This window comes from Vombatus ursinus, unplaced genomic scaffold, assembly GCF_900497805.2.
Source record: "Vombatus ursinus unplaced genomic scaffold, bare-nosed wombat genome assembly UNPS02014828.1, whole genome shotgun sequence".
In the NCBI taxonomy this organism is placed as follows: Eukaryota; Metazoa; Chordata; class Mammalia; order Diprotodontia; family Vombatidae; genus Vombatus; species Vombatus ursinus.
Window position 1 is genome coordinate 2359661 of NW_020954606.1, and position 126916 is coordinate 2486576.

General features: G+C 38.9%; 1 protein-coding gene and 1 pseudogene across 4 annotated transcripts; one reads left to right on the forward strand and one right to left on the reverse strand.

Moving 5' to 3' along the window:
- Positions 1–13161: 13161 nt before the first annotated feature.
- On the reverse strand, positions 13162–96611 carry RHOBTB3 (Rho related BTB domain containing 3). 4 transcript variants are annotated; one of them, XM_027838473.1, is made up of 12 exons: positions 96318–96611; positions 95860–96088; positions 89873–90065; positions 83708–83859; positions 69220–69331; positions 67502–67867; positions 52022–52134; positions 40935–41055; positions 32375–32548; positions 29075–29241; positions 26627–26723; positions 13162–16114 (listed from the first exon to the last, which is right to left on the reverse strand). In XM_027838473.1, coding segments are annotated over exons 1-12 (1842 nt in total). In that variant the 5' UTR covers positions 96320–96611; the 3' UTR covers positions 13162–15998. The 4 variants fall into 4 exon arrangements, with proteins under 4 accessions (XP_027694274.1, XP_027694273.1, XP_027694276.1 ...); XM_027838472.1 differs by having other exon boundaries at positions 83708–83862; positions 96318–96609; XM_027838475.1 differs by lacking the exon at positions 26627–26723 and having other exon boundaries at positions 83708–83862; positions 96318–96610.
- LOC114025141 lies at positions 74117–74572 on the forward strand (annotated as a pseudogene).
- Positions 96612–126916: the final 30305 nt, after the last annotated feature.

Here is a 126916-nt window from a genome sequence, read left to right on the forward strand (position 1 = left end):
AGCAACCCGCCGCGGGCTCCGTGAATTTTTGGGAATGGCCGGGTACTGCCGACTGTGGATCTTAGGATTTGCGGAAATCGCTAAACCACTGTATGAGGCACTGTCAGGTGAGCCTGCCAAGTTCCTGTGGGGACCAAGGCAGGAGGAGGCTTTTAACAAACTGCGCGGAGCGTTAGCTAGTACCCCCGCTCTTGCCCTGCCAGACCTGACTAAGCCGTTCCGCCTCTATGTCTCAGAATCTCAGGCAGTGGCCAAGGGAGTGCTAACCCAGCCTTTGGGGCCCTGGAATCGCCCAGTGGCCTACATGTCTTTGAACCGTCGCGGCTGTCGCGACCCTGGTCAGGGAGGCAACAAAGCTGACCTTCGGCCAGCCCCTTGAGATTTCTGCATCTCACCACCTGGAGCAGTTGCTGCACACCCCTCCCACTCGGTGGATCTCTAATTCTCGTCTGACTCACTACCAGTCCCTCCTATTAGATCCAACCCGCATAACCTTCTCTGTGCCCGTGACCTTGAACCCCGCTACGCTGCTTCCCAACTCCCCGCCAGCATCACCTCTGCATGATTACCTGGACGTTCTTGACGCCATCCACACCTCCCGGCCCGGCCTTACCGATGTATCTATGACCAGTCCTGACATGATCCTCTTCACAGATGGCAGCAGCTTCGTGGAGGATGGGATTCGGAGGGCCGGGGCCGCAGTGGTGACCCCGACCGAGACCCTCTGGGACGCAGCCCTGCCGCCTGGTTCTTCTGCCCAGCGGGCAGAGCTGGTTGCCTTGACGCAGGCACTCCGGCTCGCGAAGGGCAAGAGAGTCAATATCTACACTGACAGCAGATATGCATTCGCGACTGTCCCATGTTCACGGATTCGTGTACCAGCAGCGCGGCCTGCTAACCTCAGCAGGAAAGGAGATCAGGAATAAGAGGCAGATTCAGGATCTCCTGGATGCTGTCTGGCTTCCCAAAGAGGTGGCAGTCATCCATGTCCCAGCTCACACCCGTGGGACGGACCCCCAGTCGCAGGGTAATGCAGACGCAGATAGAGCCGCCCGTGCGGCCGCAAGGAGGACACCTCTCCCCGCCTTCGCTGTCCAGACGGAAAATTTGTTGCCCGCACGACCTTCTTACCAGTCCGGCGATCCGGATGGCGTGCCTGAAAAGGGGGGATGGAGAAGACACCCCAACAGTCTGTTAATCCTGCCCAAAGCCCTCCTGCCCCCTCTATTGATGACCCTCCATGACCTCACCCATTTAGGCGGAACCAGGCTCTACGACCTGGTGAGTAGGCATTTCTACAGCCCAGGGATGAAACAGGCAGCTGAGGAGGCGGCCAGGAGATGCAGCACATGTGCAAAGATCAACCCCCGGCCGGCGACGAGAGTGCCGGCTGATAGACTGCGGGGGACCTTCCCCGGGGATCACTGGGAAGTTGATTTCACCGATATGGGACCTGGACGGGGGGGTACCGATTCCTCCTTGTATTCATAGACACGTTCTCCGGGTGGCCAGAAGCGTTCCCAGTAAAAGCCGAAACCGCCACGGTAGTTGCAAAAAAACTGTTCTTTGAAATCATTCCCAGATTCGGCTTGCCAGCTTCGATAGGGTCCGACAATGGGCCGTCATTCGTATCTGCAACAATTCAGAATTTATCCAAGATGCTGGGACTGAAGTGGAAGCTACATTGTGCGTACCGGCCTCAGAGTTCAGGGCAAGTAGAAAGGATGAATAGGACTTTGAAGGAGCACATTGCTAAGCTCAAACTGGAAACTGGCGATAACTGGGTTAGCCTCCTCCCTTTTGCTCTCCTTCGGGCTAGGTGTAATCCTAACTCTTCCACTCTCTCTCTCTCCCCGTATGAGATTCTTTATGGGGCGCCCCCACCTGTCCTACCGAAGGTAACGGGGGCAACCCCAGCCCCGGATTTTACTAACCCCACTCTTCTTAAGTCCTTTCAGGCACTCCGGGAGGTCCAAGACGCGGTACGATCGGTCCTAAAGGCTGCGGGGAGAAGTTCGGATCCTGCTGCTACCTCGGGGGCCTTGACACCTGGAGACTGGGTCCTCACCCGCAAACTGCCTGCTGGATCGGCTCTGGAACCGCGGTGGACTGGGCCCTACCAAGTGATCCTCTGCAACCCATCGGCCGTGAAAGTCGCGGGTCGAAAGGCTTGGATACATCGGTCACACGTCAAGAAGACTCCGGCGCCTGAGCCCGCGAAATGGAAAGCAGAGGCGGTGTCGGATCTAAGGCTCCGGCTCTCCAAAACTTGATTCTTTCGCTTCTCCTGTTTGCTTATAAGGAATATCCCGCAGTCTGTAACCCCTACCGCCCCACGCCACATAGGTGGATTCTATCCCGCACCAATGATGGCACCATCATACAGACCTTAACTTGCTATGGCCCACCTACCTTCAGGTTTGACCTCTGTGCCCTCTTAGGATCGGGATGGAATAGAGATAGGCACCTGCAGGACCCTGTGACGGGAGGGGGCGGGCACTGCCCTACTATTCCCATACCAGCCACCCAACATGGAGCAGGACAAGGTGAATATAATATCAGGGACATCCAGTTTTATGCCTGTCCTGCTACCGGAAGCCCCTCTTGCCGTGGAGGCGGCAGTTTCCACTGCACAGAGTGGGGGTGTGAGACAGTGGCAGACTGGATTCCTGGGGGTGGAAAAGACCCGCTCATCACTTTGGAAAGACAGTCACCTCTCCCGTATTCCTGCTGGCCTGGAAAATGCAACCCCATGATCTTAACGGTCAAACAGTACACGGATGACTCATGGAATCTTGGGCATTCATGGGGGTTGAGGTTGTATATGACTGGATGGGACAACGGTGTCCTTTTCACAATACAAAAGGTCGCCCTACCCGTTCAGCCCCTTCCCATAGGCCCCAACCCTGTCCTCAACCCACGGGCCAAGATAGACCTGATTCCATCTGCTGAGCCCTTGGCTACACCAGGGTTGGCAACTCTGGAAACACCCGGTGCCCCTGGGGCCTCCATACTTGACACCCTTACTGCGGTCTATGCATTCTTGAATTCCTCCGACCCCAATGTCACTACCGCCTGCTGGCTGTGCCTAAACCCGGCTCCCCCATACTTTGTGGGGGTTGCTTTGGAGTTAAACAGTTCATTTCTGGGGAACTTGTCCATGCAGAACCTCTCCCCCACAGCAATCCCCGCCCGCTGTAACCCAAATGGGCCTAAATTGACGTTGGATGACGTCCAGGGCACAGGGACGTGCTTGCTTGGACCTGACTACCCGTTGAGAGCTTCCCCATTTAATTCAACCTGCACTTCTGTTATCTTAGTCACACCCTCGTCCAATAGGTCCGGCTTCCTGATAACCACCCCACCCGAGACTTGGGTTCGCCTGCACTCTGGGCCTCACCACCTGTATACAGGATCTCCACTTCCTCAGCCCCACTGAGATCTGTGTGATAGTTAGGGTGTTCCCACAGGTGTATGTGTATTCCGAGGAGGGGGCCACCGAACACTTTGGCCTACCCCGCTCCAGAAGGGCAGCCCCTATCTTAGTGCCCTTGCTGGTGGGGCTCGGGGTGGCCGGGTCTGCAGCCGTGGGAACAACCGCCCTAGTGCAGGGGAAGGCAGATTATGCGGCCCTCAGTACCCAGGTGGATAAGGACCTACGAGCTCTGGAGGGACTAGTCTCCCACCTGGAGACTTCCCTGGATTCCCTAGCGGAGGTGGTGCTTCAGAACCGCCGCGCCCTTGACCTGTTATTCCTGAAACAGGGGGGGTTGTGTATGGCCCTGGGAGAGACCTGTTGTTTCTATACCAATCGTTCAGGTGTCATCCGGGAATCCCTGCAGGCATTAAGGCAGCGGTTAGATGATAGGGACCGAGCCCGAGCCCGCGGCTCCTCCTGGTACCAGAACTTGTATAACTGGTCCCCCTGGCTCACCACTCTACTCTCTGCTGTAATGGGCCCCTTGGTTCTTCTCCTCCTAGGATTATTGGTCACCCCTTGCATCATGAATTGTCTCCCCCGCTACATCCAGCAGCGTATACAGTTTCTGAAACTGTTTGTCCTACGCAAATCCTATACACCCCTGGGTTCGGATGAGTCAGCGCCCCTGGACTCTGTTGAGTCCTCTGTATAACTTGCTCTTGAAAAGGGGGGAATGTGATAGACCCTCCGTTAGGGACCCAGGGGCACCACGCCCCGGGCCCTCTGGCTCAGCTTCCCCTAACGGCTGTTGCAACATCCTGGGTGAGATCCTCAAGCATACATCCTGTAGGGTGGGGTGCAACATCCTGTTCTGTAAATAACCTGATCTGTCTTCCCGGCACCCCACCGGACCCTGTTATGTAACCTGACAGTATAAATATTTCAGATAAAACCCTCGGTGGGGCAGCCCCTGGGATGCACGCCTGGGGTCCGTCGCCGGCCGGCTCAAATAAACGCGCTCTCAATTAATGTCAATTGGGTGTAATGCTCTGATTTCTCTCGGGCGTCCAGTTCAGTAACAAAGAAGGGGTCTAGATGGGATTAAGGGTAGGAAGTAGCCTGGGAATGATGGGATGCTTGGGTGCTTGTGCTTGGACCCCAATTTCTCCCTAGTCTCAGAAACACTGTCTCTGATAATCACTTCCCAGCCCAAGGACACTGTGCCTAGCAATTACTCATGAGTAGGCCCCAGCAAGACCCTTCTCTCTCTCCCTGGTGCAGCTACTCAAAGCTGGGTGAAAGAGTGCTGGACTGCTCAGGCCCCAGCCCTAAGATCATGTCTCTGGAAGTCTCCCAATTCCTTAGTAAGCTCCTGTCTTATGAGAAAACTTTCCCTTGTTGCAGAGCATTCTCTAATCAGGACAGAGAGAGAGGGGTGTCTTGTCTGGCCCAAGGAGTTCTATCCCTGGCTGGCCTAAGGATTCTTCCTCCTGCCAGATTCCCAAGATCCATGCCTCTGACATCTCCCTCCCTGTCTGGTATACTCCCTATACTTTCCCATCCATAGCTCCCAAAGATACCTGGACCTTTAGATTACCTACTCAGTATCCCTGGCATTCCTTTCTCATGCTCTTTTCCATATAAACCCTAGCTCCATCCTCAGTCTCTCGAAGGTTCCTTAAGAATCCTTGCCCACTGAAAGCGTAATAATAAACTTTTTGCCAACTTGACTTAAAGAATGCTGTAGTCTGTGAATTCATTCCAGATGACCCCGTCCTGTACTCCAGTCTTTGAGGGGTCTCAACCTCTCAGACTGCAACAGGGTGGTCCGGAGGTAGACAATGAAGAGCTGGGCTAGGTTAGAGGTAACCAAGAATTGAAGGTCAGAGCCACAAGGAAAGGATAGTTGAAAGGATTATTCGGGGATAAGCCAATGCCTCTGGGGAACACCAGGGATTGGGCCATGTGGGAAAGGCCAAAGGCTTTTCCTTTTTGGGGTCCAGATCCAAGACATAATCTTTTCCTTTTAGGGGTTCAGATCCCATACCCAGCAATATCTCCTTAGTATTTGTTTTCTCCTCCTCCTCAGACTGATCTCTCTCTCACACACACATATTTACCTCTTATTCTTCTCACCTTCCCCCACAGCAGAAAGTAAGCAGCTTAAGGTCAGGAAATGTTTTCAGTTTTGTCTTTGTACCCCAGGCACCAAGTACAGTGCCTTGAACATTACAGGCACTTAATAGGTGCTTATTAGATTGGATTTGATTGAACTGAGTAAATAAATGGCTGAACCAAGAAATTTAACTGTGAGAACCAATAGTGACTATGTTACTCAAAGTACTTTCCTTGTTAGAAGAAGCAACGAAATCTCTTAATTTCCATGTGAATTGCAACTGACCAGCAATAAAGGCAAAGCTATTGCTGCCAAAGCAGAAACATAATAACAGATTTGATAATATTAAAAATTTTACTAGTGTGATGCTGGCAGATGAAGGATTGGTCAATGAGCCCAGTTCTTTTTGTTTGTTTGGGGTTTTTTTGCAAGGCAATTGGGGTTAAGTGACCTGGCCAGCATCACACAGCTAGTGTCAAGTATCTGATCTGAGACCAAACTTGAACTCAGGTCCTCCTGACTCCAGGACCAGTGCTCTATCCACTGTACCACCTAGCTGCCCCTAGCCCAGTTCTCATAAGCATGTGCAGCATATGAAAGATCCTTCTAGAAAGGCTCGATGACATGTAGTTGACATGTTCTATCCCTCAATTTAGAGCATGCATATTCTGATTCCCTTCTGGCTACTATGTGATGAAGAGACAGATTAGCTGCGTGACCAGAACTGGGTTTATTCAAAAGATACGTAACAGCCAAAGCAAGGGTGGTCCTCTGTATGTGTTCCCATGAAAAGGGAAAAAAAAAGGCTGAAAGACCACAATGGGGAGAGAAGTCTTAGTCCTTTAGCTTACCTACAGAACCACTGCAATGTGAAGGAGATTGAAGATGGCTATGACCTTGTAATTTTTGAAAGGTCAGAAGAGATGGAGACACTAAAATTCTAGAAGTTGGAGCTCCTGTTAGGACTTGCTGGAAGGCAGAAGGTGATGAACAAAGTCCTGAGCATGCCGTTTGACCCAGCCCAGCAATAGAAGAGTCAGACTCATCCATCCACTGGCCATGCTGTTTTTGGAAGTGAAGCTGGTGAGGTCAGTAATATCTAGAAACTGCATTAAGTCTGAGTCTGCTTTCCTCTGGTATAGTAGAGTATGCTTCCAAGTGTTGGGGGGTGGGAGAAATATTTATATTTCTTGCTGTATCTTCTCAGTTAAAGCCAATTGATGTTAATTGGTTAAATGGAGGTGGGGCACTAATCACTAACAGTGATGGGGTTGGAATCTGAGCCCCAGAAAGGAAAAACTCTGGCCCCAGACCATTTCCCACCCTTGGTAATTCTATTACCTCATGGACTCTGTACTTTCCCACATGGCCAAATCTCTAGGGCTATAGTCCCATCAACTGGTCTTTCATTGTGGCTACACCCAATCTCCCCTCCATTGTCTTGCCTCCCTATGGCCCCTGGCCATTTCCCACCCTTGGTCCCACCTAGGCTACATTTCCCTGGAATTCTATTACCTCATAGACTACTTGGCCACTCCTAGATCACTCCCATAGGCTTTCTGTATATAAGGTCCACCTTGTCCCCATTAAGATGCCTAGATTCTTAGAATCTAGCCAATAGCCCATAGGTGCTCAGATTGCTTAAGAGTCTAGTTAATATGGCAAATCTTCAATAAACCTTGTTTTTGGCTGCAAGAAGGTTTGGATCAAATTCTTTCAGACAGCAGCTGGGTATTGTGATTTTGGGGTGCCAGGTCCCCTAACCTCTAGACCTCATCAACAGTAGGAGGAATATACCAGAATGGGGGTTCAAGCTAATGGCATCTGAGAATTACCTCCTCCTTCCACTTTCTCCATATACACATTCCCTCAAGTTTACCTACCCGTAGAATAAATCAGAGTATTACTACATTGGCCAATTCCAAACTGTTCATAGTGTCAGTCCCTGGGAAACTCTTGAGACCCCTACCCTGTTCTGACTAGCAATTTCTAATTTCACCCCTTATCCCCAAGGTAAACTCCTGAGAATCTCTTCTATGGACAACAGTTTCTAACCATTCTTGTTCTTGGACAGAGATAGCTCCAAGGACAATTCTGCAACACCTCCCTTTCTGCAATTTGATTATTCTGATGACCCTCCAAGTGACCCCAGCTTGGGGTATGGTCAGTGGCCTGCTTCTGTTGGCTAGAAGTGGTTTAAACCAATCCTGCGGTTTTTCTAAGAAAGTACTAACATCCTGCAATAAACAACTTGTGAACAGTTGTTCCATCTATCTACCTAACCACCTCCCCTCCCCCACTTCTGACTGTATATAGCCTGTGTTTGTAATGCCCCTCATTGAACTTCCAGTCTGAGTAAGATAGTGTATAGTTCTGGATTGCAATTCCTTGACCCTGAATAACGCCTTCCTTGACTTCACATTTCATCCCACGCCCCAAAGCCTTCAAACCACACTCTTGCTACTTGCTACCTCGTGGGGTAACTTCCTTGATCACTCTTGCACTTTGAGACTTAAAAAGCCCACAGTACCTTCAGTAGCTTGTTCCACCCCTCTCTCTGGAGTTCAGTTTGTTATCTTATCATTTTTCTCGAGAGACAGAATGTCATACTGGAGAGAGAACTAGCCTTGGTGCCAACAAGAACTGGGCTTACTTAAATCCTGCTTCTGAAATAGACCAGCTGTGTGACCCTGGGGAAGTCATTTAACCTCTGCCTCCATTTCCTCAAGTATAAAATGGGTACAATAACAGCACCAACCTGTTGTGAGGATCAAGCAAGATATTTGTAAAAAGCATTTAGCACAGGTGCTGGTACATAGTAGGCACTTAATAATTGTTTATTCTTTACCCCTATCACTTTGTCAAGGTTCATTGCTCCTCCCATCTCCAGACCAGTCTCCTTATTTCCTATTGTCTCCCTCTTTTCTTCCTCCATTTTGACCACCAGGGTAAAGATCTTTTGTAGCCTGCAATTACCAGTTTAAACTCCGATGAATTTCTACATTCTTCATAGAACTTCCCTTTCTTCTAACCAGTCTGATCCCTCCATACATCTCAGCAGCATGGTGGTGTTATTTGTCCCTCATTTTCAAAAGGGACCAATGACATCATGGGATGATGTCTTAATTCCTGGGTGAACTGGATTTAAGTGAAGCAGAGTTGCATAAAGTCACCAGCCTTACTCTCTCTTCCAGAGTCATCAAAGTCCCATGGCAAGACAAAAGTCAAGATGACTGGTGATGACCTGGGATACAGTGGAAAATTTTGGTGTCTTCCATGTCTGACCAAGTTCTAAGCACTCAAAATGAGACTTGTTTAAAAAAAAAAAAAAAACCTTAGCTTGAAAAGACCAAGGTCTCCCTCTGTTTCCTGGGTCATCTTCAATTGTCCTAATCTATATCTGGCCACTGGACCCAGATGGCTCCAGAGGAGAAAGTGAGGCTGGTGACTTTGCACAACCCTCCTCACTTAAATCCAATTCACTTGCAAGTCAGGACATCAACTTCTTGATGTCATGGTCTTCTTGAGAATGAAGGACAAACCACAAGCACTCCACAACACCTACTTCAGCTGCCTTCATCCACTCATTCCACTGGGGGACTGTCTTCACATGCTTGAGGTAGACATCCCCCTAATTCACCAAGGGGTTTTGAGACCTGTCAGTTACCCTCAATCTGGTTTAGCCATCTGCTGCGATGGTTTACTAGGGTATGGCCACTGAGCATACTGCAGCTTCTTGGAGCCACAGGTGAGAGCTGGGTGACAGATGGACACCAAAGGTGGATGAGCAACCCTGAAAAGGTCTCGGCATCCCTCATACCAAAGGTGCAAGTCCTCCCTGAGTACCCCTTACACCCTAGCAGCATGGTACCTTTCTGCTCTTACCATAAGGCAATGCTCAATGGATGTTAGGTCTGGGCCTGGTGAGTTTTCAGTGATGATCTTAACTTACAGTTCATTTACAAGTTGCCCATAATTGTGCCAACAGAAGACAGTCTAGAGACATGGCTTCTCACCTGTTTTCTGCTGTGGCAGGGCTTGGTAGTAGTTTTGAAAGTATAAACAAAGAAATTGATTAGGTCACCAGAATTGATTAGCCAACCTTGACTAAGCTTTGAATTGTGAACTCCTTGTTCATTTACCTTCACAGTGTGTTGACAGTCTTCTGTTTTTCTTAGATATGAACATGGAAAACAGGCTAGTATATACCATCCTCAGAGGTCATCATTTATTTATTTCATGCCTAGAATGTTTTGTCCTAGAGATAAGGAGACGTTCTTAGTAAACAAACATCTGGCAGACTTCCTAAAGCTTAATGTTCAGTTTAGGGTACTTGGCCTATATTTCAAGTCGATGATTCAACTAAATTCAACAAATATGTGCTACATGTGCTCTCATCTTGCAAGATCTAAAGAGGTAGAGGTGAGGATGAGAACTTTCCAGAATGCTGACAAAGGGGTATGAAATAAACATAAGGAGAGAAGAGGGAACTGAAGGCATGGATTTTATGGGGTGCTGTGGGAGGCGAGAAGAGAGAGAAGGTTTGGAATAGCCAGTGGGCTGAATGGAATAGAGAATTAATGAGAGAGGAGGAGAAGGATTACCCTACTGTTATGAAGTTCCAGTTGAGATTGGATAATCTAAATTCATAGTAGGTGAAATCAGCATGGTTTCATGACTGGTTTGCCAAGGAGTTGAGCTTGGGAAGAAAGGAAAGTATAGACAGATAGGGATAATGACCTGGTAAAGGACTGAAAGGCAGAGAAACTGGTATCTGTAGGAAGAGCAAAGAATAGGATTATGGGTCAAAAAGCATAAGGAAAGATGGAATAATAAGAAATTACCATCAGATAAAGGAATTCTGACATTCATAAACAAGGGATATTTGTGGGTGGTAGCAAGATAAAGGGCATGAGCATCTGTGTGTGTCTGTGGTTGAGCTCAAGTAGGTCAAGGGAATTGAGTAGACTAAAAAACTGGGGAGTTAAAATACTTGAAGGAACATCAACATGTCTAAGTTGAGGTTCCCTAGTATGAGAGCAGGGGTTGGGGTGGACTCACTGACAACGGAGGGACGGAAAGTTCCTAAAGATGGCAGAGTGAGCAGAAGTGCCCAGCTCTCTCACAGCTACTCCAGCAAAGATTAAAAAGTGCACCACACTAAGAAATGATCAAGAAATTTAAGGAGAAAATACAGGAAGTATTTAGCCAGCCCAAATAAGGGGGCTGGGGTGGGGGCATGAGGCAGAAGCCTGCAAGCTCTAGGAAAGGGATCCAGCCAGAAAAGTACAGTGGACACAGTACCCTCAGAGTTCAGAAAAAGAGGGCAATTCAGAGAAGCCTGGAGCCTGCAGCTGTGTCCTGGGGCAGTGTCTAGTCAGGAATTCCTGAATCCTAAAGCTGTGTTACTCTGACTCCTAACTGGGGCTTGGGAGAGGTTACTGAGTGATGGTGGTAGAGGGAGATTCTGGAAGAAGCAGGGAGTAAAGACTAGTTAGTAGGAGGATGGGAAAGAAAGTATAGATAGGGTTGGGAAGGGTTGACAGGAAAGTGGTGTTGTCAGGAGGGAACCAGGTCTCCGTGAGTGCCAGATATGGAAGGAGTAAGAAAAGATAAGGTTTAAGATGAAAGGAAGTTTGTTAACGATGCAGCAAGCGTTACAGAGGGCACAACAGAAGGGGTGAGCAGAGATGGGATGATGGTAGAGCCATCAAAGAAAGGAAGAAGGAAGATGTGGAATCCAAAGAACAGGAAGAGGTGGGGGGGGGGGAGTCTGGAAATATGATCTCACAGGTATAGGGAACTCCCCGTAAAAAAAGCAACTGTTATGCAACTTAGCATTTTTGAGAGTAGCTTGAGGCACTGGGCCTGTTATGTGGATTGCCATTCACGTGGCCAGCATGTGTCAGAAATGGATCCAAATTTCAGTCTATTTGACTTCAAGGTCCACTCTCTTTCCATTATGCCACGTAGCTTCTCTAACCATGTCATTTCTCTGTTCCAAAATATTTAGTGGTTCTCTTGCCTCTAGGATAAAATACAGACTCCTCTAGCCTGACACTGAATATACACCACAATCTAACTCCAACCTACTTTCCTGGACTTTTTTTCCTCCATATTGCTTTCCACATACCAGCCAAACTGCACCACTAGCTAGTCTCCCAACTTGATATCTCATCTCCCATCTCTGTGCTTTAATGCAAACTGTTCCTCATGCTTCTCAAAGAATGTACTCTTTGCTCATTTCCACCTCCTCATTTTTTTTTTCAAAGCACAACATAAGTATAACCTCCTCTGAAGCTTGCCCTAGTCCCTCACCCCCAACCCAGGCATTAGTACTTTCTCCTTCCTGGAATTTCCCCAAGAGCACTTAGTCTGATCTTTCCTTTCCCACTTTCATTATCCACATAGTATTATACTTCTTCCATTCTAACCCTTCCAGCTATAAAGACCATGCTTCTACAACCTTAAATTCTGTGCTTTTCTTTCTTACAAAACTACTTTAGTCCTGACTCTAGGGAGAAGTTTGTATATATATTCCTGTCTGGTTTTGCAACAACAAAAATAAAAACAGAAAAACAAAAAATCCAACAACAACTGTGTAGCCACACCTTTGATAGAGTTATTGTGATACTCACGAGGAATATCACAATTTCACATCCTCATGGCTCTGATACCACCTCCTTCTCTCACTTTGTCTGTTGCTATTCAACATATGCAGATGGCTTGGGGGCACAACTAAACTTCACTATGAGGAATTTTTGAGTTATAATAACTATCATATTTGATATATACAAGTACCCTTCATGCTATTCATTTAGTTTTGCACTGACTTAAAACACTAAAGAATTCCTCCCAGGCATTCCCAATCAGCCCTCTTTTTTTGGCCCAGTTCAATTCAGCTCCACATAACTAAATACCTCCCCAAACAAGGCACTGAGTAGGTACTTTATTAGATACAAAGATGAAACTGGATGTTTAACATGGAATTAAATAATCTTCAGACCTGTTGTCTGAAGACCTTTTCCCTAGGTCTTGACATTATTCTGAGAAGGGGTCCATAGGCATCACCAGAAAGCCAAATAGATCCAATAAATATACAAAGAGGTAATGAGACTGCTGTAAATGACTATTATATGTGCTATATAAAGGATGAGAAGGGAAGCAACGTGGCCTAAACTATGTGGCAAACAAGCATGGGAACATAGCACTCCCATGTTTACCACTTGTATCTAAAATAAATGTCAGAACAACATTGAAAGACAGAACTCTGATCAATGCAATAATCAACTGGGATTCCAGTGGACTCATGAGAAAACAGGCTGCTCACCTCCTGACAGAGAGATGAAAGACTCCAAATCCAGACTGAAACATTTTTTTTAAACATGACCAATGGGGGGATTTGTTTTTCTTGATATACGTGTTTATAACAGGTGTTTTTTTTTCCCTTTCTTTCTTTTCTAACTTGGGGAAAGAAGGATGAGATGGAGAGAAAGCAGATTTTCATTGACTGAAAAATTTAAAGATAAAATAAAATAAAATAAAATAAAGGTCAGTAGCATGAACACACAGTTCATTTCAACCTGTAAACACCCAAAGTAATAACACAGTATAGCAAATAAAATTTGTTTTTTTAAAAAAAAAGTTTATTTGTTACAAAATGTTAAATACTAAAGCTAAAAACATATAAATTCAAGTCAGGCTATATTAAAAGACAAACATACCCTTCTGTTTGTGAAATTATTAAAAGTTTAAATTCAATGCATGCCTTAATGAAATAAAAATAACTCTTTTAAAAACCTTTTAACCTAATGTACTATGAGTTCAGTGTGTATGTACTTAGCTACAAATGAAATGTTAAATCTGACCTGGAAGGTAAAGTTACTGCATTATTTGAACATCTTCCATACCCAGTACAAAGTCACCTTGCTGGTTAGGATCAAGTATTTTATGCTGATGTATTCAGATGCTGTTACTAAAAATTCTGTATTTCAAGTCTAATCTTACTGTACAAATACAATGTAGTTAGGAGTGCACAAAGAATTAAATAGAATAGGCCTGGTACAGAAAGAAAAGGCCTCAGTCTTACTGTATACAGTATTACCTTCTCTAATTAAAATGGTTGTTAAATATATCCTAAGAGAATCAGAGATTAGCTCAAAGCACCTATTTAACTAGATAACTGTCATACACACAAACACATGCATACATGTACACAAACACACAAGCAAGAACTTACTTTGAATAATACTCATTTCCTCCAAGGTATTTTACAGGCATTTTCAAATACATTTTTTCCTGTGCTTTATTCCCAACCTTTTAAGAATTTCCAAAATTTTCATCTGAAACAGTCCCAAAGGGATTTGAAGCTTATGTGCTTCATTAATTAAAACTGAATCAAAAACTGAATCGGTTACTGATATGATGGATTCTAGAGCATATCACATCTGGATTTCTGAATCATAGCCAAATAAGATGGCAGTACAGCATTTTCATAATAAAACCATGCTCAACACCAATAATTCACTTCCAAGTCCAACTTCTCTGCTTCAGGATCAAACACTAACCAAATAGATGTTTCGGTTCAATTTAAATAATGAGATTTTCCAAAAACAATTTTATTTTGTCTGTTAACCTACATGCACAATTTTTATTTTCTTCAGTTTAAAGCCATTGACTTAGAATTTAAAATGATGCCATTTCTATGAGGGAGAAGGAAATGCTTATGAGAAATGAAATGTCATCCTTGAGTGAAAACATCTATAATCTACATTTCTAAATTAATCTCTGCCAAACAGAATTTATCAATGGCTGATTAACTTACAGGAGTTCAATGAAAAACTGATCACCAAATGTGTCCTCATCATTTCCCCAGGCATTGCCCAACTGAGATCCAGTTTGCTGGCTAGATGTCTGTTGGGACACTGTATATCTTATGCATCTGAGGGATAGATTTTTGCCATTTTGCCAAATTTTATACTCAAACTTTCCTTGACAAGGGTTCAAAGGTCTCTTCTTGATTTATAGACAAGGAGGCTAAAAGAAAGATCATAGGAGATGGAAAAGAAATGTGCCCACCAATATAAAGCAGTCTGGATCCTTTCAAACTTGTGAGTTTGGTCAATACATCTGATACATTCAATATAGAAGTGAAACAGCAATTCTTCCGTCCCTCCTACTGCTAGTTTCAGTGGATGTGGGTCTTAAGTCTTCCCTGTGACTTGCATCCCTTTCTTGGAACTATTTGTTTTTTTCTGATTACTCTTGTGCAAGGGTCCTGATAACACTCTTCACCTAGTCATTTAAAGTCAGCCACACAATCTTTTTTTTTAAAAGAAGGATTCCAGTCACCAGAGCCCTGGTGCTGATCTACACATACATAAGGGCCCTGTCATATCTCAAGCTTAGAAGATTATTTGCAATTCTTAAAAACCCCTTGAGTGTTTATTAGTGAAAACATTAGGAAGTAACTTTGCATGTAAATATCTTTAACCCCTTTACCTTCCTAGAATTAGTTGTTTTGATCAATATCACACATGTGGCCATATAACATATGGTCATTTGCACACACAAAAAAGGAAGTTATCAAACTTTGACAGGTCACTGTATTCCCATACTTACCTGCCAAAGGTGGGCCTGGGCTGCTCTGGCAGAGCAGAATCCTGGAAGGTGGCACCTTACCAAAAGTCAAGTAATTCTCTTATCATGCAAACTTCCTTCCAGCAAGACTCCATCCTCTCCTTCAATATCACTGGAATGATTCTTCTGACAAAGGAAATATTTGAGCAAAAGATAGTGCTACATCCCCTGCTCCATCAGGAATCTAGTTGGAAGCACCAGAGGCCCAAAGAGATGGGGAAGGGGTTTGGACAGAAGCTGGATCACTGAGAAGAAAAACCTAGAAGATCCCGTCGAGATGGCTCACTTGGCACCAATGTGAATACAAGTGGCATTTCACTTTCAAAATCTCAGGTATATGTCTACACCCCTGGGGCAGCTCTTAAGGCAGCCCCAAATCTGGAAGGTGGCAGAGGTTCATGAAATTTACCATCATAGAAATAGCCACAAACAGTTTCTCAACGTTCCCTATTTTAACATGACCATTAGATATAATGGAATTTATGTTTACTAATACTATGCCATTGGTTTTACAAAAACTAAATTAATTTAAACATTTCTTACCCGGAAGTTCACAATATTATGGAAGCAACACAGCGTTTTAAAAGAAGTGGCTGCACAGCAGCTTTCTAGGCTGACATAAAACCTTATTCTAGTCTACAGTATATCTGGATCCCTTTTAAGACCACAGGAGTAGTTATCTCAAAGAGAACTAACAAGCACACACTGTACCGTATGGTTGTTTGTTGAACATACGGGTATCGATTTCTGTCCTCACTAGAATTTTACTGGTGCCCACAGATCTTCCAGTCTTCACCATCAAACAGAAATACGATCTTCGAGTTACATGACTATGCAACGACATTTCCGGGAGTGAACATACTTCCTGTATTCTGCAAGTTGTTTCAAATATATGTTGGATGGCCATCTGTGCATCTCAACAAAACTGCGTTCTTCCGCTAAAAGTTTTAGGGGAGGAAAAAATGTTAGATACAAAATACTTTAACAAACACACATACATGCAACCAAAGGTTCTATAAGTTCATTTCAAACATATTTAAATATTATTCCTTCAAGTCTGCCTTAGTTTGTACAAATTCTAAGTCTACTGAAATCTCTTCTTAAAGTTGCTAGGATAAATAACAATTTAATAAATATTTAATAAATACTCAATTCCCTTGACCTACTTGAGCTCAACTACAGACACACACAGATGCTCATGCCCTTTATCTTGCTACCACCCACAAATATCCCTTGTTTATGAATGTCAGAATTCCTTTATCTGATGGTAATTTCTTATTATTCCATCTGTAATAACAAAGGGTTCTATTGGAAATGTCGATCCAGGGAGAGTTTTTAAAGACTTGATATTCTCTTACCTGACCCACTAAAACTGAAAATCTAGGTAAAAGAAAGCTGTCTTCACTTGGCCCCACTCAAGTTTCCCAAATTCATCACAAGTTGAAACCTATTTAGTAGTAGCAAGTAAGCTGAAGGAAGGGAAGGATATACAAGAATATACAAACACAATCTAGGCAAGACCCAACAGCAATTACACCCTCCACATGCACCCTCTGCAAAGCCCCATAACCAGACCAAAAAGGACCTATGTGGTTAGGTTGTATTTAGAGAGTTAGTTCACGGGGAACTTTCTGGGACATTCTCTCACCCTCTACACCCACTTCCTGTGTAGAACTTGGCAGAGCTAGGATTTAGAATTTAGGTCTCCTGATTTCTAGCCTAGAGCTCTTTATGCTAAAGGCAAATAAAGATAAGGGACTAGGAAGTCAACAAGCATTTATTAAGTGACTACTTTGTGCTGAGCACTGTGCTAAGGAAGAAGTGAAGAAATTGGTAGAAGAACAGGGAAGAGGAAACAAAAGAGAGAGGGAGTAAATGAACTGCACTTTAGCTGTAGGTAACTTTTGTTTGGATTTTAGAATTCTACTCAAAATTTTAAAAGATGAATTTCATAGGATCAAAGATGTACAGCCTTTGGGATCCAGAGACCATCTAATCCAAGCCCCTCTTTGCCTCATTTATGGGCAGTTAGGTGGCTCTGCCCAGGGGCTAGAGCACTGGAGACAGGAAAACCTGAGTTAACACCACCTCAGATACTTACTCCTTGTTGGATTCTGGGCAAGCTACTTAACCTCCGTTTGCCCAAGTTTCCTCATCTGTAAAAAATGGGAACAACAACAATAGCACCTCTGTCTTAGGTTTGTTGTGTGGATCAAACAAGATATTTGTAAGGTACTTTGCAAACCTTAAAGCACCATTCAAATTCTAGTTATTATTTGACATGATGAAAGTAAGGTCTAGGAAAATTTGGTAATGTGCCCAAGGTCATCCAGATAGAAAGCACCCAAAGCAGAATGTGAACTCTGGCTCCAGAGTCAGTGATCTTTCTACCATGCCAGACCATCTAGGGGGCAAAGAAGGAAATGAAAATGGGGGAGGGAGGAGGACAGGAGAAGGGGAAATTCAGACAGACTCAAGAGCCCTTGGAGAGAGGAGGTGGAAAGGTACCTAAGCCAAACCTTTTCTGCTTTTCAATTTGCCCTTGAGAATTAAAAATAAAACAAAACAAAAAATAAACCCTGACATTTCTAAAAACAAAGCTATGCATAGACAGAGACCAATGATGAAGGACTTCACAACAGTTCAAATTCCTTAAGACTAGCAGGTAAGAATTAATACTAACTTAGGTTTAATGGATGGTGGTGGATTCAATCCCTAGGTACAGACCTGGCTAAGAGATACAAAACAACATTAAAAAATAGAACCAAACTCAAGGTCATTGCACATGTGCTCCTGGGCTGGAGCTCAACTTTTGTGTTCCAAATCCTGAAGTAATAGGACTCATAGCATCTTCAGAGTTATAAGAGATCTCAGCCATCACCTTAGGTCAACTTCCCATAGACAGCAGTTCCTGAGGGGTCATTCAACTGCTGCTTTAAGAGACAAAACTTTAAGAGAAATTTATGCTGGAAAACATTCTTTATGCCACTATCACACACTGCATATATTCTAAGCCCAAACTTCTCTGTTACAGCAACGCGTACTTCCTTCAGCTCAAGAAGGTTCCACTGAGAAAGGTCAACGTTTAATTTGCAACTGGTGAGCTTAAGTAGGCAAAATTTAGGGGCTTCAAGTTTCATTCGTAATAAATATTTAAGTATACACTGCTAATTTCTAAAATGGGCTAATTTTTATACCAACATTTCATTCAAATTAATGATGAGCATATATAAATGGCTGGTTTGGAAGACGCTTTACTTATTATTTATTTGAGCCTCATAATTCTGTGAGGCAAGTGCTATTATCACCCCCATTTTACAGATAGGGAAACTGAGGATGAGTGAGATTAAGTGACTTGCCCAGGGTCACAGAGCTATCAAGTATATGAGGTAGGATTCGACTCATCCAAGTCCAGAGCCTACACACTACTTGTACTTTCAAGAGACAACTTGGTAATCTGCAGATACATATAAATTGTACATACATACTAACTACTTGCTCCTTTTTCCTTATCTAGATCACAACAGAAAGTACAGAGTGATATAAGCTAAAAACCATGCTATTTACCTAGAAGTCAAATCCAACACAATGTTCCTCTGCTTGGGCACCAGTAACAATACAGCAATTGTGACAACAATAAGGACCTTTGATTTGTGATAGATGATTAACCATACCCCTATTTTATCCCAATCGGTATTAATCAGTTTGATATGATTTCGTAAGGGTAATGATTCTAAGTTCTGTATATTAGGCCCCAGAGAGGTGCACTACTAGTTATAAAGTTCACTTGCCTAACCACAGGAATGCTGATGACCAAACCCAGTGTGGGTGAGGTGACCTAATATGATATGGAAAGTCCCCTAACATATTTTTGTATCTCTGGACCACCCTGTCTTGCCCACCATGAACAGGGGATCATCTTAGGACCATTTAGTAAGAGGAGATGACCACTGCCTTGCCTATCCTGTGACCATCCATGCTGATGCAACATTTCTGGCCTTCCTGGAGGATCAAAAGCACAGTCTATCAACCAATGAGATTCTGCATTTTACCATGCCTCTTTTGCATGTTTAGGTATTAAACCCCATAAAAGAAAGGTCCTGGGGAAAGGAGGCATCTCACATTCTAAGGCATTAGAGGGGGTCACGGATGCTTGAAGCTCTGCCTCAGTGGTTTTTCTTGCAGAATGGACAATTTTGGACCCCACAGATTTATTTCACTGGGGTAGGAATGTTCATCAATAATCCATAGTCTTAGACAGAACAGAAGGTCACACATTTAGAGGTAAAAGAGATTCAAAAGGCCATGTAGACCAAACCCCTTCATTTCACAGACTGGAAAACAAAGGATCAGAGATTGTGTCCAAAGCAAGTAACAGAAGTGACCAAGATGGGATCTGAATCTGCATCCTTGCTCCAAAGTCAAAGCTCTTCCTACTGTACCATGCCCCTTCTCTGAAGGGTTATAGGACTTCTCCATGATACAGTAATACATGATACTGTAAGTGCTAGTGGTCAGGTTTGAATTCGGGTCTTCTTGATTTTATTTATGGACTTTATTTAGGAGATGCATTGATTGCTGAAAATGTTTAAAAAATATATTTTAAAAAAGCTGTGTTTTTAACATGCCCCAAGAAAACGACACTATTTTGTATCTCTTTATTTTTCCTTACTCCTCTTCTTCTGAGCAGCTTTTTTTTTTTTTATACTTTTTGGTGAGGCAATCAGGGTTAAGTGACTTGCCCAGAGTCACATAGCTAGTTAACTGTCAAAGGTCAGATTTGAACTCAGGTCCCCCTGACTTCTCTTACTCCTGTTTTTCAAACTGATTCAGTGACTCCCTACTCTCCAGTCATCTCTTCGTTGCAGACCTCCCTGCTGCCTTGAAGAAACTTCTGTCCTGGTTCCCCTCACACCCCCACCTCCTGATCTGAGGAGGCCAATTTATATTCTTAGCATTCAGAACAGTGTTTGGCACACAGTCAGTATGTAATACATGGGTTTTTTCCTCATTCATTCAATTCACTAATTCATAATAACATGTCTTGTTTCTGTGAGAAACACGGTCTAAGTCAAAGTTGTCAAATTCCCAGCCTGTTGACCAAACCAGATTAAAATTGAGAAATGTTTAACAAAAAATAAATAAAAACACAACAAAGATAATGTTAATCTGTGATTTTCTAATATGCTGCCCACAGGGATGTTTCTATTTGAGTTTGACACCACTGGTCTAAGTAAATAACAACAGAGCTAAGAGAACTGCTTTTTCAATTAAGCCAGAAAGAGATGTGTTTTGTGTCCCCTCCAAGATGACTGAAATCATAAAAGTACCTTGGGCTGGCTGTAAGGTGATCTCATTTGTAAGGCATGTGGAGTACAGTGGAAGGAGCATGTGATAGGAAAACAGGAAACTTGGGTTCAAATCATAGCTCACATAGTTAGAGGAGAATAGGCAGGTCATGTCAATGCTCTGTAACGACTGTTTCTACATTTGTCAGAGGACAGGGTTGGAGTAAAGGTATTAAATCCTATGATCTGGGTTTAAATCCCAGCCTGGTCACTGACATGTATATGAATATGTATGTGCATGGACCCCATGGCCACCATTAAATAAGGTCTTGGTGTAGAATTCCAGGGACAGTTGAAATATAGTTAAACAGTAGCATATTAGGGAAGATAGGCATACAGATCATCAGCTCCCATATCGCTCAGCCCCTCCTCTTCTGCTATATTTGGGTCATGCTTCTTACTAGGGATATATTCATATTCAAACATATGCACAAAATTAATAAGCCATTATCGTCTTAGAGCTTTGCTAGTGAGTGGTTTTACAACCACCAAGGCAATTCTTGGCTGGGGGTTTGGGGAGAACAAAAGACAATAACTGATTCAATACAAAAATTCATAGAGCAAAGTGAGAGATTCTATCCTGGATCTTTCTTGGCAAATGAGTTAGCATCATTGGTTGGGGAGGCTGGGACAAGCTGGGGTCAGCATGAAAGTTTGGGTCTGGGCCATTTCCCCTTCCTATTGTTGTTCTGCCAGGCTGGTTTGAAAGGAAAAAGACAATAGTTTTTCAGAGTAGAGGGAGGAAGGAGAAATTCAATCTATACAAGGATAGACAGGGAGATGATCAGCCCACCGCCATGACCATTGTTAGATTAGGACTAGGAACAAGCTGAAGCTTAAGCTCTTTAATAAATAATTTAAGTACTGTATAAAGGGATCCAGCTTTTCTTCCGAATGTTTTGAACCACTCTATAGGGTAGCTAGGTGGCGCAGTGGATAGAGAGCTGGGCCTCAAAGTTAGGAAGACCTGAGTTCAAATCCGGCCTCAGACACTTACTAGCCATGTGACCCTGAGCAAGTCACTTTGTCCTGTTTGCCTCAGTTTTCTCATCTGTAAAATGAGCTGGAGAAGAAAATGAAAAAAAAAAAGCACTTGTTATCTTTGCTGGGAAACATACAAATGGGGTGAGAAATGTCTGACACGACTAATTGACTAAACAACAACAAATGGGGGACTGAAGTGGAAAGTGGCCTTTTTTTTCTTTTTGGCAGAGTTACCAGCATTGAACATTATCTACATGTCAAGCTTTATTATTCTCATAACTGTCACTGACAATGTGTATTGGCAAGAAGAATATGCCACAGCTTTCAGAAAGAATATTCTGTGACTTGGCAACTATGTAGAATGAATAAAAACAGGAGACACTCAGTGTATGAGCACAGCAGATAGACTAAATAATGAGTATCATGGAGAAGTCAGAGAGGGAAGAAAACAAGAGCTAACTACATGACCAAGTCTGTTGATTGGTTATGTAACTGGAAATGGGCTACCCTACTAATCAAAAGCCTGGATTGCCTTTTCCTGCAGCGCTCCAGGGCGACTGCAAGCAGAAAGGCCCTTCTAAGCCAAAGCCAACGTGTAGTCCATGAAGATGAGTCCCCGTTCTTTGCCTCTTTGTATTTATTCTTTCCTGTTTTGGGTGAAGAAGATTGGTGATGACCTTGTATGCTTTCCAAGTTCGGGAGTGACCACCAGAGTCTGGAGCAGTAGTCTCCACCGGGATTTGTTGGGAGCCAGGTGGGGAGGGGTGAGAGCCAGAGCCAACAGGAGCAGAAGTAGAGAGGACGGATTATCTACCCATTGGCCGTGCCACATCTGGAAGTAAACTTGGAGGAGGAAGAGAGTGTGTGTGTGTGTGTGTGTGTGTGTGTGTGTGTGTGCTGATAACATTAGAGAAAGACACCCCTAATTTCTCAGTTTCCCTTAGAGCTCTTAAGGGAGGATGGCACAGCCAGTTTCATTCTGGGAGGGCTAGGTTGGAGCCGCCTCTACTACATAAACATTTTCATATTCCTGAAATCAGAGTCGCTCACTGAACACAAAGGACTTTCAGTTTGTGTTCTTACATGTGAACTCTATTCTGGCCTTTTGTAGCTAGGTGGCTCAGGCGATAGAGTGCAGTGTGTGGAGTCAGGAACACTCCTCCTTGTGAGTTCAAATCTGGCCTGAGACACTTACTAGCTGTGTGACTGGGCAAATCACTTAACCCTGTCTGCCTCAGTTTCCTTATCTGTAAAATGAGCTGAAGAAGGAAATGGCAAATCACTCCAGTACTTTTGCCAAGAAAATCCCAAATGAGGTCACGAAGAGTCAGACATGACTGAACTGACTCAACCACAAAAAGTCTAGCCCTGTTAAAGGAAGGAAAAATGCAATACTGAGAGCTCTGTTAAAAGCGTGGGTGGGGATGTCTGTGAGCATTTGACAAATGTAAATTCCACTTTAATCATCTATTTGCAATGGTTTAAAATGTTTGAAAGAAAAAAGAAAATATCTTTTTATAGGATTTAAAATTGTTCCTTAGCAGTGTTTTTTTTCCCAATGCAGTAAAAGATCTAATACAATAGTCTGGCTGATTAAATATATGAAGATAACATCCCCAAATAAGAAGTGTGACCAAATACAGCAGAAGAGGAGGGACTGAGCAGCACAGGATCTGATGACCTGTGCCCTACACAGGTGCAACTCCATCACTGCCCTCTTTACATAATTAGCAGTGACACTCCCTGATATGTTACTGTTTGACTATATTTTTCATCTGATTCTCTTGATTTTGTGTCACATGTTCTTCCCATTGCACTCCACTTGTTTTACAATGAGATCACCTTAGGGCCAGCCCAAGGTACTTCTATGATTTCAGTCATCTTGGAGAGGACATAAAACAGAACTATCTGTGCCTCATATCCCACTCTCTCATATATATATATAATAATAGTATAGAAACACATCTGTTATGCACTTAGACCATGTATCTCACAGAAAAAAACATGTTATTATAAATTAGTAAACTGAATGAATGAAAAAGTATTTATGGCACGCTTACTTTGTGCCAAGTATTATGCTAATCAACGAGGATATAAATTGGCAGCCTCAGATCAGGAGGGGGAGGGGAATCAGGGCAGAAGTTTCTCCAAGACATCAGGGAGGTTGAGTAAGGAAGAGGTGGCTGGAGAGTAGGGAGTCACTGAATCAGTGTGAAAAAGGAGTGAGGAAAAAAACACACACACACACACACACACAAAATAGTGTAATTTTCTTGGGGTAAGTTCTAAAAACAGATTTCATTTTACAATAAATATTTACTGTTTTCAGTGATCAATATTATTTTTTCAAAATAAATATTTTGTAATAAAGAAAACACAAGATTGTGGAAAATGAAAACCAAAAGCAGAGGGGCTCATGGCAGCATAATTGCAGTGATCTTTTCATACCTTTAAATAGACATTAAAATCTCATTAGGGGAAACAGAATTTAAGTTTTATCCCTTCTCCTGAGATAGACAAAATTGTTCCTAATACCCTATGATCAGGGTACAAATCCTTTTACAGTTAGGAAAAATGCAAATATTCTGTGTTTGTATTTGGTCAAATTATAATACAGTATACCAATGAAATTTTAAAAAGGAAGAATCTTAAATGTACAGGCAGCTAGGTGACTCAGTGGATAGCATCCAGGGCTCAGAAAACTTGAGTTCAAATCCACCCTCTGACACTTACTAGCTATTTGTCCTGGGGTGAATCACTTAACCTCAGTTTGCCTCAGTTTCCTCAACTGTAAAGGGGGATAATAACAGTACCTACCTTACAGGTTTGTTGTGAGGATCAAATGAGATAATATTTGTAAAGCACTTTGAGCAGTGCCTGGCCCATAGTAAGCACAATATAAATGTTTATTATTATCATCATCATCATTATTATTATTATTATTATTGCATCTTCCAGGTATTGCAAAACCCTATGTAAATCATCTGTGTAAGGTTTTTATTTCTAGTTTACAAATGAACAATCAAAGGTGACCCAGTCAGGGGCACAAGCTAAAATAAGGGTGTTCTCTATCCTAATTAAGTGCTTTACCTATTTGCTTCTGAAGCCAGGCCACTTCCTTGTCACTCAGTCAGCTAATGGAAGCATATTTACTTTTGGAGGGGATGGGGGCAGGCTATATTTAAGTAGTCTTTTTTTCCTGCACAGAAAAGATTTTCAATAAATATTTGTTGATTTGATTAAAAATGCTTTCCTTTTCTCAAGAAAAGCCTACATTGTATTCAGAATTAATAATTACTTAATCGGCACACATTAAACAACCACTATGTGGCAGTTGCAACCACTATACTAAGTGCCAGGGATACAAAAACCTCCCAAAAATGAAATAAGCACTACTCTCCAGTAACATACACTCTACTGGCAGAGACGACAAGTATTTATATAAGTATATACCAAAAAAATTACAAAATAAGCACAAGTAGTCCAACAGAGACAAGGAAGGGAGATGCTAGAAGGCTTCATGTAGAAGGTGGGGCTTGAGCTGTGTCTTGAAAGAAGACCGAGAGCATGTGAGGATGAGGTAAGAAGGGAACGAATTCCAAGCAAGGGCTGGGACAAAAGTATGAACGCACAGGAAATGGAGGGGCAGTTGGTGAGGAATAGAGAAGGCCAGTTAGTTCAGGAAGGGGAAGTAATATATAATGAGGCTGTAAAGGTAGGCTGAGGCTAGGTTGTGAAGACTAAAAGCCAAACAGAGTCTATATTTTATCCTAGGGAGCTACTGGAGTTTATTGAGTAGGTAGTGACCTGGTCAGATCTGAGCTTTGGTACCTGTGTGGGGAATTGATTAGAGTGTGGCAGAATTGAGGCAGGCAGACCAATTAGAAGGCCACTACAATTGTCTTCAAGTCAGAGGGGTGACGGCCTCCACTAAGGTGATGGCTATGTGAGTGGACATTAGGAGTTGGTTTCCAGAGATGTTATGGGGGTAGGAAGGGCAAGATGTGGCAATTGATTAGGTATATGGGGTGATGGAAGGAAAGGAGTCAAAGTTACGAATCTGAAGGACTGGCGGACTGGTGGTACCTTCTACAGCAACAGAGAGGTTTGGTAAAGATGTGGGTGTGGGCAGAAAGATACTGAGTTCTGTTTCAGACATGCTGAGTCATATGAGCCATATACTTAAGAACAGGAACTACTATATACAAATGGTCCATTCTGATAGTTATTCTATTTGCTTTCTGTGTTGTTCAGTCATTTCAGTCATGTCCAACTCTTCATGATCCCATTTGGGTTTTCTTGGCAAAGATACTGGAGTGGTTTGCCATTCCCTGTGCAGCTCATTTTACAGTGAGGAAACTGAGGTAAACAGGGCTAATTAAGTGACTTGCCCAGGGTCATACTGCTAGTAAGTGTCTGAGGCTGCATTTGAATTCAGGTCTTCTGACTCCAGGCCCTCTAGGCACTCTATCCAATGAGCCACCTAGCTTCCCTATATAGTTACCTATTTTTATTTTTTATACTCAAACTCATTCTTTGTTTTGCTTTGATAGATCTCATGTACATAATTTTTGCTCTAGACATCTTGTAACAGCTTTTGGCTCAAAGCAGTAAAAGTCTAATATATACATATTTTTTAAGCTACTTGCTTCCTATATAATCACTTAAGTCTCTTTCTACTTTTATACATACACACACACACACACACACACACGTATATGTATATGTTTAGTTCATAAAAATTTTTCAGCATAGCCCCAAATCCAGATTTTGTTTCTCCTCAGAATATGCCAAAACCAGTGAGGCGATAAAAACAGACACACACAAAACAGGATCTCCCTATCCTAAGGGGTAATATTTCTCCTTCCCCTTCATACAAAAAAGGTAAGATACTTCAATGAATCACAATGGAAAATGCTGTCTGTCTCAAATGCTTTGAGTAGGTTTGAAGCCTGCTTACCCAGCACAGGGTGAACTGTTTACCTTAATGCAACACTTTGAATCCACATTTTTAAAAGGAATTTTCACTGTTATTCTCACAAGAACAATTGTACATTTCTGTTAATTACACCTCAAATCTGCAAAGTTTTCTTTTTAAAATAGGAATAGGCAAACTACCTGAAAGATCTTGAAAATCTGGCTTTTGACTGAAGATGAGGTAGTTAGTGGCAATAAAATGAAGGAGCCAGGTTGAAAGGCAATCAGAGTTGTGAAACTGCAAGAAAAAAGGGAATTAAAACAACACTGTATTCGATGATCACCAATGTTATTAGGATGAGGGAAAGACACAAGAGAAAATAATGCTGTGTCCTATAAACAAATTTAATATGACTCAGGACATGGTGTCCAAGGCATGTTAGAGAATAGATTCAACTCAGTCTTGACATAGATGATGCTTTCATGAGTCCATGTGTCAACCAACAGAAAACAGACCCGCCATAACAGCAAGTGTTGTTGTTGTTGCTGTTTTTATTGTTTTTTGTTTTTGTTTTGGAGGCAAAAGCGGAGGCTCCCTACATTGATAACAAAATGATAACATCTCATGTCCACAGAGTCTTCAGCACCTTTAGCAGGAAGCAACAGATCCTGAAGTCAAAACTATTTCTAAAGACGTTGGGGGATCCCACGTACTGCAAAATAGATAAAAATAATTCTTCGCAAGTTGAAATATATGCACCATTATTCTGAATGTTGTCTTCAATGACATTTAGTCAGACTTAAATTAAAAGTTGCAAATGTCTAAACCAAAAGGGAAAATGGAAAAACTAAGAAATGTAAAAAAAAGTTTCTTTGAATAAAAAAAATACTTTGCTTACAACTTATCTATTCTGTTGCCTACATTTACAAAATCCAATGCTTTATGAAACAAAAGAATAAATATTCTGCCTCACTTCCTGCTGCAGGAATTTTTTTTTTTAACTGACAAGAATAGACATAGGCTAGCACAGTATCAGCAAAATGGAGGCAAAAGCAAGGTACCAAGAGATAAAAATAACAAAATACCATTTTTTTTTCATGGCAAACAAAAGCAAGGAAGAAATGCACAACTAGAATACAACACCTGTGGCAAGAGCTTAAAAAGGTGATTGCAGGCAGAGCTCTGGGATGAAGCTAGCAAACATTCCCTGTGACAGCAGCCAGAGGCTAGGAGAGCTAGCCTAGGCCTCTAATTTAAACCTTTGAACCTAAGTCCAGGGAAATCACCAGGCATACCAATACCTGTTTAGCAGAGGCAAAATTGTGAGGAGGAAAGTGGGAAAAAAAAAACAAAAAACCTGGGGGAACCTGGAGACAAGGACAGGATTCCTATGAAAAAATTAAAGAATCATATGAAAATAGAGAATTAGGGAGGAAAGAAGCAATGTGGTCACGTCTCTGGAACAACCACAAAATATTATAGGGTAGGAATTAGTTACTACATAAAATGTAGGCTTTGATTTTGAGAAATGTCCCACCAACACACCTGCTTCTAAGTTAGAAGTGTATTCTGTGATTTGAAAGCAGATTTCCAGAACAAATTCTCATTATTTGCGAAACAATTCAAATGGGTTCTGACTAGAGGGAAGGAGACAGCCCTTGGAGTAACATAACAGAAATCACCACGGTGCTGCCAACATAGTGACCTCAACAGTCTTTTCTTCCCCAATTATCCTAATCAACCAATTCAGAGCATAACAGTCTACTAGAGGACAGAAACTATTCTGTACATCTTCCAGGATCATAGCACTCAATAAATAATAAATCGTCAATGCCAAAGCATGAGACTAAATTAGGTCTTAAGATCTGAAATCTTGAAGGAAAAATTCAAAAGAGTTTTTGAAAAAATAAAGGTCTAATTTGGAAGTACCTTAATATCAAATAATGGTCCTATTTCTTTCTTCTTTTTTTTTGTCCTATATAGAATCATAAAATGTTAGAGTTGGAAGCAACTTTAGAGATCATTTAGTCTAACTTTCTCATTCTGCATTTTCTCCCAAGTCACCTACTAAAATGTGACAATGTATGACAAGGGGAACCTGGCAAAGTAGAAAGAGTTCAGCACTACTCACGGTCCCTATCCAATGAACCCAAAGAACATGGCCAATCAATAACTGGATCAACTGCTTATATGAAGGACAGAACACCTAGCCTAAGAACTACCCAGTAAGTATGCAAATTGAAGTACAGTGCTGAGTGGTCATATATACAGAATTAAACACAGTTCCAAACTTTCTGTTCTGTGTAAATATTATTAAGACCTATGTGCCAAAGAAGAGATCAGCACTGAAATCTACCAGAAAAGATTCTATTCTCTAAGGAATACCTAACGTCTAGAAAGAGGCTATACAAATGGAGATTTTTAATGAATGGATGTATGTGCTAGACATAACAAAGGAAAAATACAATGATCACAAAAGAATATTGCAATAAAAGTTACTTCCAGAACACCAAATATTAGCCTCACCTTTACTGAGGCTGATTATAATTTCTCTCCTAGAGAAAAGAAGTATCAACAAAATGAAAGCAATGTGATTATCTGTACACCCAACTGACAAGTTAGGAAAACACAGGCGATCATTAAATTACCTTAGCTTTTTTAAGGAGGCCCACAACACTGAGGCTTGTCGTTGCCAGTTCCCTACTGGGCATACTCTGTAGTTGTGTAATGATGTAAAGCTCACAGATGTGCTGAAGTCGAGATACTTGGTACATCTCAGCACAAATCAAGAGAGACATAGCTTGCAGAATGCTGGCTGGAAAAAAAAAAGAGGAGAAGAATCAGAAAAAGAAATCAATAATATATCTTATATGTACTTTTTTAAAAATTTAAAAGTATTTTATTTTTCCAATTATATGTAAAGGCAATTTTCAATATTCTTTTTTTTTTTCCAGCAAGGCAATTGGGGTTAAGGGACTTGCCCAGGGTCACACAGCTAGTAAATGTCAAGTGTCTGGCCTGAGATCAGATTTGAACTCAGGTCCTCCTGACTTTCGGGTCAGTGCTCTATCCACTTCGCCACCTAGCTGCCTCAACATTCATTTTTTGAAAGATTAAGAGTTCCAAATTTTTCTCCCTCCTTCTCCTCTCTCCAAGATGGCAAGCAGATATAAGTTACATGTGTGTAATCACTCACACGCGCTTTTCAAAATCACATTGACCAAATCATAAAGTCAAACTATTAAGAAGCTTCTCAAATCCATTCCCCTACCTTTAGGCAACAGTAATCTTAAAATAAAGGAGAGAATCTGTTTTTAAAGATATCCTGAGAAGATCCTTTCCATACTCATACTAACCTACTCCAAGGTTATTTTAATACACCTTGCTGTTAAATAAATTTTCCTGCTAACTGGTCTCAGTCCTTCACTGTATGGAAACCTATTTTCTCCTCAGCTGAACTGGAAAAGATACGGTCACCATTCTATGGGTACAAAGTCTTCTCATGTTGAAAATTATCAACAATTCATACATCAGCATTTTCTTCTCCTGAATTTCCTCTCCAGTTTTTTTTTAAATAAATTATTTGTTGGTTTGAAACTTTCCTCATAGATAGGATTTTCCAGTCTTCTAGTCATCTTGGTAGTTTTCATCTTAACCCTCTTTTAAGTTCTTCACATTCCTCTAGCTATGTGGGTTATGATATAAGTGGCCAGAGTACTCTGAAAAGTGTCTGACTAATGTTGAGCGTAATAGGAAAATCATTTCAGGTACTGTATGCAATATTTCTAATGTTTGCATCCCAGCATTGAGCATGACTTGGTTATTTTCTCTGACTCATAGCTTTTCCACACCCTACTGGTAATAATTGCTGGTATTCGTACAGGGCTTTAAAATTTGTAAAGCATTTTGCAAACATTACCTCATTTGAGTCTCACAGCACTCGAAATAGGTATTATTGTGCTAGGTCACATAACCATCAAGGGTCACAGGTGGGATCTGAACCCAGATCTTCCTGTATCCAGGTCCAGTACTCTATCTACTATGCCACATTAGGTGCTCCATGGACTTGTACCCATCTTTAGTGACCTTCATTCTTTTTTGTTTTTTTCTGACATTTTTTGTTACTTGCTAGTTGCAACTTAGTTACTAAGAAATCAAACTTCTCTATCACTTCAAATATCTGAACAAGTCTCAAGTCTAAAGATTTGAATGGCCCTGCCTAAAATAACAAGATAGATTGTAACATGTAGGATAGTGAATGCAAGTGCACCACAAAACATCTGATGGTGAACACCACCTTTGCTTTTTATCTACTTAAGATCATATGATAGCAAGGAGGGAAAAGCTAGGTGGTGCAGTGGATAGAACACCACCCCTGGAGTCAGGAGGACTTGAGTTCAAATCCTGCCTCAGACCAGACACTTGACACTTACTAGCTATGTGATCCTGGGCAAGTCACTTAACCCCACTGCCTAACAACAAAAAAAAAGATCATATGATCAAAGATCTAGGGTGGGAGGGGCCATTGAATGCTACCCTTCATTTTATAGATGAGGAGAATAAGGCCCACAAAGGTAAAGTGATTTGTACAAGGCCACAGGAATTAAGTAGCAGAGCCTGGTTTCAAACTCGGCTTGTCTGGCTCCAATTTTGGCCTACTTTCTCCTCTTTGTTAGTAGAAACACATAAACAAAAGAAACTTGATTAACTGATCCTTACTTAACTACCTCCTCAATTAACAGATCCAATCATAATAACAGTCATCGGTCTAAGAAAAACAACCTATAAGACAAGAAATTTTGATTTTTACAACTTGCAAAACTTTCCACTGGATGGACTCATTACATGAATTTCAAATGGGAAGTAAGCTTATTTTTCTACTTTAGTGAATTATAATTCCAAAGGAAGGGAAGGATAGTTAAAAAAATAAATAAATAAAAAAGAAGTAAACCTCAAGAAGGAACTCTCACTGATAAGTGGCTTGCTGCTGCTCTCATTAATGGGCACCTAATGTCCTATCTAGTACATGTCACAATAGGCTTGTCACTTGGGCATTGGCTCCATGCCCATACTGTCATGTCCCTCAGGGATTGGGGGAAGGGGCCTCATAACATCCCCAAGGCACAAGTTTGGGCCAGAAGGACCAGAACAAGAGAGGCTTCCAATCTGTTGCTGACACATGGTTTTGGCTCCTAGCCCAGGAATGTCCTGGAGAGATCAGGACAAGGAAATTCTAGCACTCCCCTGGGCATCCTGAATGACTCTTCTGGAAGTGTCTTATGAAGATTTAGTTTAAACTTGGCCTTTCAGAACCAGTTTCTCCTTAGAACAATACAGAAGCCCGAGGGAGCAAAATGTATTGGACAGAATAATTTCAGATCTCTTAGGGATCTTCTGATCAAAAATCAGCCCTAAATCAGAGGTTCTCTTTCCCCTGACTCCTTTCCTCCCTACTCTGGGTAGCTGAAGCTTCCCCAAGATGAGTACCTACAAATTTGGAGGAGTCATAAACTCCCATAAGCCAGCCCCAGATCCCGGGGCCTTGGCACTCCATCTCCACAGTGATTTTAAAGCTTCATAGGGGTTTTATATCTGCCCCAAAGGGAATGTCCAGTTATTGGTCTTCAACTCAGACCACGCAAAGTGATTACACAAATATGATATAGTCTAAAACTTCTCACAGTTGCATAGAAACTCCTGTAAATTCAACTTCTGACACACCTTGAAAGAAAATGGATTTTATTGAAAATTAATTGATCAAAATAGATGAAAAGGAGTAACATAAGTAAAACCATGATCCAGCATCCCATGGATTGTAGATTCCACAAAGGCAGGGATTCTTAATCTTTTATCTTGAGATCCCAAGAACCTAACACTGCCTGGGGTACATAGAAGATGCTCAGTAAAACTTGCTAGACTGAACTGAAATGAACGTTAGCTTTGCTTACCTGGGCAACAGGAGTCTGTATACAGGTACTCTAGAAAGGAAAGGAAAGTCTCTTTGGAAACACCATAAACTGGAACCAGCACACTACTGGCTTCAAGGTAATTGCCATTAAACATAGCAGCCATCACCTTACAACGAGCCACCAGGACAGCTCTGTGGGCTGGCACAGTAGAGCCTGTGAAATTCAGAGAACAAGGTTTATAGTCAGAGAAGTTAAGTAAACTATAAATTACACCTTAAGATGGCCTGTCATTGGACCAATATGTATTCTAGATCAAGTATCTCACTCAGCAGAGTTTGGGCTTATTCTTAGAAGATGATTTTATGGGTCATGTTCAGTATAATTCAAAAGCACCTCCTCGGATATCCTTCAGTTGGCAAATAAATGAAACTTTAGATTGCATTTTGAATACAACAACTTATAAGTCAGCTAACTAGTTAATGCTTAATTTATAAATGCCAGGAAACAGAAACACCAAACTTATGTATGATAATTGACATTATTTCAACATTTAGAAAATGGTCCTTCCTAATTAACCTGAACTAACAATAATAACTAATCAACCACTAACACCATGTACTTCCCCAGGAAATGATACCACTCCTTCCTGGTTATTCCACTTATATATTCCTGGCTAAATTTGGCTAATCTGAAGAAGTAGTGGTGAGTGGCAATGAAAAAAGGGTGAAAGATATGTCGAGTTTCTGAGACAGGCCAGTAATGGGCCAGCAGTTTTTCCTGTAGGGGTCATGGTTAATAGTTCTAACCCTACTGATAAAGTTTAGGGTTGTCACCGAGACCAGTTGGCAGCACAACAGATAGAGCCCTGGGCCTGGAGTCAGGAAAACGAGTTCAAATTCAACCTCAAATGTTGACTAGCTATTTGACTCATCACTTAATGTCTGTTTGCCTCAGTTTCCTCAACTGTAAAATGGGAATAATAATAGCACTCCCCCCCCTCCCAGGGGTGTTATGAGGATCAAATGAGATATTTGTAAAGTGCTTAGCACAGTGCCTGGCACATAGTGGTGCTATATAAAAGCTGACTCCCTTCCTTCCTCTTTTTTGGGGATTGGCTTTCCAGAAGGGCTGCCATTTCCTTAGAAGTCTGTTTCTTCTCTGATGCACTACAGCTACTCTTGGGGGGAAATGGTTGCTTTAAAAACTCAGCCCCTTTACACTTGAAAAGAGCACAGCCTAGTCTCACTCTGAGCCCATTTAAAATACAGGGTATTCCAATGGGTATCATATTGCTTGCCTTCTCAACAGGTGAGGAAGTGGCTCATGGAAGGGAGAGAATTTGGAACTAAAAATGAAAAAATGAATGCTAAAAAAAACCCCAATTTTTAAATAAAGTAAAATAAAATAAGTTTTAGCAACTTAAAACTTGGAATATCCCATATAAAAGAATCTGAGAAACTAATAAAGCCTTGTCAGCTCTCTGTAGGAGCCACCTGCAAGCTAGGCAGCAAGAACAAAGGACACTGGCCTCCATGTTACGTCGCCACAAGAAGAGAGAACTCAACGGACGGATGGTAGGAAATGTTCACGGCTCCTTCCACCATAGGAAATGAAGAACCATGCTATCAACCTCGAGGATGATGCAAAAGCTACTGCTGGGGTGCGAAAATGAGTTACCAACAATATCTCCAGCATCAAAGAGATGAAAGAACTCCATTAACTGCTCAGTGTAGAATATTTACATACATTGGACTTCTTCCTGTGCAAGTTTCTGAGGCAGCATGGCATAATTCGTAGCACTACAGTTAAGTCAGGAAGACTGGGTTCAAATTCTGCCTCTGATACTTACTACTTGTATGACCCTGGGCAAGTCACTAAAACTCTCTGTATCCTAGATTCCTTATTTGTAAAATGGGGTTAATAATACCAAGGATCAAATGAAATAATTTATGTACGCCACTCTGCAAACTTAAAGCACTTTCTAAATATGACTCATCATCACCACTACATTCTCTTACAAAACTTTAAATAATCATTTTGTGCCCAGGTCAAGCAGTACAAATAGGCTAGGGGCAATATGCATGAAACACATCTTCAGATGCTGTTGGGGAGGCTGCAGCACAGAACACCTGGGGCATGGCCATGAGAAGAGCTATCTGGTAGCTTTCCATTTTAATAAATTATTCTAAGTGCTAGAGAGCTACGAATGCTCTCAGTCTCTTCTAAATTTTGATGTCCTGGTACAAATCCCCGATTACCCAGCCTCATTATGGTTCTACACCATTAGGCCTAAAAGGCAGCCCCAGCTCAACCTCCATGATTATCTTTCCAGCAAGTATAATTGTCCAAAAACTACCACCCATCAGCTGACCATACAATTTCTATACCAGCTCATAAAACTTGACATATGGACTCTTTTTCAGGGAAGAATAAGTCTTAACCCCTGTTGTGATTTAATCATCATACTTGTACCCAATTAGCACCATTCTCCCCTTTCTTTTCCTTACCCTTTTTAGGACTGTGCAGCTGAGTTCAAATAAGTTCTACAGTAATATAAGGAAACAGTTTTTCTAGAAAAGCATGCTAGTTGTCTCAGCTTGTATGTCTGTATTATCTATATACAGAGATCAACAATGTGGTCAAACGCACAATGGCATTAGACATACAACCTTAAGACTTACAGATTTAACTGGAATACAACCAAAAAATTTAAATATACCCTTTTAAACAAATCAAAAGACCCTACTGTTGTGGTATAAATAGTAAGAGTCCTATTGCACCAAGAAAGATACGGAGTGGGGCTGTGGGTGAGCAGGGAATTCACTAAGCCACCAGAACGGGTTTAAACAGAGCTTTCAAGATCAACTGTTTTTAAAAGGCTTTTAAAAGTACCAACAACACTTCAATAACCCAAACTATTAATTATATTGAGAAATGAGTTTTGAAACAACTATCCTTCTACCTTTGAAAAGTGAAACCCTGGGTGAAGGAAGAGCCTGGTAGTTTTGTTTGAAAATACAATGAGATCAAAAATTTGGAGTTGCTTTTTTTTTTTAATTCCATAAAAACAATTCTTTCCTCTGCCAAGATCAGACACCAAGCTTCTACTCCCAGTGCAGTGAATGATTTTCCCACTACACCACATGGTCTCCTTTCCACCAGCTGTCCCCTGACATGGTGGGTGGCTGAGGCTGCCAGCTTCTACAAGTGAGAGAGAAATCAAGCTGCTGGTTCCTGCTCTCACATCATTTGCTGACTGTTAAGATGCTACAATGGAAAGAGGGCTGAATTGAGAATGAGGAGATTTTGGTTCTGGGTGGGGGGGGAGGGAGAGGAGTTGGGAGGTGGTACCATTAATTAACTGTCTAACCTCCTGCAGCCTCAGTGTCTTCATTAATAAAATCAGCAGAGTAGACTCCATAACTCCAAGACCCTATAGACAGGAATAAAACCAGGATTTGGTTTTTACCTAATGCAAGGCCATATGAGTACACTTCAAGTAGTAGGATCATAGATTTAGAGGCAGAAGCAACCTCAGAGGTATGACATATGAAAAGTTCAAGAGACACAATTTCTGAGTAATTAAGCAATGTATTAATTATGGCTAGCAAATAATTAATAAAAGGATGGTCATTTGGTTGCCTTTTGTAAACCAAAAGATTGATCTTGGCGGCCCCTTTCAACAGAAGACCTCTACTCTTATTTACTGAGAAAAAAGAAGCCATCCTTCAAGAGTTCCTTCTTCTTTCCAATTCTACATCTCCAACCCTCAATCATCCTTCATTCCCCTTTGCTCCAGAATCAGGGAATGAAGAGAGTCTTCTCCTTGCAAAGCCCCTCCTTCTTGTGATTTTAAGGCCAACTCTTTCTACCTAGGCTTCCCTTGTAATTATTTAATCTGTCTTTTTACCTTCAATCTATTTCTACCTTTTGGCTCCTCTTCTGACGCCTATAATCATTCCCAGATCTCTCTATCTTTAAAAATAAACAAAAAAAATCTTCAGCTGACTTGGCTATTGTCCCTGTCAAACAACTCTGAAAGATTTAAGAACTCTGATCAAAACAATGACCAACCATGATTCTGCAGGATGATGGAACGTGTTACCCACCTCTTAACAGAGCAGTGATGGCCTCAGGATACAGTTTGAGACGTGTAACATTTCTGGACAGGCCAATGAAAGAATTAGTTTTGATTGACTATGCTAATTTGTTAAGGGTTTTGTTTTCATTTTTTTTCCCAAAAGGGGAAAGAAGGTGGGAGAAAAAAGTTCTGTTAATTGGGAGAAAAAGATATAATCCTCTGTCTCACCTCTATTCTGAAGCCAAACTCCTAGAAAAAGTTAAACTAATTGCTTCCATTTCCTCAATTTTCATTTATTTTTCAGCCTCTTACAATTTGGCTTCCTACGCCAGCACTTGACTAAAATTTATTTCTTTGCAGTACCCATGTCGTCTTACTTGCAAAATCAAAATGGCCTCTTCTCCTTCACTCCTCTGTAGTGTTTAGCATTGTTAATCAATCCCTCCTGCAGAATACTATCTTCCTCCCTGCCTTTAATGATAATGCTTTCTCAGGCAGAAAAAATAACAAAATTCATCTGGAGAAAGAAAAGCTCAAGAATCAAAGGAGAGTTGATGAAAAACAAATGGGAAGGAGGAGGACCTGGTAGTATCAGATCTCCAACTATACTACACAGAGAAATGATAAGATGATCTGAAGAGGGAGTTTCAGAGGAAGAAAGCCAAGCTATCAATACCTATATGAAAAACGCTCTAAATCACTAGGAATCAGAGAAATGCAAACAAAAACAACTATGAGGTTCCACTTCATACATCTCAGCTTGGCAAAATTAACAACAACAAAAAAAAAGGAAAATGACAAATGCTGGCAGCAAAGTGGGGCTGTGAACTGGTTCATTAATTGGGAACTATGTACAAAAAGCTGTTACACTATTCATATCCTTTGACCCGGCAATACCACTGCTATGTCTGTACTCTAAGATGGAAAAGGAAAAGGACCAACATGTACTAAAATATTTATATCAGTTCTTTCTATGGTCACAAATAATTGGAAAATGTAAGGCAACCATCAATTGGGGAATGGCTATACCAATTACAATATATGAATATGATAAAATTTATTGTTGTGTTTTAGTCATTTCTGACTCTTTGTGATCCCATTTGGGGTTTTCTTAGTAAAGATATTGGAGTGGTTTACCATTTCCTTCTCTAGCTCATTTTACAGACGAGGAAACTGAGGCAAACAGGAGTAAATAACTTGCTAGGGGTCACATAGCTAATAAGTGTTACATAGTATAATAATTAACATATAATTATTTTGGAAAGGTAGATTAGAGTCAGATTGTGAAAGGCTTTAAATGACAAAGAGAAGAGTCTGGCAACTGTGAGCCAATGGAGCTTTACAGGTCACATTTAAACTTAGCAAGAGGTGTCTTCTTGACCCCAGGCCAGGCGCTCTATCCTCTGTGTCACCTAACTGCCCAACCTCACACATAGTCAGGGCTTACTAACCTACAGAATTAAACTGAACTGAATTACCTGAACTGAATACTATGTTTTAGTTTCATGTATGGTGTTTCACTTTAAGGCTTCTTAAGCAAGACTTGTAAATAAGGATGCATAAGATACTTGCCTGCCAGGACCTTTCCTAACTTAATCCCTTCCCTCTTCAAAATGTAACAATAATAACTTACATAATTTGTGGATAGGAGAAAAGAGAAGACTGTATTCAAATTAATTAAATTCAGGAAATAGCATAAATGTACATATCAGGACAACAAGAAAAAAACTTTTAGAAAAAAAAAAAAGGACCCTTATTCTTCACTAACTGCAAAATAAACAGATCACTAACAGAGAGTTTTTCTATAGCACAAGCTGGATTATTACATTATTTTCTACTGGAATATAAACTTTTTGAAAATAACACGTAAAAGTTTTGCTCTCATTATATTGCTATGTAAGAATATATAACTGATAATTTAAGGAAAAATCTTAAATAAATACAAGATACTGATTTAATCCCCAGAACAGCATTTGCATTGATTATTTATAGCTATGAGTAAGACTACCCCTCTCCCACACCATGTACATGCACGCGCGCATACACATATACACATATACACAGTTAAAGTTCTGATTGCTTAAATGTCAAGCCCTTGCGTTATTAGGGTGAGACAAGCTAGAGATTTAGCCTTCAAATTTACAATAAGCTGTGAGTTATTCATTGTACAGAAGAGGTCTTGGTGTAGATTATTTAAACACTGATAATCAGAGTAATTCCCATTAAAAACTAATCAATGCTTACATTTAGAGAGAACCAATTAAGTTTCTCAGTGAGGAATGGGCTCCTAGAGGTTAGTGGTCCATTTCTTGCTTTTCTGCAGGATTATTACTTCAGTGATATTCTTATCGAATTATTTTTGGTATCATTGGCCCACATTATATAGCATGGTGACAGCAGCTTGGCAAGCTGCATTCTGGAAAGTTACCAAATCTCTCTTTATCTTGGCAAATGACAAAGCTTAATGGTAAAATGAAAGTCTCTAGAGAGTGGTTCCCAGAATCAAAAGCTTATATTAATTACAATATATTCACTTTTATATAAAATTTACACTGTGGTCTTCCTATCTTCATAAAAACACATGATTTGATCATAATTTTAAAATTGAACGTAGGCATACAGTAATGAATACTTTTAACCTTCGTAAGTGAATTTACCTGTTTTCTCAATCTTTCAATTTAATTTTAATGATGATTATATTTCAATTTGTGGAAAGTTTCAAAGCTATATATATTAGGCTAAAGAGTTACAGTTATAAAAATTTATTAGATAAAGGAAGTGTTACTCTCCCATAGGAATAAGGAAAAAACTTGATTGTGTGGTAGTTGTACAAATAACCTAGTCACGGATATTTACTTTGAGTGAAAAAGAAAGAGAGTTGATCAAAATAAGCATCAAAGTGAAATAAGTGAAGTTTCAATGGAAAAAAAAATCTAATGAACAAATGAACATGCAAAGCCATATAATAAACCCTAAGCTCAGTATCTTTTCCCTCAAACTCCCTTCTCTTCCAAACTTCTCTACTGATGCTGAGGGTACACCTCCTCCTAGCCATCCAGGTTCGCTATCATGGGGTCTTCTGCTACTACTCCCTCTCTCTCACCCCACACAGCCAATCAGTTGCTCAGTGTCATTGATTCTACCTCTGCGTCTCCCACATTTGTCTCCTTCTCTCCATTCACAAGGTCACCATCTTGGTTCAAATAGCTTCCTAATTGGTTTCTCTGTCTATGGTCTCTCCCCCTCCCCAACTCATCCTCTACACAGCTTCCAAATGTAATTTTGTTTTAAAGCACAGACCTGTCCAGATTACTCATTCAGCTGACAAATTAGTGAATACTTAAGAACTTGATATACGTTAGGCACTTGGGAATATAAAGACAAAATGAGAGCATTTCTACCTCAAGGAGCTTGAATTCTATCAGGGGAGAAAATATGTGCACATATAAATACACAGAATGATTAAATACCTACTCAAAGATGGAGTGCATTTTCTGCTTAATCAACTTGAATGACTCAACATTACCTAGAGAATCAGATACAAACTCTTTTGTTCAGCATTTAAAGTCCCTCATAATCTGACTCCAGCCATATTATACATTACTCTGCTTCAAATATTCTACAGTCTATCAAACAGGCCTTTTTGCTGCTCCTCACATGTGAAACTCCACCTCTAATCTCTATGCCTTTGCTCAGAAAGGTGCCCCATGCTTGGAATGCACTCTTCTCACCCTTATCTCTAAGAATCCTTTGTTATTGTTGTCGTCCAGTTGTTTCAGCTGTGTGCAACTCTTCACGACTCCATTTGGGATTTTTATAGCAAAGATACTGGAGTGGTCTTCCATTTCCTTCTCCAGTTCATTTTACAGATGAAGAAACTGAGGCAAACAGGATTCAGTGACTTACCCAGGCTCAAACAGCTAGTAAGTGTGTGGGGGTCACATCTGAACTCATGTCTTCCTAACTCCAGACCTGGCACTCTATCCACTGTGCTATCTAGCTGCCCTAAGAATCCTTAGTTTCCTTCAAAGCTCAGATCAGAAGTCATTTCCCACATAAGGCCTTTTCTGATCCCCAGATCCTCCAGCTGCTAATGACTTTCCCATTGCTCCCAAATAACTTTTATTTATTTCATATACATGTGTAAATGTTGTCTCCACCAAAAGGTGGTAAAGCTCCTTGAGGGCAAGGATTTAAAATTTTTTTTTTGTTTTTGTATATCCAGCATCTCTCTCAGTATCTGGCACACAGTGAGTGCTTAACAAATACTTATTGATTGGTGAAACACAGCAAACATTATTGCTATTTGATTCCTAAGTTTTAAGAAAGGTGTTGGTAAGAAAAGTATCATTTGCTTTTGTTATTTTAGTAAAATGCATTCTTCCCTGCAAGATTTAGTCATAATCCTTGATCATAATCGTTCTCCCCTAAAAATGTCTAAAGCTGCAAATGAGATGTACAGGTACGAGGAGTAAGAAATAAAAACACTCATTTGGACAACTACAAAGCATACTGTACCTTGGATTTTGAAGATAACATCAGCAAGCATGGGTGTATTAAAGAAAAACCTGAGAGAAGTATTATAAAGCCATAGGGGTCTTTTGGTCTGATAGGATCTGCAATTCTTCAGGCAATTCATCTATAAGGCATTAAAAAAAAAGACATAAGGGAAAAAATGTTGAACAATAGGCTTGATTATTTTGAACCAGAAGCATAATCATTATAAATTGTCCATTTCTTTTAAGATCAGAGCCTTTTAGACGTAGACAGGAATTAGAATTATCTAATCCAGTGTTTTATAAACTGAGCTACAAGGAATCCTGAAACAACCCATGTATTTTTTTAAAATAAACCATACATTTGTTAAAGGGCATAAAAACAGTAATTTTCAAGGATATTACTATTAGTTCTACCATGTGCAAAAGGTTGAGAGCTACTAATTTAATCCATCCTCCACATCTAAGAACCCATGTCATGATTTAGTACAGTTTTTATGGTAATTATAACATCAACAAAGATAATATTATAAACCTACATATGGCAATGAGCTAACATTGCAAAACTCAATAAGCTTAGCAGTGACCTGTCCCAGAGGAACCAAGTTGCTTAATCTTGAAATTGATTTATTGGTGTAATATGCCTGTGTCTCAATTTTCAAGGCAAGCTAACACCAGCTTATTTCACAAGAAGAACTAATAAAATAGGGCTCAAAAAGCACTCTAAAAAAGTGAATTCTTATTCAAAGCAGTCACTGAATCTACAACTTACTAAAAAAAAAAGATAAAAACAAGATGATCTTAAGATCTTCCTTTCCCCATCACTGCACACCCTACTATTGTTGCTTTTCAGTGACACAAACATTAGAGAGTTTTTGAATACCACACAGTTGTAAACTAAAAAAAATCATTATTATCCATTTTATATGAGTGTATACATGTATATGAGAATTAATAATCAAGTAATAATAGCTCACATTCATATAATCCTTTAAGGTGTACAAAGTGCTTTCTTCACAGCAATCCCATAAGGTAGGGAGGGCAAATATTGTTTTTCCCATTTTACAGATGGAGAGCTGATATAAATAGGCTATTTCCCCAAAGAGGTAACATAAGTACCAAATAAACACTCGGAGAGTTCAATCACACAAAGAATTAAAACAATGCCAATTAAAAGAACTATCAAGTATCAACTTACTCTAGTAAAATTAACAAACCTAAATGAAACAATAAAAGTCAAACAGGCCAAGCTGGGTAAAAACAAGGACAGGCATATGTTACCAGTGGCCATGCAAACTAATGTAGTCTTCATGGAAAGCAGCAATATAGTGAGATTCAACCAGAGATGTAACTAGAGCAATGCAATTGACCATCCCTTTGGACCTATTAATTCTACTACTTGGGAATACAGCCCAAGGAAATAAATAGAAAGGGGGAAAAAGAGCCATTTTGAACAAAGATGCTTGTGATAACTGTACCACTTATAATAATAAAAAACTGGAAACATGCCAAATACTTAATGGAATAGCTAATCAGGCTGGAGGACATTAATGCAACTAAGCATTATATTTGTCTGACAAGCTATGAGAATTATGAACATATCTACGAAAAATATGAAAATCTTAAATTAGAAACATAGCTACATAATTTATAAGTATGTTAAAATACATTCATTATAAAAAGTACAATATGGAGTAGAAGCCAGTCATAAAATATTAGATATATAGATATATATGTAACTAATGCTGTCTATTTATAAGTTGCTGCTAATGTTCATGTTTGTATTTATTCATATTTTTATAGTATGGTTGACTAAACAACAAAAAAGGAAAAAAAAAGATCAAAAATGAAATCTGCTGTTCACCAAGGTGAAGGGTGAAGCAATATGAATAAAATCAAACTGAATGGCCCAACGTGAATTACAAAACAGAATCAAAATAATAACTGCTTTTGAGGGCAGAGTGGTACTGATTTGGCCTTACCCTGCCATGTGCAGAACATGGCAGATGCATCCAGAGAGGGAGTCCAAGTTAAGATTGGCCAACAGACAAGGCCCAGATTCTGTAAGGCACACCCCCAGCTCCCTACACCCAGGATCATCATACATACTCATGCAGTTGCAGCTGGGATCAGGGGGATGAGGGAGATGGAGGTGGAGGGTGGAAAGAGGACTTCAGCAGGTTGTCTCACAGAGGACAGAGAGTCTGGCTCCTGGTGACAGCTTGCTAATTTGCTCCTTAACCCAGAACAATTAAGAAAGCGGGGTGGAAAGTGTTTTTCTTCCCTCCACATGGAAAGAAAGTAAATCTCCTACTCCAGAGGGAAGAAAAGAATTTAGTACTTTGTAGTTATATAGTACTTTCCACTGAGAAGCCTCAAAGGATATAAGTATGAATTCATTTGCCACAGTACTATGCTGCGAAGCTAACAAGTCATTAGCCTCCCTGAACAGTCACTATCAGTCTGAAGATCAGTTGAGTGTTCAAAATAAAAAGCACCACCTTCCTTCCTCATCACACGATTATGTTTCAATGTAACCAGTCTGTTTCTTAACATATATACTTCAAGCCAAACAAGGAGAGCAGGAAGAGAGAGAATGCAGATAAATAGCTCTGTAGATACCCATAAACAACTAGTTTTCAAGCAGGGATTTGTAAGCAGGAGTCTGTTAATTTAAAAAAAAAATTATAATTATTTCAATATGATTGGTTTCCTTTGCAATCCTATGTATTTTATTTGATGCATTGAAAAAACTACTAAGAAGGGTTCCTCAAGCTTCATCAGCCTGCTGCAGGAGTTCATGACACAGAAAAAGTATGAACCTCAGCTCTAAAGAGTTGGAGGACCCAGAGAAATAGAAGATGATCTATGCGTACCTTGCTGCAGACTGCTTTAGCTAAATTGGATTATGGCTAAAAGCTGTAGCTATACCACAGAGACCTATGCCCTGGACTGTTGGCCATTATCTGTAGCCAACGAAACAGGTGGGGAAAGGCCTTTTATTCTATCCCATGCTTCTTCTCCAACAGAGAAGTAGATAAATGTCCTTTTCTTCATTTGGAAAACAGATATGTAAAATCTTAATTAAGTCCTCCTGATGTTTCTAAATCTATAAACTAACAACTTTGAAGCCTAAATAACAAGCTACAATCATAAGAGAAACAATTTACAAAATGCAATTAAAAAGGCAAAAGCATATATATTTTTCCTTTCAGGCAACTATGGGATAGTGGAAAAAGCTCTAGCTTAGGAGCCTGAGAACCTGGGATTGAATCTTGCCTTCATTTGCTACACACATGTATGATCTCTTCTATAAAAATATGGGGTGATGGACTATGACCTCTGAGGTCCTTTTCAGTTCTGGATCTGTGAGTTTATGACCTTTGCATACCATAGAACAGGATCTATCTTCTTGACCATTCTACCTGTTTTTGTTTGTTGCAGAAACTAAAGACTACACCTAGTACATGATGTATTGTACGCATCAAAAAATTTAATAAATTTGCCATTTAAAGTTGTTTATAAAATGTTTCTCTAACTGGGACCAAAGTTATTAAAGTTTAAAATACACAAGAATTTTATGATGATATGTACAAACATGAGTTATTCTTAACCTCTGAAACCACATTTATAACTATATTAATTCCTTGAAAGTTAGAACAAAGACAAAAGACTGGAAAAAAGTGAAAGAAGTTGTAAACTACCCACTATCTGTGGCATTTAAAAAAGTTCAAGAGACATAGTTTCTGGGTAATATAATCATTTTATTAATAATGCAAGCATTTTAATAAAAGGAGGGTCAACTAGCCATCTCTTTTTTTCAAAAAATTATTTTTTTTTTGGGCAGTTAGGGTTAAGTGACTTGCCCAGGGTGACACAGTAATAAGTATCAAGTGTTTGATCTGAGGCCGGATTTGAACTCAGGTCCTCCTGACTGCAGGGCTGGTGCTCTATCCACTGTGCCACCCAGATGCCCCTGGCTATCTCTTTCTTAGACCAAAGAACCCAACGGCAGTGGACTCACACTTCATATGCCCTTGGAAGAGGAGGTGTTCCTGAGGGTGACAATCAACTCTGATTAGTTAAAAATTAATGAGAAAATGAATATTACAATGAGTCTGGGCTATATTACAATAAGGGTCTTGGGATACAGGGATTGGGTTACCCAAACCTTGGTCAAAGAGACTTATCAATTTCCATATCACCTGTCTAATAAATGGGAGCATCAACATTTTCCCAGAACTTTCTGAGTAAATACAATGAACAGCAATGTACCCATTAGCTCAAACTTAGAATTTCTTTTACTGTCTTTGACAAGATCTCAGCCATCCTGGCTAGGTAAGTGTTTTAGAAGGATTTCTCACACTGCTTGATTTCTGGATGAAGAAGTAGAAAAGGGGAAAAACCTTGATTCTGATTCAATAATTAGTTATTAATACAAGAGAGAAATAATCATTTCTCACATCTCAAAAACAAAGGAAATGGGAAAAAGATCAAGGGGAAATAATTTAAGAATAATTAGATTCCTTGAAAGCCCTGACTAAACCCTTGATGCCACATTTCATGAAATCATAAACTGGAGGATAAAGTGAAAACAGAAGAAATTCACCTACTAAAAGAAACCTCAAAATTAAAACTTTAATTAGTATGAAAGCCAAAATCCAGACCTTACAATTAAAAAAAATATCCAAGGATAAAGAAAGATTTCAAGTTCTAAGGAAACAAAGTTTCAATCACATAAAATGCTGAAGCTACAACTATCTAAAAGCAAGAAAATCCTGGGATGTGACATTTCTGGTTTTTTGTTTTTTGGGGTTTTTTTTTGGTTTTGGTGAGGCAGTTGGGGTTAAGTGACTTGACCATGATCACACAGCTAGTAAGTGTCTGAGGCTGGATTTGAACTCAGGTCCTCCTGACTCCAAGGCCAGAGCTCTATCCACTGCGCCACCTAGCTGCCCCAGATGTGACATTTCAAAAGGCAAAATAAAGAAGGCTTACAACAAAAAAAACGATTTGAGAACTAACATAATCCTACAGGAGAAAAAAAATGGATCTTTAATGGAAAGAAAGATTTTTAAACACTCTTGATGAGAAGGTCTGGAGTTATATAAAAACTTTGAAATGCAGATAACAGGAGTAAAGAGAAACCCAGAAAAGTAAATATACTTGAGCAACTGGAAGGGGTTAAGTGATGATGAAGTTTTACATTCTAATAAGAGGAGAGTTAAGGGTTCCTTTAGAATCCTTAAAAATTCAAGGATCACAGAGGGAATTAAATAAGAATAACTGGGGTCTGGGAGTGGTTTTGTTCCATATTGATGGTCTTAAGAGAGGAAAGAAAAAAAGAAGGGAAAAGTAATATACCAGGGAAGAAACGAGGGGAAAAGGTATGCAACTGTTTCTCATTATTGGGCTATACAATATAAAAATGAAGGAATGAGTGGAGGAAACAGGCAGAGTCTCTCATCTGCACCGAACAAAGGAGGGTTGAGGGGCAGCTAGATGGCGCAGTGGATAGAGCACCAGTCCTGGATTCAGGAAGATCTGAGTTCAAATCTGACCTCAGACACTTGATACTTGACACTTACTAGCTGTGTGACCCTGGGCAAGTCATTTCACCCCTTTGCCTCACAAAAAAAAAAAACCTGAAACTCAAAGGAGGGTTGAATTACAGACATATACACAAAAAGTCTGATATAATAATACTTTAAACTCAACAAGGAAATAGGAAAAGATAGGGAAAGGGAGTTGGGAAGGAAATAAACTTCAACTTCATAGGTTGAAACATACAGGAAGAATTAAATGCAAAGAAATTGTAAGAACCAGTGACCAGGGGATGGGTGAGGAAATGAAGGAAGGGATAGTATGAAGTAGAAACAGATCTATTCAATTAAAATCACTAATGCTGACCACATTCCTTCTCTTTCACCACCTGCTTCTATGGAAAAAGGGTTGGGCAAAGAGATGATAAAGTATATGAGGATATGAAAGAAAGGAATACACAATACTCAAGAGTCAATCAACAAACATTTATTAAGGAAGGACTTACTATGTATCAGTCACTGTGTAGAGAGTGAGCATTTATATATTCTGTCCCAAAAGTCTTAGTGCAGTTTTAAGCTGCAAATTCTTCAAGCTGCTTACACGTATCGATGGGAGGAAGAGCTGCAGAAGAGCTTATGTTTGGAACTGACCATATTACTAGTGACTAGTGTGACTTTGATAATTCTACTTATATAGCAAACTGAATAGAGACTTGATTTGGAAAGGAGTAGAAAACTTAGAGTTATGACATATACGGATACAGGGAAACTGAGTCCAGAAACTCAAACTCCTATTGAACGAAAAATAAGAATATTTCTAGGAGACTCATCAATGAGCAAAAAACATCTTGAAGACACATGCAAAATAACTTAAGAATCTAACTGAAGCCTTATTGCTTTTAAGACTTTGGATGCCAAAGAAATTAAAATTGTTCTTGAAGGGTATAAATTGGAAATGAAGTGATAACTCTCTGACGTAGTTTTAATTGGTTTTATCTGCAAGAATGTAAAGCAAGCAGTTATAGTAGTCTCCTTCTGCAACAGTTTACAAGAAATACACTATAAATATTGTGGTTTACCCAGAGTTAACATGCAAAGGGCTGGAGCAGAATTTATTATACTTTGGGTGAACTCAAAAAAGCAGGACATGAATAGCACTTGAGGAAAAAATAGATATGATAGCTTTCTGCTGACTGAATGGGAAAAGAAAGGAAAACACTATTTTTCAGTTGTGCTTACCACCTTTACAAAAACTGATTATATTGTAGGGCAGAAAAACTTCATAAACTTCAAAAAAAGCATAAATACTAAGCACATGCTTTACTGACCACAATGCAGTAAAAATTACAATCAACAAAGCACCTTTGAAGAAAAGATTCAAATTTAAGTGAAGACTAAATAATTTAATCCTATACAATAAGTAGGTCAAAGAAGAAACCATAGAAACAATAGAGAATTTCATCAATGAAAATGACAACAATAAAAAAAAAATCACAAAATTTTTGGAATGCCTCCAAAGCTGTCTTGAAGGGGAAATGTATATATCTACATATTTTCATCAACAAAAGACAGAAAAAGCAGATGAATTACTTGACATGCAGTTAAGAAATAAGAAAAGCAATAAATCATAAAACTCCAACTAAACACAAAGATAGAATTTCTGAAAATCCAAGATTAAGTAAATAAATAAAATTGAAACCCAAAAGAATGATGAATTGATAAAACTAGAAAATTGTTTTCTGAAAAAAAATTAAAGAGATAAATTGTTAATTTGATTAAAAGAGATAAAAATAAATAAACCACATAAAAAAATAAAAGAGAATTCACAACAAATAAAGAGGAAAGAGGGAAGTCATTGGCAACTATTTTGTCTAGCTAACAACAAAATTGATAACTTAAATGAAATGGATAAATATTTATAGAAATACAAAACACCCAGATTAAAAGTAAAAGAAAGAGGATTTAAAAAATATAATCTAAGAAAAAGAAATTGAACAAGTCATAAATGAATCCAAGGATAAAATCCACAACCAAATGGATATACCAGTGAATCCTATCAAACACTCAAAGAATAATTAATTCCAATATTAGGTAAAACTATCTGATAAAACAGAAAAAGAAGGGATCCTACCAAACTCCTTTTATGACACAAATGTGATCTTCATACCTAAATCAGGGAGAGACAAAGTAGAGAGCAAAAACTATAGACCAATATCCCAAATGAATGATGATAAACTGAATAAAATATTAGAAAAGAGATTACAACAACATATTTAAAAGATTTTACACTATAATCTGGTTGGATTTATACCAGAAATGCAGATTTAATATTTTAAATATTTTAAAAACAACTAACATAATAGGCTACATTAAAAATAAAAATAATAAAAAACATATGCTACCAATAGATGTAGAAAAAAGCATTTTGTAAAATATAGCATATATTTGATTTTAAAAACATAGTAATAAACTGACTTTTACTTAATATGAGAAACAGTATGGATTTAAAATCAACAGGGAACGCTATATGTAATGGAGAAACAAAAAAGTCCTTTCAATAAAATCAGGGGTAAAGCAAGGTTATCTGTTATCACCATTAGTATTTGATACAGTTTAAGAAATGCTTGCTACATGGGATAGCTAGGTGGCACAGTGGATAGAGCTCTGGCCTTGGAGTCAGGAGGACCTGAGTTCCAATCTGGCCTCAGACACTTGACACTTACTAGCTGTGTGACCCTGGGCAAGTCACTTAACCCCAACTGCCTCACCAAAAAGAGAAAAGAAATGTTTGCTACAGTAATAATACAAGAAAAATAAATTGAGAGAATGAGCATAGGTAAAGAATAAACAAAAATATCCATTTTTACAGATAATGACAATCTCCTTAGGGAACTCTAAATGTAACTGAAAATAAATTGAAAAAATTACTTCAGCAAAATAGTAGGATATAAAATAAATCCACATAAATCATCAGCTTTCCTGTATATCACCAATAAGCCCAGCAGTAAGAGACAAAAAGAGAAATTCAATTCAAAATAACTACAGAAGGTATAAAATATTTGGCAGTCTACCTATCAATACATACTCAAAAATTGTTTGATTATAAATACAAAACATTCTTTATAGAAGTAAATGCAAGCTTAAATAACTAAAGAAATATTGATTGCTCATGGCTGTGCTGTGCTAACATAATAAAAATGATAATACTATCTAATTTAGTTTATTTCTTCAGTGCCATACCAAACTACAAAAGGGTTACTTTAAGGAGCTAGGAAAAAATAACAAAATTCATGTGAAACAATAAATGATCAAGAATCTTAAGGGAAATAATGAAAAGAAAAGGAAAGGAAGGGGGCCTAGCATCTCAGAACACACCTCAAACTGTATTACAATCCAGCAATTATCAAAACTATTTGGTCCTGGTTAAAAAATAGAAAAGTTGCTCAGTGGAAGATATCAGTTCAAAGAGATTCAGAAACAATTAGACATCGTAGCATAGTGTTGGATAAACCCCAGAACTCCACATACTGGAGTAATGACTTACTATTTGACAAGAAGTGTTAGGGAAACTGGAAAATAGTCCAGCAGAAATTAGATTTAAATTAACATCTCACATCATATGCCATAATAAGCTTCAAATAGATACATGATCTTTATTTTTAAAAAAAGTCACATAAATTAGAGGAGATGGGAAACAGATAGATACCTTTTGCAACTATGGGTAAGAGAAGAATTCTTGACCAAACAAAGGATAGATATGATAGGAGATAAAATAGTTTTGATTACCTAAAATTCAAAAGTTTCCCACAAACAAAATCAATAAAGTTAAAGTTAGAGGGAAACAGTTGAAAAAAAAATTTGCAGGAAATTTCTCTGATAAACATCTTATATCTAAGACATAGTGAATTGATTCAAATATATAAAAATAAGAGCCATTACCCAATAAATAAGTGGCTAAAAGATAGAAATAGGCAATTTTTAAAAGAAGAAAGTTAGTCTATGAATAATCATATGCATAAATATTTCAAATCACTAGTAGAAAAACTAAATTAAAACAATTCTGAAATTCTATTCATACTCATACTCATAATTGAAATCATAAGATTTGATCTGATAACAAAAAATAAAAATGACAATGTCAATTGTTGGAGGGACTGTGGGAGAACCAGGTATACTAATGTATTGTTGGTAGAACTATGCATTTGTACAGCCACTCCAATGCAATTTGGAACAATACCACAAAAGTCACTAATCTGTGAATTCTCTATGCAATACCACAACTAGGACTCATTTGTACAAAAACATTCATATCAGCACTTTTCATGGTAGCCAAGAAGTAGAGATGAAGAGCGTGCCCATCAATTGAGGAATGGCTGAACAAATGATGATACATTAATGTAATAGAATATTACTGTGCCAAAAGAAATGAAGTGAGAAGAGGGCCAGTATGAACTAATTCAGATTTAAGTGAATAGAAGCAGGACACATTATCAAAAGACTATAACACTGTCAAGAAAAATAATCTGAAAGCCTTAAGAACACTAATCAGCACAATGACCAGCTATGACTGAAGAAGACAGCTGTTCAGTACAATGACTCAAAAGGACTGATGATGAAACATGCATCCCACCTCCTGACACACAGGCGATGGTCTAAAGGTGCAGAACGAAACATACATTTCAGACATGGCCCACGTGTAGTTTTCATAGTGCTGTTGCTGCTGCTGTTACTGTTGTTTTGCTTAATATGCTTTATTTGTTATAGAGAGTTTTGTTTTCTTTTTGAGTAAGGGAGCACTGGGGGAAGAATGGATAACTAGTAATAACAATACAGAAAAAAAAATGCCAACAAAGTGTCAACAAAGCAATTCTTTAAATGCACAGAAGAGAAGAGAAAGAGGTTCAGAGGGAAGCAGAGACGAGGAAGACAGTTATGGAATTAACATACTAAATTTATCATGTACATAAAAAATAAACTGTACATAATAGAAATCAAATTTTGTAAACAATTCTATTTAACATTCTCTGTATGTGAAAATGCTTACATTTGTTAGTTCTTGTCAGGTTTATAACAAAGAAAATTTAAAAATTATTTTTAAAAAATAGTACTGTGCACTCACAGGCATACGTGAACCCACGTGGGTGCACACATGCACACACACACACATGCACACACTCTGACCCAGTGAAGTATTGTTGACCTGGCTCTCTAGTGAGAAATCATATCTCAAAATAAAGCTTAACCAAAGACTGAAGCAAACCTTAAACTAAAAGTTACTGAAGAAATCTGTTCTCTGAGCCTATGGAAATGTTCAAAAGGAGAAAGCATATAAGTAACCATTTTAAAAGGAAAGAGTCATTTACATCTTCATACACAAATGAACTAAAAAAATAAAGAGTAATGATTTTGACTTATTTTTACTAAAATATGGAAAAGATAAAACATGACTTAAGAAAAAGACTGATGTATCATTAGACTGTACCCTTGACTTATATACCCCTTTCTGAAGATTTTCTACTATTCATGAAAGAGAGATCAGAAAAGAAACTAGAGTTAACTAATTTACCTTCCCTGGTGTTTTCAATATACATTTAACCTTCTCAATCACACCTAAAACATCACTGGGGTCTTTCAATTTCTTCTTTACATCTTCTTCCAACTCATCCCATTGAAAAGCACCTGTGAATGAATGAGAAAATAAGCAAAAAATAAAAAAATAAATTCAGATTTAGAAATTGGCCACAGGGAATGAGGAAATTTAAGGAACCTTGCTGTCAAATATCAAATTGTCACACTTTACTCAATTACATCCTTCTTGTAAAGTCAAAAAGTTAGCAGCCCACACATTTTTTAAAAATTACTTTTTACTCTCCTAGTAAGGGAACAATGTTAGGAAAACAAATTCAAGTAATCATGCTCTTGTACTTGGCCTGAAGGCACAGGAAAATGACCCAAAGGCCCAGTTAGATCTTATTAGCTGACTTTTACTGTCAGTCACGGAAAATGCAGTAAGTTGGAGCATATCATTTGATCATCTAGGGCAGAACCAAAAATCCAAAGGCCAAGTCTACAAAGCCAAAATGAGTCAGGACTCAAGTTTTATGGAGTGAGTTTGGGATGTATATACACTCAATTCATATCAAGGCCCCCAGTGAAGTTTGAGGGTCAGACTGTTGATGAATAGTGTCTAAATTCTATCTTTACTCTGCTTTGACTGTGAAACACGGATACTAGGAATACGTTACTGAGATTCATGATGAAAGTTTGCCTTGTATGTCATTTACCAAATACATAAGCTCAAAACACCCTATTGACTGTAAGACACATGTAACACAAGAAACATTCATAAAACATCTATTGTATTGTATGCAGAGCACCATTACAGGTGCTGAAAGAGGCACCAGATTTAAATAAAATAAAATATCTACCATAAAAGAGCTTACAATGTAGTAGGGAGATGTATCAGATACCAATAAAGATAGCGCTCTCGCTCTCACTCTCTCTCTCCATGTATGTGTGTGTGTGTGCATATGTATATGTATGTGTATGAATATATGTACACACATATATGCGCATGACGCACATGCACACATATATGACTGCATTACAGGGTCACAAAATAAAATATAAGGCCAGAGCAGAAAGGGTCATTTACCATTGACAGGAACAAGGAAGGCTTCCTGAGTGAGAAAGCAGCATTTGAGGTGAGGCTGAAAGGCCAGAGAGAAGGTATTTTAGGCCTAGGCAAAAGGCACAGATCAAGAACAACAGCTTACAAGAAATAACACTTGAAATATGGCTCACCCAGATTTAAAATTAAAAATCGGAGCAGAATTTATGATGTAGGAAAGTTTGATGTACGATAGGGAGTAGTCCATTTTGACTGGGAACAAAGGAGAAAGGAGATAACATGAGATAACATGAGGTAGGAAAGTACTATACTATTGAGGGCACTGTCTCCTAGACAGAGGTTTTGAAATCTTACTACGCAGGTGATAAAATTAAAGACTCTCAGAATTTTGGGGGATCTCAAAGCCATCTAATCCAACCCATATCTGAACAAAAAACCCCTCTGTGACATCCCCAACAAGTGATAATCCAGGGTGTGCTTGGCCACCTAAGATGAAGAGAAGCCAATCTCTGCTCCTTTTGTCAGGAAGCCTTCCCTTTCACGGAGCTAAAATCTGCTTTGTGGCAACTTCTACCTGTTGCACCTCATTCTGTCTTCTGGAGCCAAGCAGAGTAAATCTAATCCCTCCTCCATCAAGTAATTGAGAGCCCATCAAGTAATTAAAGACAGCTACCATTCCTCTAAGTCTTTTCTTCCCCAGTTCCTTCAAGTAACTCATAAAACATTAGCTTTATCTAGACATTTACTAGCTTATCAATGTCTTTCCTAAAATGTGGTCCCTAGAACTGAACACAATATTCCAGGTGTGGTCTGACCAAAGTTATCACCTCATCCTTCCAATCACTGTGACTCTTTTTTTCCATGCTACCTTAGACTAAATTAGCTTTTTCAACTGCCATAAATTTTGACTCATATTAAACTTGTTGTTCAGTAAAGCTATAAACCTTTTTCAGATGAGTGGTTGTTTCACCATACCAAGCCCATCTTAGACGTGTCAAATTACAGTTATGAAAATGATCTGTAATTCATTAAGGTTGGGAAGTTCTAGTGTAGGCCCTTCCTCTATCAATTCCAATCTCAACTGGTCTATAATTCAGAAAATAATTCCTAGGGAGTTACCTAAGGAACTAAGAAGCTAAGTGACTTACTAAGGGTTACAAAGCTAGTAAATATTAGAGGTACAACTCAAGCCCAGTTCTTTCTGATTCCAAGGTCAATACTCTGTCAGTTACGCCATGCTTTCTTACTTTCTATTTATCCCCATTAAATTTCATCGCATTCTATTTGGCTCAAAGTTCTAGCCTGTTGAGATATTTTTAGATCCTGATTGTCATTTCACTTGTTAGCTATCCTGCTGGCTTTGTGTTATCCGTCGGTTTGATACGTACGTCATCTCTGTTTTCACTCACAGCACTGATGAAAAATATTAAACAACAGATGGCCAAGAAACAATCCCTGGAGCCCTCCATTTGACACCAACCTCCAAATTAACATCAACTTTTTAAAGACTACTTTCATGTCCAGTCAATCAACTAATTCTGAATTGACTTAACCTTTCAAGAGCGCATACACATCTCTCCACCTCATGCAATCAAAGTGTCAGAAGACACTTTGTCAAATGCTTTGCTAAAATCTAAGTAAACCATAGACTTATAGCATAGTCTGGTTCTGGTCAAAAAGGGAAATGAAGTTAATTCTGGCATAACCTATTCTTGATAGAGCCACACTGACCTTCTCTGATCAATACTTTCCTTTCTAAATATTCATTCTCTCTTTAAGAATAAAATTTTAAAATTTTACTAGGAATTTTAGTTGTTTGTCTAATCACTAGTCTATAGTTTGTGGAACAAACTTTTTTTGAAAATCGTGGCATTTGCCCTTCACTTTGGCTATCCATTGTCTTTCAAGATCACCAGTAGTGGCTCATCAATCATATCTCTTGGTTCTTTTGACTATCTGGGATATAGTTTATATGGGCCTGGTGATTTGAACTCACCAAATATAGCAAATTGCTCTTTTATTTTCTTTTGGTTTTCAATTTTCTATTAGTCTTTTTTTTCTCTTTTCCTTTCATCTGAAGGTTATTCTCCTCGTCAGGACCACAGAACATAACAATAACGATATGAAGGATGGGTTGTAGCAGCAAGAAGGTAAAAGCAGGAATAATTCAAATAAAGCTAATAGTATTGGCAAGTGGAAATCATGCCTATCCTAGACGCATAAGAGAAGCATTTCAGGGTTAGAACTGAAAAAAAGCTGTAACCGACTATATATGAGAGGTGAGGAAAAGAACCAAAGGTAACACCAATTGTGAAGGACACAGTAGACCAGGAAGAATGATCATGCCCCAGAAAGAAATAGTGAAGTCAAAAGGACGTTATTAATATATTACTATATTCTAGTATGACACAGTTCATACTCATTCATAAGTAAACCAGAGTTGGCTTACTCAATAATTTTTAGAGATGCTGAAATCTGTTTATACCAGTTTCTATGAATCACCTTTTTAATTGGTTATGCAGTGAAGTCACACTTTTTACTTTATATTTATGAAAGCATATTTAGTTCCCATCCAAACAAATAATATTCAGAAGTTTTTCCACAGAAAGTAGGAAAACTAGATTAAGGTTTTTGGGTTTGTTTGTTTTTTTTTTTTTTTGAGAAAAGATTCTGTAAACATAAAGTTAGTAAATATAATAGAAGAGAGGTTTTCAAGGGCACAATGGTGATTAAGAAAATTTTGTGATGAGAAATGTTTACAAAGTCCATTTTAGGATAAATAACAAAATCTTTACATTGGAATCTTTTTTTCCACCAAATATTTTGTCTGTTCACGTCATTTCTCTGCTGACAAATAGGTACTGGTTTGGCTACGAAGTTCAAATTCCTTTGGTTCCCATTCAAATCTTTTCTAATTGTTGTATTACCCTATGTTTCCAGTCTTCTTTCATCCTACTCCCAGACACATGTTCCAGCCAAACTAGATTATTCTCTCTTCCCAGATTACATCCTGCTCTTTCTGCCTTTGCTATTATTTCCTATATCTGGAATATCTTCCCTTCCTCCTACGAGTTCTACAACAGCAGGGACCCGGTCTAAACTTTCCATCTACTCCACTGTCTGGCAAAGCACTTCGGGTTTTATTTTGTTTTGTTTTTTGCCTTTCTTTGTATCACCATCATTTAGCACAGTGCTTGGCACACAGAAATACTTAACAAGTGCTAGCTGACAGACACAATAAATGGGTTAAAATTTCACACATGATTTATGGCATGTATGTCTAATAATGACCCAGCTATGCTATTTGAAATGCAAGTAATAGTGAGCAATAGGAAATTTCACCTCCCAAAACTTGGGAAGTGAAAAAAAAATACAAAAAGAGTAACATCCATAGATTCATTTGTTTTGAGGGATCTTTGAAATCAGTGCTATGAAACTGTATCTTCTCCTGTCTGTGGGCATCTATTGGAGAAAGAATTCTTATTGAATAAATGATCCTTACATAGATAAAATTTCCCTCTGGGAAATTTATTGGATCAGGAAGTGGAAGACATAACTGCTGGATCAGGCAATGTTACAGTTTTATGATATATAAGAATTACTTCTATGGAGATAAGAAAGGAAACTACTATACATTTTTGTAAAAATACATTCTAAAAGTAAACCCTTAAAATTGTTGGAACAATGTTGTTCGTTTACTCAGATTTCCTTTAGTGTTAGTCAGTATACAATATTAAAACAAGACTTTACAAAGCATATTCATTGTGTATACTTATTTAGTAATCTAAAACACATCCAAAAATAAAACCTTAAAAATGGGTGGAAATTCACTTGCCAAACTAGCTAATGATATTAGCAATCTTAGAACTTCAGTGATCAGAAATAGTATATTTATCTAAAAGCATATAAGAAACCATAACTTGACTAATTTTGGAAATAAAACAAGTAAGAAATTTAAATATACAGTGTTAATAGATTCTTAGACCATGGTTACAGAAGGCAAATATGTAAGCATTTGTCTAAGCATGCTGTCGTTTAGTCGTTTTTCAGTCGTGTCCAACTCTTCATGACCCCATTTGGGATTTTCTTGGCAAAGATACTGGAGTGGTTTGCCATTTTCTTCTTTAGTTCATTTTACAGATGAGGAAACTAAGGCAAACAGGGTTAAGTGACGTGGCCAAGGTCACACAGCTAATATGTGAACTCAGGTCTTCCAGATTCCAGGGCCAACACTCTATCCACTGCACCACCTAGCTGCCACTTGTCTAAGCATACCAAAATAAAATTTTGTGTTCTATATTGTTACTGTAAGAATATGTAACTCAAGTACCATCTTCTCCATGAAACCTTTCCTGATTCTATAAAGTAATAATAGTAATAATAGCACCTACATCACAGATTTGTTATAAGGATCAAATGAGATAATATATGTACAGTGCTTTGTAAAATCTTCAGGCATCATTAGTATTAACCCCTCAGCCGCTAGTGTCTTCCTTCCCAAACTACCTAAACCAAAGTTAATGACTTTGTATTTGTTTGTATTCTGTGTATGCTTATATATGCACTTATTTTTTCCCATCTGAATGTGTAAGCTCCTTGCCAATGGAGATTGTGTCATTCTTGTACCTGTATGCACAGAACCTAGCACAGTACAATGGTAGGCCTTTAATAAACATTTGCTTGCTTGCATCAGAAATGCTGGCCAAAAGTCAACAGCTCTACCTCTTCCCTTCCAGTGTTGTTAAATGACTCCTTGAAGATAGTACTGACCCTTCAAAGTAATTAGCATGGTACTGACTGCCAGAGGCATGAGAATTGAAAGGACTTCACTTACCCTAACCCAGCTGGGGTGGGTAGGGTTAGGGTAGGATGGGCCATTGGGAAGGGGCACTGAGAAAAGAAATGTTTTAAATGAAAGCTGAAAATGTGTTGATTAGCTCCTGAGAAATATTGGCATTCTCACAAACAGTGTTAACTCTACCCCTTCCATTTCCATAGCCCCAAGTTGAAAGAAGCCACAGCAATAAACGGTTCCAGCAGATGGCCTGAGCAGCTCAGCAACGAAGCAGCAAATGGCGGCTTCAGGGGTGGAGTGGGGCAGAAACAGGAATGGGAAGTCTCCCTCTCCTTGGAAGCAGGGGTTCTCTGGTAAATGTCCACTTTCCCAGTGCCAAGGGAGTTTGTGAGGGGCTGCCTGTTTTCATTACCAAGACGTAAAAAGTAATTCTACTGTTTGATTTTCTGGTAGCTGAACTTTAGTTCTTTCCAATTAAACACTTTGCTCTTTAATTTATGGCTTCTGCCTGGTCTGATTGGGGGCTGAAGCTCTAGTTCTATAATTATAATCACCAAAAAGGTCCTGCACTGATCCTGAGATAGCCAGGAGTTCCAGAGCTGTACAGGACCTGTAGCACATTACCATATTTGTCTGTCACGAAACACAATAGAACAAAAGCATAATGACACTAGCTGGGCAGCCCTGGGAAAGTCACTTGATCTGTCTAGTATTCCTTTTCCTCATATGTAAAATGCAGATAGTATTACTACCTACCCATTATAAATGAAGAATTTTCTTTGTAAATCCTCAAATGCTGTATCAGTGTGAGTTGTTAACAGGGATATATTTATCTTCTCTACCCAGTTCCTTGGCGCAAACCACTCCTCAAAACCACAGACTTAAAGCTTGAAGGGATTCTAGAGATTAGTCAATCCCCTCTTTCTTTTATAGATAAGGAAATTAAAACTCAAATAAATTAAGGGGCTAGGATAAACTGAGCCAGATTAAGACCCAAGAAGTCTGACTCTAAACCTGGCCCTCTTTTTACTGTTGATCACAGGATTTAGAGTTAGAAGAAATTTCAAAATAATCTTGTCCAATCTTGTCCCTTTGTTGATCACAGGATTTAGAGTTAGAAGAAATTTCAAAATAATCTTGTCCAATCTTGTCCCTTTTTTTTTTAACAAATGAAGAAACTGAGGCCTAGAAACTTCTCAAGGTCACTCACATAGGAAGCAGCAGAGCCAGTTGTTGACCTCAGGTCTTCTGACTCCAGATCCAATGGTTCTTATACTATGATATGCTGCTGACTCTCTAGTCCTATTGTGAGGAAATCACTATGTAACATAAAAAATGTTTTTTTTTCCAAAATATGCTTAATACAATGTATTTAGTGCTTTACTATAAGTATAAAGTGTATTGAATTTGAAGTCAAAATACCCAAGTTTGAATCCTAGCTTGGCCACCTATGTGCCTTTGGGCAATTCATTTAACTTCTCAAGTAGGTCTCAGTTCCTCATCTGTAAAATGGAGGGGGAGGGGGCAAGGTAAGGCTACATGACCTCTAAGGTCCCTTTCCACTCTAGGCTTATGAACCTATAACCCCTTGGCTTCCTGTTCTCTATTTATGGTCCAATGGTCTAACGATCCTAAGTCTATGATAAGAACCCAGATTTATTAAGAAAAAAAATCTTCTGAAAGTAGGCACAGACTACTTATTTTCTTCTCAATCCTCCTCTACCATCCTTTCCCTTATCTTTCTGCAGGGGACCTCATTTCATATGTCACTGAAAAAACGAAGGCCATCATTTGTAAGTTCTCTCTGTTTCATATTCTGTCTCAACATCACACCGCACTCTCTCTTCCCCCGCCCTATTCCCCAATTTCAGAAGATGAAATGGCCTTTCTTGCCCTTTATTTGGGCTCTTGATTCAATCTCCTCCAGAAGCTCATCCCTAATCTCTCCCTAATTTTCAACCTCTATATACCGGTTCTTCCTTTTTTGCTCTCAAACATGCCCAAATCTTTCCCATCCTAACATAAAAAAAAAAAAAACCCCTTCATTTGACCCTACCATGCCCTCAAGCTACATAGTTTTATATATGTCCTTCCTTTCAGATAAACTCATAGAAAAAGTTGTTTACATTTGTTGCTTCTAATTCCTCATCTCCCACTCACTTCTCAACCTGCTGCAATTTGGTTTCTGCCCTTAACACTAGATTGAAACTATTCTTTCCAAGGTCACCAATTAGCAACATTGCTAAATCCAATGGCTGTTTTTCATCCTGTGTAATATGTGACACTATTGACCACTCCCCTCCTGAATATTATCTCCTCTTTGGTCATGACTCTTTTCTTACACACGACTGACTCATTCTTCTCACTGCCCTTTACAAGATGAACATCCACCCTACGCTTAGGGATGCTGAAGAACTTTGTCACAGGCCCTCTCCTTTTTTCTTTCTACACTGGGGGGAGGGGGGGCAGGACCTTCATCTTTGTGTGTGTGGGTGTGTGTGTGTGTGGGACCCTTTCAACAATCAAGTGAAGCTTACAGATCCTTTCTCAGAATAATGTTTTAAAGGCATAAAATAAAATCATACAAGAAACCAATTATATTGAAATAGTTATCAAAATATTTTTTTTTAAATCCATGGATTCTGAGTTAAGAACCTTTGCATAATCTCTTTATCTTAGTGATCTCATCTGTTCCCATAGATCTGACTGCACCATGTAGATGACTCTCAAATTTACATACATCTGTTCCTCATCTCTCCTAAGTTCCAGTCCTATAACCCCCCCCCCCCCCCGCCTTCTGTACTCCTCAGCCTGATATCTCAGAGACAAATCTAAAACCGCTTGTCCTCTTAACTTTTTACTTTGTCAAGGAATCATAATTCTTCCAGTCATCCAGGTTTCACAACCTAGGAGTTGCACTCAATTCTTCACTCTCACTCACCTCCCATTTCTAAGACTGCCAAGTCTTGTCAACTCCAATTTCTCATGATCCCTAACATCTATCCCCTTCTCTCACTCACATTACAATCATCCTAATTCAAGCCCTTTATAACCCTTTATAACCTGGGCTACTGCATTAGCCTCCTAAGTACTCTTCCTATATCCAGTCACTCACATCCTGTCGACCTGTTTTTCATGATTTTCTTGCATAACTCTCATTTCTCTTCCCAGTTTTTCCTCTACTTCTCTTACTTGCTTCTCAAAATCCTTTTTGGGCTCTTCCATAGCCTGGGATTGATTCAAATTTTTCTTGGAGGCTTTGGATATAGGAGTTTTGACTTTGTTATCTTCTTCTGGTTATATGTTTTGATTTTCTTTGTCACTAAAGAAAGATTCTATGGTCTGACTTTTTTTTTGAGCAGTTTGCTCATGTTCCCAGCCAATTACTTGAGTTTTAAACTCTTTGTTAAGGTAGGGACTGCTTCCAGTGTGAAGAATGACTATACCAAGCTTTGGGGGCTGTGTGTAATTGTTTTCAGAGATACTTCTAGGGATCTGTAAATTTTCAGTTCTTCCAAGGTGGTATGATCAAAGGCAAGGTGTTTACTCCTTTCCTGGCCTGTGCTCTACTCTATGACTGACCACAAGCACTCTTTTCTGCCTTGGAACTGTGAGGGAGATTCCCTTTCCACCGCCACTACATGCTCCACCATGCCAATGCTCCTCCTTGCTGCAGGACCACCACCCAGAACCGCAACCTAGATCCATGCACAGGCAAAGCAAGAGAATCCTGCCTCAGCACCAGCAAAGAGATCCCTGCAATTCCCCTCTGATCAGCCACTTGATCCCCTCACAGTCTGTGGGCCAAGAGCCCTGGAAGCAGCTGCTGCCCTGGGGCTGCATCAGGACTGGGGCTGGACTGAGCTCCTCTCTCACCGAGGTCCAACAGATCTTTCCTACTGACCTTCTAAGTTTTCTTTGGCATTTGTGGGTTGAGAAGTCTGGAAACTACCACAACTGCCCATGATTCAGTCCCCTAAGGACTGCTCCAGGTTTGCCGAGGTCCTGTCTTTGCCTGCATGGCCCACACTGAACTGTGCTCCTCTCCCAGCCAGATGCAAGAGACCTTTCCTGCCGACCTTCCAGGTTGTCTTGGGCTGGAAATTTGTTTCACTCTTGTCTTTTTGTGGGTTCTGCTGCTCTAGAATTTGTTTAGAGTCATTTTTTAGTGGTATTTGGAAGGGTTTAGGGGACAGCCCAAGCAAGTCACTGATTTTACTCTGCCATCTTGGCTCGGCCCCCAAGAGAATCCAGTCACTCATATCCATCCATTCTCCACACAACAGTGGAATTGATATTCATAAAGCATGGGTCTAATTCTGTCACTCTTCTGCTCAAGAGGATGCCCACTGCCTTTAGGATAAAATGCAAAACCCTTTATTTGGTGCCTAAAGTCCTTCAGAATTTAGCTGTAGTCTATCTTTCCAGGCTATATTAAATATTTCCATCTATTTCTATATTACATTATGGATTTCCAGACAATATTCTCCCATCAAACACTCTATACTTTATCCAAACAGGCATACTTGGCCATTCCCTGTGTACAAGGCATTCCACCTTGCACCTTCATGCCTTGATACAGGCTGTACCACATCTCTGGAATGCTATTACTTCTCTCGGCTTCTCAGAATCCCCAACTTCCTCCTAGGCTGAGCTCAAATGCCACCTCCTTGAAGAACCCTTTCCTGATTCTCCCAGTAGTTAGTACCCACCCATCACTTTAATCTACTTTGTGTAAATCTTCAATTTGTTCACCTCTGAGTACGTTGTATTCCCAGCACTACCACCCCCACCCCCACCCCCACTGTGGAATGTAAATGCCTTCAGGATGGAGGCTGTCTCATTTTTGTAGTTGTATTGCTGGGAATTAACACAGTGCCCATCACATAGTTGGAGTATAATATATCCATGTTGATTAATTATAGAATATTGGATGAGTAACTTACAGCTTTGAATAAGATGAAGTGTCAGAACATATGTGAACCCATAGCTTTCTCTCACCCTTTTGTCAGCTGGTATCAGAGCTTACCTGAAATGATAATTCTATTCACCCTTCAAACAGCTACAGACACTACATTGCTTATACCTCTCATCAATGCAGTCAGATCCAGTCTAGATCCTCCCTTGACATAGCACCTGAATTCAAGCACCCTTTATCTCAGGATGAGGTTCACATCCTTATGTTCTAATTGCTACAACTTTTCCACCTGTTGCCTGAGATAAGCTATGGGCAGTGCTTCCTTCAGAAGTTGTACCCATTTCCCAGATAACACCACCCAAAGAGTTGAATTGGCATGGCCCTGATACACTGTGAGAGTATGCTGGTATTTGAACAACTATGGCTGTGTTGGGGAATGATAACAGGCAGCTTGGCAGAGTAGAAAGTAGGCCTCAAAGTCAAGGAGACGTGGTCAAGGTCCACAGTGGCTATGTGACCCTAGGCAAGACACTTAACCTCTTAGGGTCCCCCTAAGACATTACGTTCTAATGCAGCTGCTGATCTACACTGACACAGGGAGGTTTCCTGACCTAGCGTTCTCTAAACCAATTTCACAGGCCTAGTCCAATTAAAAGAAAAAATCTCCATAATTGGTTCTTTATTAGGAAACAATGCATTTCCTCTACACTATATGTATTAAGATGTAGAATAATGCTAAGGGCATTTGGTGTCAAGAGGAAAGTTATGTCTAATATATTAAAACTACTTAATCAGTCACATTTCTCCAATATACAAATTACCATATAGGACAAAGTGAGGCCCCTTTGGGCCTAATGAAGGCTCTACTTAATAAGGGGCTGTTGTGACATACTGGGTCACAGTGGTGACTTCAAAGCATGAAGCCACTTTGAGAAGTATATACCTAGCTTCTTGTGTAATGAGAGTATATAGCTAAATAATTCATAAACTCTAATGAACCTGTGATTTCATCATCGTGGGTACTCTCCAACAGAGCCACAGCCCACCCATGCCTTCTCATCCTAGGTAACACCTTTTCCCCCATAGATGTGCTGAGGAGTTTTTCTAGATATTTTATGTGAGTACCAAAGAAGCATGTGAGCCAACCCTAACCCACCCGCTATCTTGTGCTCTTACTACATGACCAGCCCACCTCCTATTCTGGTTGTATATCTGTCTCTTAAATCATCTTTTACACAACTTGTTCCTTACAATTCATCATTGGTAAGAAGTTTCAGTCTATTTATACCTAACACACACCTTTCCTGTGACCTCAAATCCAGCCTCAGATACTTATTAGTTGAGTGACCCTGGGTAAGTCACTTGATCTCAATTTGCCTCAATTTGCTCAACTGTAAAGAGAGGATAATAATAGCATCTACCTCCCAGGGTGGTTGTGAGAATCAAAGGGACTCACTGGTCACCAGAGAAGAATCTCATAATTGGAGAACAAACAGTTATGTTTATATGCTGACTCCTTTTCTACCACTCTGATACTGTATTTGGTGAAGGGGAAGGGGGCTGCACAGGACTGGAGGCTATTCCATACCATTCTTCATTTCAAGAGTTACACCATGACCAAAGAATTCACTGCCTAGTGGGCAATCACCTCCTGGCTATGAGCTTCTCTGCATTCAGAGTGACCAGATGCCAGCAGGCATGGCCAATCACTGGAACGTGCCTTTCTGACTTGGCAGAACCTGCCAGAGCTTGTGCTGTGTTAGCAACGCCTTCAAAAAACCAGGATGACCTACGTGCCATAATGAGGCACATAGACAGGACCTCAATGGTGCATGAATAATTCATACTGTTGCAACTAGTAAATAAAATTCAGCTTCATAACACTATCATAAAGGAAGAAAGCTAAGCTCCTCCTCAAAACTTTCTGTAAAAAATAGTCACACTAACTAAATTCCTACTCCAAGTCTCATTGTAATGAGAGAGACAACCCTGGGTCCGTAAAGGCTATTCCAGAGAATCTGACAGATCCTATCCTATCAAACTGGGAAAGTTTTGAGCATGGGCCCAGTAATGAATTGTATTGTCTGAGGGCCAGATTCGCTAAGTTTAGAGAAGTTCAACATCAGTTTGGTAGCAAAATGATGAATTTTTTGGCCACAGAAACTCCCAAAGACCATCTCCTAATTTATAGAAGGGTTCCAATTTGCATCAATGAAGGAAATCCCTACAAATCATTGAAATAATAAAGAAATAAAGCATTATATATTTTTGATTTCTATTCACAATTCATAATTCCTTTTTTCCCAATTAAAATTTTCTTAAAATTTTTAACCAAAGTATTCAAAATCTGAAACATAATAATCTAGAATACTAAGCAGTCCTTAGGCAAGATGCATTAATTCACATTATATATCATATTTTCTAGAGCTGTTCATTCAACAAACCTATATTCTTAAGCAGCTACTGTAAGCAAGTTATTCACTGTACCAATGGCATTTTTGCTTCTGTTTAACGAGAATTGATTGGGAGCACTTAATTAATCACCCTCCATAATCCATTATAACCTGGCATCTTCCTACCTTTCTAGTCTTCTTATACCTTATGCCCTTCCATTTACTCTATAATTCAGTGACTCTGGCTTCCCTGTTGTTCCTTGTACAACACACTCCATCTCTCCACTCTGTGCATTTTCACTGGCTATCTGCCATGCTTGGGATTCTCTCCTCCCTCATCTCTGCCTCCTGGGTTCTTTCAAGCCTCAGTTAAAATCCTACCTTCTGCCAAAATCTTTCCCTGGTTTACCTTCTTAATTCTAGTGCTTTCCTTCTGAGATATTCTCCAATTTATCTTGTACATATCTTATTTGTACATAGTTTGTATGTTGTCTCCCTCCACTAAATTGTGAGCTCCTTGAAGGCAGAACCTGCTTTTGTCTTTCTTTGTATATTCTTAGACACAGTGCCTAAGACACATAGTAGGTGCTTAATAAATGCTAGTTGATTTGACTTCATTCATTTCCATCCCAATAATTCTATAACTTCCTTGTTGCTTATAGATATATATGTGCTATTATACTTTTTTTTAAAGAACCAATTTCAGCGTTAGGTTTTGTCAAAACGCATGCATGTATATAGGTTACACACAAACAACAGAAGGAGGGAAAGGTGATCTAATTTCTAGCAACAACAGTTTTAGAACTGTTGCATACACATAAACAACGATACTCTTTCCCCTAATGTATCGAAAATAAATTCACCATATGTTCCCAGTTAAAAATTCTGAAGTACAGAACCAGATCAAAAAAACTTCCCACTCATTACTCTTAGGAACATGACTAGCTTCGGTCTGAAAGGAAAAAAGCATATTCTAGTTTCATGGATGAGAAGGAAGTTAAAGGTGTAAATAATTTTCCTTGTTTTAGAAGGTTAGTTTTAATATTATTTCAAATCTTAAACTTTCTATTTAAATTAATTTAGATGTGTGATCTTGCCATGCTATATCCTTATTGGTAAAACAAATTAGGCAAAATTTCTACTTCTTTGGATTTTAGTAGTATCTAAGAGCTGAAAAGAAAGGGAGCCAAGGAAAACATGAGTGTTAAGTTTGGTACATGAATTGAACTTGAAAAAGGCAGTACGGAGGAGAGTACTGAAAATTAAGAAAATTATTACCAAATTTATATAAGTGTATTCCTTCCCAAATGTAGGCTAATTTTTTTGGGGGAGTCAATTGGGATTAAGTGACTTGCCCAAGGTCACACAGCTAGTAAGTGTCTAGGGCTGGATTTGAACTCAGGTTCTCCTAACTCCAGGGTCAGTGCTCTATCCACTGTGCCACCTGGTTGCCCCTAAGCTAATTTTTAAAGTATGCTTGAAAATTCCTCAGTTACTTAGTAGAGTGACTAGCTAAGTGATGGGATGGCAAACTAACAAGACACCTTACATACACTTGGTAAATTTGTATTTCTAAAATGAAAAGCGGAGAAGATTTCTCTGTGATCTCTTATTTATATTTTATAAATATCCCAATACATCAAGAATCTTTGATTTTACTGGTACAGGAATTCTCTCCAACAGAGATCAGAACTCATAATTTAGTAAATAAGGCTTAGGAGATTGCATTAGGTTCAGAGATGGAATTGGAACCCAGACACTTCTAACTCCTAGCAGAGTGTTCCATCCACCCAAGCACACTTCTATTTTTTTTTTCCCTCTACATCTCTTACTTAAAACCTTGGAGGTCAGGGTTGTGAGGCCCTGCTTTCATGGTCTGAATTCATACCGAAATAAAAAACAAATGAACTTTTGCCCTTCTGCTCTATAAGGGGTTCTGTCCTCTTGAGCTCACCTTAATCTTTGTTAAATACTGCTGATCATACAATAACGTCCGCCTATTCAGTAGAAAACATATTTTATTCACTACTATTGTTTCACCACCAGTGTGATTTTACAGTAAGCCCAGGTAAATAAGTCTGTTTGGAATCAAGAAGCTTGCTTGAATTGAATGGATTTTTTTTTTCCTTTGTGGCACAACGACCTGCTTTCTCCTTATAGAATCCACTGCCAATAATAACCCGGAAGCAGAAGAAAGGGAAGCAGGTGGACTGTCAGAGTGAACAAGACTAGTGGGAAGGGCAACATGCAAGCTTCACATTCAAATGCTTTAAAAACACTGAGCAGCTGGAGCCACTCTGAGAAGATACCTGAATAAATGAAGTGCAGAATGTCTGATAAGCAAGAACAGAAGAGAGAGTCTTTAACAATGACTCTTACTGGGGGGTTGCATGGTGGGCCTTGGCTAGTGACTGGAAACGTTGTCTCACTGTTTACAGCAAAAAGATCTTGGGCAGCGCGTATCACTGTGGAGTCCTGAATGTCTGCGGGACTCTTCACGTTAAACAGCAGCATGAAGACGTTGCTCACAGAACAAAGGACGATCTTGTGGGCTTCTACAATTTCCTTTAAATCTTCAGTATAAAACACCACATCCACACACTGGCAGCAGAACAACAGGTTATGTAGGTCAGAGTTATAGTGTGATGCTTCACCCTTTAAGACAGGCATTTTTTCTATTTAAAAAAAAAGAAAAATTACAATCCTTGTGTAGCTCTATTAAAATTTAAGGTTCTTTTAGTGGTTTTTTGTTTGTTTGTTTCTTTTTGAGATAAAGCATAAATTCCCAAAGTGGGTGATACTGCCCCTTGCGGGAGTGCTGGAACGATGGGGAGGGGGGTGGGTGCAATTGTGCGGCTTTGAATAAAAATAAGGGTTAACCTAATCTAACCCCAGACAGTCTATGAGTAATTTTTTTTTTTAAAAAAGGGGCAGCAGGCTAAATACGTTTGGAAACCTCTGGTAGAGTAGTAAGGGACCTTAGAAATAATCTCATCCAACCTCCTTACTTTATAATAGGGAAAACTAAGGCTCAGACAAGTCATTTGAATTGCTCAAAATCACACAGGTAAGTAAGAAACCAGAGCTGAGTTTCCAACCAAAGATCTCTGTTTCCAAATCTAGTGCTCCTTCCTTTAGAGATAGGCAACAATTTCATTAGATTTTAGAGAATTATAGAATTTTATAACATATACATGAGTGATTTTTCCTTTTTATATATTTAAAAGTTTTATTTTCACTTACAGAACAAATGGAAGACACATGTATGTAGATTAAAACCCACATTATAGTTTTATGAAATATAATTTTTTTCTTTTCTTTTTCTTTTTTTTTTTTTTTTTTTGCTTTTTGGTGAGGCAATCAGGGTTAAGGGACTTGCCCAGGGTCACACAGTTAGTTAAGTGTCAAGTGTCTGAGGCTGGATTTGAACTCAGGATCTCCTGACTCCAAGGCCAGACCTCTATTACGGTGCCACTTCGCTGTCCCGAAATATAATTTCTTAAGCTCTTTATTTCAGGGATTACCATTCGTTACTTTGGGGAATATAGTCAGCAAATTCTCCTACTCCTCTCTGAAGCAATTCTCTTGGGAAGAACTAAAGTTGTGCATCCCTATATAAATTTGCAACAGCCATCCTATCCTTCAAACCATCAGCCAAAGAATTAATTAGGCTCAATCTTTTGAAAAGAAAAATAATATTTTACTTTATTTCTGAAAGGTTCTGAAACTTTTCCTAACAAAATTATATAATTTGTAAATGGTTAATCTAGGGACTATCAGCAGTGTGGAAACATTTATACCTGAATTTCAAATCAAAGTAAATATATCTGAAGTTAAAGAACTGTTTAGGGGACTTCCTCCTATCTTAAACATGAAAGCAATTCTGAGCAAATGCTTATGATAGTTGATCTTTAGAACCAAATTATTTATATACTTATTTATTAGCAACTTTCAAAGCTATTCCACCCAATCTAATATGTGACCACCATTTTTCTAGCATTACACCTATATGAGCTATAAATATCACCTGGTTGTTCAAGCTGAGGTGGCCTAATTCCATGACACTTGCCGCTTTTTTTTCTTTTCTTCATTTTTTCAGATGACTTTTGATTCAAAGTTTGAATCATAAAATACTCCAACTATACATAACATGAAAACAAAAAGTAAAACACAAAATCACTAAAATAACACATTTGACATTAACATTGACAGAACGGCCTATATTTCTATGGATAGAGGTCTATAGCCATAATAATTTTAGCAGTTCAAAACAGTTGGTGAAATATAATATAAGAGGGTCCATCAGGGGAATTCCCCAAATCTCTGATCAACTTGATGAGGTTGCAGAGTGTCAATCTTTGTCTGGGGTCAGGAAAACACCTCCCCAGAGAAGCGCAGGGTGACTTTGTTTAGAGAGAAGACAGCTCCTAAGTGATTTTCAGTGACTAGGGCTGTCTCTGGGATGACTGACTGGCAGAGACTCAGAAGTATAGATTCTATTTGGAAGAATCACCACTCTCTGTGGTCTATAAAAAAGAAGTCGCAAAACCAGCTCAACCTTTTTATGATTTCCCTTTCACCTGTCCCCATTTAGAAGACAGACCAGCCCACAGCAGAAAAGATCAGGATCCTAGGGAAAGGACAGTTTGTGTACATTCACAGTCTCCTAACTAACAACAGTAGATCTCTGTTACACTGCTTTAGGAAAGGTGTTACGTATAGTTTTCTGAGCACAGGTTAGAGACCTGAGACCTGAGAATGGACCTTCCCAGTCCAAGAGATGGCACCTGGCAGAAGCCGGCATGGGCTCACTCATTTGACCCAAAAGGAACTCTGGAACAGCATCTTTCTTAAGAGAAAAGAGAAGAACAGACCACATAAGGAGACTGGTCACTTGGGGAAGTGAAGGACCTCAACCTTAATCCTTCCCTGCTATTATAGCAAGCTTATTCAGACAATGCCACCCTGGTGGTATGAAGAATATATATCTAGCAAGCTCAATGTATGTTCCCCTTCTGGGGGTGTCCAAGCTGTCAGTAGGTAACAATAGGATTAAAGAGAGACTAACTGGAATGTTGCAACTATTTTTGAGTACTGTATGTTTTTTCAGTATCTGCCTTATGTGTTTTATGTGTCTGTGAATCCTTTACATCATCTGAATTTTCTGTGAGTTGAAAAACACATTGTCCTACCCCATATACATTTATTACCTTGAGTGCTTATTTGAGCAAGGAGGACCCTGTTACTAACAATTTGGGAAATAAACACAAACCATAATTAAACTTATACAGGGAGATTTACTGATATAAACTGAAGGCTTGGGGTAAGGGGTGGTAACACATCATTACCGAGCAAGCCTTTCTTCAGAAGTGCTAGGGCAAAGGGGAAATAGTGGAGGCTGATGGCTACATGTAACAGAGGCACATATGCTTATCTCTATCTTATCTATATTGTCCCTCTATTAACCACCTTTATAACAGTAGCAATTATCTCTGGTCTTCAAGAATTATGAAACTTCATTATTTTTGTAAGTGAGCTTTCTTCCTATTTATTTCATGAGAAAAAAGAAACAATACTTGAAGCTTATAGTGGAGGGAAACTGATCAAGATAATCCTGAAAGAATGATTTCTGCACAGTTCAGTTGATATATAATCACAGAAAATAAGGGGAAGGATAGGCAAGAGAGACTACAAGGTAAACTTAAACAAAGTACAAATAAAGATTTTTTTTAAACTTTGTTACCCCTTTACAAGGTGTTAAGAAATACTCATTTATGGAATTAGAAAGCAACTTGCCATTGGCTAGATGAAGAGCCATTATATATACTCTTAATGGTCTTTAAAGAACAAGCTTCCTAGTTCTGGAGCAGTTAAGAAAAGAGCTCTGTACAGTATAATTCCTGCAAGTAGAGGAGAGTTAGTTCTAGTAGTCAGGAGTCAAATTAAGAGAGGGAGAGGTCCAGAAGGCTTAGATGAGCACCCTGACAAAAAGAAATGCATCCGTAGTGGAGCAGCATGAGAAAACCACGAGAAGGGAAGATATTGGGGCCTTGTAATACTAGAGGAGTGAGTTGTCTTAGTTATATATATTACTTTATGTGTGTATCACTACCAGTGAACTCTATATATGTACCTACTCTTCCCACAGACACTACATCTATGTGTATGTCTATATCTATACACATATATATTGGAGAGTGCCCTCCATGTTTAAGGTGAGAATGTTTTGTAGCTACTGAACCTTCTTTACTATCTCAGTAAAATGCCTTTATTTTAAGCTAATTATCACAATAGGCTGACTATTAAAGGGTAGTGTACTGGTGGGGGCTCATGGTCCATGATTTTAACTGTACAGATCCACAGAATACCTTGAACCCCAAGACAGTTACTCCATTGAGACCCAACCTGCAACCTATGAGTGTTAACTCGGAGGGATACCCAAATACCTTTATAAAAGGAAGAAATGTAAGATGGTAATGGAATACAGATATAGAATAGCAAGCACTTTTCTCTAAAATGTATTTCAAGTGCAAATCAGCCAAAATAGACTATGATTTGTCAAAACATAATTAAACAAATTACTCATACAAGAAAGAATTGTTTATCCTCTTGAATAGCCCATAAACCTAAAACCTATAATTGTGTGACTAGTAATAATTTTCTCAGTATTCCAGTCACAGGAGGAAGTACTGCGGTAAGTCAGAAACTGATATAATTACCAGATGTCTCCCGATGGTCAAGATAATGACCTATTTCATAATAACTAACCCTTTGCTAAGAATATGGCTTGTCACAATTCTAGAAGAAATATCCAAAGCCAGTCACATGGCCTCTTCCTCACTCCTTCCCTTGAGAAATCACCCTTCAATTTCTCAAAGACCTTCAAGAGTTGATCATGCTGCCAAACTATGTGTGTGCATTTCAACTTCTGAATTCTGGATTAGTGCTAAAATGTTTTGGTTTTTAAAAAATTTATAAATAGCTCTAAATTCTATCCCTTTCCAACCATTAGAATTCCTGTTCATGCTTCTGTTACTTCCTATTAACCCACCACCATGGATCTCATGATTTCTCACTTTTTTAGAGAGAAAGCTAAATACTGTACCTCTAATTTCATTGGCATAGGGAATTGCTGGATGATTAATCCATCAATGAAAGCCAGCAACTTTTCTGAGATTCATACTCTTAAAAAGCTGCCTAGAACTCATATAGGTTAAGAAACTTGCACAGGGTCAAACAACCAGTATGTGTTGAAGACAGAACTTGAACTTGGGTCTTTGTTGTTCCAAGGCTGTCACTTTATTCACTATACCATGCTGCCTCTTGTTCATTTCTATTTTTTTTTTGGAGGCAATCAGGGTTAAGTGACTTGTCCACAGTCACACAGCTAGTAAGTATTTGAGACTGGATTTGAACTTGAGTCCTCCTGACCTCAGGGCCAACGCTCTATCTGCTGCATCACCTAGCTGCCCCTCTTTTTAAATTAAATTTTGTTTTATTTAAAAAAAAAAAGATTAGCTTTCTCTTCCTCCTATCTCCCTCCCCCATGAGCTCTGCAAGTTCTTGACCTGGGCTGAAGTCTGATCAAGAGTAGACTGCTGCTGAACCCTGCCACTACAAGCAAGTGGGAAAAGTTCTGTGAGCTCAGAAAGGCAGAACTATAGATTCTTTTTTGGTCTGGGATCTCTGCCCTGGTTATTCCTCTGCAGTCTGGGCTAGATGCAGGAAGTGAGACCCTGCTTTACACCTCAGGTCTAAGCCACACCACTGCTGCTACTGGCTTCTGAATTCTCTCCTTTCTCCATACATGACCCAGGGCCTCCTTATCCGAGAGTGGTCCCTTTCTTATTCTGCCCAAGACTGTGTAGTGAGCGACAAAGTTGCCAGTTGGCACCTGTCCCCATCCACAGTGTCCTAGTTGTGGGTCTCAGACCTCCTCTTGCCCTGGTGCAGTCTCTTTCTGGGCTCTAACGCACTCCACGCAGTGTGCTCCTGACCTGACCCCATCTCCAGTATCCCCAGACATCCCTTTCTGTCTTCCTATGCCAAGCTGGGCTGGAGAAAGGACTCGTTCTGATTTTTTCTAGATATGCCCATCAGGATCCATCAGTATGGTTCATTTTCTAGATCTGTTAAGAGTTTATGGAGAAAGGAAAATGACCCACATGTACAAAAATATTTATAGCAGCTCTTTCTGTGGTGGCAAAGAACTGGAAATTGAGGGGATGCCCGTTAACTGGGGAATAGCTGAACAAGTTGTAGTATATGAATATAAAGGAATACTATTATGCTATAAGAAATGATGAGCAAGCAGACTTCAGAAAAACCTGGAAAGACTTATATGAACCAATGCTGAGTGAAATGAGCAGAACCAAGAGAACACAGAACATAGTACTGTACACTGTAACAGCCACACTGTGTGACGACTGACTTTGATAGACTTGGCTCTTCTAAGCAATGCAAGGATCTAAGACATCTCCATGATGAAAAATGCTATTCACATCCAGAGAAAGAATTATAGAGTTTGAATGCAGATGGAAGCATAGTATTTGCTCTTTTTTTTTCCCTTCTGTTTTGTTTTTCTTTCCTGTGGTTCCTCCTATTGGTTCTAATTCTTCCTTACAACATGACTAATGTGAAAATATGTTCAATAGGAATGTATATGCAGAGCCTATATCAGATTGTATGCCGTCTTGGAATGGGGAGAGGTGAGAGATGGGGAGAAAATTTGGAACACAAAATCTTACGGAAGTGAATGTTGAAAACAAAAAATAAACACATTTATTAAAAAGAAAAAAAGTTTGTTGAGAAGAATGTAGGGCATTGCTTCCTATCACTCTGCCATTTTCTTGATTCTTTTAAAAAATCAATTTTATTCTAAATGACGTTCTATTGCTTTAATAAAATTCAATTTAGCTCTCTTTCCTCTTGGCCCGGACAGCGGCAGCATGGGTAAGTGCCGTGGTCTTCGTACTTTGAGAAAGCTCTGAAGCCACAGGAGAGACCAAAAGTGGCATGACAAACAATATAAGAAAGCTCATTCAGGCACTGCCTTGAGGGCCAATCCATTTGGAGGAGCATCTCATGAAAAAGGGATTGTCTTGGAAAAAGTTGGTGTGGAAGCCAAGCAGCCCAATTCTGCCATCAGGAAGTGTGTGAGAGTCCAGCTGATTAAGAATGGCAAAAAAATCACTGCCTTTGTTCCCAGTGATGACTGCTTGAACTTTATTGAGGAAAACAATGAAGTTTTGGTTGCTGGATTTGGTCAAAAAGGTCATGCTGTTGGTGATATCCCTGGAGTCCAATTCAAGGTTGTAAAAGTTGCAAATGTTTCTCTTCTGGCCTTGTACAAAGGCAAGAAGGAAAGACCAAGATCATAAAAATTGTACGATGTCTTTGTCACAGTAAAAAATTTTCATGTAACAAAAAAAAAAAAATTCAATTCAACATATATGTATTCTATGCAAATCAGTGAATGGAACAAATGAGATGTAGTTCCAGACTTCAAGAAATTTATACTTTAGTAGAGTAGACAAATAAGACGCATACAGAAATAAATTTATTAGAGTGCAAAAAACCATGACTAGTCCAAAGATCTTTGAGAATTCACAGGAGAGAGGAATCTATCCTTAGAAGTGGAAGGAGCCTGCACAATTACATTTGTTCACTTTTATTTTTAAGAATACTCTTGTCCTGACACTCGAGGGGACCCTTGGTCACAGGCTGGTTTGCATGGTTCTACCATGAACTAATTCTGATCCTACCCACATACCTTCATACCCTCAGACCTTTGAAGTGATTAGAAAAAGAAACTTAGTTTCTAAATTTCCAATCAAACATGATCATGCCCCACCCCCAATTTCATTAACCGTTATGGAAGCATATTAAGAAAACCTTTTTAGTCTATCTAAAATATAGAGAAGTAATATTTTCCCAGCTTAAAACCCTTCCCAGATTTTCCCTTTAGGAAAGTGGGCATCAAACTTAACTCTTATCTAGATAAAATCACTGCATCCTTACCAACCTGAAGTGACTGGTGCCATGAACCACCTAAGGAGGGTGTCCTCTCTGGCATTCAAAGTTAAGATACTGATCACAGGAGTGAACTCTTTTCAATCCTTATGGGGAGAGGTCGAGGAAGAAACTGAATGACAGCTATTCTAGAATGTTACTGTATTTTAACATATTATAATCTTTTCTTTGTTCAAATTGTCTTGGGGTAGGCAGTCATGTTGGAGAGCACGAGGGATTATACCAATTTTGACATTTCTCTTCCCAAGCTAGAAATGTCTCGAATATAGGTTAACGTTAAATGAAATAAAATTGTTTCAGGCAAACTTGAGCCTAAATCACAAAGTACAGTATTAGTAGTATCTTTTTCTTTGACATTCCTAACCTCCTCAAAAGAGAAACCACAAAGAAGTCACATGATGAGAAGTTTCTAAATCTGATTAGTGGGAGAAGATAAAGGGGGTAGAGGAACAGTAGTAACTGGTGCTTGAATTTTTCTTGAGACTCCCTCAGAGACAACAACAACTATGAACAGCTTCAGTTTTCACTGGGGCTTTTAGAAGCTGCTAATTGTCAATCAAAGGCACTTGAACAAAGACAAGGCAGGAAGATCACCATGAATAAGCTCCCAAAGACTGGGACACCAGAATAAAGAAGAGATGTCCAAACACAGAAGTTAACTGAAAGACTATCAAACAAGAAAGGCAGAAGAATAAGCATTTTATTTCTAGAAAGTCAAGAGGACCAGAGGCAAAGGGGCATAGGAGACAACAGGCAGGCCTTGGTCAGAAAGACCTGGATTCAGGTCTGGTCTCTGACGTACAGTAGCTGGCGGAGTCTGCGATTCCTTCCACTTCCCAGTACCCCCAGGTAACTCCCTAAGACTGTAAGTTACAGAAGAGATGCTCGAAGAATTTGTCACCCTGATGAAATCATCCTCCAAATAAAGAACTCAAAGAATCCTCCAAATAAAGAAAGACAAAAGGAATTTTACGATGATTTGTATCAAGTACACTATGTTTGTGTTCCTCCTAGTGCCAGATAACAACTGTCTATGCACAAAGTGCAGCTTGTTCTTCCTCCCAGGGAAGACTATAAAAGGGCAAGTAGAATCCTTCACTCTGCAGCTTATCAGGGAGAAAGCCCAGAAGCAGAACTCTGAGAAGAAAACAAAGATGAAAAAGGATCTGAAGAGACAGAACGGGATACTAATTTGTGGCAAGAGGCTGGAGGGCAGGAGGATGACACAGATAAGGAAGGGAAGAAGGACAACCAAATATCTGGAATTAAGTTAAACAAAGGTATGAAGCTGTTCCCCTAGAAGTGGAAGCTAGACTAGTTCAGGAAGACATAGTTTCCTGTGTTCTAAGGATACAGAAGTGGCGGCAGGAGAGAGGTCAAGCAGTAATAGAAAAGGAAGAAGTAACATATTATCTGTTCACCTGATGTATACAAAAGAGACCCACCTTCTTCTTAAGACCTGTCAAACCTGACTACCATGAGGCACTCTAGATGATTCATGTGGGTGTATAGTATAGGTTACTGGCAAAAGGAAGCTAAAACACATTGTCAGGGATGATGAAATCATGGATGAGAAATTGAAGTTCCTTGGGGCACAGGTGGTGTTTTTAACTTACGCAGCTTTTTGAAGGCAGAGGTTTCTACAAGGTAAGGCAGAAATGCGAAGTCAACATCAGGTTAAGAAGGTATGTGAGAAGTGGATTTTGGATTTCTGGGCCACAATTTAAAATAAAAGAATGAGAACTCTAGGCCAGGAATGAATTATAAATAACTAGTATCTTTTTTCAGGATTGGTAAAAATATATTTGCCTTGAGCCATGACTCTAATAAGGGAGGCTTTTTTTTTTCCATAAAAGAAAGAAAGGAGGAGAAAACTGACCATATGTACTAAGGTATCTGAAAGAACCTTGAGGGCAGCTAGGTGGTGCAGTGCATAGAGCACCGGCCCTGGAGTCAGGAGGACCTGAGTTCAAATCCAGCCTCAGACACATAACACTCAATAAATATCTGTGTGACTCTCAGTAAATCACTTAACCCAAATTGCAAAAAAAAAAAAAAAAGAAAAAGAAAAAAGAAAAAAGAATAACAACCTGAAGAATAGCAGTGGAGAGGACCAGTAATTTATAGGATACAACATCCAAGAAGGAACCATTAATAAATCTCATGGCTTCAAATGTCTATACAAATGACATCTATACAAACATATAGTTTCTCTGCTCGGCAGGTTGCTCAACCAGGCTCCAGGGTCTGCTCCTCTGTACTGTCAAGGTTAGCATTCTCTTGAATACACAACCCTCCCTTTTTGTTAGTGCCAGAAGCCATACTGTTTTAAAGCTATTTTTGGCTCCAAGTGACTGGCTCTGTAGCCAGGTTGTTCTGCACTGTTTCCTCCTCTGTGCCTCAAGCTCTCTCAAACTGACTCTACAGTTAGGTAGACAGGGTTCTTCCTTCTAGGTGAGTGGCTCCACTGCTAGACACCATGGCTAACGTGAGGAGAGAGTAGAGAGAAATCCCCTCTTTATTCCCCGTCCAGGGCTGTTCCTTCTCAAAGGCCGGATCCTCCCTGAAATCTGTGGAACTCTCAAAACAGACTCTCTGACTTCTGGATGTCTCCAGAGCTAATCCATTTAAAACCTTCTAGAGGTATGGCCAATTTTCATTCTAGTCAATGGTTTTGACCTTTCAATTCGAATAAAAATATTCACACTTTGTCAAGGGTTAGCAAGATGTTAACAGTCTGTTAACACATTAATATCTCATCATCTATGACTTCATCTTGTGATTACATGACTGAGCTGGGAGAGGAACCAAATTTCTGACACCCATCCCTTAACCCCTTACACTCTAAGTGGATGGTAAAATGATAATGTGTGACAGACAGAAGGAAAAACTATTCAACTACTACTTTTTTATTTGCTAAGGAAAAATATAATATTTATACTGATAGCTTTAAGGTTAGCTGTTACCTCATTTGATCTTCAAAATGAAAACCGAGTTCAGGAGGAGGTTTCATGACTTGCCCAGGGTTACACAGCTAATGCCCAAGAAAGGATTTAAATTCAAGTTTTCCTGACTCCAAGTCCAGTGCTCTTACCCCCTGTACCATCTAAGTGCCTTTACATATTTACAGTGCTTGCACATAATAGGAATTTAATAAGAGCCTTCTGTACTGAAATTAACATGACTACTGATCCATAGTCAATGACCTCTGAAAGATCTTGGAGAGTTGGACAATTGCTGCCAGTGTAGAGAAGGGCAAGTGCTGTACCGATTTTCAAAAATGGGAAAAGGGTAGAGGTTACAAACTACAAATCTATGAGTCTGACTTTTACTTGTGGCAAAAAATCTGAAACAAGTTATTAAAGAGATGGTTTGTAGGCATTTATATAGAGAAGTGATGGTTACTACAAGTCTTCATCTAAAACAGGTCATGCCAGACTATCAGTATTTCTTTTTATTTCCTCTAAATCTACGATCCTAAAATACTATAACAAGGTTACTAGACAGGGCAAATGGAATGTGGTAGATACATAGCATATCTGCATTTTAGCAAAGCCTTTGACAAAGTTTCTCACATCAAGCTTGTGGACAAGATGAATAGATGTGGATGACAATCCAGTAGGTAAATTCAGAAACGGCTTACCTATTTATTGCAGCTCTTTTTGTGGTGGCTCAGAATTGGAAATCAAGAGGATGCCCATCAAACGAGGAATGACTAAATAAGCTGTGGTGTGTAATTGTGATGGAATATTATTGTGCTATAAAAAATGACAAGTAGGATAATTTCAGAAAAATCTAGACTTACATGAACTGATGCAAAGTGAAGTGAGCAGAACCAGAAGGACATTATACACAGTAACAGCAATATTGTTCAATGAAGAACTGTGAATGACTTAGCTATTCTCAGCAATACAATAAGCCAAGACAATCTCAAAAGACTCACGATGAAGCGTGCTATCCACTTCCAGAGAAAGAACCGATAACTACCTGAATACCAACTGAAGCATGTTATTTTTCACTTTCTTTCATTCTTTTTTTAAATTCAAGTCTTCTTGTACAAAACGAGTAACATAGAAATGTTTTACATAACTGCACATGTATAATCTATATTAGATTGCTTACCACCTGAAGGAGGGGGGAGGAGAAGGACAGATGGAGGGATAGAATTTGGAACTCAAAACTTAAAAAAAATGTTTAAAATAGTTTTAGCATGTAACTGGGGGAAAAATAAAATATTACTTAAAAAAAAACAGCTTACCAGAAGAGATATTATTTATTTAATTCAAAAGTACCTACTGTGTATAAATCATTGAGATAAGTACTGTATATTCAAAGACAAAAATTAGTCGCTAACTCTAAGAAGCTGAGGATGGGGGGGACATGTGGGATATAACATGTATGCAAATAAGAAAACAAAAAATATACACAAAAGAAATACAAAAAACTTTGGGGGTAGGGAAAAGCACTAACAACTCAGAGCATCAGGAAAGGATCAGTGTAGGAGGTACCTGAACTAAACTTTGAAGTATGCTAAATTCTGAGACATAAGGGTGAGACAGGTATGAGAGACAGCTTGTACCAAGACACTGGAGCCAAAGATAAATGTTTTGTATGGAAAAGAGCAAATGGACCACTTTGGCTAGAAGTAGAGTGAATTTGGGAAGAAAGTAAAATAAGTCCAGAATAATAGGCTGAAGTCCAACTGTGAAGTCTTAACTGCCAAAGAAGAATTTATATTTTATCCTAGAGGCAAAGAGTCATTGAAGCTGCTAAAAGATGGAATTGACATGCTTGGACTTGTTTTAGAAATATTGATTTGGCAGGTCTGCAGGTGATGGATGGGAGAGGAGAAATGAGAAGTAGGGAGATCACTTAGAAGGGTAGTCATAGAGAATTCTGCCTTACATTTTTGTCTCAGTGGGAATCCTTACAGACCAAGGAAAGTGATTCACAGAGAACAAGATTGAGGGGACAAATACTAAAATTCTGGCACTGGAAAAAGAATAGTCCTGCCCACTCTCTGGAATTGTGAAAAGCCTCTCAGCAACAAGGTGCCATGGGAAGGGATAGAAGAGACACTTGCTGCATTTTGCTCTCTCTCTTTACTCTCCCCATGTAAACTTCTTGTCACAGAGCATGAACAGGCAAACCAGGACACTGGAGCAGCAGAGACTTGACCTGAATTAACGGTGAAGCCATGACCAGTATCACTCAGAACCAGTTGAGGTCCAGAAACTATTATGTCTCCCATCATTACCACCCCAGTGAGAACAGGGTATTTCTGCCCTCTCTTCCTTTAATCAATGAGCCTGAGATGGCTATCCCTCCCCCATTTTTTTAAGCACTACAGGTATGTATGCTGGGAATGCATGCATAGTGTGTATGCAGGTGTGTCATCTGCTCCAAAGGCTTGGGAAGAAACAGGTACACCAGGGAGAATTTATATTGTCTCTCTGCATCTTATTTCTGATTATGGTTTGTGATAACATACTAAGTGTCTCAATTGATGGGTACCAAGGGAAGAGACTTGAGCCAGTGAAATATCTCTAAAATATGGGGACAGTAAGCCAAAATATAAAACAGTAGATTCTGAATATAATATTTGATAAATCCTTCATCTTCTAGGCTAAATAAGAACCTGAAAGTCAGAAGGGAAATGCCATGTGTAGTAAGATTCCATGCTGGGGAATTAGAAAATTGCCCAAGCTTATTCAGGATGTCATTATTGCTAAAATGTGACTAAAAATACATGCATGATATAGCTAAAAACAGTTCAAGTGGACAACTATCTTGCAGCTAACTCAGTTATTGCACTCTGAGATAATTCAAATCCCTTAGCTGGATTTTCATCTATAAGACCACATATGCAAGATACCATTCCACAGATACTTACCTATACCTGTGTTACCTCTATCTAACCCATTAAAGAGAATGGAGAGTTAGGACAGCTGTTGCTGGACTGGAAATGGGCAAATGTACTGATTTTCCAAACAAGGAAAAAGGTAGAGGTCCCCACATTTTTATGTCACATTGTCCAAGAAGAAAGGTGATGAGAATATGAACTAGGGAGGTGGCCATGTAAGTGGAATGATGGAGATGAATGCAAGAATATTTGGAAGGTAAAAGCATTGTGAACCTAGGTGACTGGAATGTTGGTGGTGCCCTCAACAGAAAGAGGGGAGTTAAGCAGAAGATAAGTAGAATGGAGCAGCTAGGTGGTGCAGGGGCTAGAACACTGGGCTTAGAATCAGGAGGACCTGAGTTCAAATACAGCCTGAGACACTTACTAGCTGCAAGACCCTGGGCAAGTCACTTAACCCTTATTTGCCTCAGTTCCTCATCTGTAAAATGAACTGGAGAAGAAAATGGCAAAACACTCCAGTATCTCTGCTAAGAAAACCCTGAACGGGGTCACACAGAGCCAGACATGACTGCAATGACTGAACAATAAGGAGAATGTAAGTTCCTTGAGGGTACAGACAGTTTCAGATTTGTCTTTGTAGCCTCAGTTCCCCATCCTTGTGAACCTGCGGCTTTGAAGCCACCTATGGCTCTCTAGATCCTCAAGTGCAGCCCTTTGACTGAATCCAAACTTCACAGAACAAATCCCAAATGCAGTCATGAAGAGTCAGACATGACTGAACAACAACATAAATGCAGAAAATATGACTAGCCCACTGGATAGATGGACATCCTATACAACATTTTTTACTAGAAAACAAATAGAATTTTATTTTATTTCAGGTAAGAAAGCATTTTCCCTCAAATTATAGTTCACCAACAGCTCATCAGACTCAAATACAAGCTTTTCATAATAACTGTATGTCTGAGTATTTTCAATAAGCATTGTCCATTCAACAAACCTTTGTCCAGCATATAGTATGCAAGACACTGGGCTATTTCCTTTAATTAATGTAAATGATACCTTTTCATTACCAAGTTAGATTAATATCCATTTTCAATAGATTTTTATTTGGCAGTACACAGGTACCCTGTTGGGATGCTAAGTGGGTTAGTTGCTTTTGCAGGGGTGGGGAACATATGGCCTTGAGGCCCTCTCGGTCCTCAAGTATGATCTTTTGAATGAATCCAAACTTCACAGAACAAATCCCCTTAATAAATGGATTTGTTCTGTAAAACTTGGACTCAGTGAAAAGGCCACATCCAAGGACCTAGAAGGCCAAAAGTGGCCTCGAGGTTGCAGGTTCCCCACCCTCGTTGGTCAATGGTGTCAAACTGAAATAGAAACATGGCCATTAAATATACATAAAGATCCCTGAAGGTTGCATATTGACTTAGAAAACCACGTATTAACACTTATTAACACTATGTTCTATTGTATTTTCATTTATTTTGTTAAATATTTCCCAATTACATTTTAATCTAGTTTGGGCAGTGAGCTGAGAGTATTTGACACTTCTGCTCTGGAGTAAATGAGGCAGCTATATTTTTAGAAAAAATTGGAAAGATTTATATGCAAAGTAAGCGAATAAGAACCGGAAGGACAGCATACTCAATGTCAATGACTATAAGAGAGGAAAAAATATATTCACAAATTCAGAAATGGAAAAACAAGCAGAGAACAGAAATGGGATCCAGAAGATACCCCTCAAAGGATTCAAGTAACCAGATGCCTCATTTGCAGTTTAAGTCATAAACTATAATGGATACCTGACCGTTTGAAATTCATTTTCAATGTAAAGTATCACAAATGTATATTTATTTAGTGGTGATGTTGTTTAAAGTTACATATTAAATTTTTTAAATTGTGGAAACTTCATTATCTAACTCTATACAGCCAAAATTAATAAAATATTCTTTGTCTAAATAGCACAAAGGATTTGATACATTTGACCATAACTTTCTTTGTGTTCAGTCAGTTTAGCAGGCTCTTTTTAGTTTCCCACTGTTGTGAAGAATTGAGGCAGTCAGAATAATAGCTAATTGGATTAGGAGTTGTAGAATCCTAACTCCCTAATCATCTGATAAGTAGTAATACAAACTGTTGGTCTGAATAGTGACAGGACCACCAGGATAGTGGGGTGGGTATTACGGAATCTTTCTAAAGTACCCACCTCATTAGGGAAAACTGTTCTTTGAAAGCCAGATTACAACAAAACTTAGCTCTGGTCCCATCAACAGTATCAACAGTCAGATATCAGATTGACAATACCTGTATTTGTATAAAAAATTTTTTTTACTTAATAGCTAATAATACACCATTTAAATAGTTCCCAAAGTTCTGAGTATCTTCTTTCAATAATGGAAAACAAGTCATGTTAAGAAAAATGAAATTTCTTTCTCATGTTAGCCTAATAAAATGTCCACTCAGATCTTATTAGTCAAAATTTTTATTACACACTATCATCTCAAAGGAAATATTAAGACAATAGTTGACATTTAGGAAAATAGCTTATCTACCAAAACTGTCTTACAGCCTTTAAAAATAAAAAAATCATCATATCAGAGGAACTTCTACTTACCACACCTCCAAAATATTTCCCAACATAGAAGTCATTGAGGCTGTGTAGTTCAAGATAGGTGGCTCCTAGTTCTTTAGCAAGCTGGATCCCTTCAGAAGAAGTGACACAGTTCCCTCTATCTGAGGTACATAGTGGGCAAGTACAGGGTAATTCTTCTGAGGGAATAAATTTGAATCAGAGGACATTGGAATTAAACAGAAGCATGTGTCTAAATGGCTAAAACCAACAAGTAGGCTTCAGCATTAGCAATTAAACAACAAATTACAATTCATACCTGCACCGTAGGGAGTCACTAAACACACTAAATCTGCAATGTGACACTTTTTAAAAAAGTAATGAGATCAGAAAAGATCCCAGGATAAATCAATATAAATCAATATAAATAGAAGTTCAGAACACTAAAGAATTTTCTTATTAGGCGAGTAGTTATTTCCACTAATAACTGGGCCAACAGCCACAGTTATGAATTGTGGAAATCTACTTTTAGGGATGATAGTCCCTGATATAATCCTGAGCAAGAGAATAACAATTTATATTGGGTAATTAGTAAAGAAAATTAGTTTCGTTTATTTTATTATCAGCATTTTGACTAGTCAGTCAGTCACCAAGCATTTATTAATCAGCTAATCAGCTACTGTGTGTCAGGTGGGACTCAGTGGGTAGAGTGCCAGCCCTAGAGTCAGAAAGACCCGAGTTCAAATCCAGCCTCAGCCTTTACTTACTAGCTGTGAGACCATGGCCAAGTAATCTCACGCTGTTTGCTTCAGTTCCTCCACCGTAAAATGAGCAGGGCTAGGAAATGCCAAACCACTCCAGTATCTTTGCCAAGAAAACCCCAAGTGGGGTCACAGAGAGTCTGACATGACTGAAATGGCTCAACAAGAACAAGAAGATATGTGTGAGGCACTGTGCTAAGTGCTGGGGAGATAAAGAAAGGCAAAAGTCCCTGTTTTCAAGGAGCCCACAGTCCATGGGAGAGAACAGTGTCATTCAACTGAAAAAAAGTTTTAGTTTCAATAAATTATTTAAACTGCTTCACAAAGCTTTCATTGGGTTTTGTACCCTTGTATTAACAGAATTCTTGATGTTCAAAATTAACTGAAAAAAAAAAACAAAATCACTAATCCTCAAACATTTCATTCTTATAAATTTTACGCAACCTATAGACCCATTAATCTAATTATTTTATTCACTATGCTGTACCCAGATTCAAAAGCACAGAGAGAAAAGGTAATCATTTATTTCTTTACTTCAATTTTTAAAACTATAGGAATATAAATAAATTTTATTCAAAAAAGGAAATTCCTAGATGTATAAATGCACCACATATCTCCTTGGCTACCACTAATTAGAGTACATTCGCTAATGAGATAAGCATAATGGATTTGATCCCATTTCAGAGAGTTAATTTTATTCTGTTTCACAGATACAAACTATCTTCCTAAACTGACCAAACTGTCTCGGTGAGAACAAGGAAGACAGGTAATAAAAAGCCAGAACAACTCTTACTACTGGAAAAAAAGTCAAAAATTGTCCTGATCAACACCACCACTAACAGTTGCCAAGGCTTCTCAGTTGGCAATATCCCTCACATCCATAAGCTTCTTTCCTTTCATTCATCCACCACCTTAGTTCAGATCTTTATCACCTCTCTCCTGGCAATAGTATCATGACTAATCTCCCTGCTTGAAGTCTTTCCCTTCTCCAAACCACCATTCCCAGCCCCCCACCCCCCAAAAAATGCTCAATTAGAACTGTGATCTGATTGATCTGGAGGAATTGAGGAATAGTTTCCTCCATTCATATAGACAGCAACCCATCCATGCCTGCTCATCCTGTGTGACTTTTGTGCATATCTTCCCATTAATTTGCCACAGGGAGTCCACTCAATGTGTTGGGGACCTTCTTTGCTTTTTCCTGACATAGGAAATGCGGCACTTGAGGAGAGGATCTACCTATATCTTTCTCAATTGCTATGTGACTAGCACATCCTCTCTTTTAATCATTTATTGTCCCTGACAACATCTTTGACTTTATGTCATCTCTGAAGCTCATTTGTGATGTCTGAGCATGGCTCCTGGATGATTTACAGTCTCTGCATCCCACCTCTTGCTTCCATGCATAGGCTGTCCTCCAAAACAGGAAGGAATTTCCTCTTTACCTTTGCCTTTTACAATACTTAGCTTCCTTCAGAGTTTAATTTAGGTGCCATGTCCTTTGGGAAGGCTTTCTTGTTACTGTTCTCTGCCTCCTCAAATTATCTTGCTTTTACTTAGCTATATAAATGGTATAACCATTTCCCTCCCACAAGGATATAAGGATATATGTTTCTCAAGGATGTGGGCTAGTTTTCATTTTGTCTTTGTATCCCTGGCACCTAGCACAGTTCCTGGGACGTTGAAGTCTCTTAATAAATGCTTGTTAAAGGAATGAACTTTGTATATAAAGCAGAATAAACATGCGAAAGTTCAAAAGGTCCACCAATCAACAAGCATTTATTAAACACTTTCTAAGTTCCAGGCTATGCCAGCCACTGGTGATACAAGTACAAACAATGAAATAATTCCTACTCACAAAGGGCTTACAGTCTAATGGGAGAGATAAGTACATATATATATATACACACATACATACACATATATATGCATACATACATATATCACAAATATAAAATATTTAAGTACAACAGTTGGGGGGGGAAATCAAGAAATGCTTTATACAGAAATTCAACTGTACCTTAAAGGAAGAGACTATGAGGTAGAGATAAGGAAGGAGTATATTTTAAGCAAGTAGGATGGCCAATGTGGCTGGATCACAGAGTCTGTGAGGGGCAGTATAGAAATAATGTCCAAAAAAAGCAAAAACAAAACAAAACAAAACAAAACAATTGGGGGCAGCTAGGTGGCGCAGAGAATAGAGCTCTGGCCTTGGAGTCAGGAGGACCTGAGTTCAAATTCAGCCTCAGACACTTAATACTTACTAACTATGGGACCCTGCGCAAATCACTTAACCCCAATTGCCTCACCAAAAAGCAAAAAAACAAAACAAAACAAAACAAAAGAAGTAATGTCCAATGAGGCTGGAAAGATAGACTATAACCAGGTGATGAAGGGCTTCAAAGGCTAAAGAGAGTTTATACTTTATCCCAGAGGCAATAGGAAGCCACTGGGGAGGACAGAGTAGGGGAATCACATGGTCAGATATGCAATTAAGGAAACTTTGGCAGCAGCAATGTGAAGGATGGACTAAAGTGGTTAGACCCGAGGCATGGAGACTAATTTAGTGGACTATCACAACATCTAGGCAAGAGGTGATGAGGGCCTGAATTACAGTTTATTGTGAGTCCAGGAAAGGAGTTGATTGTCAGAGATGTTAGGAAGGCAGTAAAAGTAAAAATTCTATATGTGTCATGAGGTAGAGTGAGAAACCCAGGATAATTCTGAGGTTATGAGCCTGGGAGACCTGAAGGATGGTATCTTTAGCAAAAATAGAGAAGTTTTGAAGAAGGGAGAGTTTGAGAGGAAAGATAATGAAGTCAATTTTCAATGTTGAGTTTGAGATTTCTCTTAAGACATTCAGTCTGAAATGTTCAATAGGCAATTGGTTGGTGATGCAGGAGTGAACTCTGGAGAGAGCTAAATTGGATCTGTGAGTCATCTCCTTAGAGATGGAAAGGGGGAAAGGAAAATGGAGATGGGAAAGGGAGAAGTGGGGCAATAGGGACTGGAAGAGGATAATAAGAATTTATATAACGCCTACTATGTACACATTAGGCATTGCACTAAATGCTTTGCATATGTTACCTCATCTGATCCTCACAATAAAAATAGCACCAACCTGCAAGGTAGAGTCTGTTATTATCCCCATTTTATAGTTAAGGAAACTGAGGCAAACAAAAGTTAAGTGACTTGTACAGTGTCACACAGCAAGTGTCTGATGCCACATTTGAATGCAAATCTTCCTGACTCCAGGCTCAGTACTCTATCCACTGTGACTCCCAGCTGCCTCAAAGACAGCTTAAACCCACAGTAGCTGAAGAGGTTACTAATCCATAGGCATCATCAAAACATAAAATCACACCATTTTATAAGTAAATCCTTTTACAGTTAGGGAAATTGAGGCTGGAGGGATTAAATAACTGCCCAAGATCATCCAGTTAGTTAAATGTGAAGAGACAATAACGACCACGGAAAAAAAAAAGTGGTTTGAGCTGCTCAGTAATCAAATATTCCTTCAATAAGAAGGATAAACATTTGGCATTCAAAGAAGATTTAGAGATATCAAAGATAAAGACAATAAATAATGCTTGATTTCTCTGAGTTGTATCATACATAAAGCTTGATCTGAGTTTGCTTTTCTTTGATCAGATTAGGTTTTGAGTTAAAGGAATAAATTTTCATGAAGAACTTTGCCTATTATAATAAAACACTCTTGGTATTTTACATTCTTTACAAAGCCTCCATAAACAGGGCCTTTGATTTACTGAAGACAGAGGCCCCTTATGTCTACAAAGCTCTCCTTATGTTGATGGAATGGGGGTGGGCAGATTGCCTTAATATGCCTTGATTCAAGGCAAAATGAATGAAGGTCAGCAATGCTTCCAATGCAAAAGTAAATAAACATAATGAAAAAGGATATTAAGTGTTTTTGACCAAAAATACATGTTTGAAAAAATTAAATTAGTTCATTTCAGTTTGATGATAATATACACAGTGTATGAAAGGAAGCCTAGTTTAGTAGAGGAAAAAAGCCCTAGATTTGAATTCAACTCTTGCCATTTACACTTAATAGCTGTGTCACTGGGGGCAAATCACTCATGCATTTATTAAACACCTACTATATACCAGATACGATGCTGGAAATACAAAGTCAAAAATGTAAGTCTCTTCCCAGAAGGAGTTGAGATAATATGTATGAGATAATATAGGAAGCAGACACAGAAGATATATGAAGTACTGAAGTAAGAGATTCTAAGACTCAGAGGTAGTACATTCCAGACACAAAGACTGGCTAGTGAAAAGGCCTAGAGACAAGAGTAAGGCTGTCACATTTGAGGAATGTCAAGGTGACCAGTTTGGCTAGATTCTCACATTGTAGAATGGGGGGAAACAGAGTAATATACAATGAATTTGGAAAGGTAAATTAGGACCACCTTATGAAGGGTTTTAAAAGCCAAACAAAGGTGTTTACATTTTACCTTAGAGGTAATAGGAAACCAGTGAAATTTATTGAGTAGAATAACATGGTCAGGAAAAAACCCTTTCGGCAACTATGTGGAGGTTGGATTGCAGTGAGCAGAGATTTGAGACAGGGAGACCAATATGAAGTCTATTGTAAAAGTCCAGGCAAAAGGTGATGAGGTCCTGACCAAAGATGAAGACTATTTGATCACCAAACACCATTATATGATTGACTCTAACAGGTCTTTCATAATAGCTCCTTTAACTATCTTTATGTTAGGTTTTCTGATAAGTCAGTGGATTCACCTCTTCTCATCTTATATCACTCTACAGGCTAGGGGGTCCTAGATTTCCTGACATTGCATGGATATCAGTGAAGCACACAGGTTGTCCACCAGTTACTGCTTGCTCCAAATACATTCCTAGCCCACCTCCTATGTTCGTCATTTGCCCTCAGGCTTTATACTGTTTCTCCTGTGCAATTCTGCATTTGTAATATATCGTACATCTACTTTTTCCATTGCCTTTTGGGTGACTTGAAAATGGAACTACATATCCAAAAATCCAATTTCTTAAAAACTTTCTTCATGGGTTCCTGTTTCTAAATAATTAATCTTGGTGATTTTGAATTCTCCACATCCCTAATTTGATCCCACCATCAACCCTATCAGGTAGGTAGTATAAGGATTCTTATTCCCATTTTACAGATGAGAAAAAGCGAGGCTTGTAAAAAGTAAAGTGACTTGCAAATGATGATACAATTACTAAATATCTGAACCTGGACTTGAAATGAAGCATTTTAACTCCAAATCTATTCTGATATCATGGTGATAGTGTCACTTAATAGTAGAAAATTCATAATAGCTAACATTTGAACCACAGTTATTTCCTATATTTAAAAACAGCATTTTTTTACATTACAATAAAAATCTGTCAGAGTAATATAGTACTTTAAGTCTAATTACAATAAAAAAAAACTGCTTACCATTTTGTCTGATACCGACAGCAGAAATTATTACTGGGACTGAACAATGGTTTAATGTTCTTTTTATCACTGGAATATAACTATCCTTTACTTCTTGAAACGAAGACTTGTCATTTACAGAGTATTTGATTACGATGATGTCGGCCCCAACAACAAGATTTCGAGAGGTATACCAATCACTGTCGAAAATGCCCTAAACCAAAATTCAAAGAGCAATCCTTTTACTCATAACAATTATAAAATAGATTATAAATTATGTGATAGCCTAATTTTGACTCTTGTTTTATTTACTGTGGTGCATGGAAAAAGATAATACAATCCTTTAAATAATCATTCTGTTATCACTATTTAAAAAACTATTTCCTTGCCTAGAAAACTGTATGATAATAGGAATAGTAGAGCCAGAGAGTTCCTAACAGTATGAATATAGAAAACTAAATACTTTGCATTTGTATTTTAAATTAAGCACATAAATGTTTTGTCTGTGTAATCACTGGATGATTCCAAAAACCCATGGGAGCAGAGGCAGCAACAACATAGTAAACACAGGAGAGCTGAGGGCTTTTTATGGGATTCTTCTAGTAAACTACTTGGGATTTTTGTTTTTGCGTGATTATGTATAGCCATTTTACTATATAGTTTGTGGAACCCCCATTTCCGATCCCCACATTGAAGAATTAGCATACTTTTCAGAACCACATAGTACACAGAGGAAAATGTTCACAAATGACATCTTGTATATAGAGTCAGAAAGACCTGGATTCAAGTTCTGGCTCTGAGATGTTGTTTATAAGTCATTTAATTTCTAAGGGCCCCCAGCAACTTGCTAAAACCGACTATTGCAGGACAGTTACCAATCTACATTAGTAGAGAGAATTTTCTCATTAGGTGCTCTCAGTACAGATGAAAATACAAGTCTGGAAGAAAAAAACAATTTTTAAAAGTCATCAATAAGGATTTATTCATAATTCATGTTATTTCTAATTCATGAATGGACCACAAATGATAAATGCCAAATAATGCCCTTCCCTAGTTCTCAAATCTTTATTTAGGGACTATAGGTAGCATGAACATGCAAAATTGATAAATATGCATGTATGACTATATATAAACACAAAATATACATGAATATGTGTATTTGTGAGTATACATATACATATTAAGGGTCAGACTCAGAAATTATGGAAACTATGAAAAAAATTCACTATCACTTTTGTGATTCCAATTAAAAATTCCTTTCCTTCTTGTATTTGTTAAAGATAATATAAAACATACAAATACTTAAAATTTAATGTGTGAATACCATTATGTAGAAAGTACAGTCTTAAGCATAAAAGCGTTGTGGTCCACTGTACCCATGCCAATAGTTTTATTCCAGTAATTTCACTTTCTTTTTAACTGTGCTATAAAAGATTGACTTGTTTTCATTTATTGGGCCTCTTGTATATTTTTCTGAGCGGCAGAGTGGCTCAAGAAGGGGATGAATTTAGAAGATTAGTCTAGAACTGTCGCGTTATGGAAATCTGTGCTTTGAAATGTGAGTAGAGAACAGAGGTTTCAGTGTCTTGCATCCATCAATCCAGAGAAATGCTGCAGGCCCCTTTTTCCTGTGTGGTAGAAAGCTGGTGAGGTTTCTTTCTTAGCAATGTTTACAGAAATGCTCTCAAAATTGCCAGCTCTATTTGGGTACTGCATGCTCCTGCAATTCAGGGACTGCCAAAGTACAGGATATGATGGAGTGCTCCCTCTTCCTAAGTACCAGGAGAACCCTCAGAAGCATGAGAAATCCAGGACGCTTTTCAGAAATGAGAACAAATACGCAAAGTAAGACGCAGCTATCTGATGAAGTTAAAGGGAACCAAGGAGAACTATGGAATGAAAACATGAAAACTGAAGGAGTTTGATGAGGAAAGGAGGAGGAAGAGTGGCAAAGAGAGTCTGGCAAAGGGCAGGAAGGAATTGGGAAAGTTTCCCAGTACAATCTGCCAATACTTCCTAATCCCTGCTCAAAACCCCTTCTAATTGCTTCCGTTCTAATTTTGTGCATATACAGACATGAACATAATATTGGATAAGCAAAGTCAAAGGAAAAGAATGGAAAAGTTATACAAATGTTAAATAAATATATAAAATGGAGAGAAATTTACATCTAGGTCTCAGTGCAAATAATGAAGTGGTCTGTGTGATGTCAAATTTGCACTATTTGGAGTTATTATGATGATGAATATAGTCACTGGTTCCGGTCCAAAGTTAATATATAGTGGAAATTTGAATAATGTGGAATTCATTATTTGCACTAATTAGGACCCTGCTGTACCTAACACAAAAGATTTGTGCATCATTTTTTCATTTTCTATATTTTTTTGTTAATAAAGAAATTGATCTCAAATTTTAAAATACAAGTACAATGTGAGAAAATGGGGGCAAAGGAGAAAGTATTCTGTATGAAAAAATAAGTTGATGAAACAATGAATCATATCTAACATGAGGTTTCAGAAAAGCTAGTGATCTGCAGGAAGTGCTCTATCAAAGTGTAACATTGTGTCAATTAGCAGCCCAATTAGCCCATGCCAGTTCTGTGGGTACCACACCATTCAAAAAGGGGTTAAAGTTTTGCTTGAAGGGAAGAATCCAATATTCCTACTCCTTTGTACACTAACACTTCCACGGAATTCTCTATGGTATTATATGACCACAGCCTCAGAGACAGGGTCTGGAGATCTGAATTTAACCACTTTTTATCAGACTTTATAAAGTGAAATAATTATTCTATTTCCTAATGGTGATATGAATAACACACATTTCAAGTGGCCATAATTTAGCTAATTTTAAAAATTACTGTTTTTGAAAACAGTGAATGAAATGTAGGAGTAGATACAAATTCTCAAATTATTTCAATTAATATATTGATTACATCATTATTAATATGCCAGGTATAAAACTGGTACCCTTTGGTATATTAATTTTATCCCTCCTAATTTTATTTCACCTGGAATTTAAAATGCCATGACTTTATCACAATAGAGAGGTCAGACTATTGACTACTGTACAACTGGAGCTATAGAAATCATTATGGGACAAAGAAAATAAAGTAGGACTAGATCTTGGAGATCATATGGTCCAACCTATAGACTGGTAATTCATCCCCAACCTATAGGTAGGTAAACCAAGGCCCAGAAAAGTTAAGTGATTTGTTCAAGGTGACATGGATAGTAAATGGCATAATCAATAATTAAAACCACAGTACTTAGAGCTATAAGGGATCTTAAAGATTATCGAGTGTAGCAATCTCATTTCACAGATGACGAAACTGAGACCTATAGAGTTTAATTGACTTTCCCAGGGAGGAACAAGCACGTAATAGGTCTTCAGCCTCCTAGTATAATAATCCTTCTTTTATATTACACAGCTTCCCTACAAAGTGTCTGCTGCTTCCATGGAAGCATTAGATTGGCAGTAGATACTACAGAATCATCAAACTGTTGTCTTGTACCTTTCCAAACATACCGTATGTAATTTCCAGCTCGGGCCTACGGGGGTGGGGAACCTTCGGCCTCAGGGCCACACGTGGCCCTCTAGGTCCTCAAGTGCGGCCCTTAGGACCTAAAGAGTCAGATTGGTCTACCCAGTCCCAAACAGGTCAATGCACTCTGACACCTTAGTACAATTATGATCTTGTTTATAAGTCTTATACCCTAGAAGGAATACTTTTCACAGGATCTGTGCGTGTGTGCGTGCGTGTGTGTGTGTGTGTGTGTGTGTGTCTTAAGACATTTAAAATTTCTCTGCTTAAGAAATACATTATTAGCCATGTGGTATGCTCTGTTTATAGCTGCGTAATATAAACTTGGCTTTGATTTTTTTAAAAGGAACTTGAAAAATAATTAGCATTTAGTATTCCCAGTTACATTTATTTAGAAATATTTATTTAAAAATATAAATTCAAAACTGCTAGATCATCAAGATCTTAAAATATACCTACCTCACAGAATTGTACCTACCTCACAGCATAGGTTCAGATAACATAATGAACATAAAGTGCTTGGCAAGTACTTTCCAAATGCCAGCAATTTTCATAAATAATAAAAAATAACAATAAAGACTAGCCATTGTATGAAATGGGAAATTTTAAAGTATACTTTCTGGGTATTACCTACAAGTGGGTTCAGTATTTGTCAAATAACAACTGAGGAACATAATTGATGTTAATGTTTATGAAGGGCATTAAAAAGTACATAATGTATTTAGAAGAAAAACATTCTAAACAATTCTGTTTTTCAGCTAGAACGGGTCATGGTGACCTAAAAAATTATAAATGGTAACAAATCCAGGACCAGCCAATATCTATACTAAAATGAACTATTAAGCCATAAAAATTTCCAGGTATGATTTTTGCACATGGCAAAACTTCATTTAAAATTTTTAGGAAGGTATTTCTTTTCCTCTTATAGACAAAATGAAAACTTTTAACCCACTTGGAAGATTCCAATTACTAGAAATAATGAATAAGCATTGTTTTTACATAATATAGAGTAACACAAATGGGAAAACACTGAAAGATCGAAGAAGAAGCAGGGACACAATTCCTACTTCAAACTGTGTTTTATTTTCCTCAAAAATACTTTATTTGCTCAAAGTTTGTTCAGTTATTTGAATGTCTTTACTAACACTGTTTAATTAATTATCTGTGATTCTAAGATTCAGTAAGCCAAAAGGCAACTGAGTGGCCCAGTGAATAGAGCACCAACCCTGGAATCAGGAGGATCTGAGTTCAAACCCAGCCTTAGATACCTGACAAGTACTAGCTGTGTGACCCTGGGCAAGTCACTTAACCTCAATTGCTTTGTGGGTGGGGGGTATTCAATTAGGCAAGTCCGCTAAAAGGAAAGAAATTTTTTATTTAGTTAGTTGGTAAAATCACCCCTGGCAGAAAAATAGACACAGATAAGCACTTCGCAAATTTTATCATCATCATCAAGGATGGATTATCACTCCTGAACTGAGATATTTTAGATTTTATTTATTTTTGACACCTAATTATTATCTAGCTACAATGCAAACATTTCTTTAAATGACTAATTTCTTTTTATACTATTTTTTCAAAAAGCCCAAGTGTTTGATAAAATTTCAAAGAAATATAATCTATATTTTCACAATCCTGACACTAAATCCAGTATTAATGTCTATGTTATTAAAGGATCAGATTAAATGGTCTGCCAAATAAAGACAACTTTACAATTTCAAAAGCTAGAGTTCTGGGATACTCAGAAAAAAATGTAGGTGTGTCAGTGAAATTCACTATACATTTTCAGTAACCTCATAGGAACAACATTGGAAACTGATTAATATTATTGCAATTTAATTATTTCTATTACAGAAAAATTCGTTGTATTCATTTTTAAAAATCATCATCCTATACATTCTTATTACTCTGCCTTAAATCACTACAAAATGATAAAAGGAAGCCAAAAGGAATTACTTTCCTTAAAAAAATGAGAACACTTTTATCATCATGTAAATCTGGTTTTTTTATAGATATTTTAAAATAATTTTTCTGCCACAGTTAAAAAAAAAATTTAACCTAGTCCTCTTTCTAAACTGGCCCATTTAAAAAAGAGTTTTGACTATCAGCTTTCACAGGGTTTTATTTTTAGAATGTCATTACTACATTATCACACGTTAGGTAACTGGGGAAAAAACACTGCTCTCTCTGGGTGCAACAATGTGACCCTGTCATTTGCTGTGTTCCACACTCTGCTGTCTTTGTAGCAAAGGACTTAATAGTATCTATGAAGCATTTGTAGGAGTAAGTGCTTAACACACAGAGTTTTAGCTGACTAGTTTTTTTTTCCTCCAATGAAGCAAATGACCAAAGGGAGATAAAAATTAATGATGCCTAAAATTCCTAGGGTAACTTGAGTTAAAAAAGGGAAAAACACTGCTTCCAGACTCCTTTAGAAGTGAAAAGAGCGGCTGCTTTCTCTTACCCAGACGGGACAATCATGTACCACCAGTCTGACATTTCCAAACACACAGGCTTGATATTCAGTAAACACAGGATATGCAATCGAGCTGGCATCAGAGTTCAGCAACAAGCTGCTTTCTGTCTCTGAAACGAGAGCACTTCTCCCTAGATAAGTCCAGATCAGACCTGACTGACGATTGTCCTCGGGAAATCCATCTCCTTCATTTCCTAATGCAACAATGTGAATGGACCTATGAAAGGGAAAGAAAGAAGGGGGGGGGAAGAGAAGAAGAAGCATTTTTCAGACCGATTTTCCACTTTTATCAGAACAGGAAGTGAAGGAAAGCAAGGAAGGAGGCAAGGACGAAAATAAGCTGATTTCAAGTAAGAATGCAAAAAAAAAAACCCCAAAAAACTATTGCATGCTGCTCTTTGAAATTACTCAAAAAAAAAAAAAAGAGGCAAAAACTGGATACATACATGATCTTAAATCCAAAGGCAGGGCAGCGAATGAGAAAAGAGCAGCTCTGCGAGCGCTCTCATGATAAATATCCGGCTTGTTTACCCCGTGGATTTTCTCATTTCCATCTGTTTCCACCCAAACGCTCCCTCCTCTACTATCGTTGCGGCAAACGCAGGGCTTTCCCGTGAGCTTCCAGACCAATCAGGAAAAGCTGTGGACCATGCTATTGAGGACTGCTGCTGCCTCGGCGGCTGCTGCAGCTGCTGGTCCCTGAATGTAAATGGGCGGCCGCATGTGACAGCCCGGGCACTCGCGTACCGAGTTAATCTTCAGCTAGGTGAATGTCAGCATATTAAATCACCTCCTCCTCTCCCGCTGCCGCCAGTTAGCCGCGGGGCGATCGACTCCTCCCCCCCGGCCCTGGGAAGGAGGGAAGAAAAAACCCTCGCCTACCCTAGCGCACCACACGTGCATCCGCGGAGGGGCGATTCTGCAGAGCCCACGTAATGAGGGGCAGGGCAGCCCCCTCCCCCTTTCCGAGGCCTAAGCCACGCTGGAGGCTAGAGTAGGGGGCTGGGCCGTTCTGAACGCTCAGGAAAATCAATTAAGAAAGAAAAAGTACTAGTCGGGGGAAGAGCTCACCGCTCGCCTCTCTGCCCTGCAGCAAGTTTGGTGAATTGTAAAGATCGGATCCAAACCAGCTGGAAGAAAGGGGGAGGTGTAGCAGCTCCTTCTGGATATAGACTGCTATTGGAAAGGGAGGAAGCGTGAGACCTAGATCTAGGGATTCGAACGGTTTTGCCCCTATTATTTTCTCCCCTGTCCCCTTTTCCTTTTTGGGGGTGGGGGGGTGGGGGTTGGACTGAAAATGTGTTGGGGTTTTTTTTTTCATCATCTTTGTAGCTGTGTTACTGTCAACATCTTGTTTAATAAATACAGGTACTGGAGCTTTCTTTAAAATTATGCTTAGAAAAAACTAGAAGCAGCATTCATGCTGATACGGTTTGTTCAAAAAGAAATAAACTGGCTAATGTGGATTGGAAAATGATTGTGCTTTATTATAACTGACATCTTTTAATAATACACAAAATACAAAAAAAAATCTAAAGCAATAGATTGTAAATGGAATTGCTTTGAAAAAAGGCCCCTAATGCCTAATAGGTAATAGGTAATGCCTAATCTTTAACTTTTAAGGATTTTCATTAAGCAATCTAATTATGTATTTGTAGAGACTAAGATAATAACTGACATAGCCCTTTGTATATCATCTCATTTGAACCTCACAACAACTCCATGAAGTGCTGCTATTATTTGAATTGTACAGAGGAAGAAACTAAGTTCAGAAAGATTAAATGACTTGCCCGTTTTGTTGTTGTTCAGTCATGTTCTTTGATCCTATTTGGAGTTTTCTTAGCAACGATATTGGAGTGGTTTGCCATTTCCTTCTCCAGCTCATTTTACAGATGAAGAAACTGAGGCAAATAGGGTTGTCACTTGCCCAGGGTCACACAGCTAGTTAGTGTCTGAAGCCACATTTGAACTCAGGTCTTCCTGACTCTAGACCCTCACTCTACCTGCTATGCCAGTTCGTTTTCTCAACTTGCCCATGGTTACATATAATAAATGTCCAAAGTGGGCCTGTCTCCAAGTCCAGTAACCTAGAAAGTAGCCATACTGTTGCGGTCTAGGGGAGCTAAGAACCCCGAAATGCAAGGGCAAAGGGGGCGGTTCTGCCTCAAAAGAATTAGACACTCAAGCCTTCTTTCAGTCACAGCCAAGGTTTATTGTGTTGCCAATCAAAGTAGGCCAGATTTTAAGAATCTATGCAATTTAATGGGGGCAAGATGGACACTTTTATACAGAAAGACTGGGAAGATCTGAATGGGATCTAGGGGTGGCAAGTAGCCTGGGGTGGGCCAGATGCTGACAATGAGGGCCACAATGAAAGGGCAGTTAAAAGGATTACTGACTGGGATGGGCAACACCTCAGGAGAACCCAAGGTTCTGGAGGGGCTGGGTTCCTAAAATTTGTAGGAAAGTTCAGGGCCTTTTAGGAGTCCATCATTAGTGCCCCATCAGTACCACAACTTATACTGTGAAAGTGCTTAGTACCAAATGAACAGAATAATACACTTGGTAGGTTTTTATGGTTCTTATAGGATACCACATTGAGACAGTGGTTGAGGTACCCCAAAAACCTATATAAGTCTTTGTACAAATATTCAAAGCAATTGATAGCAAGCAATTGTATTGATATGAAGAGTTGAGTATTATAGACTATCACCATCATAAGTATCTAGAGATTATCTAGTCAAACCTCCTCATTTTACAGATGAGGAAACTGAAACTCAAAAGAAGGGCAATGACTTTCCCAAAGTCACACAGTTAACTTTGAAAGAAGTAGCAGTTTACTTTGGTTTTTCAGTTTTCCACAATCATTCATGTACTTATACATTGTCTAAGTGAAAATCAACAAAGCAAATTATGAAATCATCTGGTTATTAATAAGACTTTAGTAAGCTTTCTTTGAAGCACTATACTGAGTACTGGAGATAAATCAATCAAACAAACAAACAAAAAAAACCAGTCCCAGCCCTGAAGGAGTTCATGCTCTAATAGAAGCTCACATTCTAATAATGGTGATTCTATCTTTGGCATAGACATGTTGAGGATGTGACTAGTGAAAGGATATTAAAGATCTGTCCAAAGATTTGCTGCAAGTCTTTATTGCTTAATTGAAAGCATTTTAATATTTTCCAGGTACAAGGATAGAGAATAAGATTCAGGTAGGGATGGTGCTATTTTTATTATTTGGTTTTTTAATATTATTTTAATATTAAATTAATCCACATACTTCTCCACAAAGTGCTATTCACATACCTCATTATAATGTGGAGTTGAACATGGGTTCTCAAAGGCTATGCCAAAAGAATGCATGTTCTAAGAGGCAGCTAGCTGATGGCTTAGTGGATAAAGCACTGGGCCTGGAGTCAGGATGATCTAAATTCAAATCTAGATTCAGACATTTCCTAGCTGTGTGACCCTGGGCAAGTCATTTTATCTCTGACTGCCTGACAAAATGGGCCCACTGGAGAAGGAAATGGCAAACCACTCTAGTATCTTTGCCAAGAAAACCCCAAATGAGGACACAAAGGGTCAGATACAACTGAAGTGACTGAACAACAACAAAGTATATTTTACTGAAGAGCTTTAAGTGTGGTTCAAGCAACAGAGTATATCTGCTTTCAGAGGACCAGCCTAGCTGGCTATTTAGAGATGAGTTCTTTGGCTGTGGTAACCCATGAAATTTAAAAAAAAAAATACAAACTGGCCTTCAGTCTCATGCAGTACTTCAGAACCAATGCTAGCTAGTATAGCACCAGAAGGGAGGGCAGAAGATGATAAGAATAACATGGTTTTTAGACAATATATATAAACTTTAGCTTTGTGGCTGATATTCTAAATGTGAGAAATTCATACAGTGGCCAACAAGTGGATATACTATTCCAGGAACTATAGTGTATCTAACTTGTCCTCATTATAAAGGAAGCTGGAAGATAAATGGAATGTGTAGCTAAAATGGAAGGGTGGTTCACAGGTTGGAGATAAAAATAAGAGTAGATGGAGTAGTTTACATTGTATGTCCATAAGCAACATGAAACATCATCTCATGGCACATTTAGTCATCATATACTGCAGTACTCATGAGACGCATTTGCAAAGATGTGACTATGAAAATGATTATAGCACATATGCCCACATCTATTCTGGATGATGGGAGAGAGGGAAACAATTTGATAAGACACTCAAAATGAAACAAAAATATACTTTACTTCTTGATGATTTCAATGTATAAGTGGGCACAGGAGAGGATGGCCAAAAAAATATATAAGAAAACATGGTACAGGAGGAAGAAACAAGATTATTCAAAGGTTTGTAAACTACACAGAAGAATCATTCCTATCATGAATAGTTTTTTCAAGAATATATTCAGGGGCAGCTAGGTGGCGCAGTGGATAAAGCCCTGGCCCTGGAGTCAGGAGGACCTGAGTACAAATATGGCCTCCGACACATAACACTAGCTGTGTGACCCTGGGCAAGTCACTTAACCCTATTGCCTAGCCCCCCCCCCAAAAAAAAGATATTAAGAAGATAACGTACTAAATGAGCAGCAAAATTGATTATATTTTGACAGGAAATAACTGGTTAATGACATTGGATCATTTCTCGACAAGTCAGATCATCTTCTTAGAGAAAAGGGCAAAATCAACACCAAATTAGAAGAAAGATTCCAACTTGACCTTTTAAAAACAATGCCAAAAAAACAGGAAAAAGACCAGAGACACTATTACTAATAAGTATTTTAACCAATGTAAAATCAATTGCCAAAATGGGACAATAATATTAGACACAAAGGATCCAGCATAAAAGTGATCTCTTCAAGGCAGACTGCTATTGAGCCCAAGGTCAACACTAGTGTAATCTTATGGAATAGGTGGTGAAAGATTATGAAGATTATTTGTGTGTCACAAAATATTAAGAAACAATTAAGGGGGGGGAAACAAGTTTAAGGAAAGCTTTCAGTGAGAAACCATATTGAGCAAAATTGTCAGGATATTTAAGGATGAAACTCAAAGGAGGTCAACAAAATGATGAAAAAATGAAAAATATTTATAAAGGATTTTATTTTATTTTTTAAACTTCTCCATCAATGTCAGCGTAGCTACCACATTTGTACTAGAACATCATAGTCCTTGGTGTAAGCCAATGTAAATGGCATTGAAGAAAAAAAGTTGGGAAGAACAGCTAGACTAGAAATACTACACAAAGAGAAGTCCTATGCTAGAAGCAACATAATTTTGAGGGTGTTAATATATTGACCGTATCTCTTTAGTTCCACAACTGACTTAAAGGAATAGAAGATACAAGATCTCACTGTCCTTATTTTTTGCTGACTTTGATTCAATAGAACAAAATGCTGCCTTAAAGGCTCTCCTCCAATAAGGTGTCTTCCATGCTCATTTCAAAATCATACAAGATTGTTTTGAAGATGTAAAAACAGAGGTAACTCTTCAAAGACTCCCTGATTATTAACATCAAGCAAAACAGGAAACAAAGAGACACATTTTTGCAACCTTAATGAAGTATGCTCATTTCAGGGTCCAATTGGAAGAAGGATTCACTGTACCTAGAGAGGTCCTTCAGATGCTTCTCTTTATAGATAACATTCTAATTGTATCAATCCCCTGAACAGTGTAGAACCTCCTAAATGAGATACGTAATCGCTTCAAAGAGTTCAGGTTGCTCAAGAAAATCCAATTAAATGAAGAATACCTGCTGTCCTGACTATGATAGGCAGTTGAGACCATCAGAATATATATCATTGAAAGACACTTGAGATGAGCTATGTACAGAATTAAACAGGAAGAGGATCGCAGTCTTTGGAAAATTAAACAGTGCTTTTAAAGACTCTAAGCTCTTCCAGAAACAAAAGCCCACTTGTTTTTAAACAATGATATTCTTCTGATTATTACTATGAATTATAGAATACAATAGTCTTCAAAGAATTATAATTTAGTGTCACTCAAAGGACAATGGAAAGGTGCACAGTGACTGTGAACAGGTTACAACACATTGTTGTTGTTCAGTTGTTTTCAGTCATGTCTGATTCTCCATGACTCCATTTGGGATTTTCTTGGCAGAGGCACTGGAGTGGTTTGCCATTTCCTTCTCCAGATCATTTGACAGATGAAGAAACTAAGGCAAACAAGATTAAGTGCCTTGTACAGGGTCACACAGCTAGTAAGTTTGAAGCCAGATTTGAAGGCGAGTCTTCCTGACTCCAGGCCCACCCTCTAAACACTGTACCACCTAGCTACCCACAACTCATTAACTCATTACCCATATAGAAATCAGTGAGGTAAGTAGAACAGAGTAACAAAAACCCTATAAAGGATATCATGAGAGAGATGTTTGACCCCAAGAGAAAATGGCTTTTTATGTGGTTAGAGCAAGGTACAACCAATGGACTGCCTGAATACTCTATTGGTAACCATACAGTAACTAGCTGTGTGACCCTAGACAAGTCACGTAACCCTGTTTGCCTCAGTTTCCTCACCTGTAAAATGACCTGGAGAAGGAAATGGCAAAGCATTTCAGTATCTCTGCCAAGAAAACCCCAAATGAGATCACAAAGAGTTGGACATGACTTGAAATGGCTGAACAACAAAAAAATATATAGTGTTAAAACATCTCAAGGCTGACCCTAACACAACATGGAGGGTTTCCTGGAAGACTTGAACAAGAATTACATATGAATAGATTGTATTCTGTATCACTACAGGGAAGACCCACCTCAATGAGATCACAGATTGACTGAAATATCTTTCTTTGGACTTTGTCCGTACAACTACTTAAACTTTCATGTTAAGAGGTGCTGGCTCCTCCTCTCTTCAATTAAAAACATATTTTTTACTTAGTTTCTTCTTGGCTTTCATTCATCCCAGAATTTTAAAAGGGGGGGGGAAACTCTGAAGTACAAAATCTGAGATTCTATAATGGCTGCCCCTGGTAATATGAGAACTTTCTTTTTCTGTTCTTGCCATATAAACTTTTTTTTTTCAAAAGAGAAACATTTAGAAATACAAATGTTTCAAGCCAAGTTAACATTTTCATAAAATTCTAGAGTTGCCAGGCACTTTATGATCCTAGCTCCTTTCTCTAAACACGTCTCTGCTTGAACAAGAAACTCATTACCTTACAAGGCAGCTGAGTCCCATTTCTGGATAGCTCTACTTCTTAGAAAGTTCAAGCTTATGTCCAGCTAAAAATCTGTTGCCCTGAAACTCTGGTTATTTGTCATCTTCTTCGTTAAAGCCCTTTAAGTATGCGAGCCTAATTATAATGTTCCTCTGTGTGCCATTTTCCAAGCTAAATACCCCCAATTTCTTAATTTATTCTTCATATCCAGGACCAAAGACCCTCAGGAGTCTCCCTCACCCTAAGAGACATAACCAACTCAACACTGGAGTAGGCCTGAGGACATATCTGGTGGCTTAGAAAGTGAATACCTCAAACAAACCTTACCCTTCTATAACAGGCCAGGCCCCAGAGCTCAGCTGACCATCAGGCAGGCCCAGGGACTCTCAATCATGAACCACTGTCCCTCCCTCCTTCTTTTCTTCCATGTCTTGTTCAGAGATTATGTGTTACTGCTAATGGAAAAGGTATGACAATCCTATGGCACCTTTCAGAATCCTCGTGATTCTGAACTGTACACTGGGCAGGCTCCCTTCCTTAGACTCCACTCTTGTCTCCTTAAGTGCACCTTTGTCAGTCATCCTTCCCATTTCTCTGGTTCCTACCCTTTGACCCTACCTCCTGGAGACCTTTGGGCTTCCCCTGGAAATGACTCTGTGTACATTTGGAGGGCAGGGTCTTTCATTTTTGTCTTTGTACTCTCAGCACCTAACACAGGTCCTGGCATACAGTAGGAAATAACTAACTGAGTTTACTAAATTGAATATGATTTAGCTCCAAAATTCCTCACTAGTAATGATAGGCAGCTAGATGGGATGGAACACCTGGGCTTGGAGTCAGGAAGATCTGAATTCAAATGTGACCTCAGACATTTATTAGCTGTGTGACCTTAGGTAAGTCACTTAATCTGTTTGCTTCAATTACCTCATGTGTAAAAAAGGGGATTATAATAGCATCTATCTCACAAGGTTGTTGTAAGGACCAAATTAGACAATTGTAAAGCGATTACCACACAGCATGACACATATTAAGTGCTATGTAAATATTAGCTATTATTATTAATTCTGATTACTGTGATGTGGATGTATTCCTTTTAAAATGTGGTACTCACAATTGAGCATCATGCTCCAGGTGCAATCTAAGAAGGGAAGCAGAATACAGTAGATTAATCAGCTCCCTGGTTCTGGCTGTCATGCTATTAATGCAGCACAAGAACACGTTAGCCTTATCCCACTACTGACTCACACTGAGCCTACAATCACCTAAAACTTATCAGTCTTTTCCCTACAAATTTCTTTTAAACCATGTCACTCACAGCTTATTCGTGCAGTTGATTTTTTTTTTAAAGCTAGATGACACAGTGGATAGAGTGTCAGGCCTGGAATCAAGAAGACCTGAGTTCAAATCCAGTCTCAGACCTTTGCTAGCTGTGCGACTCTGGGCAAGTCACTTAATGCTATTTGCCCCAGTTCCTCATCTGTAAAGTGAACTGGAGAAGAAAATGGCAAACCACTCCAGCATGTTTGCCAGGAAAACCCCAACATAACTGAACAGCAACACCACTTTATATGGGCTTTTTGTTTGGGTTGGTTTGTTTTTATTTCTGGACCACATCTATGATCTCATTGGTATAAGAAGATAATAGTGAGACTACTTCTTCCCTGCAGAATAGCAAATGCTCTGCAATTTATAGTCCTAGAATCAGTCAATTAGAAATTATTAAGTATTTACTAAATGATAGGCTCTCTGCTAAACACTGGGGATACAAAGAAAGGAAAAATGTAGTCCCTGTTCTCAGTGAGTTCACATTCAAATGTATGAGATAACTTATTCAAGCAAGATATATACAGAATAAACAGAAAGTAGTCTCAAAGACGAGGACCTAGCAAGAAGGGCCAGCAAAGAGTGGGAGGGAACCAGAAAAGGCTTCTTATAGAAGGTAGGATCTGATTTGAATCTTGAAAGAAGCCAGGGAAGGCAGAGACAGAGGTAAAGAGACATAGTATTCCAGGCATGAGGCAGAGTCAGTGAAAAGGCATGGAGCAGGACATGTGTGCAAAGATAACAAAAAGGTCAGTGGAGCTTGATTGTAGACTCCGTGGAAGAGAGTAAAGTGTAATAAGTCTGGAAAGGTAGGAAGGACCACCCAGGTAATGAAAGGCTTTAAATACTAAAAACAGCATTTAATTTGATCCTGGAGCCAATAAAGTTTATTGAGTGGGAGGTGACAGAGTCAGACCTGTACTTGAGGAAAATCACTTTGGCAAATAAGAGAGAGAGAGAGAAATCTGAAGCAGGGAGAGTGACCAAAATGCTATTGCAATCATCCAGGAGTGAAGCAATAAGGGTCTTCTCCAAAGACTGAAGTGATAGATGGAGACAGTGTGACTCATACTGAAAGCAACTATATACTAAAAAGCATCTGCCCCACTGAGTTCACTACAAAATGGGGCATAATCAAGGATGAGTCCACGTCTCCTGCTGCTTTGGGGCTGGGTCAAGCAGGTTATCCTATATTTTGGAAAAAGTCCCCAGCAACCACTCCGACACTCTTGGAGAAGATGACTCCTGGCGAGATGATGAACCCAATCTTTGGCCTGACTTGTCAGCAAACATCTACTTGAAAGATGAGAGAGTGGGTGGATTGTGATAGGGCAGAGCCCAGGTGAAATGTAAAATGCCTATTCAACAGTCCCAACAAATGCTTTACGTTCCCATGGTTTTAACCTTCCAATAGAGTATAGCAGTAGAGTCTTTTATGTATTGGAAATAAATGTGTGTCTAATAAGTGATTTAGGTTGTATTACATACCTTTTGGGAGACCCTTACAGATGAGCCAAAACCTAAGTTTTCAGTATTATTTCCTTGGGGTACCAGTGTAGGGGTATAATAAACCAAAAAGTATGAGAAAAGGAATCTCAGAAAAGGAATCTGACCTTTCTTCTAGATAGTCATTCTTCCCCAGGTCTGAACCTAGTCCAATCACTATCTGCATGGGTATAGGGCAAATGGGGCCCTTAGAACAGAGGGAGAGAGTGAAGCATCCCAGCTTCTTTGGGCTCAGCAGCAGTTCTAATTGTTAGACATGCATACACTATTTTCCTAAAGATTTTATTTATAGAGCTGAAAACATAAGAATATGGTTTGGTAGTTGCTTGTGGTCTCTCAGTCCATTTTTTTTGTTAAAATACTTTCCATGATCTTTGCCATTCTTTTGGAATCTTCCTCTCTTTGAAATATATCGAAGAATTAATTCACGAGTGTCTCTAAAACTATGTTGACTCCAAGATAGATTTCTTCTGTACATCCTTGGTTAAGTACGGTCAACTGTCTTGACTTCCTCTTCTTCATTTCCATGATCATTTATTGTATATGAAGATAAAGTCCAAATGCTGTAGTTCTACTATTGTCATCACGGAAGATAGATGAAATAAAAATGGCAGCAGAACTGCTCTATTTTGGGTTTCCCTTCTTCTACTTTGATCAAATAATCTGGTTTAGCCAGATCTCAAGCCAAACCCTCAGTAGAATCTTTTTCTTTTCAGTTGCTTTTCTCTATTTTGAGGCAATACTATTTATAGTACTCAGTCATACTACTTAGTAATATTTTTTTCCAAATGACTTTATACTCCATTAGTGTTTCTTTTGGTTGCCATGTCTTTCCACTTGGCTAAGAGATTTAATGTTTGATGGCTAAGATGTTTTCCCTCTTTTTTTAACTTCTTCATTGTGATAACCAGTTAAAAACTTCCACAGGACATGGTGGCAGTCAGAATTAATCTGTCTACACTTGTCATTTCCCATTTGATTTAACCAGGATAGTCTGAATTTGCTCCAATACCTTACAGTGTCTTTTTCTCATCTTTATCCTTCTAATTTAGCAATTACTTCAACTTCCACTTAGCTGACTGTACACAGACAGCTGATCCTGAAATAGCTGTTATGTCTACAACCAGCCCTTTCCTGTCTTTCAGGATGCAGTAAATTTTATTTTATTATCATACTGTTCGATGCTTGCCTGTTTCAGCACTTTCCAATTCTCCTCTTGAAGAAAGGATCAATGATGTACAGGCATGAGGATTCTGGGTATTCTCACTTTCACACTGTTGTCACTAAATAACAAAGCATGGGTTGAATGTACCTTGCAATGAATAAATGATAAAGCCTGTATTAAGCATTTACTATGTGTTGAGCACCTAGGATACAAATACAAGAAAGCAAAACAGTTCTTGTTCTCAAGGAACATACATTCTAATGGTGAAAGATAACATTTAGAGGGAGCTGGAAATAGCGGGGGTGGAGGGTAAAGACTGAGGGATGCCCTTGGCAGCGTGATTTGGAAACAGTGGCTATAAAATGTCATGGAGAACTGATTCCAGGCACAATAAGTCAAATGCTCACCTATCCGAGTCTGGGTAGTTCCAGGGGTGGAGTCCAAGGTTCCAGTGGGAAGGGGATGAGGACGATGGCCAGAGCATTGGCAGCACAACTTGGAAGTTGCTGCGAAGTTTGGAGGATCTCATCTGATTCTTCATAGAAGGGCCTCTGCAAATAAATGTCAGTGCCTAAGCAGCAGTTATCTTCATGATGTTTACCTGTTTATGTGGTGTAGAAGAAACAATACTGGATTTGTGGTAAAACAAAACAAAACAAAACAAAAAATTGAGCTTGAGTACTGGCTCTGCCACTTACCAGCCATATGACTTATGGACAAATTGCTAGACTTCTCTGAGCCTTACTTTTCTCATCTAGAAAATGGGCACAGTATTTACCTTCCTCACAGCAGAGCAGTTGTGAAGAAAATACTACGTAAGTAAAGTAAAATGTTATAAAAATTTGGACTGTTATTACTATTACACCCCATTATGAGCATTGCAAAGTAAGATGACCCAATGCCCCCTTAAAAGGATGTTTTTCATTGCCTTTGCACACACGATGAAACCAAAATCTGCCAGTTCCTTGATTTACCTCTCCAAGGAGAACAGCAAAGCACTTATCCATTTAGCTGCAATTCCTTTATATCTTCTGATTTAATTTATAGCAAAGAATATCCCTGTGAATGTCATTTGTTTGTTCCAATTGTGTATTAACTAGTTTTTGTTTGTTGGGGAAAAAAAGATTGCATATTAGGACTAAATAATAAAGCAACAAGCATTTATTAAATAATTACTATGTGCCAGATGCTATGTTAAGTACTAGGGAAATGAAGACAAAAATGAAACCATCCGTGCTTCATGGAGGTTACATATTATTAGGGGGAAATAACATGTACGTGTGTAAGTATATTCAAAATATGTGTCCATCTCTTTGTGACCCCATTTTGGGTTTTCTTGGCAAAATGGTTTGCCATTTCTTTCTCCAGCTCATTTTACAGATGAAGAAACTAAGGCAAACAAGGTAAAAAGTGACTTGCTCAAGATCACAGGGCTACTAAGTGTCTGAGGCCAGAATGGAACTCATGAAGATGATGAGTCTTCCTGACTCCAGGCCTGGCACTCTATCCACTGTGTCACCTAGCTGCTTCCAAAATATAAAAATATATACAAGGTATATAATATTCATGGGGAGGCACTACTGGGGGGGCAGAATGGTAGGAATCAGGAAAGGCCATGTAACAGTAATGCTTGAGCTGAGTTTTTAAAGAAAATAGGAGTTTTAAGAGGCAAAAGTGAAAAGAGGGTCCATTCCAAGTATGGGGGACAGTGTGAGAAACAGCTAGGTCCTCAGTTTGGCAGGACTATAAAATGCATGAATTCAGAATGATGTCATTTTTAGTACCTGCTGTCATTTTTCTATGACTGCTAAAGTAGAAGAGGGTCACCACAGACAAAGGACCATCTTGGATTTTTTGCCCATTCCATGAATTTCCATGACCCCTCTAAAATCTTGTTACTGGGCAGCAAACTCTTTGATACTTCTCCATACTCAGCTAGATGAGTTTATTCTCAGGCAACAAATGCAGAGTCTATTAACAAGCCCATATTTGAAATCTTTCCAGCTCAGGAGGGCCCATGAGGGTTTGCACTTTAAGAACTCAGGGTCACATCCATGAGGCATTAGAACACAATTTCAAACAAAGTTATAAAATGTAGAGTTAATCTTGTAAATGTGCACAAAAAGCATAAAATGCATTTGATTGCACGATGAATCCATACACATTTCATAGAGAGTAAGCTAAACAAAGTCATGTAATTGTACAACAAGAATCAATGAGCATTCATGATAGACAGAGGTAGCTGGGTGGTACAGTGGACAGAATGCCAGGCCTGGAGTCAGGAGGACCTGAGTTCAAATCTGGCATCAGACACTTACTAGCTATGTGACCGTAGGCAAGTCACTTAACCTCTGTTTGCCTCAGTTTCCTCATCTGTAATACAGGATATAATAGCACCTGCCTCCCAGGATTGTTGTGAGGATCAAATGAGATAATAATTATAAAACACTTAGCACAGTGCCTGTGCTCCATAAATGTTACCTATTATTATTATTAGATAGAACGATGATAATTTTACTTCTCTTATTATCTATCTATACTTGTAACCGAGAGAAAAAGTGAAATGATTAAAAAAAATTGGGGGGGGGGGAGGCTAATGGATTTGTGCTATGCTATTTGCAAGGTGTTTAGAAAAACCAAATTGAAAATCCTGAATGTCAATTTACCTGTAATTTACAAGTATCACAAACTTTTTTTTTTTTTTAGCAATAGTCAATATAGGGAGTTGATTAAAGGAACTCCTTGACTGAATTGATAGCTTACAGGGTTGTGAGCCTTTATTTAGGACTTTTGAAAGTATCTCCCAGTGAAGGGTATGGACATGCCCAATACCTCTGTTGAGAAAATTCCTCCAAGATGAACTATTTGGCTCCCACTGCTAGGAGTCCTTATCCCATGACCTTGGCCTCTCTTTGTCCATTTCACCTTGCTTTTGAGATTGTGAGATCAGTAAAGCTAGAAGCTGACCAGAGTCACCTGGGTTAGTGGGTTAGTGAGCCATTAAGTACTATCTTGGAGCAAGGCACGTGAGGGCTATGAGCACTTGTCCATGTGACTCTAGAGAATTCCTGGCTGCAGCTCTTGAGTGATAGTTGCATAATCTATCAAAAACAAAGTTACCATGTTTAGGGAAACCACTTCATCCAAGTGGCAGGAATGCCTTGACTCCTGCTTTCTTGAAGAGCCTTGAGCCTTGAGAATTCCTGAACCTCAGTAAGAGGTTCTTACTCAGAAAGAGGGAGTTTCTGGACAATGTCAACTACCTGAACTCCAGCCTCCTGAACTGGGGGGTAGGGGTGGAGAAGAAGAAGAGATTCCCTGGGTAGCGTGATCTTGGAATCTAGTCTTCAAAAAAAGAAGGGGATTTCCTGGGCAGTGCCAACCTCTTCAGTTTCCTTTCTAGCAACCTTAGGTAGGCCATCTCTAGTTGTCCTGATCTGTATCTGGTCCTTGGACCCAGATGGCTCCAGAGGAGAAAGTGAGGCTGGTGACTTTGCACAGCTCTCCTTCACTTAAATCCAATTTACTTGCAAGTCATGGCATCATCTTCCTGATGTCATGGTCCTCTTGAGAACGAAAGACAAAACCACAGCAACCTTAAGTATGAGAGTTCTAAAATCCAGATTCTATCAGAGGACAGGAAGTTCCTGAGAATTCCTGAACAATTGATAGCCTCAGGTGGCGCAGTGGATAGAGCACTGGCCCTGAAGTCAGGAGGACCTGAGTTCAAATCCAGCCTCAGACCAAACACTTGACACTTACTGGCTGTGTGACCCTGGGTAGGTCACTTAACCCCAATTGCCTAAAAAACAAAAACAAAAACAAAAAACCAAAAAAACCAATTGATAACCTCTTGAGAAGAGGATCATGCACATGATCCCTAAAACACAGTAGTGGCAAGGGACTACAGCCACACTATGGAGGATGAATTACCTAAAGTTATTTGGACAGTGTAGGTCTGAAGAGGAGGAAATTGTCTCTTTAGTAAACCCAAATGAATTTCCATTCAAGGGGAGGTCTATAAACAAGTCAGTGTTACAAGCCCAGGAGGCTATATAGGGCCCTTAGAAAACGAGAGTTACGGGGATGTCGGGAGGTTATATGGTGGCAACCACAATTGTGTTTCCATTCCACAGAGTAGAGCGATGAATGTGAAGGATTTTAATAATCCGAGGAAAGTGGGACTCATTGAAAAGAAAAGAATTGTTTTGATTATTTATGGGCTACTGCAAGTCCTTCACAAGTTTTTAGAATTTTCTTTGGGGTAGAGTAAAGGCTGTTCTGTACCTGATATTAGCTTAAGTGCTAATGTAAGATCCAGGGACCCCTTAACATCCACATCTGTGGATACCTAGCCACAAGCTATATTCAAGCTATATTTGTAGAGTTCCCAATGGGAACTCTGGATGGGGGCTTCATGAGAGTAAAAGTTATTGATTTGGGGGGCAGTCCCAAGATTGAACCTGATTTGTGTAAGTCTGGTCATGCGTTATCCCTAAAATTTCATTTTCAACAAATTATCCTTTCTTGATCCATCTGTACTGCCTTCTTTACTATATGTAATAGTGCTTTTCAAGCAGCTATATAGCTTCAGCTGCTCAGCTGTTACTTGAAAAGTTAAAGGAGCAGATAGATATATCTCTTTGAACTATGCCTGTCTGTCATTAGCAGCATTTTTCAAGGAGTTAAACTTCAAATAAACATGGCTTACAAGGCTTTTTGGAATGTCTACTAGGTACATTACTTCCTGAGTTCAAGAAGAATGGTTTAAATTTACAAAGCACCTCAGGGAACATGCAAAAATAAATTTAAGTGATCATTATTAAGTACCATTGGCTGTGGCATTTATTATGCATAATGGCATATTTTCATGAAGTATTCAATTTTATTATACATTTGGAAATATAGAAAATAAGATTTAAACATAGTACTTTGCAGATAAAAATCCATTCTTGAATTACGTCCAATTCAGTGAAAGAAATCATTTTGTGGAGTTTTAAAAGTACTATTAATTTTTTTTTACACAAAGCTCAGAATTGCCTTTTATTCCCTTAAATTGTTTTTTTTTTTAAAAAAAACACTAGGTATTTTAACATATAGTGGTGTCATGTATATCTTAGTAATTACAAATGTATATCTTCGTAATAAATGAAATTAGTGATATTTAGAAAATTCTGTGAGAAATGATTATTAATAACCAATATCTTGGAGAGATTCAGAGCTTCTCCCTCCTTTCTTCCAAAGTCCTGACTTTAAGTCCAGTTTTCCTTGAAGGACATTACTGATACTGAGATTGCATAGACTCATTGATCTTGGTCAGACCCCACCCAACCTTACAAGGAATTTAATCTAAGGAGGAGAAGCCCATTGAGTTCTGCTCAGGCTTTGGTGGGGTCAAAATTCTTTGAATTGATAACCAAAAGCAATTGGTAGTCTAGTATAGAGATACTTTCCCTATCCAAGAGATACTGACCCTTCATTTTAATATAGCCCACCATCAATCACATTAACCAATTAAATTTGATTGCTGTTTGGTGGTTGGTTGTTCCTCCTTCTGGAAGAGGACCAAAATGACATTGCTATGCTAGAGTCAAGTTGCAGTGTGTCTGACTGTGGCTGATCAGACCAATACAAGGTCGGATGCTCTACCACAGGTCGGGCACAAATAGTCTGTGTGAACACTTGGGGTGGATTCTCTAAATCTGCGCATCTCGCGTTTCTCTTGAGCTACTTCAATTCTGCTGTGCTGATAGAGCACTGCACCTTCTCTGATGAGGGCACGCCATGTTGAGTGGTCCTGTGCCAGTGTCTCCCATGTCACACATTTCAAAGTTCTTAAGAGAGACCTTGAGAGGGTCCTTGTAGCACTTCTTCTGACCACTGTGTGAACACTTGTCCTGTGTGAGTTCTCCATAAAATAATCTTTTTGGCAAGTGTACATTTGGCATTTGACAACATAGCCTGCCCATCAGAGTTGTGCTCTGAAGTAGAGTTTGAATGCTTGGCAGTAGTTCAAGTTTGAGTTCGAGTTCAGTTTGATGGACTACCTACTGTTTTGAAGGGTATATACACTGAGTCCGCCCTCGCTTGATTGTCTTTGGTCTAAGAGAGATAGCCAAATGACCATCCTTTTATTACTAATCTGCTGGCCTTCTTAATAAAATGATTAAATTACCCAGAAATTGTCTCTCAAACATTTTTAAATGTTACAATTCACATAATATTTATAAAATGAATTTTTAACCAAAATATACTTCTCATCAGAATGAGTATTTTTTTAAAATCCAGGCAAATCTGCCAACTCAAATTTAAAATCTTTGATAGATTTCAGTGTGGCACATAGTCTGCCTTCCCCTTTCCCCTACCAACCCGGCCTCTCCCCTCCATTGCCAGGCTAAGATTTTTTAAAATTTTTATTAAGATATTATTATGTTGACATCTTTCTCATTGCATATCATCTTCAGTCAAGTTCTACACCTTTACAATAATCTAGATAATTGTTGGTAGTTCAGTAAGAAGCATATGGCACAGTGGTGGCGAGAGTTTACTATAAAATTTGCAGCAAATGCTGTAGCTGCCTACAAATAGCAAATAGGGTTTGTCAGGTGGTGAAAACCTTTTTCATATTCATTTTGAACTAGTAATTCCTCACCACACTCCATCTCTTCAAAAAAGAATTTTACCATCAACATCTTTAAGGTCAAGTAACTTGGAATGTCGAGCTCTCTTTCTAGCAAAATTTTGTTTCTTTCTTCACACTCAGAGCCTTTTCTTGAAGCTGGAATAATTTTGTCTCTTAAAGCCAAAGTAAATGCAGTAGCAGATGAAAAAACTGCCCCTAGAGTCCTACTCCAGTCTACCCTGGCTTTTTCTCTGCTCCTGATGTAGTACCAGCTCCTTTTCCTGGGACCTCCACTCCCAGGGAGTAGGCTGACTCCTCTACACCGGCAGGAAGAGTCAGTGAAACAAATGTTATTATAATTTAGATGTTCTTCCACTAATTATACTAACTATTCCTAGGGTATTTCAACATAAAAAACAAAACAAAACAAAACAAATCCTGTAGTCAGTTTTTTCTCTGCTGGGTTTCTGTTGTTGGCATTTATATTCTATTCTGGTGTTTATAGAATCCTAAGATTTAGAGCCTGTGGTGTGCTGGAACCAGTTCTAACCTAGTTCATTGTCAAATTTTCAATGTGAGCATTTATACCTCAGAAATCGGCAAAAGCTACAAATCAGAGTTTGATTTATTATTTTGTTGTCTGGCCTTAAGAAAGAGATGGAGAAAATTTTAATAACAAAGATTAAACTTCAAAAAGTGTGTCCTGCATATATTCTTTTTTTCCTGCATACATTTATTAGCCAGCACAATGCTTGCTAATCCATTTCCCTGCATTTTACTGCAGAGGAAATCAAAGTACAGAAAGGTTAAATTACTTTGCATAGCTCAGGGCATCTACTTAATGGAAGAACTGGAGTTGAACATCAGTCTTTTGACTCCCAGACAGTTGTCTTTCCACTTGATCATTCTGTTTTCCTAATCTTTATATAATCTAAGTTTACCTTTTTGTATTTAGATAACAAGGCCAACATTGGTATAACCAAGGTTTTAACAATGTTTATGTACTTAGATACTGTAAAGTTGTGGGACTACATCTTGAAAGTATAGTACCTTGCTATCAATATCTCTATGAAAAAATGCTCTAAATCACTAATAATTAGGGAAATGCAAATTTAAACAATTCTGAGGTACCACCTCATAACATCTCAGACTGGCTAAGATGACAAAAGAAAAATGACAAATGCTAGAGGGGCTATGGAAAAACAGGTACACTAATGCATTCTTGGTGGAGCTGTAAACAAGTCCAACCATTCTGGAAAAGCAATTTGGACCTATGCCTAAAAAAGCTGTTAAACTGTACATACCCTTATCACAGCAATACTACTTCTAGATCTATATCCCAAAGGGATCAAAGAGAGAGGAAAAGGACCCTTATGTACAAAAAAAAAATTTTTATAGTAGTTTGGTTTTTTTTTTTTGTGGTAGCAAAGAATTGGAAATTGAAGGGATGCCCATCAATTGGGGAATGGCTAAACAAGTACACTATAAGACATATGAAGAGGAGGGTTTCAGAAAAGTTTCAGAAGACTGGTGTAAAATTAAATGAGCAGAACCATGAGAACAATTCATAGAATAACAGCAATACCATACAGACAATCAATTTTGACATACTTAGAAGCTGATCAGCACAGTGGCCCACCACAGTTCCAAAGGATTCATGATAAAACATGTGACCCACCTTCAGATGGAGAACAAATAAACTGAAAGTATAAATTGAAGTATATTTTCTTTTTCTTTCTTGCTTGCTTTTATGGACATGGCTAATGCAGGAATTTCTTTTGCAAGATTATATTTGTTTGTAATGGGTCTTGTTTTTCTTGCCTTCTCAAAGGGTAGGGGAGGAAAGAGGGAGAGGGAGAAAACACAGAACTCAAAATTAAATAAAATTGAATTTCCAACAAAATTAAACCATAAAAGAAAAGAAAGCTTAGCACCTCTTCTTCCCAAGGGAGAGGGGAAGAGCAGGAGATGGCTCATGAAAGACAATGTTTCAGAAAAATGTGTGCACACACCGAGGGGTGGTCATGAGGAACTCTGGGAGTGCCTAACTTCAGCACCAGAAAGAGATTTAAGGAGGAAAGGGGCATGCTGGAACTTCCTCACCTAAGCAGCTTCAATCATTATGACACAGCCTCCATACCCAGCAACTTCACCTGTGGGGACCACTTGTGGGAGAAGAGAGGACGGGAGGTTGCTGTTGCTGCTGCTACTGCTCCAGTGAGGGATGAGATGAAAAGAAAACACTGTAACCAGGAGCTAAGGCAGAATGGTTGGGTAGCTGTCTCTGTTTTCTGAGAACAAGGATGGTGATACTCCTTATCTTCCCTCTTTCCTCTCCCTCCCAGGAGGGCATGTATCCATTTCAAGATTTCTCTCTGTTCTTTATAGTCTATTTTGTTCTTCCGTCTATTTAGTCTCTAAAAGCCTGAATTAAGATAAAACTTTGGTTAACCTAATGTATAACTAATGTTTGTTTCCTTTATTCAAAAGGCAGTTGAAAGAGATGCTATAGGCAGGAGATCCTCTTGCCAAACTCTAGGGGTTCCTAACAGCTAGGTGCTCAAGACACATCAAAGTTGGTTGTGTGTGTGTGTGTGTGTGTGTGTGTGTGTTACTAATAGCATACTATTAAACTCTGCAAAAGCAGGGATCACAATGAATCCAGACTGCCCTGCATTCCCCTGGGTACAACTGAGCCCACAGTATAATGAGAGGAAGAGGTCTGCTAAGTAGCAACGAGGAGGGAGTTTACTTTAGAGGCAGTGGCTTTCAGTGTCCTACAAGTTGCTATTTTTAGAAGGTTAAAGAGCCCCATCCTTCTGCTTCCTCTTCAAGTGATGGAATGGAAAGTGGTGACAAAGAAAAGGAAAAGTTAGAGGTGGGAAAGAATGGTCATGACCACAGGAAGTTGGAGCCTCTTCAGTCAGATAACTCCATACATATGGCCACTGCTGGAATGGAAAGTAAGTGGGAACCACAGGGCTATGAAACTGTGTATACACCTTTGCTACTAGGTCTGTATTCCAAGGAGATCCAAGAAAAAGGAAAGGACCCATATGACAAAAAAATTCATAGTAGCTCTTTTCATGGTGGCAAAGAATTGGAAACTGAGGGGATGCCCATTAACTGGAGAATGGCTGAACAAGTTATGGTATATGATTGTGATGGAATATATTATTCTGCTATAAGAAATGGTGAAAAAAAGGTTTCAGAAAAGCCACGGAAGGCTTGTATAAACTGATACAAAGTGAACAGAACCAGGAGAACAATGCACATAGTACGAACAATATTGTAAAGCTCGTATTGTAAACTGTGAAAGTCTTAATAACTTTGATCAAAACAATGATCCATGGCAACTCTAAAAGACTAATGACATAAAATGTTATCCATCTCCACATTAAGAATTGATGGACTCAAGAGTACAAAATGAAGCATATTTCCCCCCTTTATATTTCTTGCTCCACCCCCACATGGTTAATACAGAAGAGTGTTCTGCATGACTTCATTAAAGGGTATAGCATTTTGCTGCCTTCTCAATGGATGGAGGAGCAGCTTAGAGAGCAGAAGAAAATTCGGAACTGAAAATAAAAATAAAATTTAAAAATAAAAAAAGAGAGTAAATGAGAACTAGAGATCATGATGGAATAATGTCCTCAGTTTTGACAGTGAGGTGGTCATTGGGGACCTGCAGAACAGAGTGAGTAAAAGCTTTCATGTCACATTCACTTATCATTTTTAGTGGAGACAGAAACATTGTTGGGCTTATTTTACGCCATCTCTATTGTTGATATGCAATGTATCTTGTTCCAGCACCTGGCATTTCGTTCAGCAGGCTTTCAAATGTTCTCTTGTATTAGTCTCTTCTCCCTCTCCTCAAATGTTTTTTGACCCTGTGTCTCCAGGCCTTTTCCTCTGCTTGTTATTAGCATAAAGATGCAGTCAATTGATTAATTAATCAAATTACCCCACCCTACCTAAAGTAAGTGATATTATGCTACAGTCCAGGTAGTTAATCAGGTGAATCAAATCAATCAAAAGCATTCTAAGTGTGAAAAGGCCTTAGTATATTTAGATGTCTCTGAGACCCAGTAGATAATTGCAGTCACTTGCACAGGAGGAGGGTTTGAATTGTATGAAATCTTCAATACAATAGAAAACTAGTGCAAAACTAAGAGATTTGGATTCCAGAAAAATTCAAATAAGAAGAGTTTTCTAGCTAAGCCTTCTGAGAAGGAATCATTTGGGTGGTAGAAGATGTCAGGATCCCCATGCCAAGACCACCCCTTTCTTTTTGCTATTAGGAGACTCCCTGTTTTGTGGAGTTAAGGCCCAGTGATCAGGCTGTGCCCTGAGCTTGGTGTAAAAATCTTTTGCGCTCACCCTCTGGATGAACTCTACTGCAGCAAAATCCCAGACTTGTTTTACACCAGCCCCAGGTGGTCTCTGAGCTCGGACAAACACCAACTTGTCCAGACCACTTTCTGGTCACGAAGCCCTGCTTTGGATCTAACTTGCCTCATTGTTGCTGTTACTCCTCGTTGTCACGGCTACGGCTCACTGCGTAGTCGCTAGTATATGTATAAGGCTCAGTCAACCTCACTACAGTGGGTCTCCTCAGTATCAGAGCAGACCCTGGCATGCTTGTCTAGTTTCCCTCCTCAAACAGAATAAAAAATGCTTTTTGCTTATAATCGTTGTTATCTCTTTGGTTTTATTTTATTTTATTTTTATTTCATTTATCTATTATTTTATTTTATTTTTCAGAGTTAACAGTTGGGATATTACCTCTGTGAACTCTTTGGTATTTTTCAGAGTTAATGGTGGTTATACAACCTCTGTGACTCTTTGGTCATTTCAGGGTTTGACTTGGTATCCCCTCATCCATTGGCTGGAGGAGAACCATAAAGGGTTTAAAGGATTTTGGGTTTCCCATCTTTCTACTGGCATCCTGACAGAGTCTCCCTCCTCCACCCAAAACAGTAGCAGGTGGCAGCAGGAGACAAGGACAGACTGGACAGATACACAGCTCTCAGACCAAGGGCCCAGCAAAGAAGTTGTGCCATTTCTATGGGGAACTTCTGCAGCACCCCACAAAAGAGAGAAAAGGACTTTCAGCAACTAGGACGTTTGTTACCTGTTGGCCACTCGCTCTCTCTGTACCTTCTAAGTTTCAGACCACTTTCCCTGGACTCTGCGTGTGTTTGTGGGAGAGTGGCACAGACTAGGGAAAATGTTTTAGACAGCTGTTCTTACGGTTTTTGTTGTTCAGTCATTTTTTAGTTGTGTCTGACACTTCATGACCCCATTTGGGGTTTTCTTAGAAGAGATACTAGAGGGATTTGCCATTTCCTTCTCCAGCTCATTTTACAGATGAGGAAACTGAGGCAAACAGGGTTAAGTAACTTGACCAGGGTCACACAGCTAGTAAGTGTTTGATGCCAGATTTGAACTCACAAAGATGAGTCTTCCGGACTCCAGGCCTGGAACTCTATCCACTGTGCCACCTAACTAAATATTACTTTCTAAAAACTCAATGGAGCTGGATGATTAAATGATATTCATTCATAACCATGGCGGGAAACATCACCAGGGGCTCAGGAGGTGTAGAACTAGAAAAGATATCCCTCACACCCGTCAGAGCTGCCCCGAGAGCCCTGAAGGGATGCCAGGGTTACAAATACTCTGGGAGTTATCCTCACTGATCAGTGGGAGATTTGAGATAGCAGCCTCAGAACATGAGCTATACTAGTCTGAGTCTGAAAAAATTGCTTCTTGTTTAGAACTCATATTTCACAATTAAATATTTTACATAATAATAACTAACATTTATAAAGTGTTTACTTTATGTCAGGCACTGTGCTAAGCACTTTACAAATATCATCTATTTGATACTCACAAGATCTCTGTGAAGTGCTATTATTATCCCTATTTTACAATTGAGGAAACTCAGGCAAACAGCAGTTAAGTGACTTGTCCAATGTTAACACAACTAATAAGGGTCTGAGGCCGGCTATGAACTCAGGTCTTCTTGACTCCAGGCCCACTGCTCTACCTGTTGCGTTGCCTAGCTGCCAATTATAATAAAGGCAGAGTATTATAATAATATAATAGCATTATAACATAGGTGGAATAGTACGCAGAAACTTTGCTTAAAGATATCCACACGTAACCCTGTGTTGGTTGCATGTGCTGCTGGGAAGTACACTTGATCTTCATTATCTGTAGATTCCATATTTGCAAATTCACCTACTCACTAAAATTTATTTGTAACCCCCAAATCAAAGTTCATGGTGCTTTTGTAGGCACTTGTTGGATATGTGCAGAACAGTGGAAAAATTTGAGTTGTGCATGTTCCCAGCTGAAGTTGAATAAAGGAATTCTGCCTTCTTGTATAGCTTTTATCTTATAAAAATATCCTTTCTGCAGTCTATTTAGTGCCACATTTTTCACATTTTTGTGCTTTTTTTGGTGATTTCCCTGTTTAAAATGGCCCCCAAACACAGTGCTCAAGCACTGTCTGATGTTCCTAAGCACAAGTCTGTGATGTGCCTTATAGAGAAAATATGTGGTGTTAGATAAATTTTGCTCAGGCATGAGTTATAGTGCAGTTAGCTGTGAGTTCAGTGTGAATGAATGAACAATATGGTACAGCTAGAGAAAAGAAGAGGAAATTCTCTGACTTTTGCATGAGGCCACTCCAGAAAATGCTGAAGTGAATATTGTAATGAGAGGCCTGAATTTCCCCTAGGAGCAAAGATTCAATATTTGCCAGTTCAGCGTTTTTGGTGACTTTATAGAACTTAACTATCACAAATACTGAGAATCAATTGTAAAGTTTTCCTAGACTAAAACAAAAAGGCTGAATGATTAGCATAGGCCAGAGGGAGCCAGGCCACCTTGAAAGTGAGTTGTAAAAAGGAGGTGTGCAGTACAGAGGAGCTCACTCAGGAAGTGGTCAGTAACCTCAAAGGGAAGATGTTTTTTACCCCAGACTGACCATAAGCATTTGCAGCTGGAGCCTTTCTTCCCTCAGTGATCTACTTACAGAATGATCTGCTCATGCAGAACATGCCTGTGTCTACCAAATGGTACTTCCGGTACCTGGTGGATTTATCCACTCTCTGTTCTCTCTCCTCAGCCTTATCACTGCCTGGCAAATAGCATTACTATCTTCAGGGAGTTTTTCTGTTCTTTTAAGTCCTATTTACTTGCCATTTGAACTCTGACCATAGGTTTTATCTGGAGATTAAGATAAGCTAATTTTTTTTTATTGAATCATGTTTGTTAAAGAGGGTGTGGATGGGAATGGGGTGGTGAAATTTAGTGACAGATTTTACTGAGTATACTATAGGGCACAGAGGTTAATCTCTGCCCACTGTTTAGGGAAAGAAAATAAATATCTTCCCTAATCTGAGGGCTCTGAGCTTTACTGACTTTCATTAATAATAAGCACTAATAGGCTCCCTGAAATAGCTGGGGAAAAAAAGACAATGTGAAGCTGTAGTATCATTGCCATAGCTATAAGAAAAAAACTTAGTTTATATTGAGGTCACTAGAGATACCTAGGGATTTCACATATTAAAAACATTCAAAAGTTTTTCACCTATAATTTTCTCATGCATGTTTTACACTAAGAGCTATCAGTAGCAAAGAGGACAAGAATACTGGCCTTTGAATTGGGAAAACCTGGGTTCAATTTCTGCCTCTGACATAGATTGACTGCCTGACTGTGTGACCATTGGCAAGTCACTTAACCTCTCAGTGACCTGGCAACTCCCTAAATCAATAAGTTGTAGAACCACAGCCAATTTTTATTGGTAGAGAAGGTTATCTAATCAGGAGTTCCCTACATAAATAAAATCACAGGTTCAGGAAAAAAAAATTTATGCTGCTCAATTTGTCCAGATTGTTTACATTCTTATCAACACTGAATGTAGGATCATATACTTAGTGCTGGAAAGGCTTTTAGAGGCCATCAAGTCCAACCATTATACAGATGAGGAAACTGAGGCACAGATCTTCATGGTCCTCAGTCAGGCCCATTAATTTTTTTTTTAATAGGGAGCTCAGTTTCTTCTATGAAGTACTTCCTTTCTTCCTTAACAACTAGACATGGATCTCTGTAGTTATTTCCATTTCTGCTAAATCTATAAACATCCATAGTGACACTACCCACCCTACTCCAACGTGTCTAGTATAACTACTTCTACAGGGTCAGGGCTATTTCTGCTAATTACTTCAACTGCAACAAATGTCTCTTAAGCACCAACTATATGATAATTCCAGGATAGATCTAAAGATTCAATAAAACAGGGTCCCTGTCGTAAGGGAACTCTCAATCTAGTATAGAATAAACATATACACAAATAACTAATGCTGTGTTTTCTCTTCCAACTCCCCTCCCCCCATGATATCTAGTGGCATTTCACGTTGTTTTCTGTTCAGGAAATTAGTATTGAGGGGTTGGTCAAATTACCTTAAAGGATATTTAGATATATGTTCAATGACCTGTGAGACAGCACAGACTTTTTCAAAGAGATAAGGATAGATAGCAAAGCAGTGGTTCTTTTAGGTGACCTCAACTCTACTGCACTGGGAATGTCATATGTGACATCACCAGTCTCTGGAAGTTCTATCTCTGAACTCATGAAAATATATCCAAGGTGGACAGAGGTGACCCAACCATAATGAAGAAGAGAGTTCTTTTCTTTTGCTTACTGTTTGTCCTTTGTTCTTGACGAAGACCATGACATCAGGAAGTGATGCCATGACACGTAAGTAAATTGGATTTAAGTGAAGGAGGGTTGGACAAAGTCACCAGCCTCACTCTCTCCTCTGGAGCCATCTGGGTCCAGTGGCCAGATAGAGATCAGTACAAACTGGATATGGCCCAGGATACAGTGGGGGACCGTGGCCTTTTCAAGGTAAGGTCTTTAACAGGTCTCATTTTGACTGAGGCAATGCCCATTCAGTGATTAAGGCTTAATAAGAATTGAGTGAGAAAATGGCCTCTTTACCTAGTCTTTTGTGCTACCTGATAAAGAGTTATACTTCACATAACTGGCTGGGGAGAAATTTAGCTCACTACTAACTTGATAAGTTAATGGGAACGGTAGATGTACAAATGGATATGTAATGATTGTTATTAGCATGCTTGACACGTTGAGGAAAACCACGTTTCTAACTTATTACTACACCTCATTAGCTTCAAGGTTATAGGTGAAAATCAACAATTCTATCAACAGACAAAATTAATGAGATACCCAGGAATGCAAATAAAAGTACCCCTAGGGTAACATATAAAAAGCACCGAAGTGTAATACAACGTAACTCAAATAAAGAACAAAGCAAAGTTTATTTTGTGTTGTTTTTTTTTCACAAGCATGTTTTATTCACTGAGTGTAACTTTGAAATGGAACAGTTTGTTTCTAGAGAGCAGTCCAAAAACAATAGCCATCCACCCAGTGCCTCTCTAAGCAAAACTCTAAACTTAGGAAGAATTTTCAGTCTGTCCATGTTATCATTTTGGTATGATTTCTAATAAACCAAACAATTTTCTTGAGATAATACTTCAACAATTTTTTGGGGGAAAGTTCTAGAATATTTTCAAAATTGTTACATGTAGTCAAAATAAGCTGAATATTAAAGAGGTTTGATGACCTACAAAGTATCCTCAAGCTATTCTGATTTAGCCTTGATGATGCATTCAAGATATTTATTAAGCAATTGTCAGAAAATGCTACAATAAGTCCTAAAAGGGAACTTATGTTGCCTTATTCTTGCACCCAAAGAGCATACAGACATAAGACAAGATGAATTCAACTTGGTGAACAAACAAATGAATAAGTATTAAAGAAATACTTTAAAGTATTCACAATATGTATAAATGAGAATATTTATGATTTCTTGTTTAGACAAAGTTGGTTCTGAAAGAAATTGTGATTGTCTCTTCTATAGTCAAGGAGACATTCAAAGAATGTTTAGGATTCCAAGATCTATTTAAATGATGGAAGAGAGAGAACTGAGTGATTTGCCAGGATCTGGGGATGATTTTTTTTTGCGGGGGGGGGGGTGATTTTAGAAGGTGTTCTGGAAGATAGATCATATTTCTGAGTGAAAGGGACAGTCAAAATGTCTGAAGAAAAGATGAATAAGCCTCTGGAGGAGGATTTTACAGTAGGGTATGAAGACTTATTTTTATCTCTGCATTTTTAAGGAATAGGAAATTGCTAAATTGGCTCCAGTAGGTTGGAAGAACACTTTGATAAGGAGAGTAAAATCTTCCTTAAGTTAACAGCCCAGAGGAGCAGAGGGAATAGTGCAAGAGAGGAATGACTAGGACCTGGAAAAACTATACAGATTAACTAATTCTATTCAACAAGAGTTTATCAAGCACCTGATATACGCAAGGTAATGTGCTAGAAAGCAGAGAGAGATGGATGTAATAAGTCTTTTAAAAAGTCTATACCCAGCTAATGACAAAAAGCTCTGTGCTTCAAGTTGACTCTGACTATAAGGCCAAAAGGCTGAAACAACAAATGAGACGTGACACACCTCTCAAACACTTGAAATGGGAACTAAAGGTCTCTAGGTCAGCAACAAAGGGGAGAAAGAGGAGACAAGACATCAACTTTACCAGAAAGTGTTTCTGACTCCATTGAAGAGGAATATAAGCATTGCTACCTTCCAGAGGTTCAGATAATTCAAATAAGTCTATCCTGACTCTAAGGTAACCTCTATTCGTACAGCTGGGGAAGACTAAACCCCAAAACAGCCTTTTTCCAGACTAATATTCCATCTGTGGAGACACTTGAGGAATAGAAGAAATCTACAGAGAGCCTGGAGATGGAAGCAACAGTGTAGCAAGGACATGGATCAGGCAATCAATTCCTGATTGATTTGGTTCCTCAAGTAACAGAATAATAAGATGTTAAGGTTTCACGAACCCTTTCAGACTTTGAGTATCTGCATGAGCAGACTGTAAAGTGCATGAAACCTTGAGAGGCTCACCCTTTGAGTGCTGTAACGGGTACAAAACTTGGAATGACCTGTTTCCTGCTTATAAAGCACTCATTGAAAAGCCTTTACATATTTTTGCTCCTTTAGAAGATCTGAAGCTGCTCAGACAAACTTTATGGAATTATAAGGGCAGTTGTCATTGGCTGGATGAATTATCAGTCACATCCCCTGATGCCCTTTAAATTGCAAGGAAGCCAGTTCAGAGTCATTTCTGGAAATTAATAGTGAGTCAGTGATAGAGGAAGAATCCAGCTCTTTGGAAGGAAAAAGATCATAAACATATCATAAAAGTGATGCATACTTGAATTTGGAAGTTCCTGATTCTCAGATGTACCTTCTTATGATAAAGGTCCATCCTTTGGTATATCATACATCACCCTTTCTATGGCTATCCCCGTATCTTCAAATTCATGTGGCCCATGAGATAGGGCAACTGCACCCACATTGTATTCCCTGACCCCTGGTGAATGCTAACCTAGGAGATGGTTAGTGCCTTGGCCCACACCTGACAGAAAGTGTCCAAGTTAGCACTGAACAAAATGTAATATAGCAAATTACTGAAATTATGTTCCATACATACAGTCTCAGAACTGATTCTCAGTCCTAGCTTACTTCAAAGCAGTAATAGATTAGATAGATCTCTAATAGATATAGATAATGAATCTCACTGTCATCAAGTTCTTTCCAGAAAATTCAGTTTCTAGTGTTCATCAGTCTCTTGGTATGTGACTGCTCCTAAGCCTTATAGGCTTGAGTCAGGGTGCAGCCCAAATGACCTGCTTTGGTGCACCTGTGCATAGAAGAGGCAGTTGAACAGATCCTTAAAAGCATGTTCACACTTCTCATCCCAACAATTTCTGGCTCTCAAGGAGTTAAGATTTTTCCTTTCTTGCTCTTTTTCTTTTGCTTTTTTCCTAACCCCATATTCATAAGTGAGATCTTTGTGAAGTTTAGCAATGATAGACAAATTCTAGAATAGTGTTTAATTCATGTAGATTACTTGGATGGAGACATATGGTGAGAACTGTCCTCTTTGGATCAATGGTTCTGATCTCATTTAGTCCATACAGTAGGCTATAAAGGCTTTTTTTGGTCAAAGTCACTTTATAAAATGACTGGAATACAATAATCACATGAGATCCTCTTCGAGCACAGCAGGGCATTTTAGACCTTCAGTCCTCATAATCATGTGAAGTTGGTCTTACTAATTTAAAATTTATTTTAAAATAATTATAATTATAGTGTTCCTAAACTCTTGGTGCTGATTAATGAAAGAGTAAATGATTTATAATTGTAGTGGTAGTATGCATAACTTATTTTAACCATTTTAAGAGTAAATTTTTACTTTAATACAAACACGAATAACAATATGATAGAAGGTTAATACCAAATCCAAATTTATAAAGAACTGATTGTACAAGCTGGCTTCATCTACCCAATAACTTATTTAAGAAAGCAGCAATCTGGGCTATAATATAAGTCCTATATTGCAGACACTTAGAATATAACAATGAATGAAAAAATTGTAATCTCTCTCCCCTAAATCAAAGTATATCACCCATGAATTGTTTGATATTAGTTAATATTTTGATCCCAGGATACTATTTAATATCTCTTTAGATTAGCATCTGATGCAACCATCTGTCTGTCACATGTCTCTATTCAGTCTAAAAATAGAAACAAAACAATACAGTGGATGATTTAGCTAGTAAAACAAAAACTAAAAAAGGGGTCACTCAGAGTGTTTGCTATCTTGCATCTATAGGAATTGCGTATCCAGTCCAGACAACAATAAACCAGCAGATTCATTATGGATACTGCTTTAAAGATTTAAAATAAATCAACTTTTTTAAACATCTGGTCTGTCTCTGATGGAAATCAGAATAATGAGAGAGATTCCTCACAGTTAAAAACCAGCAGACTTCTGCCAAACAATATCAAATGTCCCAAGTGATTTCTTTTTTTTTTCAAGTGATTTCTAATAAAGTACTTGTTAATAGCCATAAGGGAAGGTAGAGAAATCAGGGAGACATCTGTCATGGAGTAATAAAAGAAAAAAATCATTTGTGTGAGATAACATCTCAGTGGAAACTGAGGAAATGAAGAAAGCATCAGGTCAAAATAAATGACTACAACTTTAAAACCTCATTTTAATTCTCCTTTACTACAAAGGTGGGAGCAAGAGACTACCTGGAATGCTTGAAAGTAAAGGAAAATGGAAA

Excerpts from the sequence above, each read along its gene's own strand:
- RHOBTB3 (XM_027838472.1), bottom strand. Across the intron at positions 69,332-83,707 it reads GGAAATATTTTGGAGGTGTG|TTGGAGTATTTTATGATTCA; the intron begins GTAAGTAGAAGT and ends TGTTATGTATAG. Across the intron at positions 52,135-67,501 it reads TCTGCACTTCATTTATTCAG|GTGCTTTTCAATGGGATGAG; the intron begins GTATCTTCTCAG and ends ATTCATTCACAG.